At 34.3% G+C, this 125,347-nt stretch overlaps 6 protein-coding genes and 1 pseudogene across 6 annotated transcripts; 3 read left to right on the top strand and 4 right to left on the bottom strand.

The window, feature by feature from the left end:
* Positions 1-15,742: 15,742 nt before the first annotated feature.
* On the bottom strand, positions 15,743-17,980 carry LOC140894646 (2-alkenal reductase (NADP(+)-dependent)-like). Its single transcript, XM_073303211.1, has 5 exons — positions 17,653-17,980; positions 17,122-17,299; positions 16,559-16,725; positions 16,372-16,454; positions 15,743-16,271 (listed from the first exon to the last, which is right to left on the bottom strand). Exons 1-5 carry the CDS (start codon positions 17,881-17,883, stop codon positions 15,893-15,895), a joined length of 1,038 nt encoding a protein of 345 aa, XP_073159312.1. The 5' UTR covers positions 17,884-17,980; the 3' UTR covers positions 15,743-15,892.
* Positions 17,981-27,153: 9,173 nt separating this feature from the next.
* LOC140860470 (uncharacterized) lies at positions 27,154-27,600 on the bottom strand. Its single transcript, XM_073263479.1, has one exon. The coding sequence runs from the start codon at positions 27,598-27,600 to the stop codon at positions 27,154-27,156; it is 447 nt and encodes a 148-aa protein (XP_073119580.1).
* A 4,268-nt stretch (positions 27,601-31,868) lies between these two features.
* Positions 31,869-49,735, bottom strand: LOC140861329 (2-alkenal reductase (NADP(+)-dependent)-like; annotated as a pseudogene).
* Positions 49,736-59,173: 9,438 nt separating this feature from the next.
* On the top strand, positions 59,174-62,681 carry LOC140860471 (inactive glucose-1-phosphate adenylyltransferase small subunit 2, chloroplastic). Its single transcript, XM_073263480.1, has 9 exons — positions 59,174-59,317; positions 59,586-59,885; positions 59,996-60,265; positions 60,373-60,540; positions 60,617-60,720; positions 60,897-61,011; positions 61,130-61,234; positions 62,322-62,429; positions 62,546-62,681. Exons 1-9 carry the CDS (start codon positions 59,174-59,176, stop codon positions 62,660-62,662), a joined length of 1,431 nt encoding a protein of 476 aa, XP_073119581.1. The 3' UTR covers positions 62,663-62,681.
* An 8,411-nt stretch (positions 62,682-71,092) lies between these two features.
* LOC140860472 (protein AUXIN-REGULATED GENE INVOLVED IN ORGAN SIZE-like) lies at positions 71,093-71,446 on the top strand. The gene has a single exon (XM_073263481.1). It carries the CDS (start codon positions 71,093-71,095, stop codon positions 71,444-71,446), a length of 354 nt encoding a protein of 117 aa, XP_073119582.1.
* Positions 71,447-72,457: 1,011 nt separating this feature from the next.
* Positions 72,458-78,082, bottom strand: LOC140863669 (ankyrin repeat protein SKIP35-like). The gene is made up of 3 exons (XM_073267259.1): positions 77,378-78,082; positions 75,302-75,734; positions 72,458-73,494 (listed from the first exon to the last, which is right to left on the bottom strand). The coding sequence occupies exons 1-3, from the start codon at positions 78,076-78,078 to the stop codon at positions 72,685-72,687; spliced, it is 1,944 nt and encodes a 647-aa protein (XP_073123360.1). The 5' UTR covers positions 78,079-78,082; the 3' UTR covers positions 72,458-72,684.
* An 18,890-nt stretch (positions 78,083-96,972) lies between these two features.
* Positions 96,973-120,987, top strand: LOC140859902 (E3 ubiquitin-protein ligase UPL6). Its single transcript, XM_073262515.1, has 26 exons — positions 96,973-97,297; positions 98,654-98,751; positions 98,963-99,090; positions 100,497-100,611; positions 101,935-102,103; positions 103,517-103,693; positions 103,974-104,153; positions 106,837-106,915; positions 107,036-107,154; positions 107,255-107,559; positions 110,016-110,112; positions 110,753-110,896; positions 111,047-111,130; positions 111,208-111,294; positions 111,453-111,593; positions 111,759-111,884; positions 113,347-113,445; positions 115,201-115,268; positions 115,686-115,752; positions 116,455-116,625; positions 116,803-116,892; positions 118,150-118,230; positions 119,130-119,203; positions 120,058-120,129; positions 120,214-120,303; positions 120,435-120,987. Exons 1-26 carry the CDS (start codon positions 97,139-97,141, stop codon positions 120,499-120,501), a joined length of 3,087 nt encoding a protein of 1,028 aa, XP_073118616.1. The 5' UTR covers positions 96,973-97,138; the 3' UTR covers positions 120,502-120,987.
* Positions 120,988-125,347: the final 4,360 nt, after the last annotated feature.

Below are 125,347 nucleotides of genomic sequence, written 5' to 3' on the forward strand. Positions count from 1 at the left end.
AATGTTACATATACATGATTTGCTTTCCAAAAAATATAAAAATCATCCTTTATTCAATTAACGTACGTGCACCTTTAAAATTAAAAACATAAATTAATAAACATTCAAAATACCCGATAAATGTTAAATATACATGTATATATATAATATATATTACAGAATATTGCTAATTTACCATATGTATGCCTATATTTATATACAATATGTATCATATTTGGATTACCAAGATTAAAATATTTAGCACGATATTTAAGGATATTATATAACCATTTAAATTTAGACTGAAACATTTATAGACAACTCCATGATTTTAGCATTTTATCCATGATTTGCTTTCCAAAAAATTTAAGAATCATCATTTATTCAAAAAATATCACGCTTAAGATACGAGAAATGTTAAATATAATTGTATATATATATAATTTCGGCAAATTTGAAAAAATTTATATACGTATATATCATTTTATAATACGTGCTTTCTAAAAAATTGAAAATTTCACCACTATTCAAAAAACAATGGTGATTTTCCTGCACAATTAAAAATTCTAATTCTAAGACTTAACAAACACACAAAACATTTCCAATATTGATTTTAAGAAGGTACCGTTTGTTTTGACATATTATTAATCTATGTATAACTTATCTTATCTCATCTCACGTTCTTTTTGTCATATTATATATCCATCCATTAATTATATATCTTATATCAATCAAATCACTAATTATTTATTCTACATCAATCAAATCATTAAATTTAAATTACTACATTACCATTTATAAATAATAATATTCATATTTTATTTATTATTAAAAGGTCAAAATGGTAATTTACTATTTTATATAAAATTTAATCAATCAAATCAAACATACTATAATCTATCAATCAAATCAAATATTATATTAACTATCCTTTCTTATTTACTTTTTATTACAATATATTACTTATCTTTACATTATTTATCTAATCCTTAACTTCAAATGGTACCGATGTATAAATAAGGTTCAACATTGTTGCATAACTTTCGAACTAACAGACGACAGATCAACTAAAGGCAATGGCACAAGTTCAAATATATATTTATTTTAGTATGTAAACTGTAAAGATTTGGAGGGTTTAAGATATATATACAAAATCTTATAAAATCTTTGCCATATTAGCGTACGTAACTATACATAAATATATCCATAGATTGGTTACATCTATACAAAAATATTTTTTCGGCATAGAGATTTTTGTGTGCGCACGTAAACGGGTTATGTAATTGTATTGAAATTTGTTGATGAGTTCTTGAATAATGTAGTTCTTTCTTCATGTTGTTGGCGGAATTTCTTTACTATGAGTTAAGATAATGCTAAAAGTACAACAAATATCGTGTACAACGATATGTACAACAATTATATCATGAAATTTTATTTTTTATTTTATCGCGAGATTTTGCATTCAATGTAAAGTGAGATTTTGATATATTTAATTTTTGCATTGTGTTGTAAGATTTGTTGTATAAAATTCGTTATACATGTAGCATTGCTCTTAATATTATAAGGTTGACATGATAAATCATGGGTTGTTAGATCTTCTATTATGGTAATACCCTTAAGGTATGTTGAAATAAACCGCAACTGTGAGCTTTCTTAGCGTTTCTTTCCCTAGATCTCTGCACAAATTATCCATCTTGCCATTTGTTGAACAATCAATGCTTGAAAAAATGTCTAAGAACAGATTGATGGAGCAGGATTTATGCTAGCTGGATCTCGCCTGAGGTTATTTCATGTCAGGCTACAATAAACATAGGTTAGCTTGTGTATTGTACTTTGAACATCTCTATGCACACAGTATGATTGTAGTACGTTACATTTTTCTATTAGCCTATTTACTTATCCCAAATTTTTATTTTACTGTTTCAGACACGATTTTCATGTGGCTCACGTGAAGTCAACAGTTGTGAAATATATCTCTGGTGTCCAGGTATAAAAGTCATTCCTTTAATTTGTAAGAGTATAGATGTTGTGAGAATCTCTTTAGTTGATGTGTTCATGTATAAATCAAAGTTTTTGAAATTTAAAATTATTTCTGCCTTTACTTTAAAAAAATTGGAACGTACGTAATATTATCATCAAACATGGATATGCCAATGCAAAAATATACAAGTGCAAAGATGACCGATGCCCTCGACCCATGTGCTACAAGTGAGTCCTTCAAAGTCATTTTATTTTCTTGATGTTAATTATTTAGTCTTTACTGTTGTTAATGTGTGTTTCATTACAGGGCGTATGGAAGTGGGAAAGAAGACAATCCAATGTGAGATGTGCCTGGTTTTGAGAACTGCAAGATGAAATTTCTTAGGCACGTTTCTTTCGTCGATTGCCCGATAACGTTTCGTGTGGCTATTATTTGAAAATATGATATGTTTTTCTGTGTTATCAATTTGTGAACGATATCTTTTAAAGATTTCAAGCATGTTTATATTCGCAAAAAATTTGTTATGTTCTGGTGATGCCTCAGGGACATGATATTCTCATGACTAAGATGATTAAAGGTGGGGCGATTATGTAAAATTTTTATAAATCTATAAATGATGATATATCAATTTTCAGCTCAAAATTTAAAATTTGTTCGAATGTTATCATTTTTGTTTAATTTCATTAAATTTTTGTGTGTTCATATATATGTATGATAATATTATTTTTTGCAAACATAACCGATATTATGGCTCGACTTACTAAAAATATAAACTATAATTAAATATCTATGTTAATTATATTATTTTATTTAATTTCGATCATAATTTTGTGTTTTTGTATTGCTTTTTTATATTTAGTCATTACTATTTATTATATTAAATAAATATAATTGTTTTTATATAATGTTACGTTTTTTAACTTTTTAAAGAGTATCGTAATAAATATTTGGTGTACTTAGGGGTGAGCATTCGGTTAATTCGGTCAAAAACCGAACCGAATTAACCGAATTGCGTTTTGGTTAACCAAATCAAATTTATGCTAAAACTAATTTAACCGATCGAATTAACCTATTTTTTAAAGAAAAAATTAAATAATTAAAATTTTTATAAAATTAATAATTTAAATATGATATTTTTATCATTATGAAAATATATTAAGATTAAAAAATTAAAATAATAAAAACTAAGTAAAATATTAAATATAAACACATTAAAAATATATTATAAATTATATATAAGGCCTAATAAAAAATTCAAAATTTAATTATTTATAATTCGGTTAACCGAATTGACCAATTTCTTTTTTAAGAAAACCAAAAAACGAACCGATTTAACCAAAATTTTCTAACATAAAAACCGAATTTTTGAATTAACCGAACCAAATTTCTAAATTCATTCGGTTCGGTCGGTTAATTCGGTGTAACCGAAATTTTGCTCACCCATAGGTGTACTGACATTTCATAAATCGTTGTTATATATATCTTCAATATTATAACCTTGATATATAATTATTTAACATATTCTAAAAATAATAAATATTTTTAGTCAAATTTATTCATCGACAATGACAAAAAAAATTGAATTTTTTGAAAACTATTAATTTTTGATAATGTTGATAAAAAAATAATATATATATTTTTATAGATATTTTTTTGTATTATATTTAAGTAAGAGTTCCATACAATTACGATAAAGAAGTCAATCTATCCACACAAGATTGATATCTCCATTTAAAAATTATCTCAAATGAGACAAACATTTTTGATATAACAATTTTTACAATAATATTTAAAATTTAAATATATTTATTATATCAAATCAATAATTTTATAAATTTTCAAACACAAATTTCCGTGCATCGCACGGGTGAAATACTAATATATATATATATATATATATATATATATATATATATATATATATATATATAACTGACATTTAATTTGTCAAATCCCATTTTGTGAAGACGAGAAGATGAGGGTGAACACAATAAATGTTTAGGCGGCGGTAAACTTATCCCTAAATGTTTTTTCGGCATCAACAACTAAACAAGTGTCTAACAGCCCCTCAGGCCTCAAGAATCTAGATAGATTTGGCATGCTAGGAAAAAGCCAAACATTTGAGACCTAACAAATTTTGTCAAGATTATATTAAATGGAACGATTTTTTTTTCTTCACAAAAAAAAAAACGATCACCTTTTGTGAATATCATTATTATTTAATTATATTATAAATTTTAGGAAAATTTATTTTTTCGTTCCGTATATTTAACACTTTGCGATTTCAGTTTTTTATGTTTTCTAATTTCAGTTTTAGTCAATTATCTTTTTTTTTTTTGTGGTAATTTTAGTTCTTTTTCCAATGTGGCACTGATGTGACATCAATGCAGTGCTGATATGAAGTTGACGTGTATAGTGTCACGTAATCATTTTAAAAAAAAAAGACTAAAATTGCCAAAAATCAGGACATACATGACAAAAACTGAAATATGAAAAAATAAAAGACTGAAATCATAAATTGACAAATATACATAACCAAAACTGCAGTTTTCCTAAATTTGAAAAATACAAATATATTGCCTGATGGTATGATAAAATCTTCCAACTGTTTATTATATGAAGGTTTAAAATTATATATATATATATATATATATATATATATATATATATATAATATATATATATATATATATATACTCAGGCATCTTACTATCTACTAATAATTAAGGATGGGCCTAATTGTCTTATCATAATTAATTTGATAGGTTGGTATGACTCTCGTCCAGTTCAATTTTGCCTCCCATCAAATTTGAGGATGGCCACTCTTCAATTTTCACAACTACTAGCTAGCAGTTACAAATGAGATAATTCTCGATGGATTTTAACATAATAAGTTATTTTTAAAATTATTAAAGTTATTGATTTTTTGAAATATATTTAAAATATTATTCATGACAACAAATCATTTTTTATTGTTTTTAGAATTTTGAAAACAGGTTCTTAAAATAATTTTTATTGAATTAAAAAGAGAGGTATTTTTGTCCAACCATTAAAATGAGTAAAAGAACAAGATAATTACTAAGAGATTTATGCATTAGCATATAGGTGAAACGACCCTAACTCTATAATTAATAAATAAATATGCGGAAATTTTTTTTTTATACTTACTAAATAAAATATGTACATATATGCCCATACATATATGGACAGAATAAAAAGATTTAAAAGTAAATAAATAAATAATTAATTAAATACTTAAATAAAAATGCATTCTTTAAAATAAAATAAATATTTGAGACAAACATTTAATTAAAAATACTGCATAAATAAAATGATTAAAATTTGAATGCACTGAAAATATTCCATAAAATATGCAAAACTCACAACCACTGAAAAATAATATAAAATATGTAACGTGCTGACATAATCAAAACATGCATGTGACTCAGACATCTATCACGGTCACGGGGTCACTGCATGTCCGCTCATACATCCTCGCCTCCGGTGGGTACAACCTCATCCTCAACGAACTCACCTGCACCATACCAGTGTAGTGAGCCTAGAGGCCCAACATGCTAACATAACAAGGGTTTAAAATAATTTAAAATAATTAAATACTAATACATAAATATACATGAACGAGCATGCTTGAAAATTTCATAACATAACATAACTTTACTTAACTTAAATAACATAATATATAAACATTGTTGAGCAATTATTTTCTAACATCGCATGGTTGTATCCGTAGTGTAACCTTAAATCATACATTAAATACTGATCAGCGTGGAAACCAACGTACGTGGCGGTGACGAATCACCTCTTAAATTGACAGTAAACTGCCCTTCAATCATATGGGGACGAATCCCCCTTAAATTGTCGCACTACTTCAACTTCCAACATAAAATATTTTTTTTTGCTCAACCTTAAACATTAAATCATGCATAAAATATTATTTCATGAATGCATGTACTTAAATAAAAATGTGTGTCCTTCATATATATTTAATTTGATTTCATACTAACATATACATATTAAAATAACTTCAATGCATAAAAATAATTAAATATATAATCACGACACATGAAATTTCTCATGGATTGTACTGGACTGCTGGCCCTACTCTCAAAGCCAATTACTTAAATCTGGCCCATTAACACTGAGACTGGCCCAATAACATACTTAAGCCCATTAGAATTGTTCTAAGCCCAATTAAAATAATTTAAAGCCCATAAAACCTTCTAGGCCCAATAACAACTCAAACTGGCCCAATGGGCCCAAAAGCCCAAAGACTGGCCCAATAACTTTTATGGCCCTAAAGCCCATAAAATTTAGTGGGCTCACTTAATTAAAATAATTTAACCCCAAATAATTAAATTCAACCCAAAATAATTAAATGGAGCCCAATAATATTTTAAAATTTAATTAGGCCCATTAAACCTTTAATTAAACTTAAAACTTAAAAATAAAAATACCCGAGCCCAACTAACTTAACCCGGACCCGGACCCAACTAACTTGACCCAAGACTTGACTGACCCGACCCGGACCTAACCACCCGACCCGGACCCTTCAAACCCTAAAACCCGAGCCCCTCCTTCCCTTGCAACCGCAGCCGCGAGCAGCAGCCCTTCCAGGGCTGCTGCCGCCCTGCTCCGGCCACCCCTGGCCGGAGCCCCGCCGCCCAGACTTAGCCCACGTTTGGGCGGACCCAACCTAGCCCCTGACCCCGGCCCATGCACCCCACAGGACCGAGCCCCATCCCTCTTCCAACAAACCCTACCTGCGCATCCCTTCTCGGCCGACTGAACCAAACGCCCTCCTGGGCTCGTTTGGCTTGAGCCACTCGAGCCATTCGAACCCAGGCCATCCCCACACCCCTTAGGAAACCCTGACCAGCATCCATGCAAGCCATGTAGGAAAAATATGAACATGATGGAAGGAATACAAGAACACAATGCATATCAAAGCGTTTTTCTGAAAAATCTTGAACAATAAACTGATGTTCACGCACGCACACATCTAATTACTGTCATGGCACAAAGAAAATAGAAGGAATCATGCCTTTCACCGAAAAATGAAGAGAAAACGAGCGTGAGACGATTCCGGGACGACGGGACGACGACGACAAGCTTTGGACCTTCAAAAGCGTGGCTATGGTGTTCTTCTTGGAGCTTGCTCGGTCGAAGAAGATGAAGAATAGTGAGGGTGGCGGCTGATGGAGGTGAGTGATCGGTTAAGAGGGTTTTGGGTAGCTTAGGTTTTGATTTTGTGTTAATTAAAAAATATAGGTTAATTAAATATAGATAAAAGGTTTTAAATACAAAATATACAACTTAAACTCCTAATTAAAAGTTAAAATCTGATAACTAAATTTAAAATCTCGAAATTACAATTTAAGGGAATTTTAAAAAATACTAAAAAGTCAATATTTTGGCTTATTTTGAATAAAAATGGACTCCTAAAATTATATAAAATTAAATACTAAAAATTTTGAGATAATAAAACTCAAAATAATATTTTAGGGCTCTAAAAAACTCATGAAATAAATTGGCTAGAAAGTTTTCATCTCGTCCGTCCACGGTCCCGTCTACGCGATAAAATAATTAAAATACTAAAAATCATAAAAATCACTAATTATGGGTTAAATGCTTAAAAATAAATTAAATCATGCACAAATAATTCACATAATTATTTAACCCATAAATCTAAAATTTAAATAATTAAATATCCTAATTATGCACGCGGATTTACGTATTTAAAAATACCGGGTGTTACAATTCTCCCCCCCTTAAATTGAATTTCGTCCTCGAAATTAAAGTACTTACCCGAACAACACCGGGTAGCGAGTCCTCATGTCTGCCTCGGTCTCCCAAGTAGCTTCCTCCTCTGAGTGATTCAGCCACTGGACTCTGACCATCGGTATGACCCGCGTCCTAAGCCTCCGCTCCTCCCTTGCCAAGATCCGCACTGGCCTCTCCTCATACACTAGATCTGGTGGCAACTGTAAGGGCTCGAAATCCAACACATGCGACGGGTTGGAGACATATCTCCGAAGCATAGATACATGGAAAACGTTGTGCACTGCCGCTAGCCCTGGAGGTAGAGCTAAACGGTAGGCCAACGTGCCAACTCTCTCCAAGATCTCGAATGACCCTATATATCTCGGATTAAGCTTGCCTCTCCGGCCAAAACGCACTACTCCCTTCATAGGTGACACCTTCAGGAATACGTGATCACCTACAGCGAACTCCAAATCTCGTCGTCTGGCATCTGCATAACTTTTCTGCCGACTCTGAGCAGTCCTCATCCGATCTCGAATCTGAGTCACAATGTCAGCTGTCTGCTGCACAATCTCAGGACCCAGTAAAATCCGCTCACCAACCTCATCCCAATGCACAGGAGATCTGCATCTCCTCCCATACAATGCTACATAAGGAGCCATACCTATAGACGACTGAAAACTGTTGTTATAGGTAAACTCCACTAATGGCAGTCTAGTCTCCCAAGAGCCCCGAAAATCAATGACACAAGCTCTCAGAAGATCCTCGAGAACCTGGATCACTCTCTCAGACTGACCATCTGTCTGGGGATGAAATGCTGTACTGAACAAAAGCCTAGTCCCCAAAGCCGTGTGCAGACTCTTCCAAAACGCAGATGTGAATCTCGGATCTCTGTCTGACACAATAGACACTGGTATGCCATGCAGTCTAACAATCTCTCTGATGTAAAGCTCTGCATATTGTGTCAAAGTATAAGTAGTCCTCACCGGCAAAAAATGAGCTGACTTGGTGAGTCTATCCACAATCACCCAAATCGCTGTGCAACCTCTGGCACTCCTCGGTAAGCCAACCACAAATTCCATCGTAATATTCTCCCATTTTCATTTCAGAATAGGAAGAGGTCTAAGAAGTTCTGCTGGACGCTGATGCTCTGCCTTGACTTGCTGACAAGTCAAGCACTCTGACACCACTCTCCCGATGTCACTCTTCATTCCAGGCCACCAATACAATAGCTGCAAATCTTTGTACATCTTCGTACTTCCGGGGTGAATGGAGTACGGAGATGTGTGAGCCTCTGCTAAAATCCCAGCTCTCAACTGATCGATGTTCGGTATCCAAATCCTACCACGGTACTGAACGATTCCATCCTCCACTGTATACAAGAGATTACCTCTAGCCTCATCTGTCTGTCTCCATCGCTGCAACTCCTCATCAGTAGACTGTCCATCCCTAATCCGGGCTCTCAGAACTGGCTGCACCGTCAACACTGACAAGCTCGGTGCATGGCCACTCGGATAACACTCCAAGCCAAATCTCTGAATCTCGCTCTGTAGTGGTAACTGTACGGTCAAACATGATACCACTGACGACTTCCGACTCAAAGCATCGGCCACTACATAAGCTTTACCCGGATGGTAGCTAATGTCACAGTCATAGTCCTTCACCAACTCCAACCATCTGCGCTGTCTCATGTTCAACTCCTTCTGTGTGAAGAAGTACTTGAGACTCTTGTGGTCTGTGAAAATCTTGCACTTCTCTCCATACAGATAGTGCCTCCAGATTTTCAAAGCGAAGACCACTGCTGCCAACTCCAAGTCATGCGTCGGATAATTCTGCTCATGAATCTTCAGCTGCCTCGACGCATACGCAATAACCTTGCCACACTGCATAAGTACTGCGCCTAAACCCAGTTTAGACGCATCGGTGTACACCACTAACTCCTCGTATGGTACTGTCATCGCTAACACTGGTGCAGTAGTGAGTGCTTCCTTCAGCTGATCGAAGCTCCTCTGACAGTCTGAACTCCAGATATACTTCGCATTCTTCTTGGTCAAGGAAGTCAAGGGTACTGCAATAGAGGAAAAACCCTTGATGAACTTCCTATAATATCCTGCCAAACCCAAGAAACTGCGAATCTCTGAAGCATTCTTCGGAATACCCCAATTCTGCACTGCCTCAACCTTCGACTGATCAACTGCAATCCCATCTCTCGAAATAATGTGGCCAATAAATGCCACCTGCTCAAGCCAAAACTTGCACTTGCTGAACTTGGCATACAACCGATGCTCCCTCAAAGTCTGCAAGGCTGTCTGAAGATGCTGTCTATGCTCCTCGATGCTCCTAGAATAGATCAAAATATCATCAATAAAGACTATGATGAACTGATCTAGATACGGCTGAAAGACTCGGTTCATGAGATCCATGAAAACCGCTGGAGCATTGGTCATCCCAAATGGCATCACTAAGAACTCGTAATGCCCATATCGTGTCCTGAAAGCAGTATTGGACACATCTGTATCTCTAACACGCAACTGATGATAACCAGATCGCAGATCGATCTTGGAGAACACTGAAGCTCCCTGCAACTGGTCAAATAAATCCTCTATCCTCGGCAGTGGATACTTGTTCTTCACTGTGACCCTGTTGAGCTCCCGGTAATCGATGCACAGTCTCATACTGTCATCCTTCTTCTTCACAAATAACACCGGAGCTCCCCACGGAGAAAAGCTAGGACGAACAAAGCCTTTCTCTAACAACTCCTGAATCTGCTCCTTCAACTCTTTCATCTCGGTAGGAGAAAGTCTGTACGGTGCCTTAGAGATAGGCACGGTGTCTGGCACTAAGTCGATGCTGAACTCCACCTCTCTCACTGGTGGAATTCCGGCAACATCCTCCGGAAAGACATCCGGAAAGTCACGAACCACCTCTATCTCTGATAATGAGCTGCTAGATGGCTCTGAAGTCGTGATAATACTCGCTAGAAACCCCTGGCAACCCCGTCTCAACAACTTTCTCGCCTGAATATGAGATATCACCCGAGGCATATCACTGCTCTGAGATGCATGAAAAGTAAACGGGTCGCCTACTGTAGGTCTCACTGACACTGATCTCCGACGAAAATCAATCGAAGCTCCATTGACTGTCAACCAGTCCATACCCAAAATCAAATCGAATCCGCTCAAGGGTAAAACCACCACATCTGCTCGAATGGAGTGTCCCTGCAGCTCTAACTCCAGTCCTCGAATAACCTTCGAGGTAGAAATAATCTGCCCTGACGGCATAGTAACATCATACCCACTGTCACTACTCTCAGGTGTGATGCCTACCCGCCTGATAAACTCCAGGGAGATAAACGAATGCGTAGCCCCCGAATCTAGCAACGCAAACGTGGAGTTGCCTCCAACTAGAATTCTCCCTGCACGCAGAAAATTCCCAACAGTTTCATACCACTACTAAATTTTCCCCAACGAGTCACTACTACTTCTTAATTCTAATCACAAGTAAAACATGCTTCCTATTCTAACATGTAGTTAAATAACCCAAATAACAACAAATTCCAAATTAAAGACGAAATTTTAACCAAAGGAAAATTATTAAAATGCTAGGGATAAGGTATACCGGTGATCAAGGAGGTGTCTGGATCTACCTCCTCGGCCTGCATCACAAACACCCTACCAGCGGTGTTCTTCTTCCTCGGGCAGTTAGCTATCTGATGCCCTGGCTCCCTACAGTGGTAGCAAACTCCTGCTCCCAATAGACAAGGTCTCGAATGCATCTTCTGGCACTTCGGGCAAGTAGGATAAGCTATGGCATTAGGGGCCCCGCCCCTCTGCTGCTGCGGCCTCTGCTGCTGTGGCCTCTGCTGCTGATTCGGGCCCTTAGCCGGCCCTGTAAACTGCTTCTTCGCATGAGGCTGCGAAGATGGTCGCTGATACCCAGCCTGAAACTGCCTCTTCCCTTGCTGCTCTCTCTGAATCTCTCTCCGACCCTCCTCGGAACGCAAGGCTCTACTGACTGCAGACTCATAAGTAAGGACGTCTGCCATGCGAACATCATGCTTGATATCCGCCCTCAAACCCTCCACAAACTGCCTCAACTTCTCTGGTGGACTATCTGAAATCAGAGGCACAAAGTGACAGCCCCTCTCGAACTGTCTCACATACTCAACCACTGTCTTGTCCCCCTGACGGAGACTCATAAACTCTCGGATCATGCGACGGCGCACATCCTCAGTGAAGTACTTGGCGTAGAAGATACGCCTAAACTCTGCCCAGGTCAGTGTAGGAAGGTGAACTCCCCTGGCTGCACCCTCCCACCAGAGCGCTGCATCACCCCTCAGCATGTACGTCGCACAGTTCACCCTGTCGATGTCTGTGATCCCCATATAAGCAAAGATGGACTCCAGAGAGCGAATCCATCCCTCCGCCACCAAAGGATCGGTGGTACCCACAAACTCCTTGGGTCCCTTCTTCTGGAACCTCTCAGCAACGTCCTCCTCATGGGACAACCTGGGACGAGTAGCCTGCTGCTCTAACAGAGCAGTAATCCCTGCCATCATATTTGCATTGGCCTGCTCCAATGCTGCAATAGGGTTCTGCGGAGGTGGAGGTGGAGGTGGAGGTCCCCCACGTCTGTTAACTGGTCTCGGAGGCATTCTGCACCACCACATATTTCTTTACGTAAATCGCCATGCATAACTAAGTTGTTTCAATTTAATGCTAACTTAAATTCAAAGAATTAAATCATACTATAAACACTTAAAACTTACAGACCGGTAGCGTGGACTTCTGAGCTCGCATAGCAGTAATGACCCCTCCGAGGACCGTGCTCTGATACCAACTGAAACGACCCTAACTCTATAATTAATAAATAAATATGCGGAAATTTTTTTTTTATACTTACTAAATAAAATATGTACATATATGCCCATACATATATGCACAGAATAAAAAGATTTAAAAGTAAATAAATAAATAATTAATTAAATACTTAAATAAAAATGCATTCTTTAAAATAAAATAAATATCTGAGACAAATATTTAATTAAAAATACTGCATAAATAAAATGATTAAAATTTGCATGCACTGAAAATATTCCATAAAATATTCAAAACTCACAACCACTGAAAAATAATATAAAATATGTAACGTGCTGACATAATCAAAACATGCATGTGACTCAGACATCTATCACGGTCACGGGGTCACTGCATGTCCGCTCATACATCCTCGCCTCCGGTGGGTACAACCTCATCCTCAACGAACTCACCTGCACCATACCAGTGTAGTGAGCCTAGAGGCCCAACATGCTAACATAACAAGGGTTTAAAATAATTTAAAACAATTAAATACTAATACATAAATATACATGAACGAGCATGCTTGAAAATTTCATAACATAACATAACTTTACTTAACTTAAATAACATAATATATAAACATTGTTGAGCAATTATTTTCTAACATCGCATGGTTGTATCCGTAGTGTAACCTTAAATCATACATTAAATACTGATCAGCGTGGAAACCAACGTACGTGGCGGTGACGAATCACCTCTTAAATTGACAGTAAACTGCCCTTCAATCATATGGGGACGAATCCCCCTTAAATTGTCGCACTACTTCAACTTCCAACATAAAATATTTTTTTTTTGCTCAACCTTAAACATTAAATCATGCATAAAATATTATTTCATGAATGCATGTACTTAAATAAAAATGTGTGTCCTTCATATATATTTAATTTGATTTCATACTAACATATACATATTAAAATAACTTCAATGCATAAAAATAATTAAATATATAATCAGGACACATGAAATTTCTCATGGATTGTACTGGACTGCTGGCCCTACTCTCAAAGCCAATTACTTAAATCTGGCCCATTAACACTGAGACTGGCCCAATAACATACTTAAGCCCATTAGAATTGTTCTAAGCCCAATTAAAATAATTTAAAGCCCATAAAACCTTCTAGGCCCAATAACAACTCAAACTGGCCCAATGGGCCCAAAAGCCCAAAGACTGGCCCAATAACTTTTATGGGCCCTAAAGCCCATAAAATTTAGTGGGCTCACTTAATTAAAATAATTTAACCCCAAATAATTAAATTCAACCCAAAATAATTAAATGGAGCCCAATAATATTTTAAAATTTAATTAGGCCCATTAAACCTTTAATTAAACTTAAAACTTAAAAATAAAAATACCCGAGCCCAACTAACTTAACCCGGACCCGGACCCAACTAACTTGACCCAAGACTTGACTGACCCGACCCGGACCTAACCACCCGACCCGGACCCTTCAAACCCTAAAACCCGAGCCCCTCCTTCCCTTGCAACCGCAGCCGCGAGCAGCAGCCCTTCCAGGGCTGCTGCCGCCCTGCTCCAGCCACCCCTGGCCGGAGCCCCGCCGCCCAGACTTAGCCCACGTCTGGGCGGACCCAACCTAGCCCCTGACCCCGGCCCATGCACCCCACAGGACCGAGCCCCATCCCTCTTCCAACAAACCCTACCTGCGCATCCCTTCTCGGCCGACTGAACCAAACGCCCTCCTGGGCTCGTTTGGCTTGAGCCACTCGAGCCATTCGAACCCAGGCCATCCCCACACCCCTTAGGAAACCCTGACCAGCATCCATGCAAGCCATGTAGGAAAAATATGAACATGATGGAAGGAATACAAGAACACAATGCATATCAAAGCGTTTTTCTGAAAAATCTTGAACAATAAACTGATGTTCACGCACGCACACATCTAATTACTGTCATGGCACAAAGAAAATAGAAGGAATCATGCCTTTCACCGAAAAACGAAGAGAAAACGAGCGTGAGACGATTCCGGGACGACGGGACGACGACGACAAGCTTTGGACCTTCAAAAGCGTGGCTATGGTGTTCTTCTTGGAGCTTGCTCGGTCGAAGAAGATGAAGAATAGTGAGGGTGGCGGCTGATGGAGGTGAGTGATCGGTTGAGAGGGTTTTGGGTAGCTTAGGTTTTGATTTTGTGTTAATTAAAAAATATAGGTTAATTAAATATAGATAAAAGGTTTTAAATACAAAATATACAACTTAAAATCCTAATTAAAAGTTAAAATCTGATAACTAAATTTAAAATCTCGAAATTACAATTTAAGGGAATTTTAAAAAATACTAAAAAGTCAATATTTTGGCTTATTTTGAATAAAAATGGATTCCTAAAATTATATAAAATTAAATACTAAAAATTTTGAGATAATAAAACTCAAAATAATATTTTAGGGCTCTAAAAAACTCATGAAATAAATTGGCTAGAAAGTTGTCATCTCGTCCGTCCACGGTCCCGTCTACGCGATAAAATAATTAAAATACTAAAAATCATAAAAATCACTAATTATGGGTTAAATGCTTAAAAATAAATTAAATCATGCACAAATAATTCACATAATTATTTAACCCATAAATCTAAAATTTAAATAATTAAATATCCTAATTATGCATGCGGATTTACGTATTTAAAAATACCGGGTGTTACAATAGGATAGATGAAATTGTTTTTATTTTAATATAAATCAAATTAATTACAAAAAAATATTTAAATTTTTTTTTTTTTGCCCCCATGTGGCCATATATCTTCGTGCGATGTCATAATTTATTATTTAATACAAAATTGCACTAAATATCTATTACAGAATGTACATAGACATTCTGGAAGACTTAATGATTTTTTTTAAATGATAGATTTTCATGAAATTGATAAATTTATACTTTAAAATCCCAGAGTTGTAACTTGTAATAAACTCTTATGGATTTATTTTAGAAGATTTTTATAAATTTTTTCATAGAATCCAATGATTTTTGTACATTCAAAATAAACTATAAAACAACAAGTATATTAAAATATGATTGATTAATACTATTTTATAAAGTTTTGTATTTTTATTTCATACAATTATCAATATATGTATATGTATCATATACGCGTGTGTACTTGTATCTTCATTAATTTTGAAAAAAAACATCATTGTATTAAATAAGTGACGTTCCATTCCATGCACTTGAATTAATGCATAATATATACATATACAAGCTTGTGGATGTAATGATCGCAATCAAGAGACTGAGCTACAAATGATAATAAGATTGAATTCAACATAACAAATCGTCAAAAAACCTACTCACGAGCGACGGCCACAACCTGCTTTCCGACATTGCGGCCGGAGAATAGCCCTACAAGGGCATTTGGTGCATTTTCCAGGCCTTCGGCTATGTCCTCCACATATGTGATCTTTCCTTGTTTAATCAGTGGCAAAACCATTTGCAGATACTTTGGATAGAGGTGATAGTAGTCGAACACTAGAAATCCTTCCATACGAATTCGTTTCATCACCAAGCAGAGCAAGTTCTTCACACCTTCTGGCTCCTCAAGGCTGTACTGTGAAATCATCCCACACACAGCAATTCGACCATGCAATTTCATATTAAGAAGCACCGCATCGAGCATGTTTCCTCCCACATTTTCAAAATATATATCAATTCCTTCCGGGAAGTACCTGATCATTATAACATCAGCATCCAAAACATAAGGCACAGCATAGAGCATGACTCATTTAATCTACGCCTCTACGACAATATGAAGGTAAAAATTATCACCTTTTTAAAGCTGCATTCAAATCAAGTTCTTCTTTATAATTGAACGCGTCGTCAAAACAAAATTTGTTCTTCAAGAGATCCACCTTACACAAGATAAAAATCAATATAATGATCAAGCAAACACCAAGTACTGTAATGCATGGTTTAAAGAAGTCCGTTCAAATATGTGTTACTAGATATAAATTACCTTTTCTTTGGTTCCTGCACTTCCAACAACATAGCACCCAAACAACTTCGCAAATTGTCCAACAAGTTGACCAACAGCTCCGGATGCCGCCGAAATGAACACAGTGTCACCCTTTTTGGGAGAGCAAACCTCATAAAAACCACAGTAAGCAGTAGTGCCAGGCATGCCTAAAGTAAAAGATAAGCATATCGAATAAGTAGAAAGCATGGAGGAAATTATAGTCACATCACTATGTTGGATACTAAATTATAGTCGCATCACTATGTTGGATACTAAATTCTATGTCCTATACAATGTGCAACAACCTAGCTGAACGTTTTTTCGAGTTTAGCCTGAAAAGTTTCGTTCATTCTTTGTTATACCTCTTCCACCATGCTACTATATTCATCAGTGGAGGTGTCAACTTTATTTTTTCATCCTTGACTTTAATTCGTAACAAGCTTTATTTACATATATAGAGGTTTACTCGGTAGTTTTCAGTGCTGCAAACAAGTTCATGAGTTCAAGTAATCAAGGCAACATATATTACACCAAACGTTGCGGCATCGACCGGGAATACATACCAAGGATTCCGGTGTAATAAGACAGAGGTACATCTGTATGCTGAACTTTAAAAAGACCCTCCGCAGATTTAATCAGGCTGTACTCCTCCCAGCCTGTTCTGCCCCAAAAAAGGTCACCCTTCTTGAAATTGGGATGAGTAGAATCCACAACTTTACACACTCCAAATCCTGTTATCGGCTGCACGACGAAAAGCAGAAGCAGAGAAATTTAACATTTTTAATAGGATCCAGAGCTCATGGTAGAGCATAGGTAAAAACATTCTCTAGGGACCCTTTTTTCTAGAACCTCAAATCTTGATTTATTAAAATAAAAGCATCATGTGCCAAACATTAACAACAATAATATAATCCAGATCTCTGTCCCTTTTACCAGAACTCTATATTTTATTATCAACAAAAAGATTCCAAAAACATCCCATAAAATAGACAAACGCAGAAAAAACCCTGTACAGTAACAAAAGAAAACGATCAATAAACGAGATTTCTAAACATCCCATAAAAAAAAGAAACTGGAGAAATGAAAGGACTCACAGAGCCAGGCTCAAAGGCCTCGATGTAGCTTCCCTCCATTTTGCGCATGCGATTACGCATATAAGGGTCGCAAGACAAGTAGAGATTCTTCACCAAAACGGCGCCGTCGCAGCCATCGGGGACTCGGAGTTTGATGGGCGAGGTTTTCAGCAACATATCGGACTCCTTCGGAAAACCCTTCACGTAATCTTTCAACACGATCATCTTGTTGCTCACAGCTTCGTCCCCCATTTCTCCTCTTTCTAGTTTTCTCCGAACACGTGCGTATTTTTATTCCGGGGATGAAGTATGAACAGAGGCGATTGTCGTTCATTTATTTAAGGTCCTTTTCTTTTTCGCTTTTTTGTTCGTTAGTATGTTCGATAGATTATATCAAGGTCGGGTTTGATGGAGACTTTTAAAATAATTAGTATAATTTAGGTGAAAATATCTTTTATTATCCATAAACGTTTTAAATACTTCAGTTGAGATGAGAATAGAAAAACATAGTTAATTAATAATTTTTATAATATTTTAGTAATTAATAAAATTCAATATAATATAATATGTACAACATGTATTATAAAACGAGTGCGAACAAATTTTGTTCAAAAATTTTATATATACGTTACAAATCTAATTAAATTTATAGTTTTTGTAAATAATGGTGTAATAAATATTATAATTTTGTATAAATTATACATTGAAAAAATATATAATTTGATGTTATGACATATTTAATAAACAAAATTTAAGAAAAATATATAATAATTAATACATGATGTTAAATTATTTTACCACTACTGCTTATGAGAAAAAAATAATATTGAGAATGAATTCTAGATCTTAAATTAAATTACAACGTCTTTTCTTCTTTTAAATAACTATTTTTATTTCTTTCATTATTTTTTCGCTTGACGTCCGTTTTTTTTATTCTTTATATTAAAAAAACAATTTTCTCATCATCTTCAATAATAATTTATGTGAAGTTGTCTCCATTAATTATTTAAATTTTTATATCTTTATTTTTTGGTTCTTTTGTTGGATGACATCTTTTTTTATTTATTCTTTTATTTTTATGTTGAAAATCATTCTTTGCAAGAGTAGAAATAATTTTATTGTCTCCAATCTTCATTTTGTGTTATTATCTTCTATTACTTGTAAGTGGATATAGTTAAGTATCAATATTGATGTATTGTACGTTTTCTTTTATTTTTAATTTTATGTTAAGTTGTTCGAAATCTACTAGTACAATAATTTTATTGTTAAAATTTTTGCTTGAATTTTGAATGCTTTAATTTCGATTAAAAATGTTAATATTTCGTCTTTTATTTCAACCGTATTTTCCATTTTTAGAATATATATATATATATATATATAGTAATTTTCAGCTGCCCAACCATTCCTGCCCAACTCGTTCCCGACCACTAAAACTAACTACCGGTTTTAGTTGTTTTTTTTAAAAAAATTTCGTATCACTAAAACCCACTACCGGGGTTTAGTTGTCGGTGATGAGTTGGGTATCATTGGTTGGACATCTGAAAATTTATATATATATATATATATATATTAATTTATTTATTTGATGTCTCTAAAATCTTGTAGTATATTGAAGTATTGTTGTACTAAAGATAAAGAAGATTTTATTAATAATTGATAATATATAATATTTAATCTTTGAATTTTAAAAATATATATTTACATGCCTTAGTGATAAAATCAATATAATTTTCAACGTTTCAACTAATAAATACTTTTGCAACAAAGTAACCTTTACAATTTCAATGTTCATCACTTATTGCCATCGTTATTATATAGTTATATTAACAGTTTAAATAATACAGTATCAATAACTCATGTTAGCCTATAGATATAATGTTTACTATAGTTTTACCTTGGCACAATAATGATATTGAAGCTTATATAATTATTAAAACTCGGGTTTTCCATAATTTTGTTGATTAATATTGATTAATTATGACATGTTTCGTACCATGAATCTGTCTTATTTTTTTCTTATGTATGTATATTCTGAATCGATATAATTTATTATGTACTTGTTAATAAGTGAGATACATTAATCAAATTAAATAAAATATTTATTTTGTAATGTCTTATCTTATGTGTTGATTACTTATTTTACGAGTATTGATTTATGTAAAAAAAAAAAAAAACATAGATAATGCATTCTATAAACCTTAATTTAAATTATTAATAAATTTTCTTTTATATGTTGAATTTTTCTCTCTTTCAAGATTTTTTTTTTCCATTTACATGTGTTGTTTCTTCTCTATGATCATAGAATTAATACTCTAGTCATCTTTAATAGCAATTTCTCATGTGGGTTTGGCCAAATCTGAAGACCGACCCGGTCCTGCTTGTGGTCCCATTTGGGCGAGTCTAAACTCGCCTCGCCAGGGCCGGTATAATACGAGACTGAGTTTAGACCTGATCCATTATCATTTCTTTATTAAAGTGTTGTCGTTCTTAATTTAAATAAAGTTGATTTTATTAATAATTGGTAATAATATATATTATTTGAAAGAAAAAAAACTATTAAATGTCTTAGTGATATAATCGATATAATTTTTAACATTGCAAATAATAAAAATATTTGTAATATTTTCGAACAATGTAACCCTCGCAGTTTCAATATTTTTTAATCTTTTATGCTCATCATTATTTTATATTTACATTAACAGTTTAGAATAAAACATTACCAATAACTCGTTTAAGATTATAAATATAGTGCTTCATGTAGTTTTATATTGACACAATATTGATATTGAAACTTATGAAATTATTAGAGCTCGTGTTTTTCATTGTTTTGTTGATTAATCTTGAGAAATTATGGCTTGCTTTGTACCATGAATTCTTCTTATTTTCTATCTCATGTATGTATGATTTGAAGCAATATGATTTATTCTATATTTGTTAATAAGTGACATAAGTTAATCAAATCAAATTAAATATTTATTTTGTAATTTCGTATCTTTTGTGTTGATTACTTATTTTGTCACTATTTTTTTTTTTTTTTTTGACGAGAAACTTGTAACTTTATTGAAGAATAGAAATGTCATATATTACAAGTTTAACCAGCCATCTCAAAAAAATCCCAGGCACCCAACAAAAAAAAGTGCAGGGGATGAACAAGCAAATTTAGCTAAACAATGGGCCACACCATTGGCCGATCACCTTACTTGAAATAAAAAAACAATATCAAGGTCTGATATTAAAGCATTTATCTCCAACGCACACAAACCCACATAACTTAAATCACCAGTTGGCTCCGTGACTGCTTGCACTATCAATAGTAAATCTGATAATACCATCACTTGTTTTATTTCTCTGTCACGAATATAATCAAGACTTGCCTTTAAAAGATAATAGATATTCTAGTACAACAGATCCCGACATCACAATAGACTGTCCAAATGCCGCCAAAGGTTGTCCCTCTTGGTCCCTCAACACCCCTCCAATCCCACAACGATTATTCTCCTCGTCAAAACTAGCATCCACTTCTAAACGGACATGACCAGCTGGCGTTAATGCCCAATGAAGAGGTGATGGACAGGCCGTAGCTTGCTGAGGCATCATAAGATCATGCATGGATTTCTGGTAATCCCTCCATAAAGTTTGGCCATTCCCTGAAACATCACGCAATTCCCGGGCATCCCTGCTATGCACAACTCGGCATCTCTCACCCCATAAAGCCCAAGCTATACACACAAATTCCAGGCCAGTACCAACTCAATACCCACTCTTAACAGAATATTTATCCTTAACTAGGGGTGGGCATCGGGTCGATTTTCGTCGGGTTTGGGTTTTTTGGGTCAGTTAGTTATTTTAACTTCCCGAACCCGACCCGAAATTGTCGGGTACTCGAAAAAATCGGGTAATTTCGGGTATTATAAATCGGGTATCCGAGATTTACATTTGTTTGATTTTGGCAATAATATAGATACAAATTCAACAGAGATTCGAGAATCTTCAAGCTTATAAAAACCCATCAAAACCCACGGCACAATTTTCAAATTCAATGTTACGAACCCACTAAACAAATTCAATAAAAAATCAAAAAATTAAAGCTTTAGTGGGTAGAATCTTTCCCCGATTGGTTGGTTGCAGGGTTCTTCCATATTTCCATTTACGAGCTTCCTCCTCACTTGAAGCATCGATTCATGTATATCTTTCACAAAAATGAAAAATGGGTTTCTAAGCTCACAACACCGATTAGTGAAGACGAGGGAAATGTCCCAGTCGCAGTCTGTTGGTTAATTAGAATGAAATATTTAAGGATTCACTGATTTGTGAGAACTCGAAGAAGTTAATGTGGATTTAGAAGTTTATTTATTACTTTTGTTTTGTGTTATTATTAATCAAATAAAATATGAAAAAATCAAAAAATAAAAAACTAAAAGCGTAATGTTGGGTACCCGAACCCGATCGGGTAGCAAAAGTACTACCCGACACTAACCCAAAAAAATATTATCGGGTTCGGGTACCTACCCAAACACGACATTTTTGACAATTACCCGACCCGATCGGGTGGGTTTGGGTATTCGAAACCCGAAACCAAATGCCCACCCGTACCCTTAACATCATAGTTTCAGAACCTTGTGTTTTCAGATATACCTCCAGAAAGCGAAATAAAAATAATATCTTGCACAAGGTGAGACATGCGTACATTCCTGATAAGTTGCTCGTTCCAATTGGCATTAGAAATCAAGGAGATAACCTCTACACCATCTGGAAGGTATAACTCACCAAGCTTGAGTTTGGACTGCAGGGAAGGAACCCACCTCTCCCGAAATACATCAAGGGATTTTCCATCCCCTATTCGTCAACATAGACCTTTCTCCAACAGACTCCTACTCCACAAAAGAGAACGCCAAACAAATGAGGGGTTGCTTCCCAAGGGTGATTGCATAACATCCATATGCTTTAAATAACAGGCTTTCAGTACTCTCACTCTATAGACAACAAATTCTGAATAATACACCAAAGATGCTTAGCCAGCAGAGCTTTATTGAATATCTCAAGTTTCCTGAATCCAAGCCCACCAAGACAATTAGGTTCACAGAGAAAGTCCCATGTTTTTCAGTGCATCCTCTTTTTTTCATTCTCCATTCCCCACCAGAAGTCTTCACATTCTCTCTATTGATGTACATGTCGCCTTAGGGATACGAAAACATGACAATAACATATGTAAAGATAGCTTGCAATACTGACTTAATTAATATCTCCTTTCCTCCAACTGAGAAAAGTTTGTTCCCCCATCCCTTAATGCATCTTGAGACCCTATCAGTTAAATAACCAAACTGAGCTTTTTGCTTCTCATCGAGAACGTAGGAAGCCCCAGATAAACACCATGGATCTGGACAACCAGAATAGTAAGTGATGTTTTGATGCATTCGATCATAGTAGGGATCGTATTTGGAGTAAAAGAGAGTACCGATTTCTCAAAGTTAATAACCTGGCCCGAAGCTCTTTCATAGGCGTTCAAACATTCAACCACGGCCGAACAGTTTCTTTTGTTGCTTTTAGGAACATTAGTCTATCATCTGCAAAGAATAAGTGAGTCAAGACTGGGCTATTAGATGCAATCCGCACACCCTTTAGCCGAACCCTAGCCGCAAATTTGGATAACATCGATGATAGTCCTTCAACACACAACGTAAATAGATAAGAAGATAATAGGTAACCTTGACGGATTCCCCTGCTCGGCTTCAGATTACCCACCACCTGAGAATTCACAAAGAAAGAGTAGCTGACACTATTAATACATTTCATAACTTTATAACTCAGGCCTCATAGAATCCCATCTGAATCATATCTGCCTCTAAGAAATTTCACTCCACTCGATCATAGGCCTTACTCATATATAGTTTCAGAGTCACATACCCATTTTACCTTTCTGTATATTCCTCATCCAGTGCATCATCTCAAACCCAATAATGATGTTATCTGATACCATTATGCCTGGAACAAACGCACTTTGAGTTTTATCAATAACATGCGCCATCAATGGTCTTAATCTGTTAGTCATAGCCTTAGCAATAATTTTGTAGCAGACATTGCATATGCTAATTGGTCTGAATTTCTTCATCATTAAGAATTTCCAAAACTGCTTTCAAGACATCCTTTCCTATTAAATTCCAATAATTATGGTAAAACAAAGTTGACATTCCATCTGGTCCAGGAGATTTATCCGGACTCATATCAAATAATGCATCTTTAATTTTCGAGCTTGTAAAAAGGGCACATAATAAAGCATTCATAGTGTAGTAGCCCGATTCAATTCCACAAGATTAAGTGATTTTAAACATGTTAGAAAATGACATATAATTTTAAAAGTGTCAAAAAATGTTTAAGAAGTCATTATTTGATAAAAAATAAGTGGAAAATCAGAAATGGTAGGGTAGGTCCCGGGGGTTCCGGGGGTCCAAAACGAGTTCGGAAGGACCCAAGCAGTTCGGAGCCTGCGGAACAGTTCGGACCATCCGAACTCAGCAAAGTCCAGGTGTCAAAAATGGCTCGGACAAGTGGCAGTTCGGACCATCCGATCCCAGTTCGGACCGTCCGAACTCCCCGCCAGCTTGAGGTGTCAAAATGCACTCTACACGTGGAATTCATGCCAGGATCGGAGCCTCCGAACCCAGTTCAGACCACCCGATCCCAGGCCTATAAAAAGGGGTCCGAGGCTCTCATTTTGAATGTCAAATTTTCTCTCATCTCCGGTAATGGCTCTATTTTAATGGCTTCGAGACTCTTTCTTTAAAAGTTGGAGTAGGAAATAATATTCTTATAGCGGACAATGTCCGCAGTGGCAGCCAGGCGGCGGAGCTCTGGCGAGGCGCCAGGGGTCGTAGCTAGGCTATGGCCAGGCTCTGGGGCATGCGACATCAGCGGGCTGACGACGAACGAAGGTTTGACTTTGGTTCCCTATAATAAATAGGGAGTATGCTATAGTTTAATTAAGGCTTTTAGAGCCTAGTAAGTGATGTTTGGCATGCTAGATAATGCATGATTATTTATGTTGTAGTGCTGGATGGTAGGCTTGGACCTAGATGAGAGCTTCTAGGATCTGCCTTAGTAAGGTACGGAAGTATTATTCGAGATATCCATATTGAGTATGCATGTATTATGTGCTTGCAAGTATTATGTGGTTGCATGTTTATATGTTTTTATATACAGCATGTCATGATTGTATGTTGCATACATGAACATATTGAGTCTGTTTCTTAGAGATATCCTGTAATAGGGCGCCCATCCTACGAGTTGTGGATGGTTGGATACATAAGTCTTGTGTCAAGTCACCATGATGGTTGGACACATGTACTAGTATCAGGTCACCATTATCCACTGGGTATATGAGGCACCTCATGATGCGACGGCACAACGTGCTATATACCTTGGGCCTGGTCTATGAGTTTATTTCTTGACCTGAGTGTCTTGGTATCCAGTTTACATGCATACATGCACATATATATATATTGTATACTCATACTCTCGTACTGAGCGTGTTAGGCTCACTTCCGATTATTTTCTATTGGCTGGATGCTCTATTCCATGGGGAAGTTGCAGGTAGTTCTCCTGGGGACAGGGAGGTTAGGTGGTGACCAAAGCTGGATAGCAGGGTTAACCACTAGGTTATGCTTACCTGATATTATTTTTATTTTAAGATTCCGCAGTTACTCTTATTAAGATTATTTATGTTTAATTGCATGCTTAAATCTCTGATTAGTAGGTAATCACGGAGCGGGTCACTACACATAGAGCTTGTCACTGAAGGCTTTACACAATCAATCACTGGTCGCATCAACTCCAAAGGGATTAGTGAACGTAAATAAAGTATCAAAGTAATCAAAAATAATGGATGTCATACCTCCTTGGTCATGCACAAGATCACCATGGTTGGAGATCAGACCACTAATATTATTTTGTGTCTTTCTCATAGTTGCCCTCCTATGAAAGAACTTGGTATTTTTGTCTCCCATGGCTAGCCAATCAGTTCTACTTCTCTGTCTCCAATAGATCTCATTCTGGCTACTAATTATCTCAACCCCACCCTCCAGTTCTTGGATTCGGCCATAATCATTATACCAGTTGGTGTGAGTTCTTATATTTTCTAGCGGATCATGCTTATCCTTGAGATGCCTTGGTATTGATCGAAATCTACTCCTCGCCCATTGCTGGAGAGCCCTGGAGCAATTCTGAATTTTTCCGGGAAGCTCTGATTAAGAACCAACGTGTCTAGCCCACCCTTCATTGATAATAGATTCACATTCTTCGTCTCGAACCCAGGCTGCCTCGAATCGAAACCTCCTCGAATGAGATCCAACATTAGTATGAGCTGCACTAGCCGATAGCCCAAGAGTCAAGAGTTGCAGACGATGGTCTGAATGATAGAAATCCAATGACACACATTTGACAGCGGGAAACAACAATCTCCAATAAAAGGTGCTTACATATCTGTCTAGCCTCTAAAAGATTAAATCTTTCTTTTGATGTCGTTTCACCCAAGTAAAGATGTCACCCTCACTATGTAAGATTTGTAGATTACAATCATCAAGAATATTACGAAAGGCCTCAATTTGCCCAACAGGCCGCCTTTTCCCGTGTATCTTCTCACTATCATAACAGATCTCGTTAACATCCATCCCCTCCTAATAACTTCGAGATCTCCGAAAATTCATCCAGATTCGATAATCTCCGAAGAAAGGACCAGGATATATGTCGAAGGCTTGTGCTTGGGTTTCCATAGAACCCTGTAAATTGCCAAAACTTGCCTTCTTGTGTCACTAGGCAATCGATGTGGCCTTGCAAGTAAGATTTTATAGCAACATCCATCGGGTCTTTCCAACACAGACATAAGCCTCCACTCCAGCCCGTACTAGCCACTGAAAAACACCCCTTGAATCTTAATAAATTCGCCCATTGTGAACAATTTATCTCTCTCTTGCGAGTATCACACAAAAACAAGGAGAGGGTTTCTTTTCTGCAATAAGCTAATTTAATTGTCGAAAAGCCTGTTGCTTCACCACACGTCTTTTACCCCCTCGGTAATTGCCATGGCTCTCATCCCCTTCAGGCTCAGAAACTGCCCTTTTGATTCCCAGTAGCCCGGATTTCTCTGGAGAATTTATGGCCTTTTTACCAGACTTGGCTCGGGCTAGACATTTTTATTTAATCGGACTCTGTTAGTCTTGAGAACTACTCATTCTAGCATGCTAAAATCTGCTACTTCTCCTGTGACATCCACCATATCAGTATTGACATTCCGGGCATCTACATTCTCATTCTCAAAACTTGGAAATTTGCTGCTTCCATCCCCAGCATTAATATTCAGTCCTCCGCCCTTCAAACCAGTATCCTCCATCTCTCTTGATGTCTGGCTTGTCCATCCCTTTCATGATCACCACCTCTCGGCAACTCCTGATCAATCACCAGAGCTGAATTAGTATGGCTAGGGTTCGCATTCGTTTTAGAAAGCCGACTTTTTCCCTTGTTCCCTGATGACTAGGATTTCATCCAGATTCCATACTTCAGTTTATCATTCTTCTCCGAAGCCTCACCACAGGTTCTAAAGGAGTGCCCAATAACTCCACATCTATAACAGAGATTCGGGATCCGTTCATAGGTAAGTAGGATGAAAACGTCTTCCTCATCTTCAACCCCAACACAGACAAACTTATTCAAAGGTTTTCGAATATCAAGTCGAACCTGAATACGAATATGGCTTCCCAAATATGAACCAGACTCCCCCTGATCCACCTCCTCTACCAGGCCGATGTGTGCACCAATATTTTCCAAGATATTCTTATTAGAGAACGATAAGGGAACATTGTGGCACTGGACCCAAAATGATACCTCATTGAAATTAAGAGAGCGAGGTTCGTCCATTCCTTTAGTCTCCTGCATTATCACGATCAGGTCCTGGAAAAAGCTCCAAGGCCCCTCCGACATAACCTCCTCCTATCCTGCATTGAAGAGAACTCCATGACAAACTTGTTCTCTCCCACATACTCGATCTCCACTTTCCTCTTCAACTGTAAAATCCGTGGAATTTGCGTATATGGAAGGTCTCCCAATTGACAGATTTCGGTGATATGACCCGAGCAACAAGAAATTTGGTTACTCGTTTCTCCCCATATTTTAGATCAGAAACCTTGATCGTATCTTTCTAGTCTCCAATATTTGTTAACTTTATTTCCTTTACAAGTCTGGATATATCCTCCAAATCCATGATCGAATGAACTCGATACCCTTCCTCTTAGATCAGACCCTCAGGCTGATCAAGTGAGATAAATACAGCAACGTAGGGCAAGGCTCTCACAAAGGCTCACAGAGAAACCACAGGAGAGAAAAAAAATACTTATGGAATTTGTTCACTTTATTTACAAGAAAATAAAAATCGAAGTATTTTGGCATTTAAATATTTTTGAAAACTGAATCCTTATCTAATATGCATACACTTTGTCAATGTTAGCCTTAACATAATAATTGATTTTACAAAATCATCCTCACGGGATTTATCAAGTGTATACAAACCAATGACAAAGTTGAAAATACACAATGAAAAACTTTGGCCTTGGTTCACACTTTTATAATTGTTATAGATAGATTATAAATTATAGATTATAGATTATCAATATTTTCTCAATAAAATTTCAAAAAATTTATTTCAAAATTTTGTTAAAAAAAGTTGAGAAACGTTTCTTAGAAATTCTCTTAAATAAAAGATCACGAGTTCGATTTTTCTATCAAAATATTTCGATTTTTAAGTGTGAATATTTTCAAGTTTTAATGTAATTTTAATTATTTAATGCCAGTCAATGTATTACACACGTAAATATACAAAATTTAAAAATAAAGATATAAATTATAAAACCATTAAAAAACATTGAGATGCCTTCAGAGTTTTTTTTTAAAAAAAACTTATATTATAAAATATTTAAAAGTTATATTTTATAAAATAAAAAAAAAATCTAACTTTAGTCACAAAAAATGGTGAGCTTAAATTTCGTTGAAATGTTGATTTGTCAATTAATTTGATCAAAATAGCCAAAAAAATTAGATTTAATATAATGTACAAAAACAAAAATTTAGAAACTTAATAAATCAAAATTTAAAATTGGACAAATTAGTGAAAAAAAATTAATTTTCTAACTAATTAATCATGCAATCAATAAATGAGTGGAATAAGAAGAAACGACGGTAAAATTGGCCAACTAATAAGTTGGCCTAATTTGTCTTTTTGTTCCTGATTAATCAAAGCTTGGTCTCAATATAATAATCTGACTTGTCCAATATTATGTCATCGTCAGGGTGGAAATAAATACTGAATATTTGGTATATTAAGTTTATCGTAACGAAAAGATTATCAATTTATCAAATTTTTGGTATAAAAAAGATTTCGATATGATACGATAACGATATTAAATTTTTCGATACGATAATTGTATGTAGTTTGAAAATTTCGGTATATATCAAAATACCGAAAGAATATATAAATTTTTTAAATAATATTTTTAAACAATAATTTTAAAAATATAAGATTTTTTGTATATAAAACGATATATACCGATATCATATCGAAATATCGATATACCATAAAATTTTAATGTATAATTGTCATTTCTTTATTCTAATCCACACCCTTCATCATCTAAAAAAATGAATAATACTAGAGGTACAACAAATATTATGTACAACGATATTTACAACAATTATATCGTGAGATTTTGTTATTATATCGCGATATTTTATATTTAATTTAGGGAAAATTGCAAATTTATTCCTATATGTTTGTCACTTTACGATTTTGGTCATCTATGTTTTCACATTTCACTTTTAGTCCTGCGTATTTTGATTTTTGGCAATTTCGGTCCTTTTTATTCAAAATTGCTTACATGACACTGTACACGTCAGCTCCACATCAGCACTGAATTTGTGCCATGTCAGCGCCACATCGGAAAAAGGACTAAAATTTCCAAAAGAATAAAGATAACGAACTAAAATTAAAATCTGAAATTATAAAGGACTGAAATCGCAAAGTTACAAACATATAGGATCAAAAAAGCAATTTTTTCCTTCAATTAATCATGAGATTTTGATAGATGAAATTTTTGTATTGAATTTTTTGTGTTGTACAAATTTCGTTGTACCGATATCATTGAAAAAAAAAAAAGAAAAGAAAAGAGAAAAGTAAAAGGTGTATAAGATCTTGAATTCTCATGTAAAAAAAAGCTGTACACACGAATCTAATAGGTTTCCGTACAATAATTTATTGGTAAAATAACTTTTTTGGTTATTAACATTTTTAGGTTTGGGGTTTCGGTTGGATTTGATTCACCAGTTGGTATAGCCTCGCATAATAACATGATATTGAAAATTATGATTTGTCCAATAATGTCATGTCATAATTCCATCAACATCGGCAAAAATTTAAACTCAGTCTACAAGAAGAAAACTTTAGAAACTTAATAAACCAATCTCAAATGGGATAAATTAGAGAAACGAAAAAATATTTTCAAATTTCTAAAGTGTCTCCTTTCTGTCATTTTTAATTATTAATCATTCGATTGCTATAAAAAAAACTTAATCAAATCAATAAATGAGGGGAATAAGTAGGGGTGGGCATAATTTGGTTAAAACCGAAAAAACCGGCCGAACCGAAAAATTCGATTTTTGGTTCGGTTTTTCGGCCGGTTTCGGTTTTAAAATGTATGAAAGCCGATTTTTCAGTTCGGTTTTCGGTTTTATGCCCCGAAAAAATCGAAAAAATCGAACCGGCAGAATTTTGATTAAAATAAAAATTTTATGGATATTGACCATTGGGCCTTACAAATGGGCCTTTTTTTTTATTACTTCTATGTTTTTTCCTTACAAGATGTAAGCGTATTTTAATTAAATATGGTTTCTATGAAACTTAATAATCGCTTTATTGTTTTAATTGAAGTCCATTTTATAAATTATAATGGAATAATTTATGTTTTATTGTTATTAGTTCTCTATTGTGTATTACATGCATCAAGTGAGATATCATTTTAGTTCTTAAATTTTTTTTAGTATTAACCTTTTTATATTTTGGTTTTCATTTTAGTTTTAAATCCATAATTATTTTAAAAAATTCATAATTTTCTTTGTCCCTTAACTAATATTTGCAGTGGTGAAAAATAAATTTAATTCATTACATAAACCGTATAAAACCGACCAAAAAACCCGGACCGTATCACAAAAAAACTGGACCGAACCGTAATAAAATGGTTCGGTTTCGGACCAAAGATTTTGAAAACCGAAACCGAAAAAAAAATCGAACCGTAATAGAGTAAAACCGAACCAAACCGCCGATACCCACCCTAGGAATAAGGAAGAAACAATTGTAAAAATGGCCAACTAAGTGGGCCTAGGCCTAGCTCATTTTTTGGCACTACCTTGACATAGATCTAACGGTGCACATTTACCAATAAATGTGAGATTAATTATTTTTTAGTGGACCCCGCATGTATTGATAAATGAGGACCCTTATATCTATCATGGGGGTAATGCCTATAAAGGTAGGTTGAAATGAACCCTCCAATAATTAATTAATTAATCAAATTTTGATCTCGTTGTAATAAACTGACTTGTTCAACATTGAGCATATATATTAGCGAAAACAAGTACTAAATTTGTTAATAAGCAAATTTTTCGTATTAATTAAACTGAAATTTGACTGATTAGGAAACCAATTAAAATTAAGTACCCCTTACAACAGGAATTTTAATATTTCCTCGAAGATGTTTTGTTTTGGGCTTTGTCATGCCCCGTGGATCTTGCCCCGACATACACAATTCGGGTTCGGATATAACCCAAACCCGAAATGTTTTGACAAGATAAACCCACAAGATGGAAAATTCGATTTATCCCTTCAAGCGGTGTCCAGTGTCCGAATGGGTAATCCAATAACACATATTTTTTATTTTTGCATTTGAGAATATAAAAAATATGAACCCTTAGATCACTCTTCAACCCGTGCCTCTGAATGGATAGTATCAAAACTACCCCACAAGATATACAAGTACATGCACTCAACTAAAATCAGCAACACACAAAACCGAAATGGCATAGATAAAGTAGGCACATATGCATGCATATTAAGTGTCCATGTATGTTCATGGAATTATTGCAATGAAGACAATCAATCAAACCACGCACGATATATATAACATTAGTTTGAACATAACAAACCCCTACTCACGAGCAACGAGCACGACTTGTTTCCCGACGTTGCGACCGGAGAAGAGCCCTACGAGGGCGTTTGCCGCGCTTTCTAGGCCTTCGGCTAGGTCTTCGATGTATGCGATCCTTCCTTGTTTAATGAGTGGCAAAACCATCGCCAAGTAGTTGGGGGTAGAGGTGATAGTAGTCGAATACGAGAAATCCTTCCATTCGAATTCGTTTCGTCACCAAGCATTGCAAGTTCTTCACACCTTGTGACTCCTCAAGGTTGTATTGTGAAATCATCCCACACACAGCAATTCGACCATTCGTTTTCATGTTAAGAAGCACTGCGTCGAGCATGTCTCCTCCCACGTTTTCGAAGTATATGTCAATTCCATCCGGGAAGTACCTAATCATCACAATACCATCCAACATATATATGGCATATATATTATTATTAACAATAATTATTAATTACTTATCTAAAACACTGTAAAATAAAAAAAAAATCAATTGTGAATTAACAACTTTTCATTTTTATTCAACGCTATTCTACGTAAAACTAAAATGATATAAGTATATATAATAGTAAAAGTGAAAAATTGGTTAAGGCATAAGCGTAAATATTATATGTATACATAGATACCTATGTATAAGAAAAATGTTGTGTAATGAAGTTTAGACCCACGGGCCACGGTACTTATATGACGTTTGAAATTAAAAAATCATCCTAATATACGAATTTTTTTATTAGTACATGTGAGATAATTTTGTAATTTTAAACGTAACATGTAACGGTGTGTATAATCTTCATTCTAAGTACATATAGCATAACTACGTATAAATACAAAATACATTCATGGCTTAATAAATATTTCACATTAATTAAGTACATATAGGCATTGTTTGGTTTGATGTATTATTAAACTATGTATAACTTATCCCAATCAATTTCGCCTTTATTTCGTCATATTATTTATCTATTTATTAATTAATAATTTTACATCAATTAAATCAAATAAATTATAATCTATCCATAAAATCAAATAATGTATTAAATATTTTTTCTTATTTATTTTTAATTTACGTTAAATTAATTATCTATAGATTGCTTATCCTATCACTCAAACTAAATAACCAAACGGTGCCTATGTACAATCATTATAAGTGGATATTAATGTCGATTAAATATATATATATAAGAAATGAATGAGATTAATTATTATAATAAATGAATTAATCATAATAATTCCTTCTTGAAATGATCACGTGTTATATTCTTTAATAGAGAACTTGTAAAAACTATTAAATAATAATTATACAAAGTTAATTAATGGCAATAATGCATATTATAAGTAGGAGTTTGATTAACGTAACTATGATAAAATATTTAAGTTAATAAAAATAAAATTGAAGCTGTAGTAGCTTATTTCCTTTATTACTATTAAAAAATTATATAATTGATAATATATATGGTAATGACTCATTTTACATTATCTAATTAATAGAATAATAATCTAGCTAATTCAAATAATATATTAATATATATTCATTTATATCAATACTGTCTTAAATAAAATAGTAGTGTGAATTAAATTTGATGTCCTTTAATCTTGTCAATTTAGTTTGAGGTTACACATAATTCATGACAATAAAAATAAAATTAATCAAGGTACGACGTTTATTATGATAATTTAGGAGAATAAGTGAGTAAATTATCAAAAACTTATTTGATACTAGCATAAGATCGAGTTTACTATGAATTTTAATAACTCAATTTATAATTAATTTTATGAAGGATTCTTTAATTTGTCGACACACAGTGACAATCACAAGACTACGAGGGAAAAATTTCACCTTTTTAAAGCTGCATTCAAATCGGGTTCTTCTTTATAATTGAATGCATCGTCAAAACAAAATTTGTTCTTCAAAAGATCCACCTTCAACAAAACAAAAAACAATACAATCAAAAATATATACAGTACTCCCTCTTGTACAAGCTTGCTTTTTATCTTCACAAATTAAGAAAAATTATTGTAAAAAACAAATTGTATATAAACTTCTTATTTTATCATTACTTAATCAATTCCTTCAAAAAAACAAAGATGCATGTTTTTCGAGACGTACTTAATAGAGGTATATTAACAAAAGCATAGAAATAACGAAAAACAACACATACAAATTAAACCCACAATCAAAATAAACTTTGAAAAAAATTTGTATACTCTACATTAAAAAAAACATGAATTGATTCTCGGTCACCAAAAGAGAACAAAATTTTAAAAATAATTGAATGGTCGACGACATTGAAAAAAAAAAAAAACCTAAAATTTGGTGAAATTATGGGTATTGTAGAGAATATATGGATAATGTGGATTGGAATGTGTTAATTAAAGCATATGTCATTTGTGACTCGTGAAAAGAAAACACTATACAAACATTATAGACCGTATATTTTGGTAATAATAACATATAAAAATTTAAAATTTGAACCTAAACTTGGGTGTAAAAATATAAAAAGTAAAAAAGGATTCTTATCTTTTTTTAGTCCAATTTAATAAACTAGGGCCATAATAATAAGTAAAATTTTGAACTAAAAATTTATAAATATAAATACATATATGTATATATATGTTGGGCGCCCCAGTGAAGTCCACACTGAGCTAGCTCCGCAATGTGGAAAAACGGAGAAATGTTTACTAGAAGCTCACCAAACAGTATCTAAGTATACGAGATAAACAAAAATATTATACTTTATCTTTGGTTCCTGCTGTAGTATTTAATTATTTTAATGTACTGAATATTTTGACTTTTGTGGCTTAGAATAGTAGTCAAAATCATAGATAGTATTTTATTTTACTATCCACTAGATAGAATATATAGCTTCTTTTGTACGTGTAATTTTTCCTCCATCTTTGAATGAAATACTCTGCCTGCAAAAGTTCTTCTCTGCTAAAGCTTATTTTTCAGCCCATTTTTATTCTTCAAAACTCAACATTTGGTATCAGAGCCAGCTTAAAAAAATCTGGTTTCTTGAGCAAAAATCATGGCAAACCCAAGCAATTTACAGCAGGTTGCTCTTCCAATTTTTGGGGGAGAAAACTATGAGTTTTGGTGCAAGAAGATGAAGACTCTGCTCATATCTTTAGATTTGTGGGATCTTGTTCAAGATGGTTACAATGATGAAGAATCGGAAGAACTTACTGTAGTTCAAATAAAGGAGCTAAAAAATCAAAACAAAGAGATGCGGCTGCTTTGTCAAAAATCCAACAAGCTGTAGCAGATTCGATTTTTCCAAGAATCATGATAGCTGAAAAATCAAAAGAAACATGGGACATTCTTCAAAAGGAATTTGGAGGAGATGAGAAGGTACGAAGCATTAAACTTCTAAATCTTAGAAGAGAGTTAGAAAATTTGAAAATGAAGGAGAAAGAAAGCTTGGATGTGTTTCATTCAAAGTTTGTGGAGTTATTTAACCAAATGAAAACTTATGGTGAAGAAATCTCAAATCAAAAAATGATTGAGAAAATTTTAAATTGTCTTCCGGAGAGATTTAATCCGATAGTGGCTGTTATTGAGCAAACAAAGGATATTTCAAAAATGAACATTCATGAGTTGATTGGAGCATTAAAATGTTATGAAGAAAGGTTGGTTAGACAATCTGAAAAATCTGTTGAGAGTGCATTTCAATCAAAATTAAATATGAATGTTAAAAGCAGTGGAGAGTCATCTTCAATTGGTGAACAAAATAAAGGACAATCATTTCGAGGTGGAAGATTTGGTAGAGCAAGAGAAAGAGAAAGAGGAAGAAACTTTAGAGGAAGAGACAGAGGTTTCTATCATAGAAACCAAAATGAAAATGAAAGGAAATGCACACATTGTAAAAGAACAAGCCATGAATACAAGGATTGTTGGTACAAGGACAAGCCTAAATGTCGCACTTGTCATAAGATTGGTCATGTACAAAAAGATTGTACTGAAAATAATCAGCAACAAGCCAATTTTTCGAAAGAAATAGGAGAAGAAAATATGTTCTATGCTTGTCATCTTGCTGCCGAGAAAAAGAATAATGTTTGGTATATTGACAGTGGTTGTAGTAATCACATGACGGGTGATAAATCGAAATTTTTGAGCATTGATTCAGATGTAAATTCTGAAGTGAAAATGGGAAATGGTGCTCTTGTTTCAGCACAAGGAAAAGGAACAATTTGTGTTGAAACAAAGGAAGGAAATAAATACATTCATGATGTGTTGCTTGTGCCGAATTTGGAGCAAATTTGTTGAGTGTTGGACAGCTTGCACAAAATGGATATGAAGTTCACTTTGAAGGGAATTATTGCACCATATTTGACAAGAATGTATCTAAACAAATTTTGGCAAAGATACAAATGGAGAAGAACAGAAGTTTTCCACTTATTTTCAAGTATGCAGGAATTATGGCAATGAGAGCTCAAATGATGAATGATTCTTGGTTATGGCATTGGAGATTTGGCCACTTGAATTTTCAAAGTCTCAAGCTGTTACACAATAAAAATATGGTACATGGACTTCCAAAAATTAAAGAAATTCATCATGTTTGTGAAGGTTGTGCTCTTGGAAAGCATCATAGACAATCTTTTCCTAAAAGTGGAGCATGGAGAGCAAAGAGGCCTCTAGAACTTGTGCATTCAGATGTGTGCGGACCTATGTCGACACTCTCTCATGGAAATAACAGGTATTTCATCCTTTTCATTGATGATTTTACCCGCATGACTTGGATATATTTCATGAGAGCCAAATATGAGGTGTTTAACATTTTTCGGAAGTTCAAGAATTTCATTGAAAAACAAAGTGGATATGCCATTAAAGTTCTAAGGACAGATAATGAAAAAGAGTATAATTCTAATGAATTTGATAAGTGTTAGAACCTAATGGGGGGGATTTAGGTTCTATTGGCAACTTTAGCAATTTAAAGCGATTATGCAAGTACGCAAGCGGAAGACTTAAGCAATCAAATAATAAGTGCAGTAAGTAAATGCGTAATGTAAATAAAGCAGTAAAAGGGATAAGAGATGTTTATGAAAGTTCGACGATAAATCATCTACGTCTCCCCTTCTTGGTTAAGTCGATTAACCAAGGATCCACTAGCACTTCGAACGTCTTGGCCTTGATGGCTCCAAGGATAGCCTTACAACTTGACACGATCACCGCGCCGATACAACTCAACACTCTTGGCCTTAAGGGCTCCAAGGATAGCCTCAACACTCATAAAATACACTTGGCTTCACACACAAGTGTTTACAAAACCGAGCAACCAACTCACAAACAAACAACCCTCGATTTTACAACCCCGTATACAACTCGATATGTGAATATATTTTGAACACTCAAAAGGGGCTACAAATTGCTCAACAAATGGCTTGAATAATGCTTGAGAGGATTGAGAGACTTGAAGATGTTGGGATGTGTTGAATGGCCTCGGAATGCCTCCTTTTATAGCTGAAAATTTGGCATCGATCGGAACTTCCGATCCCTGCATCGGAGCTTCCGAAATTTGAATTCTGAGACACGCGGGTGTACTGGATCGGAATGTCCGATCCACTTCGGAGCTTCCGATTGGCGCAATAAATGTGGTGTCGGGCAAAAGTCTTCCGGACAAGATTATCAGGCGGTCGTTCAAGATCGAACGTCCGATCACGTTCGGTGCTTCCGATCTGCTTCACTTCGTTGCCTCCGATCTGCTTCCGAACAATATAATATTCCTTAGAAAAATCGGACCTTCCGATCATAGATCGGAGCTTCCGAACCTGTTCTTCGTAGCTTCCGTTCTTCATTCCGAACAATATAAAACTCCCTGAAATAGATTGGAGCTTCCGAACCATGATCGGAGCTTCCAATCTACCCTTAGCTTCCGAAGATGCTTCTGATCATGATCGGAGGTTCCGATCTCCAATCGGAGCTTCCGATCTCGTAGCAGTATACTTCTTCGAATTTTGTTTCTGATCTTGAGTATGAATTTAGTCTTAATTCATCTTGAAAATTTTAACTCTGTAATAAGCTCAATGTAAATATTAGTAACATTTTAACCTAGTTTTGTTAATCATCAAAACATAGAGAAATAAGACTTGTTAATACATTAAAAACATTAATCTCATAATTCGAGATTTATATGCGTTTAAGGCATAACAATCTCCTCCTTTTTGATGATCACAAAACTTGGTTAAAAACAGGAGATAAAATATACGATAATCGTAAACAATTTTTATAAGCAACAGAGTTTAACGGATAAACAAATTTTATCAGATAAACAAATTTTATCCCAATTAATATTTTAACCATTAATTCTCCCCCTTTGTGATAAGCAAAAAGTAATGAAACATAGAATTAAAAAATACGCAACAATTTCATTACAATAATAATTTTTTTTAATACAACGCAAGAGAAAAAATACAAATAAAAATCTAAGAGTCATCATCATGCTGCGGAGGAGGATAGCGAGCGGCGAAGTCATCAAATCGAGTCTCCAGAGAGGCAACTCTAGCAGTCAACTCGGTAAAATGAGTGTGCATACTCGTCTCAATGCGATGAAGAGTCTCGAAGAGTCGGTCGCTAGGAAATTGGTTTATTGGTGTAGGAAGAACCTCAGGAGCCTGGAAAAGAAGATCACCAATGGTAGACGCAAAGGCCTCAAAACTGGAAGAGGATGGAATATCAGTGTTGGGCGGACCAGTTGGAAAACCTTTGGTTTGGATAGAGTGAGGAAGAGAGGAAAAGTCTCGATGAAAATCAGAAATAGGAGAAAATCTAGAAAAAGCTCGACTAGGATCATCAACCCATCGAGAATACACAGGATTCCAAGATAAATCCATCCTGTTAATAGACTGATGGTTGATGATATGACTCGACTGGATTTCAAGAGAAGAGATCCCCTCAAAATCAATATCAAAACGACTCAAAATCCGATTAATAAACCGGGCAAAAGGAAAGGAAACCTTTTTAGCCGTCGTTGCCGTGTGATGCATAGTCTGCATAATAAGGCGCGGAGGGTTAAAAGGTCGAGAGGAGATGATATGAAAAAGAATATACAAATCCAGATATTTGCAAGTGGAGAGGTCTCCACTGCGGGGAACTATGGATGTGGTGATGAGTTTTTGAATGATTTGGAAATCAGGACAAAGACTCTTGAGATGGATTCGATCGTCAGCAGCAGTGGCTTGTCGAGCGAGAATAGTAGTAAGAAAGAGATTACGATCAAAGTTTGGATCATTTTGTGGCCAAGTTTGGGAAAAGTATTCACCGGGTCCATTCCTGGGAAGATCAAACCAGGAGGACAGATCAGCAGAAGAAAAGATGATATGCCTACCTTGAACGATGGTGGCAATGGTGATATCACCATGCCCTAATTCGAGTTCAAGGTTTGCATAGAACTCGTGAATCAGTGGAGGAAAGATTCGGTCGGGGACAGATTGCTGAAAAAAGGATTCCCAATGTTGAGCATTGATTAAGTTCAACAGTAGGAGATGGGATTGGGCCAAATAGGTAGTATCTAAGATACGACCCGGATGAATATGACGATGCAAATAATCATCAGGAATGGGCCTAGAAACAGCTGGTTGGGTAGGATCACGGATAATAATAGGGCGACTAGAACTCGCTTGATCGCGACGGCGTTTGACAGGCATTTTTATAGGTTGGAATCGGATGAAATAGAGAAAAGAGAAGAAATTTAGGTGCAAGCAATCGGACTGAGCGATCTGATATTTATAGGGGTTGGAACGATCGGAAGCTCCGATCTGGATCGGTCGTTCCGATCGTGCGGTCCACTGAGGTAAGGCCACGTGTCGATCGAAAAGCTCCGAACAGGCTTCGGACGTTCCGATCCTGAGGCGGTAATTAAAGATAAGGCGGCGAAAAGTAATTTGAAAAGACGGATCAGATGGGGATCGGACGTTCCGATCGTGATCGGTTGTTCCGATCCGCATCTTGGAGGGAAAATTTACCGCGCAAGTTGAAAAGTGGCGGGATACAGATCGGAAGTTCCGATCTGGATCGGTGGTTCCGATCTGCCTTAGGAAGAAAGCATGATTTCGACTCTTTAAAATTTATTTTATTTAACATTTAAGCAAATAATTCACAAAAAAAAATGTGAGCTTCTTAATTTTGAATAAATACAATTGATTTGTATTATCCAAAATTAATTTGCTCGAATTTAATATTAAGCTCCCCCTTAATATGACATTAAATTTAATTTATGCCTACAAGTGATTACAACTCAATCATGCCAAGTTCACCACGCAAACGAATAAAAGTATTTTCATCTAGTGGTTTTGTAAAAATATCAGCAATTTGATTAGTTGTGTCAACATATTGAAGTTCAACTTCATTTCGTTCGATGTGGTCACAAATAAAATGATGACGAATGTCAATATGTTTGGTGCGCGAATGTTGAATCGGATTCTTTGTAAGACAAATGGCGCTAGTGTTGTCACAAAAAATAGGGATTTTTGAAAAAGAGATGCCATAGTCGAGCAATTGATACTTCATCCAAAGAATTTGCGCACAACAACTACCGGCAGCCATATATTCGGCTTCGGTCGTTGATAACGCAACACAGTTTTGCTTTTTTGGAAAACCAAGAAACTAAACAGTTTCCTAAAAAGAAACAAGTTCCACTAGTGCTTTTTCGGTCCACCTTATATACACCAAAGTCGGAATCGCAATAAGCTTTTAAATCAAAGAAAGAATTTTTCGAATACCACAAGCCGAGATTTGGAGTATTTGAAAGATATTTGAAAATGCGTTTTAAGGCGAACAAATGTAATTCCTTTGGACATGATTGAAATCGTGCACACAAGCAAACACTAAACATAATGTCCGGTCTACTAGCAGTAGCATATAATAAGGAGCCAATCATACTACGAAAGGAAGATTGATCTACAGTTTTACCATTTTCATCCTTGTCGAGTCTGATTGCTGTGCTCATCGTGTGGATTATGATTTGGTGTTCTCCATCCCAAACTTCTTTAGAATCTCCTTAATGTATTTGTTTTGGTTCACAAAGAACCCATCTTTACACTGTTTGATTTGCAATCCGAGAAAATGGTTAAGTTCCCCCATCATGCTCATCTCAAAGTGTTCCTGCATAAGCTTGGAGAAATCTTGACAAAGAGTTTCGTCAGTAGAACCAAAAATTATATCATCAACATAAATTTGCACAATCAAAAGATCATTTTTGACATTCTTGATAAATAAGGTAATGTCGATCTTTCCTCTTGAAAAACCATTTGAAAGCAAGAAAGTAGACAGTTTATCATACCAAGCTCGAGGAGCTTGTTTCAAACCATACAATGTTTTGTTTAGTCTAAACACATGATCAGGCAAAGAAAGATCAACAAAGCCATCAGGTTGCTCAATATAAACCTCTTCTTTCAATTCACCATTAATAAAGGCACTTTTGACATCCATTTGAAATAACTTAAAATTTCTAGAGCAAGCAAAATCAAGTAGCATGCGAATAGATTCTAGTCTAGCAACAGGCGCATAAGTTTTATCATAATCTATGCCTTCTTCTTGACTATATCCTTTAGCAACAAGCCTAGCTTTATTTCTAGTGATAGTGCCATGCTCGTCAAGTTTATTCCTAAACACCCATTTAGTACCAATTATAGATCTATCATGCGGCCTAGGAACAAGAATCCAAACATCATTGCGTTTAAACTCATTCAACTCATCTTGCATCGCAATTATCCATGCATCATCTAACAAAGCATCATCTATGCATTTAGGTTCAACATGCGAAACAAAGGCAAGATGATTACAAATATTATTAAGAGAAGAACGAGTGGCTACTCCCTTCGAAGGACTTCCGATGATAAGATCCATTGGGTGATCTTTGTGAAGCGTCCAATCCTTCGGAAATGGTGTTTTCTCAATGGAAACATCTATATCATTTAGGCTTGAGGAAGCCAACTCTTCTTCGAGTAATTCTACATCATCAATGTTAGTGCGAACAATAGTAGACATAGATTCATCAAAAATAACATGAATAGATTCTTCAACAAGTAAAGTGCGTTTATTAAAAACTCTAAAGGCCTTACTTGAGGTAGAATATCCGAGACAGATACCTTTATCGGATTTGGCATCAAATTTGCCAAGGTTGTCCTTACCATTGTTATGTATGTAGCATTTGGAACCGAAAGCTCGAAAGTAAGAAATGTTAGGCTTTCTCCCTCTCCATAATTCATATGGAGTTTTCTTGAGAATTGGCCTTATTGATACGCGATTGATAATGTAACAGGCAGTGTTCATTGCTTCAGCCCAAAAATATTTTGGTAGAGAATGCTCACATATCATGGTCCTCGCAATCTCCACAAGTGTCCTATTTTTCCTCTCAACGACCCCATTTTGTTGAGGAGTCCTAGGACAAGAAAAATTATGACCGATGCCTTTCTCTTCACAAAAGTTTGAAAAACTCTCATTTTGAAATTCAGTTCCGTGGTCACTACGGATCTGCTTTATTGAAAGATTTTTCTCATTCTCAACACGTTTCACAAAAGTTTTAAAATAAACAAAGGCATCATTTTTGTGGGCTAAAAATAATGTCCACGTGAATCGTGAGAAATCATCCACAATGACAAATACATAAAGCTTCCCTCCTAGGCTAGCATTCCTCGAGGGACCACATAGATCTAGGTGAAGAAGTTCAAGGGGCATAGAACTTGATATAAAATTTTTGCTTTTAAAAGATTCCCTTGTATGTTTGCCAAGTTGACATGCATCACAAATAGAATCTAATTTTAAATTGAGTTTTGGCATACCAACAACTAAATCAAGTTTAAAAAGTTTTTCTATGGTACTAGGACCACCATGACCTAGTCGTCTATGCCAAAGAATGTTGTCATCAACATTCAAAGATACAAGGCTTTTAATATTTGATAAAGATAAATTATTTAAAGAAACCTTGTATACATTTTCACTTCTATATCCTTTGAAATTTATGGATTTGTCAGTCGTGAGTGATATAGTGCAGTGTTGGGGAGTGAATTTGACTTCATAACCTCTATCGCACAATTGACTTATGCTTAGTAGATTATGCTTAAGCCCTTTCACTAGGAGTACATCATCAATCAGGCAAGATTCAGATATACCTATTGAGCCGATTCCTTCAATGATTCCTTTGTTGTTGTCTCCAAAGGTTACAGTTCCCTTCTCCTTTGGTTTGACTGATTGAAGTAGCTCCTTGTTCCCCGTCATATGTCTAGAACATCCACTGTCTAGATACCATATGCTAGGAAGAACAATTTTCCTATTTCCCTACAAGAAGAGATTTTGGTACCCTTTAGTTCTTTTGGGTCCACAGTGTTAGAAAAGAAAAATACAAAACAGATTTCCAAAAGTTCAGTCTCTCATAGCGACATCATCGCCACTTTCTAAGAGTGCTCCCAGTAGTAGGTAGGGCTATGCCTCTTTAAAAACCTATTTTCTTGGATAGAGCAGCGTTCATCAGGAAGACCAGTCGCATCAAGGCAATTTAAATCGGTCTATGATGAATTCCCTTAGATCATGATCTCATAATGCCAACTGATGAGTTGTTAAGTACTCTTAGGCCTCCATTTCATATAGCTCTTTTTATCATATTAATATTTTAAAGATCTACACTTATGTCTATCATGTCCTATTTTACAACAGTAAGAACATGGAGAGGGTGATCTCATTTTTGCTTTAGCAATTAGACTAGTGAAATCTATATATTTCTTTCCATACCCTATTCCACCCTTATCAAAACTACATTTTTGCATACTTAGTAAATTATTCAAGTTATTACTACTTACATTGAATTTATCAAAAGATTTATCTAAGTGAGCTATGTCATCCTTTAATCTTAGGTTTTCATGCTCCTTAGTTTCTAATTCATGTTTGAGCTTTCTATTTTCTTTTCTAAGAGATTTAGCCATATCAAACATGTTTTTATATGCATGTAGTAGTTCGTCATAGGAAGGTACCTCATCATCGTCGTCGGAGATGATGTCATCACTTTTAGCCATGAGGCAGATGTTGGCTTCCTCCTCGTTATCGTCACTATTGCTCCAAGTGGCTAGAAGTGCTTTCTTCTTTCCCTTGTCAACTTTCTTCTTAAGAGGACACTCATTTGCATAGTGGCCTTGTTGTTGACAGTTGTAGCAAGTAACTTCCTTATCCGGCTTCTTTTGGAATTTGTTTTCTCGCATGAATCATTTGAACTTTCTTGCGAAGAGCGCCATATCATCATCGTCATCATCTTCTTTGGATTGGCTAGATAGAGCAATCCCCTTTGCCATGGTATCTTCTTTCTTTAATTCCTTCCTTGTTGATAATTCCAGCTCATGGGTTTTTAGAGTCCCATGTAGTTGATCAAGATCGTAGGATGCAGTGTCGCCTTTGTTTGACTCGATGATGGCCATCCTCTTGGCATCCCACTCCTTGGGTAAGGCGTGTAGAGCTCTCCTCCACACTTGTTTGGTTGGATATTGTTCCCCGAGTTGGGCTAGCTCATTGATAATTTGAGTAAGCCTTCGGAACATAGTATCTACATCTTCGTTTGATTCCATCTTGAATGTTTCATATTTGAGTTGGAGTAGATCGATCTTCGTCTCTTTGACTTGATTAGTCCCTTCATGGCATATCTCCAAATTGTCCCATATCTCTTTAGCGGATGAGCACATTGAGATCCGGTTGTACTCATTCATATCTAAGGAATAATGAAGAATATTCATGGTTTTAGCATTTTGAGAAATTAATCGCATGTCCTCCTTGAAAAAGTCGTCCATTCCCTTGGGAATTTTGACACCCTCAACCTATTTAGTAGGTATGTAGGGACCTTTCACAGTAACTTTCCAAAGATCATAATCTACGGATTGGATATATAGGAACATTCGGTTTTTCCAATATCCGTAGTTTATGCCATTGAAAAGAGGAGGACGATTTATTGATTGCCCTTGAGCATAGTCGCTCGCTAGATTTGCCATAGAGCCTTTTTTTGAAAATATTTTGTAAAAAGGTGGCTCTGACACCACTTGTTAGAACCTAATGGGGGGATTTAGGTTCTATTGGCAACTTTAGCAATTTAAAGCGATTATGCAAGTACGCAAGCGAAAGACTTAAGCAATCAAATAATAAGTGCGGTAAGTAAATGCGTAATGTAAATAAAGCAGTAAAAGGGATAAGAGATGTTTATGGAAGTTCGACGATAAATCGTCTACGTCTCCCCTTCTTGGTTAAATCGATTAACCAAGGATCCACTAGCACTTCGAACGTCTTGGCCTTGATGGCTCCAAGGATAGCCTTACAACTTGACACGATCACCGCGCCGATACAACTCAACACTCTTGGCCTTAAGGGCTCCAAGGATAGCCTCAACACTCATAAAATACACTTGGCTTCACACACAAGTGTTTACAAAACCGAGCAACCAACTCACAAACAAACAACCCTCGATTTTACAACCCCGTATACAACTCGATATGTGAATATATTTTGAACACTCAAAAGGGGCTACAAATTGCTCAACAAATGGCTTGAATAATGCTTGAGAGGATTGAGAGACTTGAAGATGTTGAATGGCCTCGGAATGCCTCCTTTTATAGCTGAAAATTTGGCATCGATCGAAACTTTCGATCCCTGCATCGGAGCTTCCGAAATTTGAATTCTGAGACACGCGGGTGTACTGGATCGGAACGTCCGATCCACTTCGGAGCTTCCGATCGGCGCAATAAATGTGGTGTCGGGCAAAAGTCTTCCGGACAAGATTATCAGGCAGCCGTTCAAGATCGGAACGTCCGATCACGTTCGGTGCTTCCGATCTGCATCACTTCGTTGCCTCCGATCTGCTTCCGAACAATATAATATTCCTTAGAAAATGATCGGACCTTCCGATCATAGATCGGAGCTTCCGAACCTGTTCTTCGTAGCTTCCGTTCTTCATTCCGAACAATATAAAACTCCCTGAAATAGATCGGAGCTTCCGAACCATGATCGGAGCTTCCGATCTACCCTTAGCTTCCGAAGATGCTTCTGATCATGATCGGAGGTTCTGATCTCCAATCGGAGCTTTCGATCCCGTAGCAGTATACTTCTTCGAATTTTGTTTCTGATCTTGAGTATGAATTTAGTCTTAATTCATCTTGAAAATTTTAACTCTGTAATAAGCTCAATGTAAATATTAGTAACATTTTAACCTAGTTTTGTTAATCATCAAAACATAGAGAAATAAGACTTGTTAATGCATTAAAAATATTAATCTCATAATTCGAGATTTATATGCGTTTAAGGCGTAACAATAAGTTTTGTGATGAAGAAGGTGTTGCAAGATAGCTTACTGTCCCATACACCCCACAACAAAATGGTGTATCGAAAAGAAAAAATCAAACCGTGATGGAAATGGCAAAATCAATGTTACATGCTAAAGGTTTGCCTAAAACTTTTTGGGCTGAAGCGGTATACACGGCTGTTTATGTGTTAAATAGATGTCCAACAAAAGCTTTGATGGACAAAACACCTCTTGAAGCATGGAGTGGCAAAAAGCCATCGGTGAAGCACTTGAAAATTTTTGGATCAGTTTGTTATGCACAGATTCCAAAAGAGAAGAGACAAAAACTTGATGAAACTAGTGTGAAATGTATTTTTGTTGGTTATAGCAGCATGTCGAAGGGTTATCGCCTCTATAATCTGAAAAATGGAAATATAATAAGCAGCAGAGATGTCATATTTGATGAGAATTTAGTTTGGAATTGGGATAAGAATGAGGTTGAGAAAGGTGCTGCATTTTCTCTTAATGACCAACAAAATTCAGCAAGAGAAGTTGATGAAAATGATGAATTCATTCCACAGGCAGAAACAGATTTTCCATCCTCTAGTGACTCATCTTCAAGTTCAAGTTCTTCTTCATCAAGTCCCAATACACCAAAGATGAGAAACTTAAATGATGTTTATGCAAGGTGTAATTTCTGCACGATTGAACCAGAAAATTTTGATGAAGCAATCAAACAAGATACTTGGAAAAAGGCAATGGAAAAAGAAATATGTGTCATTGAGAAGAATAAGACATGGGAATTAGTTGAAAGACCGAACCATAAAGAAGTTGTTGGTGTGAAGTGGATTTATGAGGTGAAATTCAATGAGGATGGTTCTTTTCAAAGAAACAAGGCAAGACTTGTAGCCAAAGGCTACACTCAATAATATGGAGTTGATTTTCAAGAAACTTTTGCACCGGTTGCTCGTTTGGATACAATTCGAATGCTTATTGCATTGGCAGCCCAACAAGGATGAAAATTGCATCAACTTGATATAAAATCAGCCTTTTTAAATGGAGAATTGATTGAAGAGATTTTTGTGGAACAACCTCAAGGATTTGTGGTGAAAGGAAGAGAAGATGAAGTATACCGATTGAAAAAAGCTTTATACGGACTCAAACAAGCTCCAAGAGCTTGGTACATCCAAATTGATTCATATTTCAACCATCAAGGTTTCAAGAAAAGCAAAAGTGAGCCTACCTTGTACGTGAAAACTCAAGGTAAATTGATACTTGTTGTTGCCTTATATGTCGATGATTTATTGTTTTGTGGTAATGATGAGAATATGATCTTTGAATTCAAAAATGTGATGATGAGAAAATATGAAATGAGTGACATGGGGCTGCTTCATCATTTTTTGGGTATGGAAATTTATCAAGAAAATGATGGTGTGTTCATTTGCCAAAAGAAATATGCTGAAAATATTTTGAAGAAGTTTGGCATGTGTGATTGCAATTCAACTACCATTCCAATGGTAGTGAATGAGAAACTAAAAAAAGAAGATGGTGAGAAAAAGGTTGATGCTACTTTGTTTAGAAGTTTGGTTGGAAAGTTGTTGTATCTAACTGCCACGAGATCGGATATCATGTTTGCCACAAGTTTGTTGTCGAGATTTATGAATAATCCTAGTCAAGCACACCTTGGAGCTGGAAAAAAGGTGCTGAGATATATTAGAGGAACAACCAACTTTGGTGTTAAATATTGGAGAGGTTGCAAATTGAAGTTAGAAGGATATTGTGATAGTGATTGGGCTGGATGTTTGGATGATATGAAGAGTACTTCAGGTTATGTTTTTTCTCTTGGCTCAAGTGTGTTTTCTTGGGCATCAAAAAAACAACAAACGGTTGCTCAATCTTCTGCCGAAGCTGAATATGTTTCAGCTGCTATTGCAACTTCTCAAATCATTTGGTTGAGAAAAATTCTTGAAGATATTGGAATGAAACAAGAAGTTGCCACCGAACTATTTTGTGACAACAAATCTGCAATTGCAATGGGGAAGAATCCAGTTTTTCACAGTCGAACAAGGCATATATCTATCAAGTATCATTTCATTCGAGAAGCAATTGAAGATGATGAAGTTCAGCTCACTTATTGCAGGTCTGAAGATCAACTTGCAGACATTCTAACCAAAGCTCTTGCCAAAGACAAGTTTCTGAAAATGAGAAAGCTTCTTGGAGTTGTAGATCAATACATTAAGGGGGAGAAATGTAGTATTTAATTATTTTAATGTACTGAATATTTTGACTTTTGTGGCTTAGAATAGTAGTCAAAGTCATAGATAGTATTTTATTTTACTATCCACTAGATAAAATATATAGTTTCTTTTGTACGTGTAATTTTTCCTCCATCTTTGAATGAAATACTCTGCCTGCAAAAGTTCTTCTCTGCTCAAGCTTATTTTTCAGCCCATTTTTATTCTTCAAAACTCAACACCTGCACTTCCAACAACATTATAGCACCCGAACAACTTGGTAAATTTTCCAACAAGTTGACCCACGGCTCCGGTTGCGGCGGAGATGAACACCGTGTCTCCCTTTTTGGGAGAGCAAACCTCATAAAAACTACAGTAAGCAGTAATCCCAGGCATGCCTAAAGTAAAACATTAGTATATATATGTTGAATTAAATAGAAAGAATTATATTGAAGAAGAAAATCATTTCAAATTTAATGGACCGTCAGTTGAATCCTAATTAATATATATGCATGTATAGTATTGAAACATGTCCAGCAAGCTAGGTTGATGAATCTTAAAAGGACAGCTCCTAATTAACGATGCTGCATCGATGAGTCGAGTCGAGTCGAGCCGAGCCGTACCAAGGATTCAGGTATAATAAGATAGAGGTACATCAGTGTGGTGAATCTTGAAAAGTCCTTGAGTAGATTTGATGAGGCTATACTCCTCCCACCCTGTCATGCCCCATATCAGCTCACCATTCTTGAATTTGGGATCGGTAGAATCCACAACTTTACACACTTCATATCCTGTTATTGGCTGCAGCAGAGGCCATGTAAATTTTAAAAAAAATATATCAATACAAAATAAGTTTAAAGCAACTTTAATTAATCTCCCATGCACCAAACCAACAACATTAATTTACTGCATGCCTTGGAAGAATTATATATATATATATATATACCACCTGCTTTCAATTAATTAATTTCTTACATTTGCGGTTTGATTTAATATTTTAATCGTAAGCCAACATATCCACAGATTAACCCAATTAATGTTTTATATATTATCAATAAAAGATCATGAGCTTATATATATATATATCCACGGAATTAATTAAATTAATTACTTGCATTATATATAATAATTTATAAAGAATTAATCAAATGGAAAGACTCACGGAGCCAGGCTCAAAGGGCTGTACATACCTTCCCTCTAATATTCTGCGCATGCGTGAGCGCATATATGGATCGCAAGACAAGTAGAGGTTCTTCACCAAAACCGCGACATGGGACGCGGGGATGCTCAGCTCGATATGCGACGTTTTCAGCAACATATCGGACTCCTCCGGCATACCATTCACGTAGTCTTTCAGCACAATCATCTTATTACTCACATGACCACCTCCCTCCCCCATTAATTTCCACTTTTCTCTTCTCTTCTGCGAGCTTGCTCTTAATATAAACAATTTTTTGCTCTATATATATAATGAAATTTAAAACAAGTTGAGGCAGCTGTGATTATGGCACATTAATAATAAATAGCTGCTAAATTTAGGTTTAATATGCACGTTTAATTTCTTTTAATGGCAAATTAAAATCACACATTTTTTTTATGTTAATAGTATAGATAATGATCAACAACTGTTACGTTTCCATTTAGTTTCAACAATCATTTTCAAATTTTATCTGACGACACCATAAAATTTTCTTATGCGTGGATTTAACAAGAGCATTGCAGAGATTAATTTTTTTTTTCTAATATAAGAAAATTAATTTCACTCAAATTAACCCAATTATTTGCTTTAACACCATTAAATATTGTTTACTCAAGTGCATGCTTCTTAACAAAATTTTGAACTTACGAATAGACGAGATTTAGTATTTACAATTGGGATTGTCGTATGTCAAAATTCATCCTGAATCATGTATCTATCAATTTTTATTTTTTTTGTAATTTTAGTCGTTTTTTTGACTGATGTATGGCACTGGCCAACTCAGCGCCGCACCAGGACTATATACGTCATGTAAAAAAAAGATGAAAATTATCTTTTAAAAAAAACATGCAAAACAAAACAAAATAATGCACTAAAATTAAATTTTACTCAAAAAAAATCGCAAATTAAAACATATAGAAAACCAAAATTATTTTAAACTATAAAACAAATAGACGTGTCACAATTTTGTTCACAAAATAATCTCAAGAGATTTTTCACGAGTTAAATAAAATGTTGTGTATGGAAAAGGAAATTTCGAACTCAAGCTCTTTAAAAAAAAAAAAAAAAAAAAAAAAAAAGCTAATGCTCTTATGTAATTAGATCTAACGGTCCCAATGTATTTGAGGGAAAATTTCACCGTACTTATATAGACAGAACCTTAATAATGTATCTAAGGGTGTGTCATGGCCTTAATAGTGTATCTAAAAGTGTGCGGTCCACTCGGTATTTGACTAGTTGTGAGATTCATGCATGTCTTAATTCATGAGTTCAAATGAATTAGGTCTTTGGATTCTAATAAGGGTAATACCCTTTATGTTGTGTTTACTTAAATAACTCATGAATTGTGTAGACAATATTTAATAATATTATAATATCTAAGACCATACATTTTTAGTTTTAAATTAATTAATTTATTATTATATTTTTCTAATTTATTTTTATAAAAAAATTGTAAATATTTATTATTACACGTCAAAAATTATAAATATAAACTATTTTAGTTTGGATAAAGTATGCTTTTATAGATCATTTAGTAAATAAATTATATTAATATATAAACTGTAAACTGGACTTGATATGAAATGATATAATGATAGAGATGGATAATTTTGGTAGTTTTTTTTATTAGATTGTGAGATAATTAAAAAAAATCACACCAGCAGTTAAAAATAATCCAAATCATTCATTAATAATAATTAAAACAGACTCATAGATATGTTATAACTGGTAATTAAACTTATAGTAAAAACTTTTTAGAGTTCGATGATTAATCAAATCCAACTATAAATATCTAATCATGCTAAGTAAACACATCATTATGATCAACAAGAAAAAACAGAGTTTTGACATTGTGATCATCCACGCACTATGAGAGCAATGTAAGCATCGGTCGAGATAATGTCTCCACTTATTTAGATGTGGACTCTACCTCAATGCTTGATATATCAAAACTAATTAAAAAAATATTACTTTGAACTTGTCATTGGATATTATCCTTATTCAAGGGAAATTTTTTTTTTACTCCATTTATTAATTTTTGTTTTGAAAAATTAAATAATATTTATGCATAAAGAAGTTTCGTACAATATAATACAATCTAAACAAAGGCGGGGCGGTCGTGGGCCACCGGATTGCTTCGGACCCTGCCTACAGAGCCCGCGTTAGAAAAAGGCAAGGCGGTAGAGGGCCGCGTACCGTCTCGGCGGTGCCTAGGCGGCCGTCTCGACCGCCATTTAGAACACTGGTTATACAAATCGATCCATTAACTTATCATTTTTTTTAGGGAAAATTGAAATTTTGGTTTGATAATTTTGTCACTTTGTAATTTTTGTCTACTATATTTTCATATTTTAGTTTATTCATGCATGTTCTGATTTTTGACAAGTTTACTCATTTTTCGTTGAAAATGTTTATGTATCATTTACACACATTAGGTCTACATCAACGCTGCATTGGTACCACATCAGCATCACATCGAAAAAGGACCAAAATTACCTAAAAAATAAAGACAGTGAATTAAAATTGAAATTTTGAAACATACATGACAAAAATTGCATGCAAAATGAAAAATATACCTGAACAAAAAAACAGTTTTTTCTTTATTTTATCAAAACTTCAAGCCTTGCGCAAGTTGTTGCCGCGCGGTTAGACGAATCAACCCACTTAAATATACTTCATAAATTTGTACATTTATTGTAATTAATCATCAAATGAATAAATCCACATATTTTATACAATTTTTCGGTTCATTTCAACCTACCTATACAGGCATTACCCCATGATAGATCTAAGGGTCCTAATTTATCAATACACGCGTCGTCCACTAAAAAATAATGGATCCCACATTTATTGATAAATGTTCACCGTTAGATCTAACTTAAGGCAGTGTCTGTATAGGAGGATCTAACTTACCCAATTTTTCAGTGTAATATGACAAGGAAATCTCTTAAGTTCTAATAATCTCAGCCCTCAACAACCCCATAAATACTATTTATAAGATTGATCATATTTTTCATAATAATGATGATGATAAATTTATGAGATTTTCATTGCACAGCCGCAGTTTTTGGTAGAACCCCATAAATAGTATTAATATATGATATTTGATTAAACTTATTTTAAAAATAAATTGTTAAGTGTTTGATAAACATAATTGTTTAAAACAACTTAAAGATATTGATGTATTTGATATTATAATTTTTTTAGCATAATTAACAACAGAAAATAAATTCAGAATATTATCAGAAATATTAAAATTAGTTTATAGAATCAAATTAAACAAGGATATCATGAGTTACTAAATTATATATACATGAAGACACAATTAAAATATTTAAAAATATTTAATGGGGATATTTTGGCCTTGAAGACATATTGAAATAACTCTTATGAAATAAGATAGAGTAACCAAATTTTTTATTTAAAAAATAGCTTATAAGTTGTTTAACTGTTCGAATTTTAAAAAAATAGTTTATAAGTTGTTTAAGCTCATTCGAACAATTTATAAGTTGTTTCTAAAAAAATTTATCACACTTTTTGAGAGTCCCTAAAAACATTCTTATAAGATTGATCATACACTTTTCAAATAGTAACGATGATGATACCAAATCAATAAATCTTCTATGAGATGGTCTCACATGTCTATTTTATGAAATAGATATATGATCCGATTGACTCATTAAAAGTGTTACATTTTATTTCAAAATATATTATTTTCATTGTAGATATGGATCGAGTCAACCTGTATCACGAAAATAGATCCGTCATGAGACTGTATCACAAGAAAATTATTCCAACCAAATTCAGGAGATTACATATGATTGTTTTTTCTAGTGCTTGGTTCAATTCTTTCAAAGATTCGTGCCATGCATAATTATCTTATCCAAATATAATGATTTATATTCTTATATTATCTATTTATCGTCATCCCATCAATGAACCAAGTATTGCGTACTTGTACAATTCGTTTTTAACATACATATATATGGTAAAATTAAAAATGCAAAAATGTGGCATTTTCATAAATAAATAGTGACTCAATTTTACAAAGTTGAATGCGATTTTCGTAAATAAAAAATAACAAATGACACAAAGTGACTGTCATTTGGTAAATAAGAAAACATTAAAAGGCTAAGAAAAGAAGAAGCCACATAAAATGAACAATTTGTCAAATAAATTTGTTTTGTTGAAAATTAAGTTAGCATATAATTGTAAACTCATCTTAAATATTAAACTCCATCAATTAATTAAAAAAATTAATTAAAACACTTTACTATATATATGAAGATAATAAGATATTCAAAAGGACATCAGTTGGAAGCACTACATTTATTTGGGTAAATATTATCACCTAAATTGGGTCGGATATTACTCGAACTCAACTTTTTCAAATATCGAATCAGTCAGGATAACTATACATAAGTTGCGAATGACAGTAAAAGATGCACTAAATACCTAACTTCATGGCCACTCCTGTTTCATATTTGCATATTCATTCCAAAATCCTATAATTGCTAACGATGAAAGTTAACACGGTCTTCGGCAGAGGCGATTGCACCAAAATTAGTAGTTTTGTTATATTTGGCCTCGAACCCGAAACATCATTGCAAACGTGAAATTTAGTTATGATCATATATATGGATCACAAGTGATCGGCAAAATTAGCCATTAGCCATGTTCAATTAAGTTACTTGAATTGTGCTGCATATTGGAAAAGTGGTAATTGCGTTAAGAGGTTAATCCACTTTTATTATATGACAAAAATAAATTTAAATTTAAATATATTAAAACATAAATTAGAATTTTTTGATGACATTAAAATAATTTAAAATATTTACGTCAAAAGGTAATTAATCTAGTGCGTTAATAATAATTTAAATTTAGTATTTTGCGAAATTATTTGAAGGACGAGCATTGCAAGAAAACATATAAAGACACGATGTTGGGATGCAATAATTGTCTTTGTTGGGCAGAGTGATTGAATCATGACCTTTGGATTGTTGCGTAGTTTAAAAGATTTAAGTTGCACCATTACCACCTGTTATAGCTTTTGATAAAGCGTAAGCGTCCGATCTCACAATTGTCAGCCAAGGTCATTGGTTCGGTTGTCATTGATTACAATGAGTGAAATTACTGGGAGATATTGTTGAGATGCAATAATTGTCCCTGAAATTACTGGGAGAGAGATTGTTGAGGTGCAATAATTGTTTCTTTTGAGTAGAGCGATCGAACCATGACGTTTAAGTTTATGTGCAATTTAAAAAAAAAATTGAGTTGCATAAAAGTAAGAAATTAAAGTAAGAAATGTTTGAAAATAGAAGTCTAAAGTTAATATAAGCTAAAATTTGAGTGTTTGTAGAATAATTGATTCTAAACTTAATTTTAGTTAAATGACAACAATATCCTTAAAATTTATAAAATTGATCAATTTTAATTATCTAAATTAATTTGATACTCACATTATCATCGATGTATTTATATAATTATTATTACATTATGAATATTGTATCAAAATTAATTTATTTTTATAACATTATTGTTTGAAAATTTATATAAATGATAAAAATATAAATATAAAAATGAAAAAAATTTGTATATATACACAAATATGTATAAAAAATTTGAAAATGCAAATTATATAAAAAAATGTAAAATATTATTTTAAAAATAAATGCTTGTAAGAAAACAAGATTTTAAAGAATTAAGGGTAATTATATAATATGAATAAATATTTGAAAGATATAAATATCAAATTGAAATTTTAAACCCTAAATAAAAAGGCAGAAGCAACAAAAACCATCACATTCTTGCTTCTAACTTTTGGATAAAAGTTATGAAAGTTGAAGCTCAAATTGACATATTCACAAAAAGAGACGGACCCAGACATTCTGTTCAGGGAGGGGGGACAGAATCAAGGGCGGAGCCATGTGTTGCTCCGCTCGGGCGATAGCTCGGGTGACCCAATTTTTTCCTTATTTTTTATACATTTAATTTAGTCAAATTTTGCAATAGCTCGGTGACCCAATGTTAAAAATGAGAAGATACAAGATCAACCTATAAAAAATAGCCGGCTTAAAAAATTCTAATCCGCATATAAATAAAACATGGTTCCGTTATTAGGCACAATTCATATAAAATCACAAAAATATAATTTATATCAACGAAAATACGAGTAGAAAAGTTAAAACATTACATCAATTCATAATAATTCATTATGCAATCATTAGATAAGTTGCTAAATATATATTTTTTAATATATATCACAAATGTGACTTACAATTGATCTCTACGATTTTTTATTTTATTAAATAAATATTAAAATTATTATAATAAATATTTATCTAAAAAAATTGAGGGGGCCTATGCCTCCCTGGACCCATATTGGGACCGCCCATGTTCACAAACACTTAAAGAAACTTCTATACCGCTAGAATATAGGAAGTGTTTCTGTAATAGTCTGGTTCTATTTTACAAGATTAAAATGATTAAAATTGATTAAGCATGGATTAGAAGCTTAATATAGTTTTAAATGGACGAATTATAGATTTTTTTATCAAGGACGGATTGGAAGGTCCGAACACTTTGGAATGTATGTTCTAGGATCGGAGGCTACGTTGAGTTCGGAGTGTCCGGACCTGATCGGAGCGTTCGAACTCAGTTAGGCCATGCAGCTGGTGAGGTTTCATTGCTGATCGGACACACAGCAGTTCGGAGTCTCCGAAGTAGGGATCAGAGCGTCCGAACTGTGCATGCAGGACGTGGTCTGTATGCAGAGAGCAGAGCGTCTGAACTCCCGATCGGAGCGTCCGATCTCTGCCTATAAATAGGGGTTCTGATGATCACATTTTCACACCAAAATCACTCTTCTCTCTCTCGGTTCTTAGTGTATTCTAGATGTTTTGGGGTGTTTCCAGCCTTCCTAGGCTTGGTCCGGGAGTTGGCGAGGTGCTCCGGAGTTGCAGCGGAGTGGTGCCCAAGTTCTGGGGCAGTCGTCATCAGCGGGCTGACGACGGACAAAGGTATAGCTCTGACTCCTTATAGAAAATAGGGAGTATGCTATAGCTTAGTTAAGGCTTGTAGAATAAGATTATGATGCATGAGTATTTTGCATTGTAGTGCGAACTATAGGCTTGGACATAGAGCTGGTTTAACTTGCCTAGTTATCAGAGGTACGATAGTACTGTTCGAGATACCCTGACTGAGTATGCATGTATTATGTGTTGCATGATTTATATGGCATGATTTTATCTGCATATATTATGACATGTTATTATGCTCCATGCATGATCATCTTGAGCTTGTATCCTTGTGATATCCTGCAGTAGGGTGTTTACCCTATCTTGTTAGTGGATGATTGGACACATGGACTTGTGTCAGGTCACCATCAGTTGGGTACGTAGGTCACCTCCTGAAGCGACGACATAACATGCTACCTACCCAGGACCCTAGTTTGTTTCTTGACCCTCGTGTCTTGGTACTCGTATACTTGCATTCATGCATATACTATATTGTATACTCATACTCTCGTACTGAGCGTTTTATACTCACGTCCTCGTATTGTTATTTCTGGACACCCTATTTCATGGAACGGGTTTGCGATTGCACGAGGCGGGTGGTTCTAGGAGGGCTTAGGCTACAGGTTGCTAGCAGGAGATGTCTGTCTAAGCTTTCAATATTAATGTATTTGGGTTGATAAATTTGTTCGATATGGTTATATAACAGTACTTTCAAATTCCTTTCCATGAAATTGTAACTGCAAGTTTTTATGGCTTTCGCTAATAGTTTTTTATTACTATTTATTTAAGTAAAATACATGTTTAAGCTCTTGATTAGTAGGTGATCACGGTACGGGTCATTACAATTTCATGTAAATTCTTACAAACACTACCTAAATTCAAGTAGTTTTTTTTTCTCTACTTAGTGGTATGAATGCAAGTGGAAGTAACTAGGATAATAACGGTCATGAATACTATGAGATGGTTTTGCTTAATGATTGCACTCATTATGCGTGTGTGTGATATATATAGATTTGATATGATCACCAAATGAAAACCTACCTATATGAGTATCAGTTAAGGTATCGTCCACATATTAGATGTACAGAATGACATTTTAGCAGTATTTACATAAGTGCTTACAGCTGGTACTGATCATCATATAAATAAAAAAAACTCTATATATATGAGTTTTAATATGATTAGCACCAACTGTGAAGACCTATGCGAGCACCGGCTAAAGTGGCATCCACCGATATAGATAAATTTTTAGTATAAGATATATTTTTACTAAGCTAAGCTATAATTATATTGAAATAACTTATCTCCCCCTAATTTTAGATTATGTGTAGGGGTGTTAAAGTGTGCTAGGCTCATTAGATTGGCGAGTTAGGTTGACAATTTGTCAATTTTCTAAACTACTAAATGATAAGCCGACCCAGCAAATTAAACGTAAACCTGTTGAGTTAGCCCATTTTGCCGCCTACAGCCTAAAAAGCAACTCGATTTGTCCAAATTTGACACCTCTTTTATGGGATGAATTGAGGAGATAGACCTGGTCTTGTTTTTTAATTCAATAGATAGACCTCTTAGGAAAAAGACCATATTACCGATTGTTTAAAGTATTAGATAGAGTCTAAATATGTGTTTTTCTCTCTTCTCTATCTTCTTCTTCGTTTTTTTTCCTTCCTCATATCTCTGCAATTTTTCTTTTCATTGTTTTGCGTATTTTTCAGTTTTTTGTTAAATATTTTTAACAAAATCATGAATAGACCGGTCATCATTGATTTTCAGTTCATATGAAATTATTTTTAATTTATATGGACTGATTTTCGAGTGTTTTTTGGTTCACATATACTGATGTTCAACTGTTTCGACCGATTTTTAGTTTATATCTACTGATGTCGACCGAATATGTTGAGAGTTTGACTGATTTTCAAGAAATCTCGACTGATTTCGACTGATTTTCAACTATTATCGACTGTGTTTGACTGATTTTAGAGAAAGGTCGACTGATATCGACTGCTTTCACCGTACACATGTCGATTGACTTATAATTGTATATATATTCTTTCATTATTAATAATAAACAAAATCATAAGTGGTATGTGGTCAAAGTTCATGTAAGTGTTTGGTGAGCGTGAGTTTTCGAAACTCGAGGAGTACAAATTGAGATGATTATATAAACAAGAAAAGATCAAACTATCCTTAAATTGAGATCAAACATAAAAAATCAAATTACCCTTGATTTCCTTTTTACTGAAAACAAGATGGACCTATATATTTAATTGGCCCCTGTTTATGTGATGTTATTTTCCACTTCCTTCGCCTGGGATTGAATAAAGGAGGAAAAGGCAAAACAAGCTTCAAAACAAAGTTTGATAGCATTTGTTAGAGTAAATGAATCCGTAAGAATTGATCCCCTCTGCTGTGCTCGCCTCTTGTACGTACCGCATCACCCACAAGAAACCTAAATATTCCTTTCTAAGAGAGGGACAAGGAATCAAACATTTCTATCTATAATTACAACAACATTAAATGATTGCATATCAGGCAAATTTGTCACAAAATACCACAAAATCTACGTACCAGTTATCTGTTTAACTTCAAAGATTGTTAACTTCTGATGTCTGTTTGTGGTTCCATGAATCCAAGAATTAGTATAAAAGATTTATGTTACAAACCTGGATCACAACTACGCTTGCCGAAATCCTTCTCTTCGATTTTCTATACAAAGAATCTACAAACAAATGGATCCTCTACTTATCTGCTCCCTCCAGCAAACAAGGTGACAGCCATTTACCTTGTTTCCTTTTTTTTTTCGAGTCGGGTTTTCGGGTAATTAAATTGCATATGGAATCGCTTATCACCTGTATCTTGAGCTCATTGGTGTTTCACAGAGGACTTTGGTTGTTTCGGCCTAAATATGGTATTTATATATATGCAAATTACTTGCCCAAGATTTTTCAGTTGGGGTGCAATATTATGAAGTTTTTGTTAGTTTTTTCATCAGAGGGAGTGGGATGAATTTAAGAATGTATTGAAGCGTTTACTAGTGCCAGAGTGTTGCTGCAATCGTGTTTGGAGATGGATCGTCACACTCGAAGCTGTATCCATTGACAAAACGACGGTCAGAAGGCGCCATTCCTATAGCTGGAAACTACAGGCTCATTGATGCAGTTGTTAGCAACTGCATCAACAGCAACATATCCAAAATCTACGCGATCACGCAGTTCAATTCGACGTCTTTGAATTCCCACCTTTCCAGAGCCTACTCGGGAACAAACCTTTTAAAAGAAGGATTCGTCGAAGTCATCGCTGCCTATCAGACTCCAGAAGATAAAGGATGGTTTCAGGTTACAGAGCAAGTTTAGATCACACATTGTATAATGGTTCTTGGATTTAATTTCCAACTATTTTTCAAGCATGCATGTAATAGTTTTCTTTCTTATTCTGCTGTGTTTAGGGAACTGCTGATTCTATACGACGTTGTCTGTGGATGCTGGAGGAGCATCCAGTACTTGAATATTTGGTCATTCCTGGTTACCATCTGTATAAAATGGATTACCAGAAACTTATAGACGTCCATCGCAGCAGCAACGCGGACATAACGGTGTCTGTATTGAGTAAACAAAGAAATGAGGATCTGGGATTTGGGATATTTGCATTAGGTTCCAAGAATCAAGTCATAGAATTCAAGGAAGATCAAGAATTGAAAGCTTCTAAGTCAGTATCAGTAAGTTCATCTTCTTGCATGCATATGGACTATATGGTTCATGACTGAAATCTAAAGATCAAACTAAGTAACTAAACTCAAGAACGTGTGGACTACTAATGTTTCAGGCGGAGGACTCGAAAGAGGCTCGTGACATCGCGAGACGTAGTTTTCCCAGCATGGGGATCTATGTGATCAACAGAAATACAATGATAAAACTTCTGAGAGATTATTTCCCATCTGCAAATGACTTGAAGAGTGAAGTAATCCGAGGCGCGATCTCACTTGGATTGAAGGTCGGTTTCCGGATTATTATGCAAAGATCATGTCAAAGCTTTGCTTTATAAATTTTCTTTTTCTTGAAACTGCTAGGTTCAGGCTTATCTATTCGATGGATATTGGGAGGACATGAGGAGCATAGAGGCGTACTACCGCGCAAACATGGAACTGGTTCGAAGGACAAATGAAGCCTATAAGTTAGTGCAACTTATTAAGCCTATAGTATCGGCTAAAATATGACTAATTAAGCACTCAAAATACTCGGAAGTAGCTAAAAAGTACTGAAGAAAGATACAAACTTGCAAGTGTGATTCTAAAAATTTGAATAAAAATCATAAACAATTGACACCGCAAGAACAATCGTGTATTGCAGCAGATTCTATGATAGAGATACTCCACTCTACACATTACCTCGGTGTCTTCCTCCAACTCTTGTAAACGATGCCGTAATCGCAGATTCCGTCATTGCAGATGGCTGCATTCTCAACGTAAGAATGAAACAGAGAAATCATTCAGCCCATTTTAAGAAATTCTTGTTTTGTTTTTTAACATTCTTTTTTTCCTGTTTCGTGTGCTGCTTCTTGTCTTTGAAATTAAACTAAGCAGAGGTGCAAGATAAAGGGGACAGTAGTTGGTGTAATGACAAGGGTAGCCGATGAAGCTGTGATCGAAGATTCAATAATTATGGGGGCTGATGCTTACCAATATCAAGTAAGAGCTAATTATCTGCTGATCAAATGTATACTGACTCCATTTATGTTAGATATCCCACGTGAGCTACTATAATAATATATATATAATGTGTTTTTAAATATTAATTTTTTTTTTTTGAAACCAAGAAGATAATATTAAATATCAAAACCAACCACAAAAGAAACAAGAGAAGGCGAAAGAATAACTCGACCTTCCCGACCAGTCAAAGAACCAGTTGCCCTCGCTAGTAAATATTAATTTAATTTAGTATTATATATAATGTGTTTTTAAATATTAATTTAATTTTAGATTGATTAGGAATAGGATCATGTTTGATTAATAAGAGGGCCATAATATATTTGCAACTGGGTTTTGTAATTGCCCCATAAATTTTATTTGTTTAAAGAAAACTAAAAGCCGGCTTGAATTGATGGAACTCTCATGTGATAACACATCTACCAAATGCCAACAAGGTACTTGTTTGGAATTGTGATCACGTGAGTGATTGCCTGAATGCTAAAGCTAAGGTTTCGAATTTCGAAGATAAATTTTAATACGGTAAGTTGACTATTTGACCATTAACTTTTTAACAGGGTTGACAACCAGAACATTATTGGCTTATTAAGTATTGTGTTTTGTATCACACATTGAGCGTGATGTGTTTGTTACAATTGATAATGAAGTTATTGTTCAACATTTTCGAAGTATGAAATCTCAAATATTGTTATTGCAAAAACGTGTGAAGTTAATAATGAATGTTATTACATATTTTTTGTTATATTAGTTTTAAATTTTTATTAAATTTACCCCACGTTATGCTAGGTACGCCACCGGTTATGTGTTGGGTTGCCATTATATGGCCTACTCATTGTCTTGTAAAGTTCATGATCGCTAGTTTTATTTATGTGCGTGAGAGATATGTTAGATGACTCACGTCGACTGGATTAAATCTTTAGAAATATATCCGTATATATAAAATTGAACAATCTTAATTAGCTTTCTCCTTAAGTTAACTTAGGTTCAACCCCACGATCTTAACAATTCAGAGATATTTAATCTACTAAACTGAGTATGTTAAACACCCGAAGATGTTCACAACTTGCAGAGTTGCATGGGGGAAGAAGGCATGGGGATTCCGGTCGGAATTGGCGAAGGCTCGCTGATAAGGAAGGCTATAATCGATAAAAATGCAAGAATTGGCAAAAATGTTATGGTAATTAATTATATATATAGACACACGTCTAAGAAGCCAATTTCCAAATCAACTATTGAAAAATATATAATACTTGTGTGCATGCATTTACTTTGAATGAATGGATGAACATGCAGATAATAAATAAGGACAATGTGGAGGAAGCGAACAAGGAAGCAGACGGGTATATCATCACGGGAGGGATCGTTGTGATTACAAGAAGTGCAGCAATCTCAGATGGAAGCATTATCTGAAATTCAAATCTACGTACCATTTTTTTTTTTTTTTTGTCTTTGTCTTTATTTTTTATTTAAGCTTTTTGCAATACAACTTTTTGGGATTTTACCATTGGGATCATTAGAATTTTAATTGAATAAAAAAATTAATTAATTTTAGCTAGTACAAATTAAACAATATCTATTTTGTCCCAAATCAATGAATAACCTTAATTAGGATTTTACTTAGATTGAAGAATTTGCATGACATTATTTAAAATAAGGCCTCTAAACTTGAGGGAACATATTAGCCCATTCAAGCACGAATTTGTATTATTAAAAAGAGCTTATAAGCTCCTAGAGCTTAAAAGTTGTTTTACGAGTTTATAAGCTGTTAGAACTTATTTTAAAAATAAGCTGTTAAAGTGTTTGGATAAACTTATTTTAAATAACTTAAAGATGTTGATATGTTTGGTATTATAAAATCTTTTTATTGTCAAAATTACCCAAAGGGTATAATTATATGAAAATAATGTTTCGAGTTATACATATATGAAAATAGTTTTATAATAAACATATATTAAAAAATAAAATTGTTATAATATTTTTATTTTAGAAAAATTTATGTGATTTGGAATTTTTTTAAAAAATAATATTTAATATTTAATGGGTGGAGGATATGATGGAGATTTATTAAAATATTTAAGGATATTTTAGAGAAATAGAATGTTAAAATAAGATCTTTTTTTAAAAAAGTATCTCCCCCTTACTTTTCTAAAAAAATTTACCAAACAGATCCGGGAGCTTTTAAGCTCTAAAACAACTTAAAAGCTGTTTTTAAGAGCTTAAAAGCTCTCCCAAACACCCTCGGTAGTTTTTTTTTTTTTAATTAAATGTGGATAAAATTAATTTTGATACCAACTTACTTAATTTATTTATTTACCTAGCAAATCTTACATAAGTCATCCTAAATCATTTCTTTTCTATCATTTTAATATTTTATACAACGAGAAACAAAACAAAACAAAACAAAACAAAAAAACGAGAGAGAGGGGGACAAAAGTGTGATTGTTAAACATACTTAGATTTATTTACGTATTTACCTAACAATGAAAAAACAAATAGTACATAATTCATTCTAAATCATTTCATTTTTTTATAATATTTTATTCAAGGAGGGAAAAAAAACAAGAAAAGGAGAAAAAATATTACATAATTCATTCTAAATCATTTCGTTTTTTTATAATATTTTATGCAAGGAGGAAAAAAAAAAGCAAGAAGAGGAGAGACAAAAAAAGTGGAATGTTCGATTAAAGGTTGCGCAGTCCCCTTTTAAGAATAAGGATCTCCATCACTGCAGGTGAGCCGAAGAAGGGTTCTTTCACTAACTTCATCGCCATATGATCAGAGCGGGCCTGATATATATTAGCAACCTTCGGGCCTATGTCTCGCAATCTCCTCGCCTTAAAGGCTGAGAACATGGGCCCGGGCCAGATTGAAAACAAGACTTTGGGCCGCGGTCGACGGATGCGACATGTATCCAGCCTTATTATTACGTATGCTCCAGTATGATTTTCATTTAATGTGGGACTTTCTCCCACAATAAATCTAATGAGAGAGCATCGAACAATCACCCTTTTTGTCCGCTTTTTCTTTCCTTTTTTTCCGTTGTATAATTAAATGTTAAAGTGGCAGAAAACGAAATGTTTTAGAATTAATTACGTAAGATTTGTTAGGTAAATAAGTAAATTTATGTAAGTTGGTATTAGAATTAATTTTATCCAAGCACTTAATTTGAAAAAAAAAACTACTAACTACAAATAAAATAAAATTTCTATAAATTAATAATGTTGAGATCATAAAATTTTTTAATTTATAAGTTATTAATTAATCGATATATTTATTATTTATTATTTTAAAGAATGTATTTTTGATCCAATTAATATATAATAACTACATTGATGTATGTAACGCTACATACATCAATAAGGTTGTAACTCGAACAAAACTTTTGGGTATTTTTCAGTCGTTGACAAAATACGTGTGTGAGTTATTATTAAATGCAAACAAATTATGCAACAAATATAATGCTTATAAATAAATATTGAAACGTACCATTTAATTAGCGACTAATTTATAAAATAACTGTCGCTGCAATTAGCGACAGTTTAATCATCAGTAAATCGTCACTAAAATGTTATGTTTTATTTCAAATTCGTCACTAATTTTAGAGACAATTCACTTATCAAACGTAATCAAAAGTCAAAGTACACAAGTAAATTCTCTTTCACATAAATGCATCCAAAAAATTTAAGCTTCCATCTCATCATATTTCATCTATATTTTCCCCCCCAAAAAAATCATATTTCCGTCATAAAAATAATACATTAGGCGACCCCGTTTCAATTTTTGGCAATGATGGTTTATTCACCAGCACATATGTATAATGAAAAAACATGTCAATGTGGATGCCCCTTCATTACGCAACTTAATTAAGACCCTAATAAATATGTCAACAATTTGGATTAATGTATCATCAAACAAGCTAATTAGTGATAATTATATATTGTCTAGTTGTGCTGAAAGTATGGCAATTGGGACAATTTTTTTTTAAAAAAAAAAATGGTAGTGTGTGTTGGTAACAGAGCCAAGTGGTGAGCCCAAGATTTTGATATATTGGTTCCAGTTGGTGAAGGAGCATAATTATTCCAACCAAACACAAACAAATGGGAGAAATTTTTTTTGACTTTTTGTGGGTCAACACACAATTCATTAATAATTAATTAACTTCATTAAACCTTTTTCCTTATATATATGCTACCCGCGCCATTGTATGACGCAACTTGTCTGTGTTTCCTTAAATTAATCATCGATCTTAATTACAATATACAAACATATTGCATGAATCTATCTACATGATATATCAACTTATAGTGAGATTAATGACGATGCATACATTCAATACAGAGACGGAGCTAGAGGGGGGGGGCGTGGGGGCCGTCGCCCCCCTCAATTTTTTCAAATTTTTTTGTATATATATATATATCATTATATAATTAATTAAATAAAAAACAATTAAAAATGAGATTTTTTAGTTAGTATGTCAAAGATATATTAATTAGATAAACTTAACTATTTTAATTTTAATTTCATGGAGCTTAGAGTTTTAGGTGTTAAATTTGTAATTAAAAATGAAATTAAGATTAATGTTTTAACATTTATTCGTTAATATTACACTTATGCATATTTTGTTCAAAAATTTCATAATAAATTTAATCACTACTTAGTTTGAAATTGTATAAAAAAAATTGAGTATTGTAATTTATCTAAATATAATATACATGTAAATAAAAAAATTACAAAGTATTTTAATTTTTAATCTGCATGTTAAATATTTTTTTTGCACTGATTAAAGTTTTAATTTTAACATTTAAATATTTCATTATAAGAGATTCAGTTTTTTTTTCAAATTTTTAATAAACGTTTCTCAATGATATGAATCAAAAATAATTTTTTTATTTTATTATGTATATATATATATTTTTAATTTTTTAATAATCAATAATTACATATACCAAGTTCGCCCCCTTCACATAAAAATCCTAGCTAGGTCCCTGATTCAATATATACAACATGTATCTAGCTAAAGTTGAGTAATAATCCATCTCGATCGATATATATACATCGTTCGACCCCGTTATCGAACGACGAATCTTGATTTGGGTTAGTACTACGTACCGATTAAATAGTGCCGATGAATTTGAATAGTGTGTGACGTGATTTGGCTTACTCGCAACCACTCCTTAATTAATCATTCGATTAACAAGTAGATCTTGAAAAGTACGAGTTTAATGGCTTAAAAAAAAGCGATTAATTTACATGGGCGGCGAATTCAGAGATGGGGCTAAATACAAACACAGCAACTGGATTCATGAATTTATTGATTTGTTAATTGAGAGTTGGATTAAATTGGAAAAGGTGGAGTACGTACGAGGAATTAGAATTTTACAAGTTGATTAATGGAGCCGATCTAATGCATTGAACCAGTAAAATAATCAAGGCATGCAGCACCCACATTACTCCATATTATAATTATATTTTTGGCATACATATTATATAAATAATCTTGATGTGATATTTGTTCGATATGCCAATTTTTAGCTTTATTTTGATTTCATCGATGCTACCAAGATCTACAGGCCCAATTTTTTTTCACTCATTCGGATATTGCCCGAAAGATAGCATCGATCGTTTCATTTTCATTCCTTTTGTTCTAAAGCATAAATAAATATTTTGACTATGTTATTATAGCTAGCTAGCTATAGGTTTCATTACAGTGTCGTTTGTAAAATAAAATTGTTAAGAAAAAAAAACATTTTTTTACATTGACAAGATGATTAAAATGTTATTACCGACCATAATTTTTTATGCACATTGAGCTAATTATGAAAGTTGTGTATCTGACCAGTTAATTGGGACGAAAAAACATTCAAAACTAATTGCCGTGTGGTTAAAACATATAAGTTACCCTATTGATAACATTTTTTTGGTAGAATCACATACACTTGATCGTATAAAAAATATCATATCAGGGTTGTCAAAAAAAGCAATAATTCTGAAATAATAATTAACGGAAACTTAATTATATACAAAGGAAATCCAAATTAATAATACAATGGATCATGTGGCATGTGAATATATAAGAAAGTGATCCACTCTCATTCAAAAAGTGAAAATCCAAATGAGAAGTTAAAATTGAAGGGGGGATGCTCATGTTTGACTATGACTTTTCAAAGTAATATAATGTACGACAGCAGACAGACCAAATGGAAGCCATTGCCAAATATTTGAAAATTATTATTATTCCATTCTTCTTCTTACCCGTCGCTATTTATTTAACAAATGCATGCATGTTTAATTTGTTGCTCAAATCAAAATCAAAATCAAAATCAAATGCATGCATTTTTCAAAAAAATAAAATAAACTGAATTGTTGTAACTGTTTAAATTAAGAGAAATCACGTCGTATATTTTCTGTTATTAAGTTGTATTTTGAATTCTGAAAACTTCAATGTCGGAAGCAATCAACAGCAACGAAAATGATCAACACAGTCGAGGCGAGAGAAACTCTCTATCTGCAAGACGAAATTGTCTGTTCCAAGTGCTAAACGTTAGCGGCAATCGTCTCTAAGATACAACGACTTTCGATCGTGATATAGCAGCACTGCAAATATCACGAACTTCAACGAACGAAAATATGCTTTAACTTTTCTTTTGAAAAAGTGAGGGAGAGATTTTGAGAAATCAGAAATCTACGTTATCACAGATGTTTCTGTATATGTCACCAATTTATGTCACCAAAATTTTGAATTTTATAATACTTTGAACAAGGCTTTTACAAACAATTTGGGTTAATCAATTCAAACCCTTTCAAGCCCATTTCAATTGTAATTCATTCAATAATACAATTTCCAACATTTTATAAGTCATAAGAAACAATCTTATTTACTAAATTAAAATAACACTCATTATCTTTATTTGTATTTTTTAATCTTTAGACTATATAATTTTTTTAAAAAAAATATTTAGATTATATAGTTATCACTCTTAAATTTTTGAATATCTAATTTATCATGTGGGTTCTAAAAACAAAACAAAAATTAATTAACATACAAAAAAAATGTGTATATGCATGTATCGCGTGCAAGAGACGCTAGTATTGATAAATTTTCACCTTTCGATGCATTATTATGACAGTGTCTGTAGAGGTAGGGTGAAAATTTCCACAATCTCATACTCAATAAATATAAAAGGATATGAAGATGTATTTTTTTAAATAGTATTTATTACAAAATGTTTTAATCAAAAAATAACTAGATACACCTTGGTTTACACCCTTACTTATTAATCACAAAATTTTTCTTGACCAACTAAATATTTATTTGTTATCATGAGTAATTTTATATTTAATGAGGACAATTTTAAATAAGGGTGTAACCAAAGTGTACACTACAAGGTATATATCAAACATTTTTCAAAAATAAAACATGCAACTATATACACATTTTTAATATAGTAGGCATATTTTTACTCAAAAAAACTAAGCAGTAAATTTTGTTTTTACATAACAATTCAACTAAAATTTAATTATTTTAACGAATCCGTAAAGAATATAAAAAATTTAAAAATAAAAATATAATCGATGCTTTAACACATACAAAACGCGTGTACAATTGGGAAAACTCTATCTTAACCATTGGATATGATGGACTCTCACGTGGAGTCCACCACTTTGAATGGTTCTAAACTCCCCACGTAGGAAAGAACTATTCCGTACAATAGGCTATGTTATAAAAATCCAACAAAAAGTCTAATATAAATATATATCAATAAAACTCGGTTTTCGATCTTGTAATTTTTGTCGCATTTTGATCCTATGTATTATCAAATTCATTTTTTTGTCATGTATCTTTTGACTTTTGATAATTTTATTTATTTTTTTATTGAAATTATTGATATGACACTATATACGTCAGAGTCACGTCAACACTGCTCTAGCGCCACGTCGACACTACGCTAGAAAAGTAACTAAAATTATCCAAAAAAATTATAGCACAATAAAATTAAAATTTGACAATATAAATGACTAAAATCGCATAAAGATGGAGGAAAAAATAAAACAAAACAATTGCCCTTTATATTGTTTCAAGCCAAAATTTAATTTAACTCATAAAAGCAAATGACATTGGCAAACCTAACTAAAATACCAATGAACAAACACAGAAAAACGACACAAATGAGCGAAAATAACTTGCGTAATTTGGGTTCAGTTTGGCCAGTAAATTACATGTTTTAGAATTTGCAAAATTAACTATTAAAAAAAGAATTTTCGAAATTCATATTGAATCGTATAACGCACCGAACCTAATACAGTAATATTTAGACAGGGTCATTGATTTAGATATATTGTTGTTCATGTATTTAAATTAAATTAAATTAAATTTGAAATCAATTAAAAAAAATTCAAGTTTTCGTGAAATAATAATATGCAGTGATTACCATAAAAAGAAAAGGTAAAAAAAAAAAATAGTGGGCAGAGAAAGAATGTCCAGGGGTGAAGCACCTTGGTCTTCAAATTCAAATTCATAAAGCCTCCCACTTGGACTTTAATTTGTTCATTCACTGAATCCAACCCCTTTCCTTTTTCTCTCTTTCCTTCACACACACACACATGTGACAAGTCATACCTTCTTAAATATATACCTATATCTATATAATATTAACATTTTAAAAAAAAAATGTTATAAATATTAACATTTGGACTATTAATATATATATACACATTTTAAAATTTTTAAACTAATAATGAAGTGAATATTGTTTTAAAAAAATTATTACGTGAGAACTCGCACCAGCTAACTTTCTATAACACCTCTCATAATTATGAGAGATATATGTTGCTGCAAGTTTGTCTTTAGATGTTAATATACATTAAATGGGATTATGTAATCTTGCCAATCCCATTATTTAAGGCATTGAATTAAACAAAGCCATCCCCAAATCCATATAAATCTCCTTCTCAAACATTGAAACCATTTATTTTATTTATTTTTATAAGAAAGGCAGGTTCACCAAACTCCCCCCGCCCGTATAACATAGTATTATAGCAACGCAACAAAATACACTGCATTGTTCATTGTGGTTCCATCACCTTTCCTTTTCAGCTAAAATCTTATTCATCAAATCTCTCCATTCCTTGTACAAAGACAGCGCACAACTGGGAATATATTGTATTGGGTTTCGGTTTACTTGTTATCCTTCTCCATCGGCAAAAAAAAAAAAAAAAAAAAAAAGAGTTTTGATCTGAAAAGAAAGAGTTTTTTTGTGTTTCTTGGTGCATTCTTTGGGATTAGATTCATTTTCTGGAAGGGATTCGGAAATCGACATTATAGGTGTGTATTTATATATACTTTGAGCTTTGTTGTTATTTGTTTTTCTTTCTTGAAATTGTTCGTACGAGTTTTATGTACAGTTTGCAGATGAACATTGGGTTTATAAATTATTATAATCTTGGCATGTGATTGTCTGATTATTTTGGGTTTTGCCCTTTTTTACAGAGAATCTGATGGTTTTGATTTGGTCATAATCTTGTGTTAAGATTTTTTCTGGATCAAATTTTTTTTTTGGGGGGGTGAAAAAGGGATTAGAAATTATGCAAATAAATGATGAGGCCCTTTGGCGCATAAAAGTTAGCAAGATAATTTGATTAATCACTTCTCTGTTAACTGAATCTGATGATGCTGAATAATCTTCTATGACAGTTGGATTAATTTCATTCTTGAAGGATCAACCAAAACTTGTGCTTGCACTGAGTGAAACAGAAACTTGAGATCTTGAATTCATCATCCAAATTCTCAACATCAATCCTACTTTCCAAGAACATAGCCAATCTTAATCAAGCATCTTCCAAATGAGTGGACAAGAGGCGAAACCGAAGAACATGGGATTGTCGAAAGGTTTCATCGATCTTCAAGATCCTTACTTGAACAGCATTATCAAGAATCAAGCTCAGAATCCTCTGAGGAGGAGCAGCAGCAGCAGCAGCAGCCAATATGGAATGAGGATGTCTCGCTACTTCACGCTCAAGCCCTTGTTCCTGCTGGCGTGCCTCACGGCGTCGTTGCTGATATTGCCGCTCATACTTCCGCCGCTTCCTCCGCCGCCATTCATGCTGCTTCTGCTGCCCATATGCATTTTAGCAGTACTTATGGTCTTGGCTTTCATGCCATCTAATGTTCGAGAGGTGACTTATACATATGTTTGAAAAATTACATAGCAAATTTGAGAATCTATCATGCCACATTGTTTTTTTGTATGGTTCTTTTTAGTTTATTTCTTGCTACCACAATTGATCACGTAATCTGACCCGCATTTTGTCATAATAATGCTTCTATTAACTTGTATTGCATTGTTTATCTTTCTTTTTTTTTTTGGTGACGTGGGAATCCGCAACCGCTACCTTTTGGTGCGTTCTGGGTAAACCTCCGGACTAACGCAATAGCATGCAAACTATGCTAGTTAGGTAAACCACACTGAGCAAACTCTATGCGACATGCTAGTCCAAGAAAGTGTTGGCAGGAAGAATCAAATTCCTGACCTCTGATCAAGAGTTCACCTACCCCACAACTTAAACCCCGCTTGAGAGCACATTGTTTATCTTGGTTCGAAATAACTTGAGTCTCGATGCAATAATTTGTCGCAACAACTTTTCCGAGGCGAAGTAATACTTGAGTATAATGGCAAAAAAATAACGTCCAAATACGGGATGTAACTTTTTCAATGAATAAAGATTTTTCAAAAACGGTGGTCATAGATTATTAGTTGAATGAAAAATTGGATTAAATTTTGAATAACAAAGACTATTGAAAAATAATTATTTGATCAATATACATGTGTGTGTTGGGTGTATATTATATCATGAAAAAAAATAAAGTAGTATTTATAAAAAGTTCGTGAGCCAACTTGTGATCCAGCTTTGAAACGATTATAAAATATCAGATTCAATAGTTATAGAGCTCAAGTAAAATAGCCGATAGTTAAACTCGGACTCCTTTGTTTGATACGTATGCTATAAGTTTTGATACCACGTAACCTTGCAGGATTTTTGTGAGCGACCACTAAAACCCATTAGTGAGTTTCAGTATTTCATTTGTGCATGCCATCACATGCAACAGAGAAAAAACTTACATCGGACAACAAATTATCGTGTGCGGTTGGCAACAATATTGGTATTTATAAATTTACAATCGTTAACATATAACAAAATTTTGTTGCGTTTTCACCATTTATTTCAAATATAAAAGCAAAATTAGATCGGCCAATATGCATTCATGTCACGTCATCACATAAGTTTTTCACTCACATTCAAGCATGCTCAGTATCAGCAAAATGCAGACAACCTAAGATCTAAAATTTTCGTTCAGTTATTATCTGTAACATGAGAGAGAGAAGTCGAGTGAAAGAGACGGGATTGATTTTCAAGAACTCATGGGACTCGTCTCACTAAGACATGTGACCGGTGGCATCGAGCAAAAATGGAGGAAGATGATGCTCCAACACGGCCAGCAACTCTCTCCTATGGCCAGGTTTGTCTAGAACCACGCCTCCAAGTCTTCTTGCAGCTTCTACAAGCTGCCCCCGATGCCTCTGTGATAGCAAGCACCCTCCTGACTTGATGCAGTCCCTATAAAGCGGCAGGTACGCTATCGCCACCCTCAGGGCCCCTGGAAGATCCCTCAAACATATTGGAGATTCACCCCATTTCGAAATATGTACAAAGTTGGAGAAATGTACTTCTCCTAGCCTCCGTCCATCCAAGAAAGCTGCCTCAGACCAATGTTCTTGAAGAAAAGCCCTGAGCTCAGGAGCAATAGCCTCATCATTGGAGCTGGCAATGCTGTCGGCAACAGAGTAAGTAGCTACAGGATCCCTTAAAAAATTCGAATGGAGGAGGAATGCAACCCCATCAAGAGAGCCACCACTTCGTTCGCCAGCAGCCTTGAGAATTTCAATGCTGAGGGCAGCAAGAACGTGCTGAGGAACATGAGGAAGAAGATATGCAGCAGCATTGACTTGATTGCTAGATATAGCGGCTGTAAGGGCGAGACAAAGTTCCATATCACGACAGTCCCTTTGAACAAACCACTCGACAACTGGCATGCAACCCCTCTCAGCAGCTCTCATCAGTGGACCCAAGAAAGCCATAGCATTACCCTCCTCCACTAGGCACTCCATTGTGCTAATTTTACCATAATGTGAAGCGAAACCTAGTGCCAGGTCAACATCCACATCCAAGCTGTTTCTTTGCGCAATCTAGAACACAAAAGTAAATCGAACAAATTAAAATATGATGCAAGGGCTTGCTGCAAACCTTAGGGTAGAAAAGGCAAAGGAAATGAGGGTAATGACATCTTTGTGATGCATAAAACAAGGAAAAATAACATAATGTTAATGTTATATGAACATGGGCAGCATTCTAAAAAACACTTGTTATAACTATTGCTTGTCAACAAGGCACTATATTAAAGCGCATAGCTCATAAAACTCAATTCCATGGTATCAGTATCAAATGACAGGCAGATTTCAACAAAAAAAAAATTTCATAAATGACTACCATGGTTTACGTATTCATATCGCGTGACAACAGAAATAACTGTTCTCCCTAGACTACGTGAGTTTAAACTGAAAAAAATGCTAATAGAAAAGGACCAAAAATACTACTGAGTATTCCCATCTTTATGGTGGTATTGAACTCAAGACCTTGAAAACTTGGTGCCTCAGCCATGCCAACTTCTCCCTAACCACTCGATACACGCTTCATTTACCTAGAACAGTGCTAGGTACAGTCACACAATGTTTTATATTTACTAAAACCCCAAAAGGCACGTGCCTGAGCTCAGGATACAGCGGAGTTCAGTCCTTCCACCTCATTGTAAATCAAAATCAAGTTACAACCTTTTGGTGAAACAAGCACTTGCAGTGACTTAAGGCAAGCATCTTTGATGGAGGGAATGCAAATGAAATGTTCTCAGCTTTTGCTAGTAGACTAATAAATTTATTTCACCGGTGGTAGCTGTGGTAGTTTATAAAATTATAAGTGACATAATTTTTTGATATTATCAGATATTGAAATATTAAAGTATGGTGGTTTCGCATGGACCTAACATTTCAACGATAAAATCATTAAGGCATAAGTTTGCAGAGCTAAATATTGCCAAACCTCAAAGATCATTTTAACAAGAAATCTGAAGACAATAATTTCCTATTATTTTTAAACAATAGCATCAGAAAGTTTTAGCGACATAAAGTAGCAGGCCCGAATATAGGTCAGTGTTTTTCAGTAATAAGATGTAAAGATACTGTAATCAAAACTACTACAGGTTCTCTCCTTTTAAGCATGACGCAATTTAATAACAAAGATTTGGCATGAAGCTAACGTTTCATATGCAAAATCATTCACACTGAAATATACAAGTAAAATATGGCCTAACCCAAATATCGATATTTTACTTTTAACAAGTAATACGATGTAATAAACAGTCCTATAATTACAAAGCAAGAACATCAGAAAGTCGTAAATAACACGCGCCGAAGGCCCATGTGTGGCTAATTAGTGATGGGTAATAAGACATTAAAGTACGAGTTTGAGTCCATATCAAATTTTACAAGGAAATAACAATCGATATTAACTGGTTTATCAAGAAAAGGTCAAGGAATAATTAACTACATTTCTTGGCATGAGATATGCATACGACTGGCTGAAAAGATTAGGGTTGAACAGAGAGAAAACACAATGGAGAATTCAATCCCAAGTAATTTAAATACTTAAGAAAAGATGCAAAAAAATTTACCAAATTATAAGCTCTGAACAAGTGGCATAGAAGCTACAAATGTAAGGACTCACCAATAAATAAATAAAATGGCAACATTTATGGAGATGGAAAAAAGGAAAAGAGCATGAAAATAAAAGACAAGATGACCAGGTTTGGTTGAGAATGAAGGGGTACAATTCCACGTTTCAAAAATTATTGCAGGGGAACAATCTTAAAATGGTCAGAGGCTTGACACAATTTAATATTAATGATATTGATTCTCAAACAAACAGACCCAAGTAGATTACCTGCAACAAAATACGAACAAGCTCTGTGCTCCCAAAACGTGAGGCCTCAAGAAAACATTGGTTAACATTGTCTGCACCCCCCTCAACCAGCATGCCCAACAATCCTTGGATTGCAGTAGCTGATATACCTGACGCCCAACCAGGGTCAAAGGAACTAGAGAAAAGTGTAAGTGGAAAGCAAGCTGCATCAAATGCTTCGGTAAAATCCTTCCCCGTGAGATGGTTGCCGGTTATTTCGAGAAAGGTCTTAAAAGCAGATAATTGCAGCTGGATACCGACAGCAGCATTATTACCAACCTTGTCCCTATTTCCTTGGCAACGAGAATGAAAACTTATACATTTAAGAGCCCATTCCGTAAACTTTTGAACCTTAGCACCAGCTTCTGCCTTCAAAACTTCATCGCCATTACATTCCTGCAGCCTTTCATGCAACCTAATAGAACAAAGGAAAAAATCTCATAAAGCACAAGCAAAAATGCCTGCAAACTGTGTGGAGAAGTTATGGGAGTGTTAACAAAGAAAAAATAATTTGATTCTCATCTAACAACCAAATTAAGTACATCAACTTCACAAGCAGCTGGGGGAAGCAGCCAAGATCTCGATTGCATATTGGCTGCATGATATGAACTCCAGAATGCTCGGTTAATTATTAAAGCCAAAACTGTAAAAGAGGAATGCTTAGGCACCATATACATGATGTGATGCCTTGTAGCAGTGCATTGCTTAGCACAGATAATATGAATCATGAGATCAAGGTTGATTATTCAAGCATGTGTGAGACTAGAAGCATAATAGGGGCATGCTTAGGCGTGATACACATATATGTGTAACCTTATAACAGTGCATTCCTTGGCACGCGTAATAGGAATTGTGAATCAATGTTTATTATGCAAGCATAAGTAACTAAAAGCAACAAACTAGGATGAGGGACAACTGTACATTTCTCAAAAGCACAAAGGATCCTCATCAAGCAGAGGAGGCTATACTTAGAGTCCAACCAGAAGGTTCTTGAAAATTAAAGTGCTTGGCAGATTAGTACGACTCAAGCTGATGTAGCTCGTCTGAAGCCAAGTCCTATGTTTGGGAAGAGGTCTAAGTTTCAAGCCTTGATCCTAACAATCCCCTCCCCCAACTTTAAAAAAACAAAAACAAAAACAAAAACCAAAACCAAAAACAAAACAAAGAAACAGAGATGAGTAGGACTCAAAAGCATTTCACATCCAAGGTTCATAGTCTAAATAGTAAACACAAACTAAATGGACGTGGATTTATTCAAACGGTACTTTTTGACAGGCTTTTCTTGTTCCTCTTTTGTTTACAATAAAAAGCGTGTTTTAGTTTGAATCACAGAGATCAACATTACAGCTGGTGGTATGTCCCCCCATCTGTTCCTTGATAATACTAAAATTAACCATTACAAAGCACCTAGATACAGCCTACATCACTCACTTTGATGTGCCTTCATGATTGATTTGTTATATATTTACAGACTGCAAATCCAATGACTGAATGACATCCAGTGTAGTTATATTTCATATCTGCTAGTGCATGATGAACAATTTGTTTATTATTGTTCAATAGCTTTTTTTGAAAGAATATAATGTACATCCAGGTTTAAATCTTATGCTTCGAGATCCTCAATTCAATAAAACATGCACCTTGCCTCAATCCATGGACCAAGGGACCCACGCGCCTTAGTTCCGCCATCAATCGAAAACAGACGTGAGACATTCAGTACTGAAAAATGTGCATTTTCAGTTATCAAGACAAAAGATATTGTTCACTTAAAAATGGGCACCAAATTAAAGAGGCTACTAGGGGAATGAAGATCAAAGCACTTTCATCAAATTGTACAAGCCGCAGGAAACTCATGCTTTTGTATAGCTTCATTCAAATGATTTAACCCTGTTTTTAAAGCATTTGGTCTCTGATCTTAGCCCTTTTCAATTGCAAGGTAAAGACTATGTATTGAACTCACGAAATATTCAATTAAGAGCTATAAAAAGACTTGTATGCCATGCGCTAGAAAATAATTCACCTTGCTCACATGATTGCATAAAACAAACAAGTTTTTACCTTTGTGCCATCACTGTGACAGTGTCTGCCAAGCTCATTGATCGGCTCTGGCAAGCAGAAACGCAGGAAGCAAGAAATGATGTCCTAAGTGCAGCTCGAGTAAAATCATAAGCCCCGTTGGCAATAATATTCTTGATTAATTTAGTGATTCCATACAATTCTTGCCGTGTGCTCAAGAACCAGATTGAGTCCAAAGAAATGCACAATGCATCGTTCAAAGTCTGAGGATTTTCCAACAAGATCAGACTCTCCGCGAGATCCCAATTATAAGAACTCACAGCCCCTTGAAACACCCGACCTAACTCAATTCTATCCTGTCGACTAAGCTTCCTCTCGTTTTTCCCTTGCTTACAATCAGTAGCAGCTAATCTGGCTTTAAGTTTCTCTGCACCTGAACTAAAAGCATTCGTACTCAAATCTTCTTTAATTTGAAGAGGAGATTCTCTTGAGAAAACCACATTGGTGTGCCTTCCTTCCTCTGCCTTATCTGAACTAAATACTGAATTACTCATCCCATATTCCTTCTCGTTGCTCTGGATCGAGAATCCTGCCTCAGCAGTTTCCATCTCTGTCGAAGTTTCTTTCTCGGAACACTGAGGTTCTTCAGCATTAATCTCATCCCCTCTATTAAAGGTTTGACTTCCTATTTCACTTACAGTCTCACTTACTCTTCCTAAGGCAAAAACGTTCTCTGCCGCCATCGTTTCTTCCACAGTCCTAAATCAAATTCATACAACCATCAACCATTCGAATACACTTCAACTCCCCAACACCGATAGAACTATGTGCCTCTCGCAAACTTTTCCCAAATCCAAATCCACGGAACTATCCAACAAACCCACCCAAATCCAAATCCACGGATAGAACTATCCAACAAACCCAGATAACATGTGCCTCTAGCAAAATTTTTCCTCAAATCAGAAATATTTGACAGTCACCAAAGAGAATTCACCTATCTGGAAATTCTGAAAATTGGCAGGAACTCCAAAACCCTGAATCTCCAAACTTTGCCGAAATCAATCCACCAGCAATCAAAACCTAAAGGTATCAGGTCATCCGAATCAATAACAAAATTGCATCAAAAATGCCAAAAACTCAGCAACTGGATGATGAAATCCAAATAAATTCCACACAGCGCCGTAATTTATTTATTTTTTAAACAAGAGATTGCAAAATGAAAAAAATAATAATAGTAAAATGAAAAATGGAGATAGATTGACATACCTGAATAATTATGAGCGGAGAGATGGAAGAGGAGTGAGAACCTGTTGAGAGTGCTGGTGGTTGCCTTTTGTGTGGAAGATGGCCCTTTGCCTATTTTGTTTTCTTATAGATTTTTCTTCTTCATCACCCTTGCATTTAACATTTTTTACCCCAACATTCCTATTACTGGTTTTCAATTAGCTTTTTAACCTTTTCTACTTTAAATTAAATTGTTCATGACCCTAGCAATTTTTTTTACACTTGCTTTTTTCAATAAATATATATATATATATATATATATATCTTCTTCTGAAATCGTCTCACGATCTTATGGGTGATTGTAATTATTATGACGTGATAGATTAATGGACAATTAAATAATTCAGTCATAAATATCTTAATTTATAACCATCGTTCAAACATGGACGATGAAATTTTTTTTACACTTTATATATCTTCTTTCTATTCATTGGATTAGATATGTGTGGATTATCAACGTGTGAATTAATTTAGAATCGAAAATATTATCGATAACTTGATGATGTCAAACGTTTTCATAACGTGGACGAGAGAAAAATTATATGCTACTACTTGATAAAAAGTCAAAATGTTAGAAAATTTCTTATGAAATATTATAAGCGGTTAAAGGAGCCCGTACAATCTCAAATTTATAGACGTGAATTCACACGGAATTAGGTACATCTGAAATTTTTATTTAAATTTTATATATATAAGATTGTGTTAGGCATCTGTGTGTTTTTTTTAATATTGTGTATCTTATTTGGCCCGATCGGTTAAGTAATTTTTAAAAAATATCGGATCCAAACCAAATTATTAATTTCGAGTTGGTGTCGAGTTTTTTGGTACTTGATCGGGAATCAGGCTCCTGGACCAAATTTTTATTTTTTTATTTAAAAAAATTAGTATTTCACTCCTAAAACAATATCATGTCTTTAAATTTTTTTTAAAAAAAATTAATTAAATTATATTGTATAGACATTTGGTGTATTTATAAGCATAGAATTTGTAACACATATTATCTATGAAATTAGGACAGAGAACAATGAATAATTATTGGGACATCGTAAAAAATACACTTACTAGTATAAAAATTGGCCGTCCTAATGAGTGTATGGGCAAACATATTTGCTTGTTGTATAACGAACCAAACTTTGTAGTTAAGTTCTTGTGAGAAATCAGTTTATATTTTAAAAAAATGAAAATGAATTAATATTTAACCGAAAGTTTTAACTTTCAAGTAACTTTTAATTTTTCACAAGAGAACTATGTATGATTTACAAGTAAATGATAAGATTACATTATGGGATGAATTTAAAAACAAATAGAATAAAACGTCATATTTAGCAATTAACGAATGACAATTCTTAACCAAATAAAATAATAACAACAATAATAATGATAATGACGGAATATAGACAAAATAACAAGAATAATACAATGAGGAAGAATCTGGACGTAAGAATGAAAAAGAGAGTTGCCACCGTAAACTGGCTACTTGGTGGCCCCCACCTTCCTACTCCAATCATTATACTTGCAACAAATCATACATGGATAACCGAGCACATGAAATTTATTCAGTGTGATTGATTGACTGATATAGTTTGCATACCATGAGGTTAATTTAGGTGATGTAGCAAAAAATTGAAATTATTTAATTAAAAAAAAATTGAGTAATTTGTAAAGATTTGCATAGTTGGATTAATACTTGAACTATTTCAAAGATCAAACTTCGTGAATTGTTACGTGCATCACAAAGCAAAGTGAGTGATGTCGGGGGTTGCCCGGCGAAGAGACTTCGACGCTCAAGTCAGTATTTGCCCAATAAAAGTTCTAGATAACTAGAGCATGTGACTATAGAGAGTGTACCTTAATAATGAGAGGACTTTAGCTATTTATAGATAGTCGGAGAGTTTTATGGGCTTAAGCCTCTTATGGGCTTTTAGAAATTTATGAGCCTTGATAAAGTGTCCAAATAAATAATATGAGACCCAAATGGATTGATTCATTGGTCTCGGTCGGGAGAAAATCAAATTGGATCATAGCCCATCACTAGGGATTTTTTAATTCATATAAAAAATAATGTGAATTATCGTGTTATACATATAAAGAGATAAATATTACTCGACATCTTAGGACGTAGGGATCCATGGGCGTTGCTGAGCTGGTGTCCACCTCGTTTTTTGTTTTTTTTATCTTGAAAAACTCAAACTCACATCTTCTCTTCCCTCCCCATCAACCAACACCTTCATTAGTCACGACCCATTATAGCCGCCAATTTGGATTGGGTCCGTCTGGTTGGTACGCCACACAATTTAAGTGAGTTGAGTTGAAACTTTTTCAACCCAACTAAAAGCGAGCCTAAGCGGGACTAGGCGAGCTTGGGTTGGCCCGCGTGCCTGGAATTTTTTTTTAAAACTTTTTTTTTTTTTGCTTTATGGTGATATATGTACTTGTTGTTAATTGTGTCTATCAAACTTTGGGCTTACAAATCAGTTTGGGCTTCTTTGGTTAGTGGACTTTCTTATTAAAGGAATTGGAGTCCAGCCCAGTAAGAGGAATTAGTTGGAAGACGGTTCTCTGAGAATCAAGAAGTATAAACAGCTAAGGAGTTCTTCAGTTAGGATACACATAACTAATCAAAACACCCGATAAGAAAAAAAGCTCAAGTTCTTTGAAAGAGGGACGAACACCAAACTAGAGGTGATCGTGATCTGGAGTAGAGAAGGAAAAGCAACAATAAGGGATCGTGAATTGACAGAGAGTGTTCTAACTCAAGGAAGAAGGCTTGTGGTTTTTTTAATCTGTAACTCTGTGTGAAAATCTTTCTTGGTGTTATGATTTGTACCAAAGGAACATACATTCTTCTAATCTTGATCAATAAAGGGTGGCTTGGATTTCCCGTTGACGTAGATCTTGTTAAAGATCGAACCACGTAAATGTTCTGTGTTTCTTACTGTCAAGTGCATGTTTGTGATCATAGTTGATATTGTGAATTGGTTTAGATTTGTATCTGGTAGATTTCTTAACAATTGGCGCCGTCTGTGGGAAACGAGAAGGAGAAATCAAAACAAATGGGAAGCATGAAATTAGACATTGAGAAATTCACGGGCAGTAATGATTTTGGGCTTTGGAGAATTAAGATGCGTGCAATCTTAATTAAACAAGGTCTTCTTGAGGCCCTAGAAGAGAGGAAGCTTTGAAAGGAGATGATAAGGAAAATACACAAGTCATGTTAAAGGCTCAGAGTGCCATTATCCTCTGTTTGGGAGACAAGCCACTCAGAGAGATATCAAAGGAAACATCTGCTGCAGGAATATGGTCCAAGCTGGAGAATCTTTACATGACTAAGTCTTTAGCTAACAGGCTGTATATGAAGCAAAGGTTATACTCATTCAAGATTACTGATGACAAGGGAATATCAGAGCAGATTGATGACTTTGTAAAAATCTTGGATGATCTTGAGAACATTGAGATCAAGTTGGAGGAGGAAGATAAAGCATTGATCCTACTAAATTCACTGCCTTAGTCATATGAACATTTTCGAGATGCTTTACTTTATGGCAGGGATCAAACTATAACCTTAGATGAAGTTCAATCTGTTGTCAAGGCTAAAGAGTTACAAAAAAAACTACAATCTAACTCACAGCCCCATGGTGAAAGTCTTATGACAAGGGGCAGACAGGAGAAAAGATTTCATAAAGGCAACAGGGGAAGATCAAGGTCCAAAAGCAAATCTAGACCACCTTTCAAACTGAGATGTTTTATCTGTCATAAGGAGGGGCATTTCAAGAGAGATTGTCCGGACAGGAAGCACAATTCATCAGAGAAGTACAGAGAAGTTGCAGAAGCCTCATTAGTTTTAGGTGCTTATGAGTCTGCAGAAGCATTGACCATTTCAAGCCAAAATTCAGGAAATGAGTGGATACTTGATTCGGGGTGTTCATTTCATATGTCACCTAATCGATCATGGTTTGAAAAACTTCAAGAAACTGACCAAGGAGTGGTCATACTAGGGAATGATAAATCATGCAAAGTAAAAGGAATTGGATCAATTAAACTGAGAATGTATGATGGAACAGACAGAGTGCTACAACAGGTCAGATATGTTCCTGAGTTGAAAAAGAATCTTATATCTTTGGGAACGCTGGACTCAAATGGTTATTCTTTCAAGTCAGAAAATGGAAACTTGAGAGTCTCTAAAGGGTCTCTAGTAGTAATGAAAGCAGTAAAAAGGAATTCTTTATACATTCTTCTTGGAAACACTATACTGGGAGATAGTTCAGTGGTCTTAAAATCAGAAGGTACTACAAATTTATGGCACTTAAGGCTCGGTCATGTCAGTGAAAGAGGATTGATTGAGCTGTCAAAACAAAATCTTCTGTGTGGTGATAACATTCAGAATCTGGACATATGTGAGTACTGCATATTGGGAAAATCCAAGAGAGTACAATTCAAAGGAGGAATCCACAGTACTTCAAGGCCCTTTGAATATGTCCACTCAGATTTGTAGGGGCCTTCAAAGACCACTACACATGGAGGTGGCCGATACTTCATGTCCATTATGGATGACTATTCCAGAAGACTTTGGGTCTTTGTGCTTAAGAGCAAAGATGAGGCTTATGAGAAATTCAAAGAATGGCTAACACTGATGGAGAACAAGCTGGACAGGAAGTTGAAGTACTTAAGGACTGACAATGGTCTTGAGTATTTTTCTGATAAGTTCAATAACCTGTGTAAGCAAAAAGGCATTACAAGGCCTAAGACTAATCCAGGAACACCACAACAAAATGGAGTAGCTGAGCGCATGAATAGGACATTACTGGAGAGGGTCAGATGCATGCTGCTGAATGCAAATATGCCTAAGACATTTTGGGGCGAAGCAGTTAACACAGCATGCTATCTGATAAATAGGTGTCCTAATAGTGCCTTGAAGTTCAAAACACCAATGGAAATGTGGAGTGGTGTACCTGTAGATTACTCAGGTCTCAAGGTGTTTTGATGTCTCGCTTATGCACACTACAAGCAAGACAAATTGGAAACAAGGGCCCTAAGATGTATATTTGTAGGTTACCCTGATGGGGTAAAGAGATACAAAGTCTGGAATCTTGAGTCAAAGGGGCCAAGATGCTTCCATAGCAGAGATGTGGTGTTTGATTAATTAAAGATGGGTTTCAAGCAGACTATTGATACACATGAGACAACAGTACCGAGAGATACAGACCTTAGAGTTGAGGTGGAGCATGATTCACATACTAAATTACTGGAAGATGGTGATCTCATAAACTCAAGAGGAGACTCACATGGCAGTAAAGAAGAATCCTATCAAGAAAGAAGAGAAGACTCTTATATGCTAGCCAGGGACAGAGTAAGAATAATAATACATCCTCCTCAGAAGTTTGGCCAAGCTGATATAGTGTCCTATGCTCTCAATGTAGCAGAACAGGTTGAGCATAGTGAACCTCTTTCATATCATGAAGCTGTATCATCCAATCAAAGTGCAAAGTGGAAACAAGCCATGAAAGAAAAAATTAGTGATTTTAGAAAAAAACCAGACTTGGAAATTGGTTGACAAGCCAAAGAATCATCGGGTAATAAAGTGTAAATGGATATATAAATTGAAGGAGGAGAATCAAGGAATTAAATCAATGAGATACAAGGCCAGACTTGTGGCAAAAGGATTCACACAAGTTGAAGGGATAGACTATCATGAGATATTCTCACCAGTGGTTAAACATACTTCAATAAAGGTAATGTTAGCACTGGTGGCTCATTTGGATTTGGAATTAGAACAACTTGATGTAACAACTACTTTCCTTCATGGTGAGTTAGAAGAAACCATATACATGGATCAACCCGAAGGCTTTGTTGAATCTAAAAACAGTAACAAAGTATGCTTACTCAAAAGATCACTTTATGGTCTAAAACAAAGTCCAAGGCAATGGTACAAACGATTTGATGATTTCATGATGACTATAAAATTCGAAAGGAGTGCTTATGACAGCTGTGTCTATTTCAAAAGAGATGGTGAAACAGTGAGGATCTTTCTTCTATTGTATGTGGAGGACATGCTCATAGGTAGCATGAGCAAGAGTGAACTAAATGATCTAAAGGAGAAATTGAGATCAGAATTTGAGATGAAAGAATTGGGGGAAGCTAAGAAAATTCTGGGAATGCAAATTACCAGGGACAAAAAGGCAAAGACTTTATTCTTGAATCAAAGCTCTTATATTAACAAAGTTCTACAGAGGTTTAATATGCATAAGTCCAAAGCTTCAAGTACACCTTTGGGACAACACTTTAAACTCTCAGCAGAACAGTCTCCCAATACTCCAGAAGAAAGAAAAGAAATGGAAGGAACACCATATGCAAGTGCTGTGGGGAGCATAATGTATGGAATGGTATGCTCTCGGCCTGACCTTGCTTTTGCTCTGAGTGTATTTACAAGGTTTATGGCAGATCCAGGAAATGAACATTGGGAAGCTCTAAAGTGGATTTTGAGATACTTAAGAGGATGCTCAAATCTTGGACTATTGTTTGAAAGACAAACATCAGATAAACATCCTATTATGGGGTATGTAGACTCAGACTTTGGTGGAAATCTTGACTCCAGAAAGTCAATCACAGGGATAGTTTTCACTGTGTTTGGAACAACAGTAAGCTGGAAAGCTTCACTTCAATCTGTGGTAGCTCTGTCCACAACTGAGGCAGAGTATATAGCTCTTACCGAAGGAATCAAAGAGGCTATATGGCTTAAAGGAATCATGAAAGAGTTTGGTATTGCACAAGACCAGGTGGAGGTACATTGTGACAACCAATCTGCTATTCACCTTACAAAGCATCAAACTTTCCATGAGAGATGCAAGCATATTGATGTGAAACTCCATTTCATAAGGGACATCATATCTAAGGGTGAGGTAGTAGTGGAAAAGATATCTATTCTTGAGAATCCGGCAAATATGATGACTAAAGCAGTTCCATATGCGAAATTCAAACATTGTCTTGATTTGATCAAGGCTGTGATGAGGAACTAAGTCTCTTGACAGAGGAAGGAAGCCAGCCAAAACTTTGATTGACAAGGTGGAGATTGTTGTTAATTGTGTCTATCAAACTTTGGGCTTACAAATCAGTTTGGGCTTCTTTGGTTAGTGGACTTTCTTAATAAAGGAATTGGATTCCAGCCCAGTAAGAGGAATTAGTTGGAAGATGGTTATCTGAGAATCAAGAAGTATAAACAGCTCAGGAGTTCTTCAGTTAGGATACACACAACTAATCAAAACACCCGATAAGAAAAGAAGCTCAAGTTCTCTAAAAGAGGGACGAACACCAAACTAGAGGTGATCGTGATCTGGAGTAGAGAAGGCAAAGCAACAAGAAGGGATCGTGAATTGACAGAGAGTGTTCTAACTCAAGGAAGAAGGCTTGTGGTTTTTTGAATCTGTAATTCTGTGTGAACATCTTTCTTGGTGTTATGATTTGTACCAAAGGAACATACATTCTTTTAATCTTGATCAATAAAGGGTGGCTTGGATTTCCCGTGGACGTAGATCTTGTTAAAGAACGAACCACGTAAATGTTCTGTGTTTCTTACTGTCAAGTGCATGTTTGTGATCATAGTTGATATTGTGAATTGGTTTAGAATTGTATCTGGTAGATTTCTTAACAGTACCTTTTTAATGAAAGTTGTGAATTATTTTTTGTATTAATTATTTTATATAAAATTTACACGTGTAAAATCAATAATTAAAAATTTTATCGATATGTTTATATTAATATTTATTTATGAAATGAAATTTATAATTAATTATAATGATTTTTTATTTTTACTTATTTGTATTTAGCCAACTCGCGTGATGATCCGCCTAACCCGTAACTTATTTTGGGTTGGATTGAGTTGAAAATTTTCAGTCCGTCGGGATGGTGGGCCGGCCTGTCATCGACCCGCTAAACGGTGAGTTTTCGGCAGACCGTCCCGTCCCGCCATAGGTTATCCCGTCTGACAGCTATACGGCACATCAACCCTTCATCTTCATTGCTCTATCTCCTCTCTCAAACAACAACCGAAAAAATCATTGGTCGCCACCATCTTTCTGCCACGACCGCCCACGATTGTTGTCGGCCCACCACCACACTTGCTGACTACAACCCTTACACCCAACACCTCAGCCCGATCTGAAACCCTCGTCTGTCATCGTCACTGTAGGCAGCACATATCTGCGCCCATCTTCTTCAACCTTAACACCCAACACCTCCGCCCGATATGCAAACCCCTACGTTTGACGGGTGGGACAAGCAATTCCCACTGTGAATTTTAAATGATGATTTGTGGTGGTGATGGTGGTTGTGAGGCGTGAAGATGATGGATAGGGTAATGGAAGAGGTGGTGAGATTGGGTATTCAATATTTAAAAAAATGAGGTGGGCATCAGCTCGCTTAGCAGCGCCCATGGATCCTCGTACTCTATGGTGCGGGATAACATCTCTCTCTCTCTCTCTCTCTCTCTCTCTCTCTCTCTCCCTCTCTCTCTCTCTCTCTCTCTCTCTCATTTTATATATATATATAAATTTTCAGCTGTCCAACTAATGATGCACAACTCGTCACCGATCACTAAAACCCGATACCGTGATTTAGTTATGCAAAAAAAAAAAAAAACAACTAAAACCCGGACGAGGTATGAAAATATAGTTGGGCAGCTGAAAAGTCTATATATATATAAGTACATATGAGTCACATTACAATATGGCTGGGTTTACTTAGTGGGATAGGATTATATATGGATAGATTATACTAGGACTATTAAAATGATTTTAATGAATATAGAATAATAATGGATAAACAATAACATGTTTACTTCGAGTTATTAATTTTATCATTGACGGTAAATGGAGATGGTGTGCCCATAAAATAAGAGAAATTGGGAGGGAAAATAAAGAATTGAGAGGGAAACAAAAGAGGAGATAAACGAGAAGAAATCATGGGAGAGGGTAGATTAGGTTATCTGTGGATTTTTTTCCAGAAATAATGAGAAGGATGAGTTATACGTAGAAATATTAAGGACGAGATATCAATTCAAATAAGAGTAAACAAAGATGGAATGACGGGCTTTGAGATTTGAGAAGAATTGAATTTTTTCAAGTAAACATAAGATGATATTGGATTAATAACCCCATCCTACATTTATCAAGTCAAGTAAACGCAACTTTTATATTATACATTTCATATTTTCATTATTTTGTAAATTTAAATAATAACTTGTTTTTATGAGGGCAAATAATAGTCGCATTCTCTCCATATTTCTTAACATAATATTAGTTTCTCAAAACGATCAAATCAAATGTAATAAATACTAGCACTCAAAGTCTCAAACACAATGTTAGAATTAGATATCATTCTTTTGATTGAATTTTTTGTAATTTTTCAAGAGGTTTTGGCCTAGTCCTCTTCTCATGTATTGTTTTTTCCTCTAATAAACGGGTATAGGGGTCCGTCTAACCCCCTCACCACAACAAGCGACTTTAACAAAACAAAAAAAAGTCTCAAACACAATAACGGATTGATAAAAATATGATTAGACAAAAATAATTGAATATATAGTTTTTCTCCGTAAAAATAATATGTAAATATTTTTTTAAGAGAATGTTATTTTATAAATAAAATGGAAAATACTCACAGGTAAAATTATATAATGATCATATAATTATAATTTTAAAAATATAGTTACAACAACAATAATTAAATTTTTTAGATGAAATTAGAAACATGCATATATCACTTTCAAGTTCAAATTGCGACAGTATGCATCTGGGCATACACGAGACATTTAGATGAAGAAGGAAAAGATTTTTACTACAAATAGTTTTTTAAGAAGTTAAACAACAAAAACAACAACACTAATAAAAACAATAGAAACAATAATAATATTTTCGTTTGTATTGGTTTGACCATGCAAAAGATATATATACACGATAATCCGGGGAAGATGAACAATTTAAAGGAACAATATGTAATTCGTACATCAAGAACTTTACAAAAAACTGCTGCACAAATGGAGACAAATAATTCATCTATCAAGACAAGTTCCTACTGACGTATGGGTTGCATGACAGATTGTTTTGAAAAAGAAAAATGGGGGAAAAAAACCTAAGAAGCTAAAAATAACAAAAATATTGAGGTGATTGGCCCATGCGCACCATAGTTTCTAAGCACACAGCTAGATCACGCTATATAATCGAGCATACTTTGAAACTGGTGAGTTTAAAATAATATATTTCAATTGTTAATATTTACAACCTAACATATTTGAACTTTTTTGTGCAGAAAGCGGATTTAAAGCGAAAAAATTATTGTTAGAAGGAGTCTCGTATTACGCATCATCACAAGGATGACACTTTTGTCGATGCTCGATCTCGGACTATAGATGTAATTATTAAAAGTCATTAGTAAATAATATAGTTCCACCCCATTTAGATTTTAGGCTCGCAGTATTAGTAAACATACTTTTGAATCTTTATTATCTAGTAAAATATACGTATTAATTGGTGATTTTTTTTTCAGTGTTTCTGCTGCTTAAATGGTCGTATTTTACAAATTTGGAATTGTTATTTGTTGTACGCTTGCCCATTATGTTAAGTTGATGGTTTATACAATTTTGTTTTATTTGGTCTGATTTACATTACATGTCACAACTAAATTAAAAGATTGGTTGTTGGAAAGTTTTATCTTCTTATAAAATCTAACCATTGTTTGTATTTCGATCAAGTTCAAGTAGTTTTGAAAATTTATTGCATGATATTTTTGAATATTCACAATGTATTAAGAAGAAAACAACTTTTAGTGATCTTCAACATCAAATATTGCATTTTATATAACTTGTGAGGAATATAAAAATTATATCTCTCTGTTAACATTATTTTGGTGTAATCTTTTGAGATAATTGAGTTTTCATCAGTTTAACCAGATGAAACATTAGATTTAAGAGAAATAATATTTACTTTTCTTTATTAAATCTAAAATTTTAATGTTAAATTGATGAATAATTGATATATTACATATTGATAGTTTTTTTCTTTTATAGAGAATAATGTAACTACAAGAATTGTCGAGGCTCAAACTACTGCAGAGGAGGAAGAGCCACGTACTTCATCAATGATGCCACAAACGACATATATTAGGTGGTTGGAAGGATAAATAAAAGTTTTGTCTATGGAGTTAGTTCCCAATAAAAAGTTGTATTTCCTCATGTGATGTTTACTTCTATAGGCAGGGGTTGTCCGAGTAGCTCGTCTGTCGAGATACAAGAGTTGAGGGCAGATAACACAAATTTGAGAGCTCGAGTGACTGAATTTGAGGGAAGATGCGTGAATTTACGGCTCGTATGATGTTTTCTCAACCACTAGAACATCCACATGCTTTTCTAGACTTTTCTTCACCCGTATAGATTCTGATGAGACTCAAGCTCCTTGAATTTCGAATGGATTGACTTTGGTAATTTTGGGAAGTGGTTGAACATTTTTTTACAATGAATTGGCATTTGTTTTGGATATTTCATACTTGAATTATTGTTATAAATATCTATGTTGATTTTGGTGTTGATAAGTTGTGGCTTGGAGTAGTTATATCAATGTTTACATTGTGTTGTCCGACGTATATTAGGTGGTTGGAGGGATGAAGAAAATTTTTGTTTATGGACTTAGCTCCCAAGAAAAAGTTATATTTTCCCATGTGATGTCTACTTCTACAGGCAGCGGTTGTCCGAGTAGCTCGTCTGTTGATATACAAGAGTTGAGGGCAGAAAACACAAATTTGAGAGCTCGAGTGACTGAATTGGAGGGAAAGATGTGTGAATTTATGGCTCGTACGATGTTTCTCGACTACTAGAACATCCATATGATTTTTTAGACTTTTCTTCACCCGTTATAGATTCTGATGAGACTCAAGCTCCTTGAATTTTTGAAGGATTGACTTGGTAATTTTGGGAAGTGGTTGAACATTTTTAAAAATGAATTGGCATTTGTTTTGGGATATTTCATACTTGAATTATTGTTATAAATATCTACGTTGATTTTGGTGTTGATAAGTTGTGGCTCGGAGTAACTATATAAAAGTTTATATTGTGTTGTGCTATTTGGATGGTTATACTGATTGATTATGCATATTGTGTTGTGGTTTTGGATAGCTCTTAATAACAAAAAAAAGGAATCGATGGTCAGGTCATTAATAGAGAATGAGGTAAGAAAACTGGTATCTAATTTAGAGACTAATTGAGTAAATCAGTCTCTAAATTAGAGTCCAATTGTATGGTACCCGTAGCTAACTTAGAGAATGATTGTAACTTAGAGAATGATTGTATGACACAGGTCTCTGATTTAGAGACCGAATGTAATTATTTCGTCTCTAATTTTAGAGACTGATTTGTGATGTCGACCTCTCATAATTAGCAACCAAGATTATTGATACCGACCAAATCGATCGTTAATCGGTCTATAATTCCGATTAAAGACCAATTTGTCGATCTATAATCCGTTTTGTTATTGTGGTGATGTCTATAATATAAGGCAAACATCATCTTTTACAAGTGTAAAATATTACTGGACAGTCATCACATAATTAAACTTAGTCAGTTGGTAGATTGGTAAACTTAGTCATGCTTCATAGGACATTGATAAAATTTGTCCTTGTAAAATATATCGTAGGACATACAAATGACATGATATATATGTTTTTTGACATACAATGATACATTCTCAAATGTTTAAAATGGTTGGAATTATTATACGTATAGTTCTGTATATGGAATTTTAGTGTTTAGAAATTGGTGTGGAAACATATTTCAGTGTTGAAAATTCAACAACTAATGTGCCTTATTGGAACCTTGTGCTACCATGAGCAGGTTTTGGAAAAATGATTTGTTTTTGTTCATTAACTTATCCATGTTTGTTTTAGTTCACTAATTTTTTAAATTTTGATTTTGGTACACAAACTTTTAATTTTCGGTTACGTTTGTCCGGTTGTGGATGTGATAGCTTGACTAATCAACAATTTCCAAAGCTGCATCATCATTTTCCAACGTGATGTCAACATTTTTCGAGTGTGTATGTTAGCAATGAAACGAAAATAACAAAAAATTAAAAGTTAGTGTATCGAAACCAAACTTTAAAAAGTTTGTGCACCAAATGCCAAAATTGAACAAGTTAGTTGACCAACAAAATTATTCTCCTATTTTTTTTTAAAAAAAATTACTTTCATGTTGATCTAGTAACTATGTTGATGTTCTATAAGTGCTTAATTGATATTTATGTCTTTTTTTTCTTTCATTTTTTAAATTATCAACATATACTCGTTTTGCTATTGTCTACAATAGAAACATACCGGTGATTATCGCAAAAATGTTAAGTCTTTGATGTTTGCTTTATAATTTCTTGAATTTTCAATAAATGTACATGTAGAAATCAAGTTCAAAAGACATTGCTGAAGTATGAGTGCAATGAAATGACAAATTATATAGAAAAATCAAGAATGAACTTCTTTTTAATTTGCATAATTGCTTAAATTTTATACTATTATTCGAAAAAATATATCATTGACTCAACAAAATGAATGAAAATTGAAAAGTAGAAGCTGTACACAAAAATAATTACATACTCATAATTTTCAAATTATTTCCTAGAATATTGAGGCAGTGTTTGTGACTTAAAAAATAAAATAATAGTAATAATAATAATAATAATAATAATAATAATAATAATAATAATCATGTATTTTTTTTCTTTTTTGGGTTAAAATGATCATGAATTTTCATACTCGATATTGAATTCATTTTAAAGGCAATGATCATGGAATTGTAACTGACCGCAACATTGAGTTTCCTCTGCACATAGACATAGTATCCTTTTATTGCCATATTAACGGAATTTCTTCCCTATTCCCTTCTCTCTTCTCTAAACCTCTTCCATGATTTTTTGACCTAACAATTCGAAAGCATCATCAAGTTAGGGTTTCAATTATCAAAAATAGATGTTTTTCTCGAGGGATTCGTCGAGAAGAAAACGGGTGGATTTAGGCGGTCGGAGCTCCAGATAGAGAGTGAGACCGTCAGAAACTCGTAATTAGCAACCAAGATTGTCGATACCGACCAAATCGGTCGTTAATCGGTCTATACTTCCCGTTAAAGACCAATTTATCGGTCTATAATCCGTTTTGTTATTGTGGTGATAGCTATAATATAAGGCAAACATCATCTTTTACAAATGTAAAATATTACTGGACAGTCATCACATAATTAAACTTAGCCAGTTGGTAGATTGGTAAACTTAGCCATGCTTCATAGGACATTGATAAAATTTGTCCTTGTAAAATATATCGCAGGACATACAAATGACATGATATATTGTGTTGTGCTATTTGGATGGTTATACTGATTGATTATGCATATTGTGTTGTGGTTTTGGATAGCTCTTAATAACAAAAAAAAGGAATCGATGGTCAGGTCATTAATAGAGAATGAGGTAAGAAAACTGGTATCTAATTTAGAGACTAATTGAGTAAATCAGTCTCTAAATTAGAGTCCAATTGTATGGTACCCGTAGCTAACTTAGAGAATGATTGTAACTTAGAGAATGATTGTATGACACAGGTCTCTGATTTAGAGACCGAATGTAATTATTTCGTCTCTAATTTTAGAGACTGATTTGTGATGTCGACCTCTCATAATTAGCAACCAAGATTATTGATACCGACCAAATCGATCGTTAATCGGTCTATAATTCCGATTAAAGACCAATTTGTCGATCTATAATCCGTTTTGTTATTGTGGTGATGTCTATAATATAAGGCAAACATCATCTTTTACAAGTGTAAAATATTACTGGACAGTCATCACATAATTAAACTTAGTCAGTTGGTAGATTGGTAAACTTAGTCATGCTTCATAGGACATTGATAAAATTTGTCCTTGTAAAATATATCGTAGGACATACAAATGACATGATATATATGTTTTTTGACATACAATGATACATTCTCAAATGTTTAAAATGGTTGGAATTATTATACGTATAGTTCTGTATATGGAATTTTAGTGTTTAGAAATTGGTGTGGAAACATATTTCAGTGTTGAAAATTCAACAACTAATGTGCCTTATTGGAACCTTGTGCTACCATGAGCAGGTTTTGGAAAAATGATTTGTTTTTGTTCATTAACTTATCCATGTTTGTTTTAGTTCACTAATTTTTTAAATTTTGATTTTGGTACACAAACTTTTAATTTTCGGTTACGTTTGTCCGGTTGTGGATGTGATAGCTTGACTAATCAACAATTTCCAAAGCTGCATCATCATTTTCCAACGTGATGTCAACATTTTTCGAGTGTGTATGTTAGCAATGAAACGAAAATAACAAAAAATTAAAAGTTAGTGTATCGAAACCAAACTTTAAAAAGTTTGTGCACCAAATGCCAAAATTGAACAAGTTAGTTGACCAACAAAATTATTCTCCTATTTTTTTTTAAAAAAAATTACTTTCATGTTGATCTAGTAACTATGTTGATGTTCTATAAGTGCTTAATTGATATTTATGTCTTTTTTTTCTTTCATTTTTTAAATTATCAACATATACTCGTTTTGCTATTGTCTACAATAGAAACATACCGGTGATTATCGCAAAAATGTTAAGTCTTTGATGTTTGCTTTATAATTTCTTGAATTTTCAATAAATGTACATGTAGAAATCAAGTTCAAAAGACATTGCTGAAGTATGAGTGCAATGAAATGACAAATTATATAGAAAAATCAAGAATGAACTTCTTTTTAATTTGCATAATTGCTTAAATTTTATACTATTATTCGAAAAAATATATCATTGACTCAACAAAATGAATGAAAATTGAAAAGTAGAAGCTGTACACAAAAATAATTACATACTCATAATTTTCAAATTATTTCCTAGAATATTGAGGCAGTGTTTGTGACTTAAAAAATAAAATAATAGTAATAATAATAATAATAATAATAATAATAATAATAATAATAATAATAATCATGTATTTTTTTTCTTTTTTGGGTTAAAATGATCATGAATTTTCATACTCGATATTGAATTCATTTTAAAGGCAATGATCATGGAATTGTAACTGACCGCAACATTGAGTTTCCTCTGCACATAGACATAGTATCCTTTTATTGCCATATTAACGGAATTTCTTCCCTATTCCCTTCTCTCTTCTCTAAACCTCTTCCATGATTTTTTGACCTAACAATTCGAAAGCATCATCAAGTTAGGGTTTCAATTATCAAAAATAGATGTTTTTCTCGAGGGATTCGTCGAGAAGAAAACGGGTGGATTTAGGCGGTCGGAGCTCCAGATAGAGAGTGAGACCGTCAGAAACTCGTAATTAGCAACCAAGATTGTCGATACCGACCAAATCGGTCGTTAATCGGTCTATACTTCCCGTTAAAGACCAATTTATCGGTCTATAATCCGTTTTGTTATTGTGGTGATAGCTATAATATAAGGCAAACATCATCTTTTACAAATGTAAAATATTACTGGACAGTCATCACATAATTAAACTTAGCCAGTTGGTAGATTGGTAAACTTAGCCATGCTTCATAGGACATTGATAAAATTTGTCCTTGTAAAATATATCGCAGGACATACAAATGACATGATATATTGTGTTGTGCTATTTGGATGGTTATACTGATTGATTATGCATATTGTGTTGTGGTTTTGGATAGCTCTTAATAACAAAAAAAAGGAATCGATGGTCAGGTCATTAATAGAGAATGAGGTAAGAAAACTGGTATCTAAATTAGAGACTAATTGAGTAAATCAGTCTCTAAATTAGAGTCTAATTGTATGGTACCCGTAGCTAACTTAGAGAATGATTGTAACTTAGAGAATGATTGTATGACACAGGTCTCTGATTTAGAGACCGAATGTAATTATTTCGTCTCTAATTTTAGAGACTGATTTGTGATGTCGACCTCTCATAATTAGCAACCAAGATTATTGATACCGACCAAATCGATCGTTAATCGGTCTATAATTCCGATTAAAGACCAATTTGTCGGTCTATAATCCGTTTTGTTATTGTGGTGATGTCTATAATATAAGGCAAACATCATCTTTTACAAGTGTAAAATATTACTGGACAGTCATCACATAATTAAACTTAGCCAGTTGGTAGATTGGTAAACTTAGTCATGCTTCATAGGACATTGATAAAATTTGTCCTTGTAAAATATATCGTAGGACATACAAATGACATGATATATATGTTTTTTGACATACAATGATACATTCTCAAATGTTTAAAACGGTTGGAATTATTGTACGTATAGTTCTGTATATGGAATTTTAGTGTTCAGAAATTGGTGTGGAAACATATTTCAGTGTTGAAAATTCAACAACTAATGTGCCTTATTGGAACCTTGTGCTACCATGAGCAGGTTTTGGAAAAATGATTTGTTTTTGTTCATTAACTTATCCATGTTTGTTTTAGTTCACTAATTTTTTAAATTTTGGTTTTGGTACACAAACTTTTAATTTTCGGTTATGTTTGTCCGATTGTGGATGTGATAGCTTGACTAATCAACAATTTCCAAAGCTGCATCATCATTTTCCAATGTGATGTCAACATTTTTCGAGTGTGTATGTTAGCAATGAGATCAAAATAACAACAAATTAAAATTTAGTGTATCAAAACCAAAATTTAAAAAAGTTTGTGCACCAAAAGGCAAAATTAAACAAGGTAGATGACCAACAAAATTATTCTCCTAATTTTTTTAAAAAATTTACTTTCATGTTGATCTAGTAACTATGTTGATGTTCTATAAGTGCTTAATTGATATTTATGTCTTTTTTTCCATTCATTTTTAAAATTATCAACATATACTCGTTTTGTTATTGTTTACAATAGAAACATATCGGTGATTATAGCAAAAATGTTAAGTAGTCGATGTTTGCTTAATAATTTATTGAATTTTCAATAAATGTACATGTAGAGTCAAGTTCAAAAGACATTGCTGAAGCACGAGTGCAATAAAATGACAAATTATATAGAAAAATCAAGAATGAACTTCTTTTTCATTTGCATAATTGCTTACATTTTATACTATTATTCGAAAAAAATATATCATTGACTCAACAAAATGAATGAAAATTGAAAAGCAGAAGCTATACACAAAAATAATTACATACTCATAATTTTCAAATTATTTTCAAGAATATTGAGGCAGTGTTAGTGACTTAAAAAAAAAAAAATTAAAAAAAAAAAATAACGATCATGTATTTTCATTTTTTTTTGTTGGGTTGAAATGATCATATGAATTTTCATACTCAAGATTAAATTCATTTTAAAGCCAATGATCATGGAATTGTAACTGACCGCAGCATTGAGTTTCCCCTGCGCAGCATTGCCATATTAATGGAATTTCTTCCCTATTCCCTATTCCCTTCTCTCTTCTCTAAACCTCTTCCATAATTTTTTGACCTAACAATTCGAAAGCATCATCAAGTTAGGGTTTCAGCTATCAAAAATAGATGTTTTTCTCGGGGGATTCGTCGAGCAGGAAACGGGTGGATTTAGGCGGTCGGAGCTCCAGAGAGAGAGACCGCCAGAAGCTCGTGGAGCAGACGCGATTGGAGCGGAATCGACGCCAGTGGTTGCGTCAGCAGAATTCTGCTGCTCTTAAAATTCAGGTTGTTTTCCTCCCTTCAGCCGATTCATATTGCTTCATTTCCCCCCGTGTGCTATTGTTGTTGGCCGTGTTATTATTATCATTACTTGAGCAAGTCGAGTTTCGTATTAAGTTGTGCGTTTTGTTTTTTAATTCCTTTTTTTGCTTTCGCTTGCTTTAGGCATAATTTAGCGTCAGTTTTGATTAATGTGGCTAAAAGCTTGAAAAACTGCTATAAATTAGTTGCCAAATTGAATTTAATCATTTGGAGAGGATCAATGTCACTCGTAATTTGCTTTTATTAATTTTAGAAGGGATTTCCGAAGACACTATTCATATAATTATTGAATACTTTGATAGTTTGATTGTGTTTGAATATGGGCTCATGATGTTGAATAGATCGATTCAGAGATTACAGGATTTAATGTGTATGTGATTGAAAATTTTGAGCTTGCTTCTTCCAGCTACTTAAACAGAGCCAGAAATATGAGAGAAAATATAAAGGACCAAAGAAGTTAGATGGTTAAAAGCGACAATCTTATCTATGAAATGTTTGTATTTTTCTTTGCGGTTGACAATTGATATATCCGCATAATTTTAATGTGTTCTATTTTGGCATTGAATAGTTGTTGACGTGGATATTCCTAAAAATTGTCCTATATCTCGTTGGATGCTTCTACTGGCTACAGTAAAAGTATCTGTAACAAAATGTAGGTAGTGTGTTTCGATATGGTAAATGATATTTTCACTATATGCTGCCGGATACCTCGTCTGCTAGTTTATATTTTTATTAAGATGTAGTAGTATATAATAAATTGCATATCCATTATCTCAAAAATCATATTTATATCTTTTTTTTTTTAAATATTTCATTTTGTAAAATTATATGTTGTAAGATACAATGATGAATTCATACTTTAATTCTGAATATTTATATCGACTTGTGAATTATGTGATGGTTGATTATATGCCCACCTTACATTTTATTTGTCTCATGCATGGTTGATGTTAACGGTTAATGTAATAATGTATATAATTTCGTTCCTATATTAAAAAAAAGGTGTTGACAGATACTGTAATTTTAAGATATATAAATACGCTCAAAATTATTTATAACGATGTAATTGTAGTATATGTTTATTTATAAACACGTGTAAAGAACAGTTTCCTTCCTATTTTGTATCTTAGTTTTTGAAACTATTGTGTGCCATATCTTATCATTTCATATTTGTGTCCCATATCTGTAGCCATGCAATACTGGTAGTACGTTATAAACTATTTTTTGCTAAATCGACATGATTCTTAAAACGCATTTGTGAAACTCTTGAGCACCTAATTTCTTTCCAAAGAGCGAAACTTGATTATTTACCGTTTACAGAAATGCTTCAGAGGAAGAAAGGTGGTTAATGCTGAACGCTCCAAAGTGCGTGAGAAGTTTTTCATGACATATGGAGAGTGTTGTGAAGATGTTAATAGGTGTGAAATTAGATCTGCATTTGTATCATTAAAATTTTATTGACTTTACAATTCAAAAATTTGAGGCTGTGTACGTAACCATCAGTATATGTTATGTTTCCAATCGTGGTGTCCCCTACTCCTTTTAGCCTGTAATCTTTTTTTGCTTAACTGATGATACTCATCTCTGATTGTCATATGCGTTTGTTCATCTTGCAACGTTGATTTTCAGGCAATGCTTTGGACCAGATTCCAATTATCTTCGCCAGCTTCTTTTCTTCTTTAATCCAAACTATGTTCCTGATCTTTCTGCTCTCGTGGAGACATGCAGATTACTTTGTGAATTTGTCGGAGATAGAGGTAAGGTTCTTGGTTTCCTTTGTCATGTCTTGCCTTGTTTTAAGCGTTTCAGATATGCAATATTATTGATTTTCGATTGGGTATGAACATGATTGGAATTTAATGTTGTAATCTGGATCATGCTCGTTTTATCCTTCACTTTTATGTTGGGACCTCTTCTTTGTTTTTTTAATAATCTGAAATCGGCAAAATTGTTGAAACATTATTTTATTTCTTGGAACGATATATTACAAAACTGTAGCAGAGGTTCTAGATCAGACTTTGCATGGGAAGGATTTTTATATGTGGGCTTAAACTTTAACTTTAAATTTGGCGGAAGACTTCATGATCTCATGTTGACAGAAACAAATGTAAACACAGCTGTAGTACGAGATTTCTTGTTTGAGAGACGATGGATTAATAAAATTGTTTCTTCTGCAATTGGCAGTTTTATTAGATAATGTGGAAAGCATCATATATTCCATGTGGGTTGTACATGCTAATAATCATGTGCAGGCTGGATATTTTATTCCCGTGATAGCTTGAACTACAGTTGTTCAAGGATAGACCAATCTATTCACTTCTTTTGTGGATTTGATTGTCAATTGAGTAGGACTTGCCCCCAGTGTACTTCTAGTTTTATTGGACACCTAGTGTCTCTTTGAAGACAGTTCATGTTAACTTTGCCACTAACGAATCCTTTTCTGAGCTGCCTTTTTGACATGCTCGGTCAAATGTTGAACTATAAGTCTTCGACTCCTAATGCAGTAAGCTTTAAAATTTGATTTTCCTCATTCTGCTTACAGCTTACTACATAAATAAAATATCCTTCACCATTTTGAATTTCAGGGTTTTATTTCACTCCAGGTGACATCTATTTTACTTGATTAGAGCACCATGGAACCACCACACAAACATTTTGCAATTGTATTTTGTTTGGACTGATAAATTTCTGGATCTATTCACGGCTATAGGATAAGCGATATATTGTTCATGCAACCTGTCTCACAACTTGTTACTTGAAGTCTTAATCTCTAATTTCAATGATATTGTAGGTGGTCCTGTGAAAAAACATCTTATGCCATGAAACTTTAAAGCTTAATAGCTTGGGTTGCTATGATAACAAAGACAGGGCATATATTTTATCTTGTAACAAGAATTCAAAAGTTCCATTTTTTTAATTCATCATGGTTTTAGATGAAATTTGAATTTATTGTTCAAGTTGCATAGTTTTTTCCTCAAAAGCTCATTTATGTTTTTTGGATTCATCTACATGCATAATCCCGTGTTTGATGCATATTCTTCATCATCTCCTTTCCATCCATTTTTGGTCATCTGTAATAATTTAGATTGATTGTTGTCGTGCATGTTACTGTCAGGAATCTATTTTTTTTTTGTTTTTTTGTTTATATTGTTTAATATTGCAGTAGAGGAAGTAGTGAGACTCTGCGCAGGCACAGACTACTCTCTGAATCGTGGCCTGGTGGAGTACAGGGTGAAGAATATCACTTTTGCTTGCATTTGGGCAATCTATGAAAACAGGTCTGTTGCTAAAGGACATTTAACTCTCTTGACCTGATTTACAAAAATCTTTATTCATTCGCAGCCTGAAGTATTAATACAGTCATACTTGATCCATGTTAAATATTTTAGAACACATTTTTATTCATGTTTCTTTAATCTTTTTAGCTAAACAACTGATCTTATTAATGAAAATCACAGAACTATGTCCCTTTCTAACGACTAAGGGAACCACGTGGAGGTTGAGTGATTAAAAATGTTGCGGTCACAAGGGCTTTTGTTATCAAAATTGCCTCAGAAATGGATAGGAAGCGCATGAATTTTCTGAGAAATCACATTTTAAGTAACGAGTTAAAAATATTTCCTCGAGTAGTGGCTATGGCTTATCCATTTTTCAGACATTATTTATGTGGTTTCTTAGCGGTCTGAGTGAGAATTTATCATTCTACCGGTAGAACTGAAGTGCTATGACGGCTTCAAATCAGATGAAATTTTTACTGTTACCATTAACGTCCGAAGAGCTTAAAAATGTCACTGCTATAATTTTGCACTCGATGAATTCATTTGAGGTTCAATAGTGATTTGATTTTTGGAGTACAGGTATTATGCAGACCTATCGAGGGTGTTTGCATCGTTCTTTGCATCAGATACTTACAGTTATATGGCATGTTGGTGGCTATGTAACTTTCACCACTAGCTGAACCCAATCTCAATATCCATCTCAGTCATGTTTTAGTATTATATATTTGGGGTCGGTAGCATTTCTTTTGCTCCGATTGATACATCCGACACATCTAGTTTTTCAAGTCAAGTGCAAGCTTTTATCGATATTCTGGCTTCCACGATATTTGGAATTACACTCTTACACTCTTACAAGATTATTTGTGTCTTTATTTTGCCTTCCGTCGAGGAAGGAAACTATGTTACTCTGAGATTGTTGAAAGTTTGTATACCTGTTTTCGATGACTTTGCATAATGATTATCAACCACATGACTTTGAGACATAATAACAATTTATATCCGATGACTAGTTTATTAACTACATGTTGATGGATTGCTTTCTGCTTAGGTAGTGTGTGGGAGAGCGTTTCTCAGTTTTGTGAAGGAAAATCTGTGAAGGAAAATCTGAAATTTTGTGAAGGAAAAGCTGAGAAGTGTTTTCTAGAAGCTCTCCCAAACACTACGTCAATATATTTCTTCAGTTTTGGTTAACTTTTTTTATTGTTTTGAAATCTAGGTAGCATCCACTTGGGTGACTCGTTAAAAACGAGATTGAGATCTCTCTTTTATGCAATCACAAGCTTACTGTTTCAACTACTCACCCCTGTTCTTTTGGTTTCCCAGGAATAAGTTACTTTGGGCACTTGAGAAGTCCGATAGTCCGGCATATGTCTTCCTAGAGGCAGTACTTCTCTTGGCTGATCGAAGGCTTCCTTGGTCTTGCAACTTAGTCCGGTATCTGGTGCAGAGAAATATATACTCCATGCTAAGAGAAATAATCTTGGTGGGGAAGGTACCCTTCGGCTTTGACATGAGTATAATCCCTTTTCTGTTTCTATTAGACCACATGTAACACATTGACCCATTTATGAAAATATTTTAACCCATATATATAAACATAGAATTTATTCTTATGGTCGTATAAGTGTTTGAGCAACTTATATGCAACACATAGTTAACAATTTTTTCATTCATATTATTGGTTTCCTATATTTTTATTTTCTGGAGTTTTTTTCCCGAAAACTATTTTAAAGTAACCTAATAACATTAGAGCTAGAAATCTAATTGCATCAAATTTTTTTCCCTAGAACTATTTTTTCTCCCTAGAACTTTTTTTTGTGATTAATATCGTTTATAATCCTTCCACTTCCTATTCCTCACGATTAAGCCCGAATAAAGCGCTTTTAGTACCCAAGTTGATCTTTAACACTAACATCTCACAAAAGAATTGCAAAGTCCCCACCGGAAAATTTAAACGATTATCATTCTTTACAAAGAACGGTGTATCATCTGCAAACTGAATATGCGAAATCTCATCCTTATCTCTACCTACCTCCCAACCTTCGATGGGATCCAATGCCTTTGCCAGTTTGCCTTGTTGATCAGCCTCCCCATCACATCTACTTCCAAATTAAACAGGAAGGGCCGAAGGGGGAGAGCGGATCTCCTTGTCTAAGTCATTTTCGGCCCTTGAACTTACCCCTTTGCCTTCCATTGACGACTGATGAGAATCGAAAAGATACAGTCCAAAGGCACAACTTAATCCATCTTCTCCACCGATTCCCAAATCCTTTCTTCATCAACACAAAATTCAAGAAACTCCAATCGACATTGTCGTAAGCCTTCTCAAAATCCACCTTAAAAGCCCATCCACACCTTTTCTTGAACCTAAATTCCTCCACCGGCTCATTGGCAATAGGACAACAATCTAGAATCTACCTTTCTTCAATAAAAGCACTCTGATTTGCTATAGTGACAGGCATTACCTTCTTTAATCTTGAGGACAAAACTTTTGCAATGATCTTTTAAAGACTAGTTATCAAGCTGATAGGAAGAAAGTTTCCCTTGAACAACTTCTTGTTTTTTTGGTATCAAGCACATATATGTTTAGTTGGTAATGCCATCGACGATTTTCAACGCTCTGGAAGCGAAAGGTTCTTCTCTGCTGTGTAAAAAAGTCATAGGAGAACTTTACTTTGAAGTTCACACGAAATCGTGAACGTTAAATTGATTTTAGGTTAGAAACTAACTAATATAGGGATAGGGGTTTCTTAAGCATGTATCTCCATGCTCCATGGAGAATGATTTTATTTAGTCATAGAAAATCTTGATGTCAGGTATTCATTTAGTCTATGGATCAATTATTTCGTAGTTTTTTGCTAGTTTTTCTGTAATAACAAAAAGTGAAGTGCTTAAATTTGTGCAGAAGAAAGTTCAAGGTTCTAATGGAATTATCTCTTCACTGGAGCATGTTCTTGAAATTTGTATCTCCCACGGGGGTCTAGAATCTTGTACTTGTCCATCTAGTGATCCAAGACAAAGTTTCTCGTCCCAGATACTGACAATCCCTTTCTTGTGGCAGCTGTTTCCACATCTGAAACAGGTATTTGGAATGACATTTTGTTTGGTAGTTCATGACTATTATTATCCATATTGAGGTCTTATTGGAATTCAAGGTGCAATGAACACTTTGGTGGATTATTTTCAGCAATTACTGTTATGATAGTATTTTTTGAAACTAACCTGCCTATGTTGTGTAGCAAATGTATACTGACTTTTTGTGGTGGTTAACCGAATATTTCATGCATTGCCCATAGCTGCAACCTGCAGCTGCTTGTATTCCATCTTTTCTCTATTTTCACTGGTTTTATTCCCATATTCAGATATTTGCTGCGCCGGGATTGAGTGAAAATTATGTCCATCAGATGTCATTATGTGTGAGAGATCATAACAATGTCCTTCCTCCTGATGTGTCAACAGATTCTCCCAGTTATGCCTGCCTATTAGAAAATCTGTTGGAAGCTGCTGGGTTTACTGTCACTCAGCCTGGTTCGTTTACTTGGGTATAGCTACTTACTATATTCATCTTAAGAAGATTTTCATGTTTAATGTTTGTACTCAAATTTAATGAATAATTCGGTCTATAATGTTGAGAGACACTAGCTAGTGTTCAGATTTTGCCAACTATGTCACATGGATATATGACATGACAATTTTCAAAAAGTTTACAACACTACTCGGGAAACACCCACATGCATGATTGTATTTAGTTATTAACGTAGTAAACATGACAGGATTCACAATTTACAATTGATATCACATTATCAATGCATTCAAATACAATTTTTAAAACTACATTAATAAATTTAATTTTTTAAATTTTAAATTAAATTGTTGCTGGCTTACTTTTGTTTTAAAACATAAATGCACACAAATATATATGTAACTGTGTGACGTGCAGTATATAATACATATCATTTATTTATGGATTCAAATGCTATATTTTTAAATATAATTAAGGATTGTATTTTTTAAGGTAGTTTATGTTTATTGTTTTAAACAAATTAATAATGATTCTAAAAATAGGAAAATAACTCGTAGTATTTGCTAAGTTCTCTTAGTATTTGGTAAGTTTCTGATATGACAACTGATCCATATCGAATAGGGTTAAAATATGATCTGCATTTCATTTGTTACGAGATACAACATAGATAAAGTATTTGACTTGGGATTGTGGCCATTGTAGAAGTATCATTACATAACATATATCAATCTCTCTTTTACTGGAAACTTCATTCTTTGCTTTTCCTTGCTCCTACATTGCTGAAAGATAAGGAATTTTATTCTTGTCCACTCTGTATATTGACAACTTTCTTGATCTTCCCATTTCTGATAGTTCATTAATTCATAGGGGCTACATAAGTTGGGGTGACCACTTGGGATGCCGAGTAAATTATTGAACCAAATTTTGTTGAAAACTGAACTACCTTGTGATTGAATGGTTTAGATTGGTAGTACATGTATTTGTAGCACCTCTCAATTCACAATCAGATAACTGCAATTATGTATACTTAATTTAACCTATCATTTTAGTTACTAGCCAATGACTAAGTCTATACAATGCTCCTTCCATGTTGTAATTCATGATCAAATGTCCAAGATAACATAGCACACTGCCCCAATTGGTTCAGAGGGAAGCTCCCTCTGCCATCATCGATAATAAACCTGGATGGGCTAAGCAGTCCTTAACTATCGATTAATCTTGTTGCCAACGATAGAAATATATGGCTCAATGTCCATCATGCAATGCGAGGCATTGCATATGCTCCAATAATATCATCCTCTTAATCGTATATGATAAACCTAAAGTAGAAGAACATGTATTCAATCAATATATCGTGTTCTACGGATAGGTAGTTCAAATCAAGTGATTATAAGAGCATCAATAAAGGTTATTTCCTGTCATGCTGATCACCTGATGTCCTCCTACCCCCAGTTAGTACATAATGCTATGTACGATTAAGTTGTGTCTAGTCTGAAGCCCTTAGTCAATAACTTGTCATGCCACCACACACTTTAACGATTATTGTAAAGCTATTCTAAGAGTAACTTACCTCAAGATTTCTAAAGACGGAGATCTCTTGGAATATCTTGCTAACCGAGATTGATAATTTTTTCACTATATATGGTATAAAATTAATAAAAATAATTTATCATTGATCCTCATATACTAAGACATGGCCGTTCATGTATACTGCTCATGTATACTTGCTAAAATCTTATAGCTTGCATACCCCTCAAACATGCTTATACTTTAATGCTGAGAATAAATATCGTTAAACTAAAGTTTGTAGACAGTTAAATTAGTGTTTAATCCAACACCAATTAAATACCTCCTCCAACAATGTTTGAAAGCCTTTACTAACCACACCATAAACTCCAAATGCGGGCTTAGTACAACCAGGGAGTACGCATCATCGTAATGTCACAAGCTACTTATCTCAGTGATCTTAGAATTGAGTTCGGTACGATAATTTGCTTTGTGTGATCAGCGCACACCAACCTTCTGATAGTGCGGATGTGTCTTGGACCTCCAATAATTCCTCTTTAAAAGGTACCCAAAGGCCAAGGCCATGCCCTTTGAAATTAAGTCTAGACCTCTATTTAGCTCTGATTAGGGCAGACATGGCAAAGATAATATAATATTTTGTAATAACGCTTTTTATAACTTAAAATGCATGTGTAGTTTGAGGGGTGGGAGACTCTAATAGTCCAATATAGTCAAAGTCAAAATTTCACAACTTTGGAGGATTAAAACGTAGTCAGAGATGTTTCCAAAAAAAAAAGAGTCAGGGATTGGCTGATTGGAGGTATTGATATCGACTCTGATATAGTCAAAATCCACGCATCACTGGGGGCTCAAAATGTAGTCTCAGATGACCTGACTGTAGGATCCAATGGAGGCTTCAATATTGGCTCCAATCTTGCCTGCATTTTTTGTTCCCCATTTGCTTCTCCGACCCGGCTTCGGAATTATATGTATGTAATTTCTTGATGATTTTCAAATGTTCTAAAAATATTCACGAACCCTAGCAAAGCATGCTTAACAAGTTATTACATAATTATGCCACATGATTATGTACTCTGAACCCTGTTGTTACAGTAATATATTATGTTATTACATATCTAGAAAGACTTTAATAGAAATTGTACGTCAGCTTATTAAAATTCTGATTCTCTAAGCAGGCTATATATTTTGCATCTGTTGCTACATTTTTGTTGCAAGAGCTAGCTCTGGTCCAAACTTCAAATCAAGGAGGCAATGGTAGAGTACACTTTTCCTTTACTTTTTTATTAGCACTTCTCCTCTCTGTTTTTGAGCTAACAAACTTAAAGATTTTTATAGATCAGTTGGTTCTTCTTAATTTATATATATATTGTACAGATTCTGCAATGGCTGAACATGAAATGCCTGTTGATGATGAATTCAAGGAAGAAGTCTTAAATAAGGAGTTGCGACAAAATATTTTCAGTGCCGTAGGTCCCCGTTTTCTTCTACAGTTGGTATGCAACTTATTATGCTGTTCGTTCATTTAGTGCAATGGCCAACGCTATTAACTATTCCTCTAGTCTAAGTAATATATTCCATGGTTTTCTTGAGCAGACAAATGTACTGTTGGGGTGGATCTCACCTTCAAGTGGCTCATATAATGGCAGACCTGATGATAAAGAGGTGGCTGCTATTGGTGCAGCTTGTGCTTTTTTACTTGCGACTTTCAACATTTTGCCCCTGGAGAAATATATGACCGTGCTGGCATATAGGACAGAACTTGTTCCCATTATTTGGAATTTTATAAAGCGGTGCCATGAGAATGCAATGTGGTCAACCTTGTCTCAGCAGCCAGCTAATCTGCCCCCAGATGAGCCTGTTTGGCTATTATCACTTGCTGTATTTTGTCCCGTTTACAAGTAAGCATTTCTATGCTATTTTGCTCTGGTTGGTTCATGTTATACCCTGTGATATTGATTTTGAAGAGATACTTTTCTAATCTGATTTATTCATCATGGAGTAGTACCTTGTCAAGAGCCCCCAATCATAACCAGAGAATCCTAATAATAAATAAAGAAACAAGACAATATGAAACTCAGTCCTATTAAAAAGGAAACAATGAGATAGGCTAAAACATAAAAGAGTAATTAATAAAAATAATTTTGGGCCCGTAGTTGGATTGGAAAGCACAAGGACTTTTAAGTTCTTTTCGGTGTCAGATTTATATAGGAATCGGAGTTTTATATGTTGTTAATATGTTCAGATGGTGGTGTTAGGTTGCACGGACCACTTGTCCGCTTTTTGTACTTGAACCAAAGTGAATGCTGCATGCATGCCTCGTTCTTTAAGTAACCAAAAACATGTTTCCCTACATTCATTTGGTGCAATTCCTTCTCAACATAGTAGCCAAAGCTGTACATAATCGAATTCGACTTTGCAACAAGAGAGGTTTCTTGATTTTTTGTACAATGAATTTTTTTTTTGATAAGAAACATATTATATTCATTACTATAAAAACAATGTACAATATATGCGGACAAGTGATCCGCCATCGCCGAGAAGGCTCTCATGATCCTATCTTTCATGAACCTATCCCTATCAACAAAATGCAAATGCCCAGTCTCGTAATAATCCGAGATGGACACTCTCTGAAAATGTACATGAGATCCTATCTACGTAGAAACTTTAATTTTGATCCTTTCCCAGCATTCGTCGATAGACTCTTCAAGTTCTTCAAAAATTCTTCTATTTCTCTCCAGCCATACTGACCAACAGACGCCTTGAACGACCACCCTCCAAAAGATTATCCCTTTCTCGCCCAAAAGATGTCCGAGATCTATAGCAAATAAGTCTTGCGTGGATCTCGGAGCCGCCCAAACAAGCCTCATCTCTGTCAAGTCCCGTGCCCAAAGCCCACTCGCGAAAGTACAATGAATTAACATATGATCTTGCGTTTCCCTCTCTTTCCGACACAACACACACCAATTGGGGCATAGAGCACAAGTAGGCCACCTTTTTTGCATCATATCCGAGGTCTGCACCTTGCCCAACACTGCGGTCCAAGAGAAAACTTGAACCTTAGTTGGAACCGGAGCCTTCCAAATGGCATTGAAAAATGAAAAAGCGGGGAAAACAGTACTCGGATAGAAGGACTCGAAGAAAGACTTGACTGAAAAGACACCTGAAGAATCCCCATTCCACACTCTAATGTCATCCACCCCTTCAACCCATCTCACCCTATCTAAAACACCTATCAAAGCATTTAGCTCATCTAATTCATCATCCCTCAGAACCCTTCTAAGATGCAAATCCCATGAAAGAGAGGATGAATGATTTTCAAAGGAGGCAAAAGAAGAGATTGGTAAATTATGAACCGATGAAATCTGATATAAAGATGGGAACAAATCCCGAAAAGAAGAATCCCCCCCTCCCAACCTATCTTCCCAAAACCTGACCTTTGTACCCCACTTAACCACTGTCCTCACTAATTGGTGAAAAGCCAAGTACCTGGGAAAAGATTACGTTTAGGGTTCCTTGTTGGCTTCAGTCGACTGCGAGCTTTAAATTTTTCGCTTTCTGACTTGTCTACTTGTCTAGGGATTGGAGTCTTGTTTTTTTTTAGTTGGCTCGAGTTTCAATATTTTTGGTAGCTCTTTGTTGAGTTGAACTCTGGTCCAACTTTCCTTTGTAATTATCTTTATTCTTACTATTAATATAAGTCAGTTTCCTATAAAAAAAAGAGTGTAATCCAGAGCAACTAAACTTTTTTATGTTGACCGGAAAGCCCTTATTCGGATTCGAACCGATTAAGATGTTTCCAACTGTACCAAGCAGTAGGGCAGAATTCATGGGCATCCCCTTCTTTCTAGTTTTATTTTCATTTATAGTAGCCACATCTTCCATTATAGCAGCTCTCTACTTTGTTTCTGAAAAGCATCACAAACATTTTCTGGAGTCTAAATGTCATCTAATTTTGAGGTGAAAAGCCTTTACTTTAAAAAAACTTTCGGGAAAAAAACAGAGATATCTATGCTAGACCTTGCCAGTTTTCTAACGATAGTAAGAACATCTAGATAATCAATTACACTATCACCTTCCCTAGACCATTGTCTTCATGTTGTTTGAGTGTCAAATATCGCTGAAAGTAAACTAGAATTTCACTCTTGAGTTTTCATCTCAGTTTTTAGCGCTTGATTTGTGATAGGTATTTGTTTTGTGCTCTTCTAGAAAGGAAAGGAAACCGCTATATCTATACTAAAACAAAAAGAATAACTAATAATATAATCTCTTATCTTGCGATTCATCAGCTTTTCCGTAACTATCTTAATCATGATTCACATAGTGTGGATACCTTAGCCCTCGTTTTATGAAACAGGTATATGCTAACCATCGTTGATAATGAAGAATTTTACGAACGACAGAAGCCACTCTCTCTTGTGGACATAAGATTCTTGATTGTTATCTTAAAACAGGTATTTTATGAGGTTCTTTTCATTTGATTTAGTATTCATATACCCATTCTTGGATGGAGGTTTGTCTAGAATAATTGGATACTTGGGCTCTTCATTCAAGCCGCAAACCATATTTAAGAAAAACTTTCGGTCCCTTGATTGTACGATCATTTTCTGACATACGTCACCAGGATGTAGGAACCACTCCTGTGACAGCATGTTATCATGTTATGCATTGCCATTCTGAGAAAATGTGCATCTTGTGAATGTGCACCAGCACCAATATATTATGTTAAAAATGACCCAAACAACTCTTAGAACGTAAACTACGTTTTGCAACCACTAGCTCCTTACCGATCTTAGAGGATATTGGTCAAATACTACACTTGCCATCAATCAAATCTTACTAACTCACTGAGTATGGCAATAAAAGCCTATAGGCTATAACATGGCATTAGCTTTAAAATCATTAGCCTTCAGTTATTTAGAAAGAGCAATTGACCAGCCCGCAGGCCAATGTAACGAAGCACACTGTCATTAGAACAAAAATAGATAAAACTTGTGTTAGTTGTGTGGTTGTCATTTCTAATAGATTCTTATTGCATGGACAATCAGATCTTCAACCTGACATTTTTTTTGTGTATTTTTTCACTTTGTCTAGGACTTGTGGAACATCCTTTGGCAAAATTCCAAGGAAACTTCGAATATCTCAAAGTCTGCAGATGGTACTTATGCTTTGAAGAGGCATTCTGTTGATGGGCTTCAGCACAGGGTTTCTGTGGTTGTCTCTGAACTCCTATCGCAGGTAAATGAAATTTCATGCTTGAAGGTTTATACATTTGTATATGTTTTCAAAGTTCTATTTTGGTATTTTTACCTGCTATATCATCTGTCATAGCATCATGGTTGAAGTAGTTTGTTCTTTGTAATCACTCTAATGCAAAAGTTGTTTTAGTTGCAAGACTGGAATAACAGGCGAGAATTTACCTCCCCCAGGGACTTCAATGCTGATGGTGCCAATGAAACGTTTATGTCTCAGGTAGTAATTCTTTCTGCAGTGAAAATCCTCAGACAATTATACTGCTGATTGCCATTCTGATTTGCTAGCTTTCCCAGGCAATGACAGAGAATACAAAAGCTTATGACATACTTAAACAAGCTCCATTTTTAGTGCCATTTACTAGCAGAGCTAAAATATTTAATGTGAGTGCTGAGCTCTCTTCACTTCTTGTTCTAAGTGGCTGCTTGTAGCTTAATTCCTTTAATGCTGTTATTGCTTGGTATCCCTGTTCATATCTAATCATTTTTATCGTCTTTGATTTCTTGGATTTATTCTTATATGGTAAAGTTGGACCTTGCAGTCACAACTAGCAGCCATGAAAGAAAGGAACAACGCTCATGCTATTTTCACGCGGAACAGATTCAAAATAAGAAGAAATAATATTTTGGAAGATGCTTTTAGTCAATTAAATGCATTAGCTGAAGAAGATCTCCGAGGAGTGGTGATTCTCTCCCCCCTACTTGCTGACCCTTTTGTCTATAAAACTGATCTGTTTTTTTTTTTCTCATTTCCTTGGCACATAAATACAGTCAAATGCTGAAATGCATGAGATAAATAATTTGTACTTTTTTTTCTGCTGATATTCTGCCTCGTTTGATTGTTACAGATTCGTATAACTTTTGTTAATGAATTTGGAGTCGAGGAGGCTGGTATAGATGGTGGAGGAATTTTCAAAGATTTTATGGAAAATATTACTCAAGCTGCTTTTGATATCCAGTATGGACTCTTTAAGGTTGTGATTATGCATGAGTACTTGGACATGTTTTGCTACCTGTTTTCTCTATCTTAATGTTGTTGTAGTCCGATGTATGTCAATTTCTCGGATTTGATTATTCTTGTCAAAAGGGTGTCCTTTGAAAATTAAAATGTGATTCAAGCCTGTTCTCTGGTAATATGCCATATATTATTACCCAAAACTAATGTTATTCACAGGATTAATCTTGTCCAACTTCATGATCTAGGTAGTGGATTGATGTAGACCAGACAGAAATTGATCAACAGCCACTCTTTAGAAAAATGATTGGCATGATACACTAAGAACAAAAATTGGAATATTTTTATTTGTGTCACATATGTAGAAGTATGTTCGGCGCTCATCACTAAGATTTTAAACCCCATGATGATTGTTATCAGCATTGACATTCACCAGATGATAAAGTTGTCCTATACATGAGATATAAGTTAGATAGTAGCTACTTGGTCTACTTGACATGTAGTTTACCGGTCCAATATGGGGATAATTCTTTTGTCAACACTTCCTATTGAATAAATTGATGTTTTCTCTACAGGCCTTAAAGTGTGTTTTAATGAGTACAAATTCCTCAAACGCCAAATTAAAAAGGTGGCTGAGGGTAGAGTGTAACAAGAGTTATAGTTCTTTGCCAGTACAATCACAATGGACAGTTTGTTACATTTCTAATGGATGTTGGATATATTGCAGGACTTTATTTATTAGCTCTATCATTTATATATCATCCAAGCCAAGTTTTTTGCTTTTGTTGCTTATTGTAGGTGGATCTTATCGTCAACAGTAGAACTAAAATCATTTTGTACATCCGAGTGAGGGACATTTGGAAACTTTTACTTCTCTTTGATGTTCCCGTGGTTCATACATGGTTGCCTTCTCTGAATTATAGATTCTGTTTTCCCCTAATCATCTAAAGTTGCTGATGAACTTAAATTACCAGCCAAATTTAAGATGAGTTTCAGAGTTAAGAGTTTGTTTTTAGGAAAGAACATTGGTCTACATTCTACAAGCTAGCGAGGTACAGTGACAAGTGCATCATTTGGATGGTTGAACTCTGAAGTTCAGAATGTTTTTCTTGAAGAGGCTGGGTCAATCTCTAAAACTAGTTGGAGAATATTTCCGTTTTAGTCCCCGTTATTCATTATCAACCAGATCTGGGTTTGCACGATGTTTTATGATTGACAGTTTCAACTCCCGAGAAAGTAATTAATAAAGTAATTGACACCTTAACAGCAAAATAAAATGAATGAAACATTTGGCAAGATATTTCTGAGAAGAGTTTGCAGAAACACTTAGGCTTCTCTCCTTGTGAGTTGCAGATGGTTTATTTTGTTACATTAGATGCTCGAAGATTGGATGTGATTTTTGTACCAGAACAATCTTTAGTGATTTCATGGTGTTCTATATAATCACGGGGCTTCATAACCCGATTGCTTTACATGTTCAGGAAACCGTGGATCATCTCCTTTATCCCAATCCTGGATCTGGAATGGTGCATGAGCAACATCTTCTGTATTTTCACTTTCTTGGAACTGTTCTTGCTAAGGTATTCAACAAGTGATTTATCCTCCACATCTTCAATAGTTTGTTAATCTTACTCGCTGCCACATTCTCAGACTTATTTTCTTGCAAAGTGAGCCATTCTATCACACTAGGTTTTTTTCTAACCATGAAACTCGCTAAAGGAGTAACCTGAGCCTCGGTTAAGAACGGCGTATATGCATTTATATTACGCTCACCATATTTCAAACCATATTTCAAACGATTTTGATATTTTGCTATTGTTTGAGAGTTGAGACCCAGAAAAGACATCCTGGGTCAAGATGGCAGGCTTATCTTTTGTTACATAAATCATGGGGCAAACTTCACCCTCTTGTTTTGGTCATTAACTATAATTGGTTTATGTGGCTTTAAATGTCTCAGAGTAGACTCAAGCACATCTGCACATATGATTTCACACAATGGTCTCATAAATGAATGCAATATCTACTTGGATTGGGTCTCATGTAGAGTTTGCAATATCTACTTGGATTGGGTCTCATGTAGAGTTTGGCTGTTTGAGAATGTCTCAATCTCAGATTTATTAAAAGATCGGGCTTTTGTCTATTGTTGATATGAGTAGGGTCATGCTTAGATTTTTGTTGTCATGTTTAGATTTTGTTGTTAGCGGATCACTTGTCCGCCTATTGTAATTAATAGCTTTCCCATAATTAATATAATATTATTTCTTATAAAAAAATAAAATAAATGAATGCAATACATGCAACTATGCCGCCTTAAATTCCTTGAATCTTTTATTTTTTCTGCGTGATGACATGGATCACTGATTTGAACTCCAATTGGGAATTGTCATACATGACAAGAACACTTTATTTGCCGTAAAATCTAGCTTTGTATCAAATGATTTTGTTTCTAATCTTCCAAGTCTCACTATGTATTAATTATTTTTAATACAAGAACTTCAAGTCTAGTGCACAAATAATCTCTACAGCCTATTACACTTACACACAGCCCAACACTTGTTCATTTACATTTCGTTTTTTAGTCTCTGGTTCTTTGTTCGATCGTACCATTAATTGGCCCATTCAGTGTGCATGGCACTGCCAAGTAATTATGAATCCTTTTTTTGGGTAATTCCAAACCACTGCAAGGTTGGGGTTTGTGGCGAACTCTAACCTGTATGTAGAAAATATGAACAGTTACAGGAGGTGGTTGACCTGATCTTTGGAAATAAAAGTATAGGAACCAACACCATAAACAAAAAATACTCCAGGAGAAGAAGACTAACCGATTTAGGGGTGAGAAAAACTTCAATCAAACCAAATAATCAACCAAATCGATTTGATATGGAGGCTTGGTTTGGTTTGTGTGTTAATTTTTTTTTTATTTAAAAAATTACTAGTTTAATCAGATTGGTGTTGTCGTGTTGATCATTTTTTGTAAACCCAATTAAACCAAACCTACCTAGTTTTAAAAGTTGGCAATTTTTAAATTTCTTCAGAACTTTATGTTGGCTTATCTTGACATTGAGTGATTAGAATGGTTATTGAATACAATTATTTTATTATTTGTAAACCCAATTAAACCATCTGAGCAGCTGCACCTACTGGACTGAGGGGTCTTCCAGAAAAGAGTGTCCTGGTCAAGTAAAATAGAACTTACCACAACAGGAAAGCAGACGAGATGATTGGAGGATGAGGAGGGTTTCACAAACTAGGAATAAAAAACCACCCATATATCTTCCATTATAGTTGGGACAACTTATTTTTGCAATATATCAATCACCAATTTATATATGCAGGCAATGTTTGAGGGAATCTTGGTCGATATACCATTTGCTACATTCTTCTTGAGCAAATTGAAGCAGAAGTAAGTTTTTTTTATACTATGTTGAGATTTTGCCGTTTCCTTGTATGTGTTTTAATATCTATATTGTGAGCCTTGAATGAGGCGACGTCTTTGATTGCATCAGGTCATGATTCTTATCTAGACAAAGTTCAGAAAATCTAAAACTAAATTTATCAATAGGGGACTTATAATTTCTCTCCTTATCATGTGTTCTGCATTCTTAGATATTTAAAATTTACTGTCTAGTATGCATGTGATTATTTTCATTTCCAGGGATGAAAACATGCATTTTGTGGACGGATAGGATCAGATGTTATATGTATCCCACTCTCTGCATTGTAATTAGCTTGCTTCATTTTATCTCCCTTTCCTTCTTTGTGTTACGTCTCGGTTCTAGACTTCATTAATCCATGGAAATTTGTATTTTGTGCTTCCCAGGTATAACTACTTGAATGACTTACCCTCCTTGGATTCAGAGTTATATCGCCATCTAATTTTTTTAAAGGTTATTTTTTTAAATCCATCTTTACCTTTTGCAATATGCTCGTTTCATGCAGCCGTAATAGAGATGATTTCTTCAATTATATCCAATTCTCTGTTTGTGATATTCACCCGTTATGAGTTGTTGAATCCTTGGGAATGGAAAATTAATATTCTTTCCATCGCTTTGTTCAATTGAACACGTGCTTAATGCTAGGTATTAATATAGGCATTGTGTACAATTATGAATCCTTACTAACCTTCTCATCAATTTGATTGCTTTAGCAAGAGTATAGGTTGAGGCCATAGAGCATGTAATGCGGTGACAAAATGCAAATTATATTGAGTAATAGAATATTTATTTGGTCCATGAAGAAGGGGGTTTCCAGTTTTGGTTCAGATTTTTTTTTTCCGGGTTAAGTGAAGAAATGATTGGGAAGTTACTGAAGTTTTGTCTTACGATGATATTTTGAAGCAGAAAGTCAGTTCTTTGCATGGTTTTCGCTATGGATTACACTTAAATGACATATTTGTCGACAGGAATGGAAAGTTGGCATTATCTGAAGCATCGAATATCCATAAGACATTTATTGAAAATCCCCTGGAAATATCCTCCTACCTGACGTGTTAAAAGTAGATTACATTGAACTTGAAAATCCTCTTGTACCGTCGAACCAATTCATTTTACATCTGATTAACATATGCCTTTTTCTATGATGTCTTGCAGCATTATCAAGGTGATATTTCAGAGTTGGAATTGTATTTTGTTATTGTTAATGATGAATATGGGAAGCAAACAGAAGAAGAGCTACTTCCGGGAGGAAAGAGCTTGCGTGTCACAAATGAGAATGTCATTACATTCATTCACTTGGTTGCCAACCACCGACTAAATTTTCAGGTGCTAGAACCTTCTCCAGTTTTGTTGTATGTTTTTCCCAATTCATGGTGTCCTTCCCTTCCCATTCTACCTCAAAAATGCAACCAACCAGGAAAAAATCATGGGGGCCCCAAATTATGGATACCTTTTCAAACTTTGTTAAAATCTCGACGTTTCACCATGCTAACTTCTATGCAGATACGTCAACAGAGTTCACATTTCTTGAGAGGTTTTCAACAGCTGATCCAAAAAGATTGGATTGATATGTTCAATGAGCATGAACTTCAGGTACTCGAGGCTTTATTATAAGGGAAGCATTTTCTTTCCTTTTTTTTTTTGGATAAGAAACGAGATCATAATATATATATATATATATATATATATATGGTTTTTGTTTTTGTTTTCTTGCACGGGTTTTAGTGGTCGCACACGGATTTCCTGCATCCCATCAAAATTATATATATACACACACATATATATATATTATATATTAGAAATTTTAAGCTGCCCAACAATGCCTCCCCACCTCGTCCCCGACCACTAAGTACCGGGTTTTAGTTGTTTTTTTTTTTATTTTTCGCATCACTAAAACACGGTACCGGGTTTTAGTGGTCGGGGACGAGTTGGACATCATTGGTTTGGCAGCTGAAAATTTCTCTATATATATAATATAAAGGATCATGTGAAGGGAAGCATTTTCATTCATGGCATGTTCAATAAGCACGACCTTGAACTTACTTCAGGCTCTTGAGACTATTACGTGGAAGGCATGGTTTATGCATGATATGGAACATTACACTATATTTTTATATGGCACTGACGAACAGAGACATCCGTTTACCACCTCCCATCTATGATGCATGAGCACTTCCCGTCCTTTGCATGCCTATGCAACTAACATAAAACATCGACCCCATCCGACTCTATGCAATCCAATTTTAGAGCAGTTTACATTGGCTGCCATCTTATTGTCATTATGTTCTGCTTTTGGTGAATAATTATCTGTACACGTTTCAATCGGACAGATCCTATTTGAAATGGATTTTTCTTCTCTTTTTTTTAATTCCTAATCCAGTCATCTCTACCATTAGACAAGAAAAAAAATCTGTATATGAATCCCAGAACATCTTAGTTCGATTTGGTGAGTTCTCATGTAACGGCTTTTGCTTGATAGCAGAAAATGTAAGCAGCTTGAGTGGGGAAAATGGGATTCATTCATGTCTTTGCAAGTTTAGTTTTTAATAAATATTTTGGTTTTTACTGTAAAGGCTCATACTTTTTAGCACCTTATTGTATTCCATGCATTGATCATCATAATAGAATTGTACACCCACATGCATGTATTTTTCTGTAATTTCAAATGATATGACTATCACATCCAGTTCTTTCATCTGTTGTGATACTTGGATATGAATTTTTCCAGGTCTAGTGCATCACAAATATTTTTTTTGTGTGTAATAATTACCAAAGCTGTATTTCTTTGGTAACTTTCCTTTTAAGTGATTAACACATCTTTAAACTTTAATCTTGTATCTTCTTTTCCAGCTTTTGATTTCTGGATCCATGGATGGTTGTGATGTTGATGATCTTCGAGTGCATACTAATTATACAGGTGGCTATCACGAGGTACATTCTTTTTCTATTTTTATGGTGGTTGCGACTGTAAGAATACGAAAATCTTGAGTTCTTTTCTTGTTGTTGGTTGTAAATATTGTAAAACGAAAATTTCCAAGCTCTTCTTTTGTTGTGGCAGGTCTTTGTTCATTCGAGACAATTCTTATCCTTATCGTAGTTCTTATCTTGTAATGGATATTTGAACAAGGTTTATCATAGAGATAGCTATTAACAGAGCAAGCAATTCATTTTCATGGTAAAAACCAGGAACGTTTTATATTCCTGTGCTCAGGATCATTCTTGAAAGTTTTCATTTAAACGACTGTACTGAGGAAAGTCATATTTGAAAATATGTAAGATAAACCCAAGATTGTTGCTTCTCTTTTTCTTTTTTCCCCCTCTGGATGGTGCATCACCTTACTGTAATTCTTAGTACCACCACGCCTGGAAGTTTCATGCTGGTAGTCTATTCTCATGTCCTTGATACACAATCATTCTCTCTTTCAAGGTCCTGGTGGTACATCCTCTCGTAATATTTTTCACAATCTCTCTCCTTTCACGGCCCTGGTGAATTGCATGTTCCTTTCATACAACGTTATTCACCACTAACGGGACAGGAAATTTCAGGATGGATGTCAACTCATCCACAGCTACTTCACCCTTTTGAGGTCCTTGTGAATCATGATATGTTATCATGTATAATATGCGCTTTAACCTCGTCAGAAACTTTTATTCCCTGTATTTTTAATATTTTTCAGTGATACATAATATTTGGGTTTTTACAGATATATATGTCTAACAAGCATTTCTTTTATCAGAAACTTTTATTCCCTGTATTTTTAATATTTTTCAGTGATACATAATATTTGGGTTTTTACAGATATATGTCTAACAAGCATTTCTTTTAGCAGGATCACTATGTCATTAAAATGTTCTGGGAAGTTATTCATAACCTTAGTCTAGCAGATCAGAGGAAGTTTTTGAAGTATGTCGTAATCTCTTATCAGCTCTCAAGTTTTTTTTATTGAGTTATACTTGGACATTGATAGAAGTTATTTACTGCTTTACATCTTATCTCATTTCTTGTCTCATAGTCTTTGGGTTTTTGAACCTTGGCCGCATAACAGTTTGCTCGATTTTTGAAATTTTGAATGTTCCGGTTTGACAGCTTTGCTTATTTGTTGATCTCTTTCTCTCTTTTTCTTTTTTCTGAATCTGTAATCTTTTACTCATCATTAGAGAGATCGTGAAAATGTAGGAAACTGAAGCCCTCTGTTGGTGCTTTTAAGAACATTGACACATCGGGATTTTATCATGCATGTTTTGTGGCTGTGCTATCTTAGAATCAATCTCTTTCACTTACAAGTACCTCGAATTTTAGGTGGCGAGCTTGGTTATTTATTTCAAGTATATTAGCAGCCATGGCTCTAGGATTTGAATATAGGATATAAATAAGTGAACATGTTACCATTAGCTTCCTCCAAATTTTTTTTTTTTTAAATTTCAGTAGTATTGGCTTGAAACCATGAATTAGTGCCCAAGAGTTGCGAATATGGGAAGTGTCTGTTAAATCGGATGGGATTGATTATCCGATTAATAACTTAAATTTCTTGTGTCGGACATAGAGCAATCAAATGAGATTTTGAGATTTTATCAGCTCAATTTCATTTTTTACCTTCGCGTCCTACCCATCATGTCATAAAATAAAACCCACGAAAACAGCGAAAATATTGATGATCATTATGAAGTAAGCCTGCCATTTCACAATTTATCAACCAATTTCTGAGTCCTGTTGTATTGGTTTCTCATAAACACCTTTTCTCGCTTTTTTCGATTAAGATTTGCCACTGGTTGTTCGCGAGGGCCTTTTCTTGGATTCAAGTATTTGGAGCCTACTTTCTGCATACAGAGGTAATGCTTTGTCTGGTGCTTCTCATACATGACCGCTAGTTACTTCTTGATATTTATGTAGTCCATTTTTGTTTTATCCAACAGGACTTCTGGGAATGCATCTGAAGAAGCTGTTGAACGGTTGCCAACAGCGGCCACATGCATGAATCTTCTTAAGCTTCCACCATACCGAAGGTTTGAACTAAGTTTCTCCAGTTCATTTCCCATGAAAATTTAATCCTGGCTTTAGATCCAAGATAAGTGCATACTTGTGGTAAACCATTTTACCTTTTCTAATGCCATGTGGTTGGCTTTCTTTCATTCAGCAAACAGCAAATGGAGCAGAAACTGTTGTATGCCATAAGCTCTGATGCTGGTTTTGATTTGAGTTGATCGATTACACGTCCTGCACACATTAAACATTGCTTACCGGCATTATTGCCTGAAGAGACACCCTCGTTGCTCCCCAGTGTACGATTTTAGTTGATCTAGGCCAATTCCGGTCCTGCACATATTGCTTGGAACTTTTGCATGGAGCAATTCAATTTCTTGACTCAGAGAACGGACTTGTCAAGAGTTTCATCGAGCACCTTTAGGCACCTAGAGATGATTGCCGGTAAGTGAAATAGCAGTTTATCTAATTTGCCTGTATAAATATACTGTACATAATAGCACAACATATATCTGTTGAAGTATTTGTATGCGCGTGTATGCCTATTGCTGTGGCGGTGGTGTCATGTAGATCACCGTTATACACACTAGGAGGACCTACGTAAGTGGTCTTGCTGGGTTTACCTTTCAGCGTAAATCATAGTTTCGAACAAGTTTTACTATGATAATGGCGTTGATATCTTATGAAAAATGATTTGTATACTCTTATACCTTGATTCGGAATTTCGGTACCTAACACCTAGAGATCTAGGTCAAAATGGACTAAGCTCATCGAGCTACATTACCATCGAGCTATATTACCGTTTGTATAAAATAGGTGGGTTAGGTGGGTTTGAAAATTTTCGAACTTACCAAAATGGTGGGATAACCAGACTCGGTCCGCCCGCCACTTAAAAGAAGTGGGACTTAAAAATAGAGGGGTTGAATTGGTAGTTTTTCAACCTGTTAAAAGATCCGGTCCACTTTACTGGCTCATTTTGACATAAAAGTCTACACCAAACAGAAATTAAGATTTTGTTCCCATGTAATAAAAACTAAGTTTGAACTCTTTGATATCTCATGTTTAATCATTTTACGTCACTGAACTTTATTGGTGAAAAAAATAAGCACTTATAGTTGAAATTGTGGCATGAAATTAATTTAGTATCGATTAATTTTATTTAATTATATTATTTAATGCATGTGTAGGACATGAAAAATTAATTAAATCAATAATTAAAAGTATATATCTTTGAAATTATGATACTAATCTATAAATTTCAAGTGTCAATTGGATCAAATTAGATGTATAATTATAATTTACAGGTATGAAATGGTATGTTTTTTTTCAAAAGATATAAGTACATATTCTTAAGATTACGGTACAAATGTACACATATTTAGGTATCAACTGACTTAAATTGAGTATTAATTATAATTTTTTATTACGAAATTAAAATAAGAAGTTTGGATATCGAAAAAAGGTGTTTTGTATCACACTTTTTTTTAAAAGAGAATCTTGTAACACTCGAATTACAAATGGGGGAATAAAACAATCAAAGTAAGGCTACGTTTGGTTAATAGTATAATGACAATTAATAATATTTATCCACCTATCTTAGGTTTGGTTGGAAGATAGAAAAATCTCACTTATTTTTGGGTCCTGTAAAATTTGTAAAATTAATTGCTATACTTATACACGTTAGACAAATCATTGACATGTTGACTCATTGTAATATCTTTCTTTACAGTAATAATAATAGTATATGCAAGCTTACGTTTATATCCTTATAACCCTAACAAATACACTTTACTAGCCAACCTCTCTCCACAAGCAAACTTTTTTTCAGAAAGATGAAGTGGGCGACCATGGGTTGGAAATATTTTTTTTCTTTTGGTATTTTTCACCATAGCAAAATAATTTATTTTGTTCTTCTCAGTGTGGGAGGCACATCGAAAATCTTAGGCATCATCGTTAAAGAAAGCATCGACAACAGCTCTATAGTCCTCGTTTTAAAGCAAACAAACGTAGTAATAATACTAACTCGATCACAAATTAAATAAGAATCTCAAAATGACAAATCTATTCTATTATCTATCTATTAACTATATAAATCTATTATTTAGAAATTTGAATTGTGAATTTTTTTCAATATCCTCATTATTTTATTAATTATTTGGTTTTATTTGTCAATTTATAATTTCGTCCTCATTATTTTATTTAATAATTAATATTTTTGTCATTTTCAAGGGTTTTTAAGGTCTTGCATTTATTTTATACATTAGTCAATTTATTTATTCAAGATAGATTAATTTTTAATATTTAACTCATATCATTTTTTGTGTCCATTTATTTATCCAAGGTAAATTAAGTGTTATCTAATATCTATTACATATATATCTATTATCTGTTACTCTATTATCTATTATCTATCTATCTATCTATTATTATTATTATTATTATTATTATTATTATTATTATTATTATTATTATTTTATTACATATCTAAATATACAAGTTTGAATGGTGAATTTTCTTCAATACCCTCATTATTTCATTAATTATTTGGTTTTAATTGTCAATTTGTAATTTCGTCCTCATTATTTCATTTAATAATTAATATTTTTGTCATTTTCAAAATTTTTTAAGGTCGTGCATTTATTTTATACATTAGTCAATTTATTTATTTAAGGTAGATTAATTTTTAATATTTAGTTCATATCATTTTTTGTCATTATTTCATTTAATAATTAATATTTTTGTCATTTTCAAGGTTTTTTAAGGACTTGAATTTAGTTTATACATTAGTCAATTTATTTATTCAAGGTAGATTAATTTTTAATATTTAATTCATATAATTTTTTGTGTTCATTTATTTATCCAAGGTAAATTAATTGTTATCTATTACTTATATCTATTATCTACTATTACATATCATCATCATCATCATCATCATCATCTCATATCTAAATATATAAGTTTGAATTGTGAATTTTCTTCAATACCCTCATTATTTCATTAATTATTTGGTTTTAATTGTCAATTTATAATTTCGTCCTCATTATTTCATTTAATAATTAATATTTTGGTCATTTTCAAGGTTTTTTAAGGTCTTGCATTTATTTTATACATTAGTCAATTTATTTATTCAAGGTAGATTAATTTTTAATATGGACACTGCTAAACAGCCAGAATGGGGTTTTTTTAGTAATTTTCAAGCTAATCATTAAGGGTAAACATGTAATATCATATTTTAAGTGACAATTTTAACCTTTTCACCATTTTTCAGATTAAAATTTTAAATTATTTTCTCTCTCCCGTTATAAAGATATATTATATTTTTCAAGATGACATGCATTAATTAAAAAGTATTCGAAGAAGTGCTCTTTATGAATTTAATTTCAAGCTGTTCAGGCGGAATTAACATAACTAATATATTGATCTGATAGTTCACCCAAAATTTAATAAACAAAATCTGATCAATACATTTTCTTCTCAATGGCTATAAGGACTACATGACGATTAATTCTTTCAACTTCCGCCACTCTGACTGCCACTACCATCACTTCTGGGATTTTTAGGAAGAGATTGTTTTCTTGATGGAGGTGTTTTTCCTTCCTTCATGGCATCACCAGGCTCATGCTGTAGGAAGTTCATAATTTCAGAGAGCTGGGTGCCAAAAGTGGATTGCATAGTATTGAACTGAGAAGTCAATTCATCTTGCAATCTTTTCATTCGGCAAGTTATATGATTGTGAACATCGGCCAACTTGATAAGCATTTGATTTTTGAAGTTCTCAAACAACGATTGGGAACTCATCTGGCCAGCGTGAATAGATGCTACTGTTTCAGAAAGCTTTGAAACTGCGGTTAATAGCGAACTGGACTCAAATTGGATATTATGTACTTTCGCAGAAGTGGAATCTCCTTTGAGTTGATCTGGATGAATAATATCTTCAGCTGACTTCAACATTTCATCTGTGAAAGTAAGGGAAACTTCAGGATGCTTGTTAGATTCATCTGGAATTTCTGTAGCATTTGGAACTAGCTCCTTTGTTTGTTGTAGAGCAGCTTTTTTTTCTGGAGATGTCGGCTCAGCTGCAATGAAATCATTTGAAATGATATTTTCCAGTATGAATGCATTAGAATCAGAATCTCCTTTGAGGGGATCTGGCAGAATGACATCTTCAATCGACTTCATCTTTTGGTCTGTCGAATTGTTGGAAGCTTCATTGTTAGTTTGATTTTGAATTTCTGGAGCATTTGAAAGAACGTCTTTGGTTGGTATTTCCACTTTTTTTTTTTTGATGGAGATGTCGGCTGATTAATATATTCATCTGAAATGATATTTGCTGGTATGTCAGAATCTTCTTGAAAATAAGTTTGAGTGGTAAAACTATCTTCTTTGAGGGGATTTGGCGGAACGACATCTGTAATTGACTTCAGCATTTTGTCTGTCGAAGTTAGTGAAACTTCAGGAAGCTTTTCAGATGATTGTTTGCTTGAAACAATTTCATTAGGACCAGTCTGATTTTGGAAACCATACTTTTCTTTTGTAGTTCTCGATTGAACTTGTTCATCTTTATATTGACGACTTGTACCTGAAGCAATTTGCAAAGAAAGCTGAAGATCTTGTCTCATGACGTGCACAGTGTTGGAGAGAGTCGCAACATGCATTTCAAGTTGACTGATCACAGCTGCATCATCTCTTGCTGTTGGGCTATGTTTTATCAAAATTGGCACTTTTTCTATCCAACAATATTCTTAATGCACTCTCCTTGAGCATTGTGGCAATGAACTCTCTCCGAGTTAATGCTTCTGAAATTAGGTTGGTCTCAGACCAGTCCAAAATTTTTTGTTCGAGAGAAGCAAGATTTTGCAAAGCTTTGAAGGACTTGATATCATTAAAATGGACCACTTTCCTGTAATATACCCACTTTTCAAAGCACTTCATTTTTAGTTCAATTGTTGAGTTTACTTCTTGCATTGCCAGATTAATGGCCGTCTGAACATTTGACAGACCGAATTCTAGTTTCTCTGTGCCCTTACTTTGTGGATTGAGCTCAGCCATACCAGATTCCATGATGAC

Source organism: Henckelia pumila, chromosome 4 (assembly GCF_033568475.1).
Source record: "Henckelia pumila isolate YLH828 chromosome 4, ASM3356847v2, whole genome shotgun sequence".
Lineage (NCBI taxonomy): Eukaryota > Viridiplantae > Streptophyta > Magnoliopsida > Lamiales > Gesneriaceae > Henckelia > Henckelia pumila.

Coding starts and splice junctions, on each gene's coding strand:
- LOC140863669 (XM_073267259.1), bottom strand. CDS start 78,078: ATGGCGGCAGAGAACGTTTTTGCCTTAGGAAGAGTAAGTGAGACTGTA. Junction 75,735..77,377: donor GTCACAGTGATGGCACAAAG/GTAAAAACTTGT, acceptor TTGTTCTATTAG/GTTGCATGAAAGGCTGCAGG. Junction 73,495..75,301: donor TTGTTCGTATTTTGTTGCAG/GTAATCTACTTG, acceptor TTTGTGTTCTAG/ATTGCGCAAAGAAACAGCTT.
- LOC140894646 (XM_073303211.1), bottom strand. CDS start 17,883: ATGGGGGACGAAGCTGTGAGCAACAAGATGATCGTGTTGAAAGATTAC. Junction 16,726..17,121: donor TTATTACACCGGAATCCTTG/GTATGTATTCCC, acceptor CTTTTACTTTAG/GCATGCCTGGCACTACTGCT. Junction 16,272..16,371: donor TTGAATGCAGCTTTAAAAAG/GTGATAATTTTT, acceptor TATAATGATCAG/GTACTTCCCGGAAGGAATTG.
- LOC140860471 (XM_073263480.1), top strand. CDS start 59,174: ATGAATCCAAGAATTAGTATAAAAGATTTATGTTACAAACCTGGATCA. Junction 60,721..60,896: donor AGGACAAATGAAGCCTATAA/GTTAGTGCAACT, acceptor CGTGTATTGCAG/CAGATTCTATGATAGAGATA. Junction 61,012..61,129: donor CAGATGGCTGCATTCTCAAC/GTAAGAATGAAA, acceptor TAAACTAAGCAG/AGGTGCAAGATAAAGGGGAC.
- LOC140860470 (XM_073263479.1), bottom strand. CDS start 27,600: ATGTCGGAGGGGCCTTGGAGCTTTTTCCAGGACCTGATCGTGATAATG.
- LOC140859902 (XM_073262515.1), top strand. CDS start 97,139: ATGTTTTTCTCGGGGGATTCGTCGAGCAGGAAACGGGTGGATTTAGGC. Junction 103,694..103,973: donor TGTTTCCACATCTGAAACAG/GTATTTGGAATG, acceptor TCCCATATTCAG/ATATTTGCTGCGCCGGGATT. Junction 111,295..111,452: donor GCAGAGCTAAAATATTTAAT/GTGAGTGCTGAG, acceptor TGGACCTTGCAG/TCACAACTAGCAGCCATGAA.
- LOC140860472 (XM_073263481.1), top strand. CDS start 71,093: ATGAGTGGACAAGAGGCGAAACCGAAGAACATGGGATTGTCGAAAGGT.